At 52.3% G+C, this 140,860-nt stretch overlaps 1 protein-coding gene across 10 annotated transcripts; it reads left to right on the top strand.

Moving 5' to 3' along the window:
- The first annotated feature begins 28,723 nt into the window (after positions 1-28,723).
- On the top strand, positions 28,724-111,952 carry BCOR (BCL6 corepressor). 10 transcript variants are annotated; one of them, XM_039380194.1, is made up of 15 exons: positions 28,724-28,887; positions 71,536-71,665; positions 73,216-73,294; positions 74,177-76,999; positions 77,699-77,752; positions 78,205-78,388; positions 86,359-86,640; positions 87,038-87,391; positions 93,400-93,728; positions 94,068-94,337; positions 100,903-101,069; positions 107,940-108,085; positions 109,211-109,288; positions 109,499-109,649; positions 110,826-111,952. In XM_039380194.1, exons 2-15 carry the CDS (start codon positions 71,580-71,582, stop codon positions 111,118-111,120), a joined length of 5,298 nt encoding a protein of 1,765 aa, XP_039236128.1. In that variant the 5' UTR covers positions 28,724-28,887; positions 71,536-71,579; the 3' UTR covers positions 111,121-111,952. The 10 variants fall into 10 exon arrangements, with proteins under 10 accessions (XP_039236128.1, XP_027597764.2, XP_039236132.1 ...); XM_027741963.2 differs by lacking the exon at positions 28,724-28,887 and adding an exon at positions 52,329-52,360; XM_039380198.1 differs by lacking the exon at positions 28,724-28,887 and adding an exon at positions 52,492-52,926 and having other exon boundaries at positions 87,140-87,391.
- Positions 111,953-140,860: the final 28,908 nt, after the last annotated feature.

Here is a 140,860-nt window from a genome sequence, read left to right as displayed (position 1 = left end):
AAATGGGATTTGCAACAAGGAGGTGTGAGGGATAACAGCCCATCCCTCAAACCCGACAGAGCCTGCAGGCTTCTTTTGCTGCTTTCAAGTTTCCCCTGCATTAATCCCCACAATAACACACGATCAACAGAAAAACCTTGGGAAATAGGGGGCAGGGGGATATGGGCACTTTTCAGAGAGAAAGGTATAAAAGGAAGAAAAGAACATTCACAATGGAAAAACGTAGGTCGTTTGCTCTTCCATTTTTCTGTCAAATGGTGATTAGAAGAGAAAATGTTCTTTCTGTACCAGTCAGGAAAGGAAGAAACATGTTCCACTTCTCTCTCTCTCTCTCAAAAAAAAAAAAAAAAAAAAAAAAAAAAAAAAAAAAAAAAAAAAAAAAAAAAAAAAAAAAAATCCAATGAGTGATACTGTTTCTCTAACTCAGAGAAGCAAAGCAGACTTGAGAGGTCTGTGAAGGTGTGTGAAGGTGCCCTTGCAGTTCTTGCGCTAAATACTGAAGAAAGCTTGTTTCTCAAATGTGTAGGGTGGCACCCAAACCTTCCTCCAGTGTCTCTCACCTGTGGTTTTGGGAAGTTTTCTGAAGGTGTCCTTCTGATTGTACACCTCTCTGAAGCTGCTCCCCATCTCTCCGAAGATGTCATTAAGCCTCCTGGTGTGTCTTGCTCTCACTGTACCCTCCAGATGCTGACACTGGAGGAAAGCAAGGTTCCCTCTGAACAGATCTTTTATCTTCTCTGTTCCACAATAGGAAGCTACAGGTAGAAGCTGGGATATGCAGAAATACACTTGTGGAGTACACAGACTTTTATTTCTGGTCTGGGATCATGGGTTATTGTATTCTAAAACAAATATTAGTTCAGATGACATAAACATATATTTCAGCTCAGCTAACATGTACATTTCTAGTTCATCTCTTTCCCTCAGCATGTCTGCATTGTCATGCTTCTCTTTTTTGTACAATGAGCATTTTCATTTAAGCCAAAAATAATCTTTGGGTGTGTTTAGGAAAATCCTATTCTGCGTTTTGTTTCAAGGAGAGCACATCTACATCTTGCCAAAGCAAGTACAAAGAGCCTACTAATGCATGAGCTGGGGTAAAATGAGCACCATAAAACTTAAGTTTGTCACTGCGCTCAAACGGCAGCAGGCAGGCAAAGACTGGAGCTGCTTGGTCCATGTGCAGCAATGAGTGGGGTCAGGATTCCTGATGGCCATGTCACCCTTGCAGGCTCTGGCACCACACTTCAGCAATCCCAGTGCCCAGGTTTTGTGGGTGCTTTATTTTTGTGGGTGCTTTATTTTTATGGGTGCTGTTGCCGTGCACCAAGCACAGTATGGTCTGATCTAATACCACTTCACACCAGGAGTCATTCAGTGTAGCAGCTGTAAAAGACTTATATTCAATGTGGCCCTTTGACAGTCAATTCCTGTTCCCCATCTAACACAATATGGTTAAAAACAAACAACCAACTCAGTATAAAACATAAGTAGCTGCAGCAGAATATATATTTCATTTTTACATTAAAAACTACTTACAGTGATAGATGATAGCGCAGTACAATCCTGAAACCAGCTGCCTATATTATGCATTATATCAATATTTATTTTAATTCTAAAGAATGGTAGTTTGGGGACTTTTACTAAAATAGACACTGCAAATGGTATCGTGATGGATTATGCTTCGCTCCAAAGTAACTCTACTTGGACATCTCTGAGTTCTGTTTGTCACTTGCTCTTCTCTCAGTTTTCCAGCATGCTGAAAAAGGAAATGATAGAATAAAAATAGAGCTGTGTATCTGAGGTGAGAATTATCTTCCCTGGCAATAGAGCGCAATTGGTCTCCAGTTGTAATTACTGCCTTCCTTACGCTCTAACAATAGACCTGAAATTGTGTTTTGGGGATACAGGGCTTTCCCTCACCGAGCCGTTGCCGTGCGATTCTCTGTGTTAAGTGGCCGTGCTTTTTCCCCTCCCCCGCTTAAACCTTTCCCAGCGCTAGTAACATACTGCCTGAGCAAATACCACGCACACGCGGCATATTGCTGCCTGCAGAACGTATCGCCTCAGCACACAACCCGAGCTGAGGCTCTGCCAGCGCTGCTGACGGTGCGAACTCCGCTGGGAGCAAAGGGAGCCCGGGCAGCGGCGAGCAAGGCCGGCAGCAGCCAGAGCCCTGTGAGAGCAGGAGCTTGTGCTGCCTCAGAGTGACACGGTGGCAGCAGTTCTCTGAGACTCCCTCAAGAGTCAGGGGCTCAACATTCGCAAGCCTCAAAGACCATAAACGGGGGCACTTTGCTATAGCACTAATCCGAGAGATTTTTTCTACTGCTCTTCCCTTGCAGAACCAGAGGTGAGGTATTGTAGAAAACACAATTTGGGAGTTATTAAAAAAGGGAACAAGGACAATTTGCATTACTTGAAAATGTGTTTCTATTTTTGTGCCACCTTCAATACATAGTTGCCCTTTTCGGTGGGCACCATGGCTAAAATGTAGTATTTGTGTCTATTAGAAGTTGGAAACAGCAAGCTATTTCTTTTGTCCAGCCCTGTTTATTTGCAAATGATTGATACTTAGAATGCAGGAGGGATCAAATGAGATGAAACAATTTCTTTTCCTCCAGCTTCAACTGTTTTTCTGGAAGCACTTTAACCCCAGAGCACTTTCTCTCAGCACTTTTTCAGTCCTATTACAGGTGGTGCTGCGCTTACTGCTTGCTTGCTGACTTTCTTGAAGCTGTCCATGTGTTTTCTCTTACTTATCATACATAAAAGCATCCTCTTCTACCTATTTCCATAGCTACCCATTTCAGTTTAATCAATCTCTTAAATGAAAGATGGTGGTTACACATTTCATTTTCCATATAACTGAATCAGCCAGGTTAATGATAATATTTAAGACACAGCACTGCGTTGGGGATATTCAAATCAGTGATCATGGCTTTGTAATTGCTGTTACCACAGTGATCCAGAATCACAGGATCACAAAATCACAGAATGTGTCAGGTTGGAAGGGACCACAGTGGGTCATCTGGTCCAACCTCCCTGCTCAAGCAGGATCATCCCAGAGCACGTGGCACAGGATTGTGTCCAGATGGTTCTGAAATACCTCCAGTGAGGAAGACTCCACACCCTCTCTGGCCAATCTGTTCCAGTGAACGGTAAAGAAGTTCTTTGTCATGTTCAGGTAGAATTTCCCGGGCATCAGTTTCTGCACATTGCCTCTTGTCCTGTTGCTTGGCACCACCAAGCACAGCCTGGTCCATCCTCTGACATCCTCCCTTCAGATACTTGTATACATTGATAAGGTCCCCTCTCAGCTGTCTCTTCTTGAGACTGAAGAGGCCCAGCTCTCTGAGCCTTTCCTCATAAGAGAGATGCTCCAGTCCTTTAATCATCTTTGTCACCCTCCACTATACCTACTCCACGAGCTCCATGTCTCTCTTGTCCTGAGTAGCCCAGAACTGGACACAGCACTCCAGATGATCCTCACTAGGGCTGAGCAGAGGGGCAGGATCACCTCCCTCAACCTGCTGGCAATGCTCTTCCTAATGCACCCAGATCATTCAGCCCAAATCCTTTTGGGACACTGCTTCAGAGGGAAGCAGCCACTGCCATATGCTTTACCCAGTCTACGCCCCTCTCTCTTCTCCGGATGGCTCCCATACACAGTATAGTACCAACATCCTGTTCCTTGCTGAAGTCTGAGCCCTTAGGCTGTCTCTCCATGGGGAGCTAGGGCAGGACTGGAATGTCATCTCTCTCCCCAGCTCCAGAGGAGGAAGGGCCCACCATGACAATGGCTGCATTACCAGGAGATCCCAAGTGCCTCTGTTGCAGGGATTAACTCTGAGGCAGATGCCTGTGGTGGGACACAATTTTATCTTGGTTAGTTTGCAGCAGGCCCAGAACAAACTCAGCCCCAGAACAAAAGCTTTCATCACCTTCAGACTGCGGGCTCCAATGATGAGTGTTTCTAAAACTCAGGGGTTGAAAAGTTGTCTGATCTCCCAGCAAATCTAAGCAAATCAATCCCACCTCAAAAGCAAGTTTACAAAAATGTTATGTTGCTTTTATTCACATTAAGCTGCAGCAAATTCTACTAGGAGATGCTCAGTAGTGACAAGGCTTTTTCCGCACTTGCATTATTTAAAGGTTAAAAGTAGAAGGATATATTACTTAAGATATAGGACAACACATATATGTAAGGTTAATGATTCTTCAAACAGTGAGCCCTGAAAAGGGCTGTGTAGGTGTAGCCTAAGGAACAACATAAACATCAACCAATTATTTTTACATTTTTTCTTTCTTAGTGTAAGCTTCAGCAGCTGGGTCCCATATGAATATGTCATGACAGATGACAGTGATATGAGCAGATGAACCCCAAGGCAACCCGCTATCCTGTCAAGGAGAGGGCAGAGCTAGGTCCCCTAAATATGCATAGGCTGTGTCACTGACAGCAATTTACCATTGTGGTCAGGCGCCTGGAGTCTATATTCTTCCTCAAGAAACAAGTTTTAAAATATTTTTAGACTTGAATACCATTAAAGTTTCTCTTCAGTAAGAATCACTGACAAAGGAGAGGCCAATCTTCCACAACCTGGCAAAATTTCACTTTTTTTTTTCAATCTGGCATTTAAAACGATGCTTAAATAAGCCCTGCCAGCTGCCTTACCTGCCTTACCTAGCAATATTAAGCTGTAGAAAGAGGAAAAGAGGTTACTGGAATGATTTGTCATAAATGTTTACATTTTTATAAATAGGCTTACACCTGTGTTTTGTCTGGCTCTGACCATGTGGTTCAAAACATTGAAGATGAGGGCAAAGGCACAGTTTCTTCTTTTAAGGTGAAGCATTAGCATCAGTAGGGTGCAAAAAGAGCGGCCAATGCATTACCTCGATTAGGAGTTGTATAAACAAAGCAGGCACCCTGTGATGGTGATAACATACAGCTTGTGGCTCAAAAGCTTAGATCAGTTCCTCTTCTGGCTTGCACACAAAAAAAAAGCACAGTTACTATTTTGCAGAATGTGTGTGACAATGCAAAGCAAGGGCTGAATCTTGCTCCTGGTGCCTCTGTAATGGGAGGAATTCAGAGCCTTGTTTAGATATTACATCTTTCCTTTTCCATGCCCCATTTTCAGATGTGATCTCTCTTCTCTCTGCTCTCGAGCAGCGACCGAAAGCTTTTCATGGCATTTTGAAGGGATGTTAGTGATTTCTTATGGCAGGGATTCGTATTAAGGGAAGCTGGTGTGCATACTGCTAAAATAAACTGCTCAATCAAATAAAAGGGAGGATGTCAGTGTTGAGGTCACAGTTAAAGCTAGTTTTGAATTTGAAGCAAAAAGTGGAATCAAATCCCTTTGTGTCAAACTTTCCTGACCAAGTTTAATCTCCAGATTTTAAAGACTAGCTCTTACATAAAGCAGGGAGGGGTTAACAATGTTTTCTGGCATATCTACTCGTTTCTAAATGATGTTCATTTTCTTTTTCATTTATTTTTAAATAATCGTAAATACCAGACTTTACAGATGGAAGATCTGATGGCACCTTAAGGTTTCTGTTGCTTTGTACCTTGGGAATTTCAGGCACCACAAATCATTCCTCCTGCTCCAGGTGGCAGATCCGAATTATGCTGAGTTTAGCCAACGGGACAGATTGGGTTTGCCAGCAACGTGAGTTTAAAAGCCTTCCACCTCTTGCATTGCTCACTTGATAATAGAAATTACGGAGGTGGATTTTCAAGGTAACAGGGGAGTGAGATGTGTGGGATACGTGTGAGCGCGCAAATGATGTGACGAGCAAGCGACAGCGCTGGATGTAAGTGGTTAAGCCCCACTAAGCCCCAAGTGCTTCAGTGACTCTACAGTAGAGGAGGAATGGACTAAGTCCCAGGCCCTGAGGTGCTGCAGCAGATCAGCAGTGCTTGGGTAGCTCTCCTTGCAGAAGTCTCACCCCTCTCACCTTCTACTCTTCTATGCTCAGCTCGTGCCTCCGTGCTGATGCGCACCAGCACTGTCTGCACCACAGAGGTGAGGCAAGAGCGAGGGTCTCCTTCTGAGGGCTGACCCCATGTGGGTACAGACTGCTGGGCTTTTACCCCCTCAGGAACCCAGGCCTGCTTTTCCTCCCTCAGTCCCTCCCCCTGGCATATTGTTTAGCTGCACCAGGGGCAGCTCGGCTGGCAGGGGCAGAGGGGATGCAGGCAGCTGCAGCAGTAGGATGGTGTGGGACAGCATGGAAGGGGAGGGAGAGGTTACATGAGAGATGTTCAGGGTAGAGGGGCTGCACAGGCTTTGTCAGCTTACAATTCCTCTGTTTCTCCCTGCTCGGGTCCAGATTGGCTATAGAGCCAATTTTCTCACATCTCCCTCCTCCTTGGAGCTTGTCAGTCCTGTAAACCCACAGAGCTCATTACAGACAAGCCCCCACCTACACTTCAATATCTTTACCACCTCTTCTCATGCTGCCCTCCTTACTGTCCCACACATATCCCCTTTCTCCTACTCTTCTCCCTTGCCATCTTAATTTTTTTCTCTGTACCTGTAATATATCGACTCACATGGCTATCTCCACTAATTCTGTATAAATGAGCAGTGAAAGAGCTGACCGAGGACTCAGAAAACAGGAGAAAAAGGTTAATCTGGGCTCTAGGAACAGCTGAATACAGAATTAATCCAGGACATGGTCCAGAAAAGGTGACAGAAAAGTGGAGTCAAGTAAAGAGGTCATACAGAAAGTGAGGTGATATGTGAAGATTCAGGGCTTTGCAAGACACTATGGGAGGAACAGAGATGAAAATACATGAGCTACCCATGCCATCTGTCAATGTTTGCATAGAAATCCCACCAAACCAAAAATATTGTTTAAAATCCGTTAAAGTTGTTCATGGCACATCCCACCAACAAAAACATTAGAAAGCCATGAAGTCCCTAGCCAAACCTTCACTCGGGTTTTGAAACCCTTAACCGCAGTTTCGCCTTCGGCACATCACCCCACCAACTTCTAGAACCCACAGGCTTTCTCCCTCCCTTCCCACTTGAAATCTTTAACCTGAATCCTGCACACAAACCTCTCCTGCAGAGAATACAAAATGCAACATCGTACTTCCTCAGTGCACCACCTAACTCACACACCAGCACAGGGAGTAGGTGAGAACTTCTCAAAACCGTGGACTCTCCCACAATAGACTCCCACTTACAGGCAAACAAAACATTTGCATCATCTTACAAAGCTCCCTTCCACCAGCTGCTGAGACCATATACCCTGAACTCCCACTGCTTCCCAGGGTACCTCTGATCCACAGAATTGCTCCTCTTGCAAACTACACTGCGCAGTTTGAGCTTACAGTTCTGCAGCCTGTGTGGGGACAGAGGGAGGAGGTGTGTGGGTTGTGGGTGGTGGATGTGGCTGATGTAACGTGGAAAAGGTGAAATTGTGCTTGCAGATTGCAAGGGCTGGCAGAAGGCTACACTGGCAAGTTCACTGTTTATTTCTATGGCTCTGGAAGTGCATGGTATAGGTAAGACACTCCTCTTTTTTTTTTTTCTCTTTTCAATAAATTTTGAGAGAGGATGGTAGTGGCAGGAAGGAGTAACCACTAAAACATAACAAAATAATAAGTTGTCATTCTTTCAAATTTGTTGTTTTGTTTACACATTGAGGTCACAACTATTGGCTTCACTCTCCGACTTCTCTCCCCATGTTGGTGTGAATACATGAGTGCTTTTCTGTGTTGGCTTGGACATGGCCCTTGTGCCCCATGGAGCTCCAGGCTGCTGCAGGATTGGGTAGGAGGAGTAGATGGCCTGAGATGGCAGTCATTGGTTAAAAAAAAGAAATCAACTGTACTTAGCAAAGGCAGTAAAGTCAATTATTCTAAAATGGATAATCTCATGGTACAGAAACAGTAGAAAATATCTTAAAGCTCACCGTCTGCTCACAGTTTTCACCATCCTCCAACATTACTGCACCTGCATGTCTTAGCATTTTTACCCACTTTTGGCCAAATAGAATTAACCTAGAATTTTTTTTTAATAGTTGCTGATTGCGAGCATGCCCACTTTTGCGTATGGGCTACAGCTGAGTGCCCAGAAATTAAGGTCTTTGTAATCAGTGGCGGTTTCTGAAAGTGCCTCCCATGAAGTACCTATCCAGTGCACTGGACTCTGTCTTCAGAGTACTTACAACACAGGGAGGGAGCAAGAGCACCTTTTTTCTCCTGATTCGGCATCTATAATGAGCATTGTAACTTGTTTTAAACTAAACAATGGGAGGTTATAACATAGCATTCTATGACTGGGGAGATCTGGATCCTCTTTGCACTACTATAAAAGAATCAAATACGACATATCACTATTTAGTGGGGTAAAGTCTTAAATTGTTGGCAGAAACTAGAGTGGGAAAGAGGAGAGTTTGTTTAGACAGAAAGAGCAAAAGCCCCTGCTGAAACCTGGCAGCTCTGCTCTTTGCAGGACGGGCTGGCCAGGAGCTCTCCTCTGGCAGCCAGATCGATGCTTCCAGCCAGACCTGTATTCAGAGGAGCACTTCCCAGCAGCGCAAAAGGCTCATCAAATGCTTGGGGATTTCTGCCAAGGTTTCCCCAAAAGATACCAGCTGTGATTACACTCGGTCCCCAGTTCAACTTAGCACATTTAACAGAAACCACAAGTTTAAAAAAACTTTAACATAACCATGGATATGAACTTAGCAGTGTACAGGTTAGAAATTGCCCTGTGTAAGAGCTGATTTGATGACCTCTGAGAGCTGATATAAATCTTTCCATCAACCGAGACAGATTTCTGGGAGACTTTAGATCAAGCCAAGAAATCCTACATCTGCTAAAAGGTTACTCACAATGTGCCAAATACTGCATTGGTGTTACCTCGGCTGGATCATTACCCACAGCACAGGAAGGGTCCACTGTTTTGAAGTTGGTGTTTGACCAAGCCTCCCAGTTACACCAGTGGCCAGACATGATGGTGATAGAGAAGAGCATTAGAACCAAGTGACTGGTATGGTTGTTAGTGCAGAGACCACTGACAAATAAAATAAAATAAAATAAAATAAAATAAAATAAAACTATGACATAGTATAGCATAAAGCCATGTGACACAAAATAAAATAATAGAATGAAATCGCTCACAGGCTGTGAGGGTTTCCCATCCGGCAGGAAATGATTTCTCCAATAGGAGGAGCTCTTTGCTTTGGTGAGACGATATCAAAGGCGTGGCCACAGTTTTACTCCAGACCCCCTCCTCCTCCTTCCCCTCCCGCCCCCGTTTTATACGAGAGCGGCAGCTTAATTGATTTGATAACAAAATAAACAGCAGCCGATGGCTGCCCGCGGGAGATGGCAGAGGAAGGTGATGGATGCCCGTCGTACGACTTTCCCCGGCCGCCACTCTCCGGCCCCGCCGGGGAGAAGGGTGCGAGATGTCCCTGTACATCCCAATACCCGCTTCCCCACGCCTGGCACATCGCAGGGGCTCAACTTGCTCCTGGCTCCGCTCGATTCGCAGCCCTCCCGGCGGGCTGTAGCTGTGCGGAGCGAGTAACAAGGCTTTCCCTGCCGTTCCCCCGAAGGAGGAGCAGGGGAATGCCGTGCAAAGGGGATGGAAGACGCGGGATCAAGTCGTGCCCTGGGGCTCCTGAGCGGAGCGAAGGGTCAGCGCCTGGGCTTTCTCCCGGCGCCACGTGCGGGTGATGTTTTAGTGCGCTGGCGTCCTCTTGCTGGGCGGAAACTTCGGGGAGAATAACAGGCAGCACGTCTTATTAGTCTGGGAGCGGGTGTCCAACCTGAGTTCGCAGGGTAACTCTTGCCTTCAGGGCGGACGCTGCCGTCGCCTTAAACCACCCAAACTCGCCGCGGGGAGAAGGTGCCTCCTGCCCGCGGGTCGCCTCGCTAAGCCTCGACCCCCCTAACCATGAGCACTGTGGGGATCGCAGCCGGCCTCGCATCTCTCACCTCGTTTCCCACTCGTGAATCACCCCCTTCACTCCCCAGCCTCCTCAAAAGACAGCGGCTAACTTTGCAGCACAAATGAATGTGCTGGATCTGCTTGCCGTCAAGGCACTTCACTATATTTCTGGGAACTAACGCGCCGAGAGCCCGCATAAAGGTTGCCACGAAGGGAAACCGCCGTAGGGGCTGAGCTTGCCCGCGGGGCATGTTGTGACGGGGAAAAGTGGTTCCCGAGCAGCCGCAGCAGCAGAAGGAAAAGCCGCCGAAAGAGCTGCGCTAAGCGGCGCTCAGCCACAGCCGTGGCCTCCCGCGGGGGCTGCCCGCGACCCTCACCTTCCGCGGGCACCCGTGGGCTGCGCTCACCCTCCCGGGGAAGATGCCCACTCTGGCCCTCGGGACCCTGTCCCTCCTGCAGGAGGGTCACTGCGCCTGTCCCCTCCACACCCTCTGCTGTCCCTTGGGCAACAGCAGAGCTGCTCGGATCCCCGACCTCGGCCGGGGGCTGGCAGGATCCCCCGCGGCTTCCCACGCGTGTGCGGGCGGCCGGGCGCGGACGCAGAGGGCAGAGCGGTGGGCAAGGCATCCATCCACTCTCGCCTTCTGGGACTAGCGCAGCCACGAGAATCAGTAGCGTGGAGTTTCCAGCGCCTTGTCCGCAGTTTCAGCTTGTTTTTCTTCCTAATTATTTTTGAAAGACTCGATGACTTCTCTGTGTGGGTTGTGCTTTTTTGGTTGGTTGGGGTTTTTTGTTGATTTTTTTTTAGTTGGTTGGTTGCCGGGTTTTTTTCCCTCTGGTTTTGTCTGCTTTGCACTGCAATGGGGATTTTGAGCTGTAGAACCCGAAACCAGGAACCGTGACTAATTTAGGGGTGTATTTCTTCAGTGCATTCATTTTAAGACAGTAAAACTTAAAAGATGGAGTGGAGGGGCTATGAAAGGGGGAGAGGCGGGAGAGCACTGCTGGGGCTCTGCGTGAAGTTTAATACACCGAGACATGCACAGTGCAGTCGTGTGGGGCTGGGGGCGCGGGGGGGGGGGGACACTCAGCCGGTAACGAGCAGATTGCCGTATGATTTAGAGCGATGATGAGGTTTATCATTTGAACACTGATGAATTCAGGGAACGTGAGAGCTGCAATTGACATTCCTAAAAACAATTAAATCGGTGGGGAGTACTGCTGGAAAATCGATACGGCCCAATGTAATACGGTTTGACTATAAACAGATTCCTCCCGTAGCAATAAACCACGAAGTGAGTGTGAAGTACCGCGATTCCCTGGCTGAAAAGAAGTCTTTTGCCTTCAGCGTCCCAGAACACATCCCCTCTCGCCACCGGCAATGGTCCCCGGCTCCCGCGGTGCGTCCTGGGGAGCCGGGGCGACGGTACTGAATACCTTTGTGAAATTCTCCAGCAGCAAACTTTCATAACCCCGAGGGGAGGTCGGGGGAGGTATTTAAATAGCTTGCCGAATAAGTAGCGAGCGCCTTTGGTCTAGGACGAAAATAAACTGGGAGTTAAGCTTTAAATATCCAAGCTTGATTTAAGAGCAAGATGCACTCGGCTGAGCGCGCTCTCGGGTTGGCCCCCGAGGGGGGGCTGGGGAAAGGAAGGGGAAAGGGAACTGTGAAGGGAAAGGAGGAAAAGGGGGAAGGATGAGAAATGGAAGGGAAAGGAGGGCCCCGGGCCTTGCTCGGGCTGTGCTGTCGACGCTGCTCGGCGCTGAGTGCGGAGGCGACGTTTCCTGCCTCCCCTCGGTCGGAATGGTGGGATGTGGGGGATCCCGCTGCTGCCGCGGACCCGCACCGCGCGAAGCTTTCCAACAGAGGGCGAGGGAAGCCCGGCTGGGGCTCCGCGGCGGCGCAGGGGTCACCACGGGGGCCCCGGGGGGGCAGCTCGTTCCCTCGGGGGCCTCCCCCCGCACCTCTGGCTGCTCCCACTGGAGAGAGGGCCGCCCTTCCCCGGTGGCCGCGGGAAGAGGAAAAGGGGAAACCGACGACAGGCAAACCCCGGGGGGCGTTCGCAGAGCTGGCTTTCATTCCGGCTTTGGCTGGCGAGCGGAGCGCTCGGGGCCGCCGAGCCCCGCTGTGCCCGCGGCTTGGCACGGGCGGGCAGCGCCGGCTGCCAGCGCCGCCCTCCGCGGGCCGCGATCGTGCGGTTTGCAAAGCAGCGGCTGCACGCTGGGGGCCCCCGCCCGCGGGTGGCGGCCAAGCCCCGCCGGGGACGCCTGGCAGGGCCCGGGGGCCGCCGCCGTGCGCCGGGCGGGGGCGGAAAGCTCCCGCTTCCCCCGGGGGCCGCAGCTCCGCGCCGGCTGCTCGGGAAACAGGATCCCGCTGCCGCGCGCTGCACGGGAGCCTGTTCCTGGCAGCCGCCGGCTTCCCGGTGCCTCCAAGGAAGAGGATACAAGTTGAATATTGTTTGTGCGGCCGCGACAAAATATCCAAGGCTGGCGCGGAGGGGGAGGGGGGGAAGGATTGTGTTCGTCCGCCCGTGATGAATAATCCAGGCCGGCCTCCCGGCTGCGGCGGCCAAATCGCTCTTGGATCTGCCAAGAGATCAGCCGCTACCTCTGCCCGCGCCTCGGGCGCCGTTGGCCTTTCCCCGGCTGGTTCTGGCAGCCTGCACATCGCAGCAGCCGAGCGCACGGCGCTGCCTCCGCCGGGGCCACCCGCTCGGGGCAGGGCCGCAGCTTCAGCCTCAGCCTGGGACGGGGGATGGGGGTCAGGAGAGGGATATAAAGGGTGGCAGCGAAGTTTGGAGCGGAGTGGGTGTTTCCCCGGGCAGGGAATACCCGGCGGCAGGTGGAGGCTCGCCGCTGCCCTGCGCAGCCCGGGGCGGGGGGCACGGCACGGCGGGGCGCGGAGCCCCCGGGCTGCGCGGTGCGGGACCTGCTGACCCTTCCTTCCCCCCCCCCCGCCCGCTCGGCCGTCTGGTGGGAACAAACACAAGCTGTTCCGGACTGGAGCCGCGCATCTGGCCCGGCGGTGGCGGCGGAGCGCTGCCAAAGGGGCCGCAGGGAAGGTCCTCGGGTTTCCCGCAAGCGCACACACGCGGCCGCCCGGGCGCGGCGCTGGGACCGCTCCCAGCGGGGGCCCTGTGTGTGTGTGTGTGCGCGGGTGTGTGTGTGTGTGGGTGGGTGGTGACGTGCCCGGAGAGCAGCCGGGGACGGCAGCAGGCTCCGTGTGTAGAAATCCGCGGCGGCGAGTGCCTGCGAGACGATGCGCGTGGGGGGATCGGGAGCAGGATGCGGGGGAGGCGGCGCGCGTGTCCCTGCGTGGGAAACCCTGTGCGATCGCGTGTGCGGGTCAGCGTGAGTGTGTGTGGCTGTGACAGAGCCCGGGTGTGAGAAAGGGAGTGTGTCTGGCTGCGTGCGAGCTCCTCGGCGTGTGTCCCGGCTGAGAGAGGCGGCGAACGCGTGAGAGGCTGCTGTGCTTCCCCGCAGGATGCAGTGCCCGTGCGAGAGGGGCAGCCGATTGTGCGTGGGAATCAATGTGTGTGTGACACAGAACGTGTGCGTGACACGGCCCGATCGAGAAGAGGCAGTGTGTGTGTGCCACACGCAGCGTCTGCGTGACACGGTGTGCGAGAGGCAGCGCGCCCGTGTGACTCAGCCCGCGACCGTGTGAGTGCACGCGTGGGCGAGCGCCTCCGAGCCGCGCGGGGGGCGGATGCGCTGCGGGGACGAGGACGCCGGGCAGAAACTCTGCACCGCCGCCATGCCGGCGCCCTGCCCGGGCGGCCCCCGCGCCCGGGACTGCCTGCGGTGGCTCCTTCCCGCCGGCGGTCGCATCCCCTTCTCCGGACGGAGCCCCCCGGCCCCCTCCGCCTCCGCGCAGCGCAGCGCGGCCGGCGCCCGCCGGAGGAGGGAGCTCCCGGGGCAGGAGCCGTGGCTGGGCGGGCAGCGGGCCATGGAGGAGGGACCCCACGCCCTTCCCCTCCCGCGCAGCGCCGAGGGCTGCTCTGCCCGTCCCCACCTTGTTTATGTGCAGCAGGAACTGGGATTTTCCATCTGCCTGCTCCGCTGGTCGTGACCTCCGAGCAGAGCTCGCAGGCACCGGGCCGTGAGATGGGCCGGGCTGCGGGGGCAGCGGGAGCTGCTGCTGCCTCCCCGGCGGAGGACGTTGATCCTCACATAGGCTCCCGGTGTGAAAAGGGGACGATGGCAACGGCGGGGGGAAGGGATGGAGCTGGCGGTGGGAGGCCCTGGAGATCTGCCTTACCCGGGGAACCCTGCCAATCTTGTCCTGCCTCTGCACGTCCAACCACTTCGGCACGAGTTTGCGCTTTCCCTGCCCCGGCCCTATCCCTCCTGCCAGGGACAGCATAGGCCCTTAAAGGGGTTTCGGGGGGAGGGAATCCCCAGCTTGCTTACACCACAGGGAGTAGGTGACCCCGCTGTGGCTGTTAAAGCGCTGCCGGGAGCAAGGACCTCGCTTCGGCACGATCCCAGAAATATCAGCAACCGCATGGGAAAGCTACTCTGCCAGCACGGGCGCCCGTTCCCACTTGCGGCTGTGTGACCCTCGCCCGAAGGGGACGGGGGGGGGTGGGTGGGACACGGGCACCGGTCCCACTTGCTCTGGCAGGGGGAGAGCTGGGGCGCCAAGGAGCCACTCAGCCCCAGCAGTGTCCAGATCTGGGATCCGCGGGTCCTCTCCCACGCCCGGATACGGGCGAGCGGGCACTGGCCCGCCGCTGGGCTCACCCCTGGAGGGGTGGGGGGTGCCTGCGGACTCCACATGGAGGCGGCATGGAAACAGCGCTGCGAGGGAGCCATGGTTCTCCTCCTCCTGCGCTATAGAGCAAAGCCTGGCTCTCTCTGAGCAGCCAGCAGTGATAAGAGCTGATTTACAGGTAGGGGTGAAACGTGCTCTGAAAACCTCGTGACACTTTCCTCCGGTGGATTCAAATAATATATAAAGACCGTGAGGTGGCGATCTCCCGGGTAGCTCCTAGGATGCGTGGCGTTGTTGTTAACACATGTTTCAATTTTGGATTGAGACTGTCAATTACCCGCTGAGCTGCGAGTCTTAGCCTGAGGCGGGCTGGGGAGAGGGGACGGGTGTATTTATTAACCTCTCAAGCCTGGCGAAGCTGCGCTTCCAGCCTCTCGCTCGGGCTTTCTCGCACCTTCCCTCCGTCCCAGCAGGTTCCACCCGGGCTGCCCCGGCGGCCTCCGCTGCCCTTGGCAGCCGTACTTTGCCTTCTCCGGCACCCGCAGAGGAGGCTCTCGGTCTCCTCGCCAGCACAGCACCGCGCTGAGCCCCACAGCTGCGGGGGGGACGGGAGGGACTAGGAGCCAGCTTGCCCCGGGCGAGCCCGGAGGTGGCTGTTTTGGCCAAAACGGCCCCGGACGGAGCAGGGAAATGAACGGGGAGTGTTTCACCTCACTTCCCAAACGCGCTCTCTCTCTCGGTCGGAAAAACAGGCCAGTTCTCCTTGGCATAGTCTTATGGGTTTAGGGTTTTGTTCCCCGAGCGGAAGAGACCCCCTGGTCCCCAGGAGCATAAGCAAACAGCATCGAGAGCCCGCTCCAGAGGCAGAAGCGGAAAGGCTGACAATTAACATTTCCTCTGGCAGCAGAGATCTGCAGGCAGATCGCTCGGGAAGCGCATCGCCCCCTCCCGCGGCGTGCCCTCGCCGCATCGCACGGTGCCTGCTAAGCACTGAGCGCCGTTCGCAGAGGTTTCTGTCTGGAAGAGCCCGCCCGCTGCCCCCGACCCTGCCTCGCACCGCCCCGGGGACGCTCCGCCAGAGCAGCCCTGGGAGGCCCCCAGCACCGCGGTCTGCCCTGTTTGCTTCTCCGCGGCTTCCCCTGCAGCACCCTAACTCGCTCAACGCAGCGCCTCTGCCGCTTGCTTTTCTTTTCCCTTTCCCTGTGTCTCGCCGCCCTGACCTCCCAAACTTCGCTGGTCGGGGCCGAGTCGAGCCCGGCGACCCCCGCACGGCCCCATACGCCTCTCTGTGCCGGGAGCCGCGAGTGCGCCTCTCCGCACCAAGCCTCCGTGACGAGAAAGGCATCGTAGGCAGCCTATAAATAATTTCCATTATGTTCAGCTGACAGCGCGAGGCGATTAATTTTAATAGCTGTATATTTGCCTGTTTCTCCTAATGCTCTGTAATGAGATGAGAAGCCATCCAACCCCAGATGGCTCCAGCCGCCTCGTTATTTATTTATTTTGTGTGTGCGTGTGTGCAAAAGAGGGGTGAAGGGGAGGAGGGGTAGCGGTTCCTGCGGGACCGGCAGCACCCCCTCTCCGGATCTGCCCGCGTCCCCGCCGTTCCCGGTATCGCCCCCGGTGATGCTCGTGGGCCGTGGGAGCCATCATGACACTGCACATTCAGCCGCCGGGGACCGGTCACTCGTTCGTGGGGCAGGGCCGAGGGCCGCCACCGGCCTCAGTGTTCCGGGGGTATTTATTTATTCTCTCCGGTCGTGCCGAGCGTGACTGCGGGAGCGCCGAAGGCCGATCGGCGCTGGAGTAAATGCAGTGGATCGATGTCGTTCGGGGTGAGGGGCGGGCGAAGGGGACCACGGATCAAAGCCCATCCTATTAACCTAAATTTCGGCTCTGCGTGGCCTGCGGTCCGGGGGCCGGCGGGAGGGGAGCGCTTTGTGGGAGCCGGGAAAGCGAACACGCCGCCCGCTGCCGGCACCAGCCAGCGACGTGGTGGTGTGTGTGTGTGGCGGTGTGACAAAGCCTCGCCGCGCTGAGCAAGCTGTCCCTCAGCCCAGGCGGCGGGCGGGGGAAGGGGAGGGTGACGGGAGGTTTCGACATGTAGGAACGGCGGAGTAAGTCCTAGATTTGGGGACTCCAAAGGTGGGGGTGGGAAGGGGGCATTCCCTGGTAGGACGAGAATGCTTAACCAGGTGGAACAGCACCGAGGCGAGCACCTGTGTCTTTTTCTAAAAGGCGTGTACTGATAATTACGAGAGTTAATTGCATTGCTTTGAAGGTCATTTGAAGTTATGGGGCTGTGTTTTCTTTTCAGGCTAGCAGACAATGCCTGTGCACTGTTTTAAATGTAAATCAGAGGGTATCCGCATAAACCTGTATTGTAGGATCGAGGCGTAATGGATTCACTCCGGCTGTGCCTGAGCTCGCCACAATACAGCTGAGCAGCCGAGCTGGGAGCGCGCCGGGGTTTCTCTGCGGAAACGCAGTTGCCGAAGAACATGAAAAGCATTAAATCGTGACGGGAAGGGGGCGGCGGCGAGGGGGGGGGCAGTGCGTTTACGCCTGGGGGGGGAGATCTCGGGACCGAGGGATGCGTTGCGGCGGCGTAACCACCCGTCGCTGGCAGCCAGGAAGTTTCTCACCCCGAAGAGACACGGGGCTGGCGTGTCACGCACCGTGGCACAGGCGAGGACGGCCCTGGCATCGCTCCTCCCGCGGGCGTGGGGGGGCATCCTCCCTTATACCCCTCTGTGTTCCACCTCGAAAACGGCTGTTCCCAAAGGCTGCTTGTTCGTGTGAAGGGCCAGGGAAGAAGGGCGGCTCCCTCACAGGCTCGGTGGACCTTGTCCTGGCCCCCCCCTCCCAGGGGAGGGGCAAGTCCCGGCCCGATCCGATCCGGAGGAATGTGGCATAAGGGAGACCGGCCCGCAACCCATCCCCGCTGCCTGAGCCTGCATTAATCGCACCGCCCGGGGCCGCGGCGTACCGCCGAGCTGGCCTGCCATGCGATTAGCCTGACGCCCCAGGGTACGGCTCTTCCTGGCGGCGCTGACAGCCAGCCCTGCCCCCGCTGCCCCCGCTCCGGCACCTTCGAGCAGCTCCGCCGGAGGCGAGGACGTGCGGCACTGATCCCGTAGAGAGCCTTCCTTCTCTATCCTTTTCCCCTTTCCCTAACACCAAGGCATCGCTCAGTAGACGGTCGCGCCGCACGCCCTCACTGATTTCCACCGCCGGGCTGTGGAGAGACGCGAGGCGCCCGGGCAGCCGTGCCGCGCTCCCGGCCCCGCAACGGTGGGGGCACAAACCGGGGAGGGACCCGACGGCATCCCAGACCGGAGGGTATGCGCACGTCTCAGGGGCCGCCTGTGGGGAGGACATTCCTCTCCCCAAGGATGTGCCCATGACTGGGGGCCGCCTCCCGGACGGGCGGAGGGGCCGCGAGACGAGCGGCGGCCGCGGCAGATGCGGTCTGTCCCTCCCCGCGATACCGGGCCACCCTCATGCTGATCGCGCCGTGTCACCTCCCTGATGGCAACCACCACCCGCCTCTCCAGAAAAGTCGTCAGCCCGGTACCGCCGCTTCCCCCGTTGTCCACGGCAACCGGCGTATCTGATTGAACCTCGTTGTAGGCAGTGACACCCGCGTAATGGATCATCCTGTCAGTGCTTTTTTATCACAGGCATTTATTTTGGTCACGGCTGGTGATAACTTTGGTGTTTATCCCTTGTGTCGTTACGGGCCCTGCCGCGATCTCCCTTCCGCCCCCCATCGGGCGTGCTGGGGGGACGGGCTACTCCAGGACGGCGGGGACGGCGGCTCCCCCCCGCCCGTCTGGGCGCCGCTGCGAGGGGCGCCCCGATATTCCCCCCGCTCCCACCCCGGGCTCCCGCGGCCCCGGCTGGGGACAGATCGATCTGTTTGGTTTGGTTAAGCGCCCTCCCCCGCTCGCCCCGGCCTCCCCGGGGCCGGGTTATCTTGGGTCACGCTGGCGTGGAGTGCCGGGTGCGGTAAGAGGCTCCGGCGGAGCTCTGGTGCAGGAGAGAGCCGGGGGAAGAAAGTGCCGTCCGCAGTTCTCCATCAATCCAGACACTTCAAAAGTAAATAAAGCAGGGCAGGGAAGGGCCTCCAGGGAGGGGAGAGAAGAGGCCTCTGACAGGCGATTGTCCAGGGCGGAGCCAGGGCTATTTCCAGCCCGGGAATAACAACACTTGGGCTGCGGTGGCTCCGACCCGCGTGTCCAGGAAAGACCGGATCGGGGTGTTTGTTTTGCTTTTAATTATTATTTTGACGGCGGGCTGGCGCAGCGCTGGCAAACAATAACCCCAAGCCGTCCGAGAGAGGCACCGGGGGGGCAGCGCCCCAGCCCGGGGGGAAAAGAGCCCAGAGAGGGGGCGGGCCAGGCTCGCTGCCTCCCGCGGAGGTCGGGGCCGGAGCCATGGGGCCGGGAGGAACCCGCTGGGGCTGAGGCGGCGGGCCGGGGGCGGCCCCGCAAGGAGGCAGCGGGAGACGGCGCGGCGAGCGGGGAGGGCTGCTGAGAAGCCGGACCGGGGGCCCCGGCGCGCTTGCGGGCGGGAGTGTGGGGGGGAGGTCGCCGCGCTTATCTGGGTCACTGGGGTTAGAGGGAGCAGCTGATAGAAAGAGAGGAGCTGAGCTCCCGCTGCTGCAGAGATAGAGCCGCGATATGGGCCAGGCAGGCACCGAGCTGGAGGAAGGGCGGGAGGGAGGGAGGGAAAGAGGGAGGAGGAGGCGGCGGCTCGTTCCGGCTCCCGAGCCGAGCCCAGGTGCGCTGTGGTTTCCCTGCGCTCAGCGCTGTGCTCAGCGGCCCCCCTTCCCTCACTCCCCATCCCCCGTCCTCCTCCCGTCTCCCTCCAACGCTTAACCCTTTCCCACCTCCGCGGGGCTGGAGGCTGAGGCGTGCGTTGGCCCGGCCGCGTCCCCCGCGGTTCCCCACTCCCTCCGTGGCAGAGACTGATCGTGGTAGGGGAGAAGCGGGGGGGCAAGGGGGGCTGGCCTTGTGCTGCCGAGCACCGCCCTCGGGCAGCTCCCGGGACCCGGCTTTGTACACACACGCACACTCACGCACACACACACACAAACCCAGCTGCGCCGAGCCGAGCCAGCCCCGGAGCCAGCCCCCGCCTGCCGCCGCCGCCGCTAGCGCGGCCGATCTCGGTTACAGCCAGCCACCCAGCAGGGTTTGCTGCTGCAGCCACCGCCTTCCTCCTCCTTCCCGGTCCCCGCCGCCCTTTTCCTTCCTGCTCGGGTTGAGCTGCCCCCGGAGCTCCCCTGGCTCGCCGGCGGCGGCCAGTCCCCGCTCCCGGGCCGCTGCCGGCGGGGAGGCGGAGGCGGATGCGGAGCGACCGGGTAGGGGAAGGGCTCTCCGAGCGCCCCCATCGTGCGCCCAGCCCTTTAATCAATTTCACCCTATTAATTATTAATTTTACGCCAGTCAAGCTTGCCCAGGAGGAGCGAGGAGGGGGAGGGGAGGCTGATGTCAGTCGGAGGCGGCGGCGGCGGGGCCGTGTGCCAGGATCCCCGCTCAGCCCCGGCCCAGCAACTTTCGGCTCCGCTGGCTCGGGCAGCTCCGCTCGCCGAGAACCGGGGGAGGCGGCGATTCCCATTCCGGTGAATGATGCGGTCCCCCCCCACCTCGCACACACATCCACACACGGTCTCCCTCTCTCTTTTCTGCTCCCTCCCCTTCTCTCCCCACCCACCCCCCTTGTAGACACATCCATACAAGGGCCCATTGCATCGTAGCGATGATGGATCGTGCCTAGCGGGGGTGATTTGGTGTTGATCGCATATTATCACGGGCAGGTTGGACTGGTTGCTGATGGACGGCTTTCTAGCAAGCCGCTCCTTCCGACGCTCGGGGAAGCAGCTCGATCGAAAAAGCAGCTTGCTTTTAACTCCTTCTCTCACCAGCACGCGTAGGGCAAAGCTTAGCATCTGTCACAACAGCTCTCCGGATAGCACTTTTCCCTCCTCCCGCTCCATTTTCGCCGCGGCAGCCCCGGCACCGGCTGGTTCTCCCCGGCACCGGGCGAACACCGGGCAGGGCTGGGGGAACTCCTGGGCGAGGGCTACCCAGGGTTTTCCGAGGGCGAGCTGCCTGCAGGGCGTCGCGGTGCCCCGGCTGAGGGAGGTGCCCGTGGGGGTCCCTATACCTGCCCGGAGTGAGCCTCCGGCCCACCGCCCCGACTCGCTCCTCGGCTGGGGAGAGCTGCTCTCTCTCCCTCGCCTCCTTCTCGCCTATTTTTTGTGTAAGTTCCTGTAGATACAAAGGCGGTTTCGTAATGCCTCCCGTCTGCGAGGAGCGGGGACCTTGTCTAACCTTTCGAAAAACTGATCACAAGTGCCTGGTAGTAGCCCGTTCTAACTACACAGGGCACCAGGGGAGGGTCAGCGTCTCGGTGACAGGCGCCGAGGTAGCCATGGATCCACTGTGAAAGGCCTGCTCGCAGCCTGCCTCCCCAGAAACGCTTCGTGAGAGCGCTTATTCTCTGGCGAGAGAGGAGGGCGGTGGAGGGGAGGCTTAACCCTTTCGCTTCGCGCCTCAAGCCGCCTCCCAGCCGCTCCGAGACGCGCCGGCCAGGCCGGGGCTCGGAGTAGCGCCCGCCAGGTCAGGCGCTGCCCCGGGCAAACTGCCTCTTCTCCATGTGATGGTGCACGACGGGGAGCCACGAATTACATTTTTATTTCTTTCTTTTTATTGTTATTTATTTTAATTTTATGTTCTTTCTTTCTTCTTTTTTTTTTAAACATAGGACTCGAACGCGATGGTGCAGGGAGCTGCCTCCTCATCTCGCTCGTCGCTGTCAGTTTAACTCCTTCCGCCAGCCCCAGCACAGGTTCCTTGGGCCGGGGATTGTTTTCTGTTTGGAAACCGGAGAAGGGGGGAGGCTATCGGCAGGGAAGCAATAGCTCGCTCTCTCTGGAGAGCTGCTCTCCAACAGGCAGCGCCTTGAAATCTATTTAAAGAGAGGGAAAGGCGGGGGGGGGGGGGGGGGGGGGGGGAGAACAAAGGGGAGGGGAGGGAGGGGGCCGAACCAGAGCCAGCGAGAGAGGGAGAAAGCGATGGATCAGCCGGTTTGCAGTGTACATCAAGCTATCACATCTGTATATGCTCCGATCGATGAAAAGGATGGATAATATTTGTCAGCTGCAGACCTTTTTCTTCTCACTTCTCAAGGAAAGGAGGGGGGTGGGGGGAAGAAAGGTAATAGGGTGCTTCAAGGCCAGAGGCACTTCCTGGTACAGCCAAATAGAAAATAAAGGCTGGGGATTATTATTAATTATTTTTATTATTCTACAGCAGTCAAAGGGGCGATCAGGGGACCATGCAGCCCTCTCTGCCCACTGCTTCACGCTCTCACTCCTTCCCACCACCACCCTTCTTTTTTCTTTCTTTTTTTCTTTTCTATTTTTTTTTCCCCCTGAAACTCAGCTTCCTAGCAGGGCTCCAAAGATTTAACCCTTTGCTTGAGGCTTGAGGTGAGTGAGCACAAAAGCAGATCACGAAAGCCTTGGACTGGAAAAAAAAACCCGACCCCAACACAAGCCTAGCGAGAAGTCAGTAAAACGCACCGTTACACACAGCGACGTGGTTTGGCTTTAGGGAAGACGAGGGGGGGGAAGCAAGAAAGAGACGTAGCCTCTCTCTCCACCGCCCCCCGGCTCTGCCAGCCCCTTGCCTGGTGCCTGCAGTTTACACTCTGAGTAAATAGTTCCCACACATGGTCCACATTTTGCACAGCAGCAGCGTGTTTCCTCTCGGTCTCTCGTTGCTGCTCTCCGAGCAAAGGGAGGGGGGGGAAAGAGAGAGAGAGGTTTAGAGGAAGTTAAAAATCAGACGAGCTGAGAAAAGACTGTGTTACACACATCCTGAATGAAAGTGAAAGCGCAGCGTTTCGGCTCTCTGAACGCCAAGCTCTCACCTCCTTAGTAATGTCACTAACATACACGTTGGACATACCACAGTAATTGCTTACACCCGGCGAGACGGGCTCTCGGGCACTCACAATAGCCGGGCTGGCTGCGGAGCCCGCCGGGGGAGGCCGGGCTGCAGCTGCAGCTCGCAGCTCGCAGGAGGGAGCGCCCCGGGCGAGCCGGGCTCCTTCCTCGCCACCGGGAGATTCCTCCTCCCTGGAGATGGGGGTGCCCGCCAGCCAAGCCGTGCGTGCAGAAATGGCCATGTCCTACACCCACCCGGCGTTTACTTTACCAGGGCACGGAGTATCCCTGGAGGGGCAGCAGGACGCGGGGAGTGGGGATGCAGGGTGTGCCCCAGCTCTAGGTGGGTCGCGATCGTTTCTCTGCGCTCGGGTCCACCCCGGGCCTGGGAACTGCTGGTTGCTCCATGCCTGGAGAGCTGGAAGGCAGGGTGCCCAAGTGGTGTGTGCCGCTGGGAAACAATTATCCTGCGTCCTCCTTTTCTTCTTCTTCCAGGCCCCGGCTCCGTCCCCACCCGCCCCTGAGCCAGGATCAGCCAGATGATCCTCAGGCCCTCGGCTGAGTGGCAGCCGTTTCGTGGGTAGCATTAGGGCTCGGCCACTCCGCGCTCCCGTGACCCCGCCGTGTCTCTCTCCCTCCATCGCGGCCTCTCCGAAGCCCAGTGCCCCATCAGCTCTCGCTGTGTGATATTTAAAAGAAGGGTTGCATTCTCCCCAATAGAAGCCCACTCGTTTCCTTGTTGCCAGGAACAAAGCATACATTCAGAGGGGTGGCTGTTGACGGCTCCCTCTGTATAGCACTGGAAAGCGGGTGGCCTTTGGTTACTGGCAAGGAAAATTCTAATCAGGGTGCTTGTAAGCGGGGCTTTATAGAAGCTTAGTTACAAAAGGCTTACACCAGAGTAATGCAATAACTATAATAACAGCCAGGGAGCCCTAAAGAGGGTGGAATGTGCTTGTGTCTGGATGATTTTCCCCGCTCGCACAGAGAGGGACTGTTTACCGCGAGTGCCATTAAGTATCGCTGGAAACTCACCAACCGCAGACCTATTCCAGTATACTTTATTGTTGCATCTGCTGTAAAAGCAGCTTGCTTCGGACGACTTTTAGATCGTCCTAGAGGAGAAGAGGAGAGAGGCTGCCCTCGGGTATCGGAAGAGGCTTGGAGCAGAGGGGTAGTGCCAAGGGTGAGGGAGCTGCGAGCCGGGGCCCAGCCGAGCGAGCTGGCCGGAGCACGTTCCGGCGGGCAGGGCCGCCTCAGAACAAAGCGGCGAGTCGAAAAGGCCCCCCCGCGCCCAACCGCCCAACCGCACAAAGCCCTCGGGCTGCTGTCCCCGGGGGTGGGTGCGTCCCCTCCATCACCCTTCTCAGCTGACACGTCCGACAAGGGCAGGGTGAGGGGACCCGGAGGCGGACATCAGGAGGAGGGGGCGAGCATCGCCCTCCCGCCACTCGGGCCGGCACCCCGAGGCGCCCCTGGCAGCGGTGTTGAGCCGCTGTTCCGGCTCAACCGCTCCGGCTCGACGCGGCTAATGGGATCAGCCGCTGCCCTCCGCCACCACTGCGGTGTGTTGATTTTTCCAACCTCTCCGCCCGGCCCCGCTGCCCGCCGTCCCCCAGTCAGACCCAGCTACCGCTTGGCCGCCGGCGAGAGGCCGCGGCTTCGGAGGGCAGGAAATGGCTTGGCCGGGGAGCCGGGGCGGTCACCCCGCCCCGCCGCGATCCCGGGGCACGGCGACGGCCGGCGCGGGCTGCGCCGGGAGGCGCCCAGGGGACCGCGGCGGCCCCGGGCGGGACGCGTGAGGTGGGCAGAGCTCCACCGCCACCCCCGTTGCCACCCTCCCCCAGCACCCCCGAGCAGACTTTGCAGAGCTTTATTTTAACGGAACAACGGAGCGCGGCGAGCAAACTGCTGTTCCGCGCAGGGCAAGAAAAATGGGTTTTTAATAGGCAAGGTCGGCGTGCTTGGCAGCCGGCCATCGCGGCCGGGGAAATAAACAAACAGAGGAGCTGCGACTTCAGGTCGGAGCAGAAGTTGCGTTCCCGGCGAGATGAGCCCGCGGCGTGGTCCGCTGGGCGAGCGTGTAGCCGCGTACGGAGCCACCACGGCGAGCATCTCTGGCCCCCCAGCTTGCCCTGGCTCCGGGGGCGGCGCGCCGGGGTCCCGCGGCACCGGAACAAGAGGGGGGCCGGCTCAAGCTGCGCCCCTGCGCTGCCGGACGCGGTGCTGGCGAGCTGGCAGCGGGCAGAGGGCAGCTGGCCACCCTTGTTTACCGCGTTCCGGCGGTGCTGCACGCCCAGCCGCTGCTGTGCGGCACGGCCTGCCCTGGGGAGGCAGGAAGGGAGAGGTGGAGGGAGTGGGAGCGGAGCCTCCCGATCGCGAAGTGGCAAGGCGGCCGTGTGCCGGAGGGTTTCCAGCGATGCCCGCGGGGCTCCCGCCCCGGGGCTCGGCGGTGCCGGCCCCTCTGGCCGCACCGCGGGGGCGCCGCGCTCCCGCTCTCGCGGCGCGTTCCGGGCTCGGTGCCGAGCCCTCCCGGCTGCCGCGCATCAGCCTCCCCGCTGCCTCCTGCCGCTGCCTCGCTCACTCGCGGCTCTGCAGGCGGCAGGGCAGAGCTGATCCCGCAGTGTCCCCAGTGGTACTGGCCCCTGACTGGCCTTTACGTCTCGCCGCCGCTCGACGAAGAGCCCGAGGAAGGGGTGGGGGGACGGGGACCCGCTCCTCCGCTCGCCCTTCCCGAGCCTCTGCAGCGTCGGCTGCCTCAGGCCCACACGGGGCGAAAGGCGGCCCCCCGTCCGAGCAGGGGCTGTGCAGACCCTCTACTCGCGGAGTGCTCGGCGGGGACATCGCTTTAGAACCCAGCCACTAACAGGACCGGAGAAGCCCCGACGCTCCCGGGGTGAGGGAGGAACTACCCGTGCGTGCCCTCGGCAGAGGAGGGCGAAGGGAGCTGTGTCAAGAGAGCCGAGAGCGAAGTCCAAGCCTGGGGCAGCTGGACGAGAGCTCGGGAAGAGGCCGGCAACACTCGCCCTGGCGGTCACAGACCCTTCCCTCTCGCCGCTGCCATGGCTCCCACGGAGCACAGCCCGAGATGGGGCCCCGATTCGCTGGGAGGAGGCTCGGGGACGAGCCGAGCCCCCCCAGTTCCCACGGAGCCGCGGCCTGGGCTCCCAGCGCTGCTACACCGTCACCATTACCTCTCGGCCACATCGCGGCAGAGGGGAGAACCATTCCCCGTCCCGTCCCCCCCGCGCCGCTCCCTGTAGCTGGACACGGAGACAACGGGGGCTGCGACCGGGACGGGCGCCGGGCAGGGCGGTGGCCGCTGTCAGCGGCGCTGCTGCTTCTCGCCGCCCGGGCAGCTGCCAGGTTTTTGGCAGATCGCTCTGCAGACGGCTCCCAAGGACTCCTGCAAGGGCTGAGACTGGTCACGGGGAATAGCTGAATAGTGCGAGAGGCCGGGCTGAAGGAGGGTAGAATCGAGCCAGGGAGAGCGGGGACCGGTCAGGGTGGAAAAAAGGGAGAGAAGCAAAGAGCCGTGGGGAACGACAGGCAAAGCCGCCGGCCTGCAAAATGCCGAGTTGGCAGCATTGTCAAGAAGCTGGGGAGCACTTCAGCCCCGACAGCCAGGGAAAGGGGCGATGAAGAAGCAGCCTTAACAGGGCAACGACTGTCTCTTACAGACCTGGTGTGACCTATGGTTTAAACAATCTGGCTTCCCCTTCTAGTGCCAGGGTGTACCTGCAGGGTAGTCTCTGCCTTTCTGTCTCTCGTCCCATTATTCCACTACAATCTAATCCTTCTGTTGTGACCTACAGCAGAGCTCTGATTTATTTTTAATGCGTTCCGATTCCTGTTCCGTTGTCAAGAGATGCATTGAGATTCATTTTCCAACCCCTGCTTTTCATACTTCTGTTCTGCTGGAGGGACCCGCCAATAGAGTTTAATTCGATTTGATATGATTTAATGAACACCTTTATCTTTTGTTTTTAGCAGAAGGATAAAGAATACAACTGCATTCAGCTTTTGCTAAATCAGACATGTTTCCCACCGAAATCCTATCTGGTGACACACACTCACTGTAACATTTCATTAACAACCCCCTTGATATATTGATTTTTAATATTTGTATTAAATGTTGTGTAAAATTGAACTCAGGCGTTAGAAGAGATTGTGCAAGTCACAAGACATGACTCCTACTTAATTGTTATTTTTTTTTTTCGGTCCTGGAACAACAGTTGGAAAGAGGCCAGCAGGAGGGAAAAAAAATTAAAAATAAATTCTCCGGGGGGGGCGAGGGAAATAAAGGGCAGTGCCTGGGAGAATGCGGAGGAGATGAGGAGAAAGCGCAGCCCGGGTGGGTAGCGGGGCCTGGCCGATGCCTCGCCGAGACCCCTAGCCTCTGCAGGCCCCTCTGGGGACACCCCCGCCTGCCCCAGCGCTCTGGGCCGAGGCGGCCGCCCAGCTCCCCGCTGCTTCCCCTGCTCTCCCAGCTCGCTCGCTCCGTGTCGCCTCCCTCCCTCCTGCTCCATATGGTTTCTCCCCTCCTCCTCCTCGTCTTCTTCTCCCCCCTCCATGTTGTCTCCGTGACTCTCCCCGCTCCACGTTACGCCTCCGTTCCCCGGGGAAGTGTTTCCCCGCCGCGGCGTGGAGGGGCCCCGCAGAGCGGCCCGTCCCGGCCGCATGTCTGAGGGGTACAACTGGGCCAGCACGCAGCTCAGAGGGGCGAGAGGGGGACACTGGGGGTCAGGAGAGGGCCACGAGGAGGGGTGCCAGCCAAATCTCCCGACCAGAGGGAGTTTCCCGGGTGTGCGGAAGAAGAGCTTGAAGAAGTTGATCTCCTCCACGCTCCCCCCCCTTCTTGTTTTCTTTCTCTCTCCTCCCGATCTTCTCCGCACCTCCCTCCCCCCCCAGGAATACGAGGCATTCAGAGATCAACATAATTCACCTGCATCAAAAAAAACCTCGCGAGCTATAAACTAGCGGCTGATCCTCCGCTTAGACTAGTGTTTAGCCGTTCATGCATCATGAGTGTCAAATAAATGCCTGATTGAGGCCCTCAGCGGAGGAATTAGCTTTCCTTGTGCTGGAAATGCATAATAGAGAAAGTGCTGAGGCATCCTCCCCGGAGTTAGCTCGGGCTCCGCTCCCTGCTCTCCTCGTTTCGGGAGTTTTTCCCCTCTCATTCCGGCTCCGTTCCCCTGACCCCCCCTCCCTGCCTATCGCCCGCCCTTATCAGCATGCCCAGCTGGCCAGGGACAAGGGAAGCTCTCCGGTGTGTCCCGGACTGAGGGGGGCCGGCTGAGGGCTGAAGGGAGCAGCCGAGCATCTCTGCCGCTGCCCCGGCGGCGCTGCGGGGGCACCGCGGGGAGCGCTGCCTCTGCCGCCCGGGGCCGGGCGGGGGCGGAGGGAGCGGCGGGGGGGCCCCCTGAGCGAGCTCCTTGTCGCTTGGCCGCCCTTCCGCGCCGGGGGCCTCATCCTGCCGGCGGGTACGACCCAGCCCCGGAGTTTAGTAGCCAAGAGGGGCGGGGTGGGGGGTGGAAGGCTGATGCAGCGCTCGGTTCCGCCGTCCGGTCGCCCTCCGCTGTTCCGCGCCCGGCTCGCTGCCCGGGCGGGTCCGAAGTCCCCCCGGGCAGGGGACGCCGCCGGAGCTGGCGGCCGAGGCACACAGGGGTTAACCGGGAGGAGCAGTTAAAGTGCACGGGCTGCAGATGCTTTTCAGGCCTCGGTGTCTACCGTTTTAAATTAAAAAAATGCACCCGGCCCGACCATGCACCAGTGACCTGCAATTTCCCCTTCTTTTCAAACTGAAATACGGCCAAACTATCTTCAAGTTAACTTAAGGGCTGGGGACGGGGGCGGGGGAGGGGGGGGGGGGGGGGGGGGGAGGAGGAAATCGCTCTGGGTTGAGATCTCTGTGTCAAGTTTCATCCCCTCCTGACATGTCTGGCTCCGTGCCAAAGTCCTGAAAATGGAAAATTGGGGAAGGGCGGGCTGCGGGGGGGTGGGTGGAGGAGGGGGGGGAGCGGGCCAGAGCTCTCGGCGGAGCAGCAGTAGCGAGAGGCTCTGGCCAAGAGGGATGCATGAGCGAGCCCGTGTGAGCGGAGCGCGGCGGCATCTTCCGCCATCCATTCCGCCGCCCAGGCGCGTGGAAAGCCGCCGGCCGCTGCCATTGTTACCGGCGGGCGATGCGGGGACCGGAGCCGCCGCTCCGGCGAGAGATAAATAGCCCCTGACAGCGTCTCTTCGCACCCACAGCTCGGCAGATTGGATTCGGCGGACGGCCGCAGGTCTGTGTCGCTCCCTTTCGCGGGAGTCCCTTTAAATCACCACTCCACTCCTCCCCCGCCGCCACCTCTCCCGGGGGATGTTTCCAACCGTCCCCCACACAGCAGCCCTGCCGCCCTCCCGTGCTCTCTCCCCCTCCCGCAACCGCTTGTGGCCCTGCTGCCACGGCTCAGCTCGGCTTAGCACGGCTCGGCGCCACCGGCCCGGCGCGGAGCCCCGCCGGGGGAGGGGGAAAAGTCTCCGCTGAAATACTTTCGGCAGGCTGCGACTTTGCCAGGAGAGGTCTTAGCGTCGGATCTTTTGTCTTGGGGCCTTCGGCTGCGTGCGCCGGGGTGCCTGGCGGCTCTCCCGGGAAAAGCCTCCGGGGAAGGCGCTGGGGAGTCCCAGGTTGTGCCGCGGGCAGCAGCGCCCCTGCCCCCGCTGCCAGCGCCCGGCAGGCACTTCTGCAGGCTCGCCCGCCTTCTGGCCCCCCTCTCCCGCCGCAGCAGCTGAGGGGTTCGGGCTGAGCCCTGCCCTCCGGAGCCCCGTCCTGCCCACGCCTCCCCTTAGAGTGGGAGAGCGTGACAGTGGCCCCGCAGGGGGGTGGGGAAAGCGTGTGTCCCTCGCCACCCGCGGTGCTCGCCTGCACCGGCCATCCTGGAAAGAGGACCAGGGGACGACTCCGGTAGCCAGGGCGCTACTTTCCAGCTGACCCCCCCTCCCCGTGCCCAGTGGCCACGTGCGTTCCGGAGCACGCCTGGCACTTCTTGGGGTTGCTTTCCCCCGTGACACCGGGCAGTGCCACATCCTTCTCGGGCTCCTGCGAGCGGCTCGGCGTGAGGCGAGCCCGCACTTTGGTTTTTTTTTTTTTCATCATCCCTTTCCTCACCCCCCGCCCCAGCCGGGGCCGAGCCGGTGTGCGTGTGTGCGAGACGAGGTTATTGCCAGCCCGAGTCATTATTTCCAGGCCGGCTGCCGCGGGAGTCTCTCCCAGGTGGAGCCGGTGCGGGAGGCCAGTACCCGGGGAGACAAAGGCGGGAGCCGGGGCTGCGACCGGAGCCTTGCGGCGCGGGCAAGTGCGTGCTCGACCGGTCCCGGCTCGGCCCCCCGGCCAGCAGCGGTGCTCTGCGGGGTCGCGGGGCACTGCCGCCGCCCCGGGGAGCCCGGGCTAGGCTTTCCGAGTTACATTTGTTACATTTCCGAGTTATATTTTCAGTTATACTGAATCTACTTTTAGGTGATTGTTTTCCCTTTCCACTTGTTTGTTTCCTGCTAGCCTCGTAAACTGCCTCATGATTTATTACCTAGGCTAAGTGCTTAATTTGTGAATATGAAACAGATTAAAAGGAGATCGGCGTATTTTAGCAGGCAGGCCAGAGCAAAGCCCAGCAGCTGTTTCGAGTTTGTAGGCATCTCCAACCTCGTGTTAAGCAGCCCAGCCTGCTAGTGATCAAGGGGGTATCCCCTGGCTCTCTCCGACAGGCCCACCGCCGCCGGCTCCCCGTGCTCACGGCTGGCGCGGAGACCGGCCACGGGATGGCCGCTCTGGGCTTTTTGGAGGGGGTGACAACCACAGGACTGATGCCGTCCGTCAAAGCGACACCCGCGGTTCTGGGATTTAGGATCCGCTTCGTCCCCGCCGCAGGCGGGCTCTGCCGGCGGAGGGCCCAGCAGGCACGCAGGGGGTTAACGACAACTCTGCCCTCTCCTTCAAAGGACTCACTCGAGATAGAGTAAATACGGTCGGGGCGGGGGGGGGAATGTGTGTGTGTGTGTGTGTGCCGCTCAGGCCACATGATGCAAAAGTAAGACAAGCACACTCCGGAGAACAAAGGCTTCCTACCCCTTTCCTCCCCCTCCCCCCAAAATCTGTCTTAATTCTGGAAGTAAACTTGAGCAGCTATAAAACAAAGGCGAACGATGAAAGTTATAGCCAAGGGACAATCAAAATAAATACCTTTGATGCAGTCCAAGCACGCACTTCGTATTTTTGGGAGCTCCCCACTACCCTCAGCCAGGCACAACATTACAGGCTCTCCCCAGGACAGGGGTGATCTTCACCCCTGGGGTTGTGGATCAGGCTGATGTAGGCCACCTTCCACGGCCCGGGAAACACCCGCTGCCCGGGGCCAGCACCACTTCGTAGCCCTGGGGGAGGCGGGCAGGGCCAGACCGGGCAGGGCCTTCGGGTCTGGGGCCGGGGGCTGCAGCACTGGGACAGGGGTTCTCTGGGTGTCCCGCGGGGTTAGCTCGCTGAGAGACATCCCCGTGAGACGTGCCCGAGGCCCTGCAGCGTGGGGCCGGGAGTGTGTTCTGGCTTCACCGTGAGCTGTGCTCCCGCCCTGCGGGAGCCCGACAGGAGCCAGCCAGGGTGGTTTGCCCCCTGACCCAGTGGTGGTCCCGGCCCCAGGTCATGCAAGTGACATCTCCCAGCCCGTGCCCCCTGCTCCTGGCTGCCCTGCGTTTGCAGAGCAGACCAGCTACTTTCATGCTTGTCACCAGCACCCCGGAGCAATTCCCAGCCCCAGTGTCCCACAGAGCCTGCCTTCTCCCCCTGCCACCCCCTCCCTTGGCCCTTGGAGGACGTTTTAACGCATCGCATCAGGGATGGCAGAGGAAGCGAAGAGGCACAGCAGCAAAACAGCTGCCTGTGCAGCCTGGCAGACAGCGAGGCCTGACGAGTACAAAGTATTGCTGCTAAGCTCAAAAGTCAGAGAGAGGCAAAAATCTATAACCTGCCCTGTACCTCTGAGCACCACTTAAGAAGCAGGAGCAAGAGCAGTTTGCCACTCCTGCTGGAGCACAGCAGAGAGGGCTGGCTAGGAGGTAAATGATTCATGTGCCCTTGTTGCACCAGCGCATTTGCTCTGGTGTTGCAGACGCGGCTGGTGTTGGCACAGCGGAAGGAGCAGGAGATGGGGGCAGACTCTGGGCACAGCATGGGGACAAGGTGTGGTGTGGCACGTGTCTGGGCAGGCTGAGCCCTGGTCTGCCTGGGAGCAGCAGAGCAAAAGACCATGCACGTGGCATTCAGAAAGATCCCTCTGTGTATGTGTGTGTGAAGATGTCAGAGTAAATTGTCTGGAGAAAACTCAAACTGTGGTTGGGAGGCAGTCCTGTAGGTACATGTGAGTGAGGGCTCGGGAGCACCCCCTCCCATGACAAGAAAGCATCTGAAAGAAGAGTGCAAGAAAGAGATAACAGCGGATATCTGTGTGTGAACTGCTTCAGGTTGGCTTGAGACAAGGTCCTTCTGTATTTGGGGCAAGGTTTGTGACAAACTAATACTAGAACTCATCTCCCAGGAGCCTCATGGGGTTTAGGTGTAGTTGATTGGTCCCTGCCTTGTCACGGGAAAGGTATTGCATAGGTATTACATACCACCCCTGTTTCTAAGCCCTGGGCCTTATTGTTCATTGTCTAAAGGTGAGACTGAAACTTTTGAGCAACCTGAAGAGTAGTAGGCAAAAATGGCCCCAGAGTCTCCACATCTCCCTGTAGGTTCTGCACAGAGCTGTTCTCTGACTAGGTATGTCCAGCATTTTAAAAGGGAGAGAAAAACACAGGATTGTGTCATGATGATTACATACATCACTTTTCAAGCACTATGCATAAAAAGAAGCTGGAAAACAAGACATTAGCAATGGAAAAGGAAAGCAATCCTTTCCAACTTGTTGGCTTGGCCTTAGCAGTCCTCTCTACCTCAGGGAGGGCCATGGTCACAGTGTTAAGCCTTGGTTATGCTGCTGAAATTCACCGTGCTAAAAGTCACCTGGTCCCTTGAGCGCCCTCGTAAAGCACTCCAAGGCCCCATAGAAAATGGTTTGCGTGTACTTAAAACTATGTGGATTTGCTTCCAACTGTTCATAATGCCAATTTCAGCCTGATCGTGTCTGGCGTTCACTGAATTAACGCCTGGATGGATCTAAGTCCCAGTGTCTCAGGCCAAAGTAGTTCAGATAGTCCTCCTGCTGCTGTCCCTCGCTGCCCCAAAGGCATTTTAAAATCTCCTTGGAAGTGCCATTATGTGGTGATGGCTAAGCCTGAGAAACAAAGCAGTGGAGAACACCATTACAGCAGAATGGGCAAACCCTGATGGCTTGGAGCAGTTGGCTGGGTCACCAGAAGGTGTGAAAGCTCCTTCAGTTTGAGCACAGGTGCACCCCAGGCCCCTCTTCTAACCCCAGCCCTTTGCTGCCAGCAATAGTAGGCTGTAGGCACCTCCTCCCCACCAGCCTGCAGCCCTTCTTGCAGCTGGGCTTACATCTTTGACAGTTTGTCAAGTCACAGTGTTTCTCTTTTTCACTGTTTCCTAACATCTCACCACCTTCAGAACACTCCTGAGATGCAAAAAAGCAATTTCAAAAGTCCTGTCACCGAAAATTCTTAAAGACCAATACATGACCACTTAAATGATACCTTCATATTCTTATAAACTGTTTCTGCTGCCTGTCTAGACTCTGTTTTATTTGTAAGGTCTTCAGGGTAGTCTCTGCCTTGCATCATCTAATGTACTGCTCCTATCATCTAAACAGAAGTTTTGGACTAGGGTAAGGCTTAAGGCATTGAGATAAACAGGGGGATCAACATATGCTAAATTTCAGTGGTATTTTATCTTTCCAGGTTCACAAATATTTTGTTACCTGCCAGCAGCTTTATTGTGCTGGGCACTCTGTAGGCACAGAAGGCAGATTGCTCCTGCCTGCCCAAAAAATGGAAGCAAAAGTGTAAAATCTACAGCAGTAGATGACCACGAGAGCAATGCCAGTGGCACAGGGAGACAGGTGAGCTCCTGGACTTAGTCATGGGCTCCTTTGCTGTAGCTTTCTAAGGCCACCACTCCCAAAGTCTGCAGTTGGAAGGGAACAGTGTGTGTTTGTACGTGTGTGTTCATGTGAATGTAATTGCGTTTCTACATAATGTGGATTACCTTTCTTTTGGCAGCAAATCTGTTCAGGGGGTTTAGAGAGAAAGATAAATCCTGCAGCCATTCCCTTCCTGGGAAAGGGCATGTCTTCTGTCACTTTCTCTGCTCCTTTTTCCAAGTGGTCCCCAAACATGCTTTTTCCCAGCTCAGCATCTGATATCACCTTGAGAGCCTGCCCACTCTCTGCATGACACACTCCCACACGGGGAAGGGGGGGAAAACGCAGGGAATAAGGCACAGCAGGTGAGGTGTTGCTCAGATGAAAGGGAGGAGAAAGGAACTGGGGTGTATGGCATAGAAGCAGCCCCAACAGCATTGCCCCAAATGGTGCTAATGTGATGGTTACAAATCCACTGTTTCCCGGGAATCCCTCCTGGCAGGGAGGTCAGGTGTGCCGTAGGTGCAGGACACCTAATGGGCTCCCTTATTCTGAACCCTGGTAGAGCTGCTTGGCTTTACAAAGTGTGAAGGCAACCTTGTCGGGAAAGAGAGCTCCATTGATTTAAATGCAAAATTACCCTCCTGCAGTTCTAATTTCCCAGGCGAGGGCTGTGCAGGCTCTGAAAACATGAAAGTTGTTGATGTATTGGTTCAATTAATTTTTAAAATAAGTTTGAATGCCATTTGTTTCAAATTTGATGGGAAAGCGCTCTGGATTTTTGCAAGCAAAGACTGAGGTGAGCGCGGATGGAGTGTGTGTTTCGCAGAGCCTTGAAAAGAGGGGTTAAACATTGCGTTCATTTAGTACCAGGCCTCTGTGCAGGGATGAGTGAGATCCACTGGTGAAAGAAAAAGACCTGAATGTCTGTATTTGCTAAGTGGCACCCAGCAGCAGTCAGCCAGCTCACAGAGAAGAGCAGACAGGCGGGTGTGAGGCCCAGCAGAGACTGCTGGGTCCCTGGTGCTTTTAAAAGGAAATAATAGCTTGTGGGGGAACCCTTTCTGGTGGCCTTGGCTCCCGTGACCCCCCTCTGATGTATGATATTTAAACAAGGAAATGTCAATATTGGTTTTCCACATACAGCCTCGTTCTGCTCTCCATGAAAACTAACGACAAACCCCTTAGAGGGTTGGAGGAGAGCAGACCCCAAAACAGTCACTCAGACCCAAATACTGTTTGCTGCAACAGCCTGGAAGGAAGGAAGTGCAGTTGTCATGAGCGGCTGGGCGACGTGTGCTTGCAGGTAAATTAGACAGAAGAGAAGCAATCCCATCCTGCCTCAAAGCTGCAGGTCTGATGGTTTGAATGATTATTGCTTTTTAAAATTATAAATTGCATTTTCGTACAGCGAGTGAGGATAATGTGCTGCTTACTAGAATTAAGTGCAACTCAAGGGTGTTTTGTTATAACAAAGGTGACTTCTCTGTGCTCGCTTTTTCATGGTCAGGTCTAACGGGGAATTTGATTTGAACCTGCTGGCTATCTAGCAGTGGTTTTGGAAAGGAGTAATGCCCATCGTACGAGAAGATATCCATAAACTGGGCCATGAGATGTGTCTGCTGATATATGTGTCCTCTGAGGTAGGAAAGTGTAAGTCATAGGAAGAGAGGGCAAGTGTGTCTGACTCATAGTAAAACGAGGGCATGTGGAAAGTATAAACGAAGGGAGGGCTGCTACTAGTAGGACATAAAGGCTGTGTTATGTGTCACAGGGAAAGTAACTTAAGCTCGTGGATAATTTAGGCTTAAAGGGGCAGTTGTACAACTGCATGGTGCAGAACATGAGGTGGGGCATAAGCATAAAAGAAACTTCACGCTTGATCCTGTGCTGCCCCTGTCTTGGTGCTGGTTTATGCAGGCTGGGCCTCGACAGGTGTTGCAGTAGCAGCTTCAAGGTCCTCTAATATAATGTTAACTTCATCATTGTTCACTCCAGGGTAAAAAGTGTAGTTACAGAAGCTTTATGCTCTAGCATCACTTCCCCAGAGGCAGTAGCAGAATAAGTGGTGTGCAAGTCCCTTAAGCAGCTCTGTGCAAATGGAGAATCACTCCTATATGGGGACCAGCTTTTCTGCTTTCCCACTGGAAGATGTCCGTGGTGCAGGCCCACCAAGCTCACCAGGTCTCCAGCATATGCCATAACCTCTGTTAGGGCAGAGATCTCAGCGGGAAAAACCTGGGGAACTGAGCGAGCTAGAAGATGCTGTGTGCCAGTCTAATTGGCTTTGGCAGGAAAAGCACTTTTGGTTCTGATGCATGACCATGACTAACATGAATCTCCAAGTGGGATTATGAAAAAAGACCTATTATTTGGGAGGAAAATAAATAAAGGAGTGTTGCTCAGGTATGACTCCTGCTAGGAAGCACAGAGTTCATGTATGAAGCTGAGGCTCATCCATTTCCAAGAATGTGTCTGTCCTATATGATTTTCTGCTTTTGAGAATACAAATGATATGGAAAGAGATTGTTGGATCGCAGACTTTCATCCTTGCTGTACAAGGCCCAACACAATGCAGTCCTACATACAGCTGAGGCTTTTGGGAGACAGCGCACTTTGGCTTCAACTCAGGCCACCTCTCACGCAGAATAGAGTCAGGCTTGCACTGCATGCAGTGATTCCTGGTGTAGCCTGAGAAGATCAGAGATTGGGAAGGTACCAGAGCAGTGCAGTTAATCCCTCTATGACACCTCAGTCCTCTGAGATTCCTGCTGTTTCACGCTGCACAGCAAGGCTATCTCAGCCTTGAGACAGACTGAAAAATGGATGGGCATCATCAGGATGGGCAGAGGAAGGACAATTCCTATTTCTTTATCAGAGGACATGTTTCATCTGGTATCTAGCAGGACAGACAGGTATCTACCCTGCTTAATGTCCATCTTTTGGAGCAGACATTCATGAGAAGGTGAATGGGGAATGGGCTTGGGTGTGAGAGCAGACCGTTTGATGTGGCTGGAGAAGCCCTCAAAAGCTCTCTGTGAGCTGTCAGGAGAAGAATGTCTCAAAACTGAGCCCCACCGCTGTCACTGACAGGACTGAACCACCCTAAGTCTTGTGGGAACTTAACTAGGGCTTTGGCATTGCAAGAGAGGAAAAGGAGGGAATGGTGTAGTGGAGATCTGTCTCCTCTCTATGCACCTCTCTATTACTGCACAGCCAGGGCTCGTGCCAGTGAGAATATGCAGCAGCTGCTTCTTACAGACAAAAGAAAAAAATATGAAGCCCTACTGAAGGGTAGGGCTGATGGAGCACTGAAAAAGCCCCAGCTAGAAAAACTAAGCCAGCTCTGCATTTTGGTCAAGCAGTGCTCAGCATTGTGAATTTGATGAACAACACTAGTTCGCATGAAGACAGGTGACTTTTTAAATGGGATTTTAATAAAGTCAGTATTGCTAAGGCTATCTATAAAGGCAATCTGCATAGGGTTTTAAACAAGTAAACTTAATGATGCCACTAATGCTTCTGACATGAATGAGACTGCTACTGGAATACTGTGTCTGGCTCTGTTTTGGTGTTTGCATGTTAAAAGTGAATTGGCAAGTTAATATGGGATCAGAAGAGAGCTAGAATAGTGATTCAAAGTCTGGGAATCGCATCTTATTGCAAAAGACTAAAGAAATCCCATCTATTAATTTATCCAAGAGGAGGCTATGACTTGGTTTGATCATAGTCTTTAAGTGCCCTAAGTGTCTCTATGGGGAGATTTCTGATAGTCAAGATCTCTTTAATGTGGCAGACAAAGGCATAATGAGATCCTATGTTGGAAAATGAAGCTCTATGAATTCTGAGCAGAAATAGGTGCTTTTTTTTTTTTTTTTTTTTTAAACCAGTGAGGGGACATAACCACTGGAACAACTGAGGCAAGCAGTGGTTTTTCCTGTTACTTAAAAGTCTTCAGAGCAAGATTGGATGCCAGGTTAAAAGCTCAGGCAGAATTTATGAGTCTGATACAAGAACGTCTGGCTGAAATTCACTGGCCCATGATATGTAGCAGGTCAAACCAGCTGATCATAACAGTCCGTTCTTGGTTTAAAAAAATCTATGAATTAGGTATTTCAAGTCCCCTGAGCCTCGATATTACTGGAGGTCTTGAGGGAATGCATTATAAGCTGTCATCATTTAATTGTAAGCAACCAGGGGCATTGCCTTTTTCCTTTTTTTTTGTTAATACACTTCTTTTCCAAAGCTTGTTAGACACCAGGGTTGAGCAGCTGTTAGCAAACATGACAACATTTTAGAAACGGTTCAAATAATTCTCCTTCTCCCATTTGCTCAGCTTTGTTTCGCAGCAGCACAATTTCATTCATGCCGCATCTACCAATGCTTCTCCAGACAAAATAGCAAATTCCAGCAAAATGAAAAAAGCAACCTCTGTACTTAGGGTAGGCTCCTTATACTATGTCTTCTCCCATGTACATCCCTTAATCTCACAGATACATTACAGGCTTTCTCTCAGCACCGTGCATGAACAGAGCAGGGAAGGAGTCCATCCATTTTTTAGCGCAGGCCCCTCGGATAGGTAGGAATCCATTGTCTGTCGCAGGAGTGCTTGGCCTACAGAGCTCCTGGTTTGTTTGAATAAATGGCAGAGAAGGAGAAAAAGGTATTAAGGAGACACCTGGTACTCCTGAAATTATTCAAGCTATTAACCTCCTTGAGGTTTCATAAAATGGCCTCCAGCGAATGGTCAGAATGTTTTTCTTACACTGGAGGAGTAGTTTCCAAGACAGCATAAACTTTCTTAATATCTCTTCAAAGGAGAAAAAAAAAAAAAAAGAGAGAGAAAATAAGATAGCAGAAAATTCCAGCCATGGCTCTCGGGAGTCTTGAAAATCATATCCACGGTTGCGTAGACATTCTAAACCTCTGATACATTCAGTGCCTCGTTAGCCTCAGTTATCAAAACTGAAACAAGAGGTGGTAAGGGAGCGCAGCAAAAGATGGAGTTTAAAGTCGCTCGAGGACTGCACTCCCGTCGGCGGGAGTCCTCAACCCCTCCCTCCGCCTGCGCTCCGAACCCCCGCGGCGTTTGATATGCAGGCAGTGAGTCAGAGGGACGAGGCTCCGCGGGCTCGGCGGGGCGGGGGGCGCCGCTGCCTCCCCGAGGCGCGGGCGGGGAGGGCGGCGGGGATCCGAGCAGCGGGGGGAAAGGTGAACCCGGAGCCGAGCGGGGCACAAACCCATTAGTCGCACATAACTTGGGAAGACGCTTGGCCTCGCCATGACAACCGGCGGCCCGGGCTGCTCCCACGTCCCGCCGCCTCCCCCGGGAGCCCCTTTCCGTCCCCTTTCCCGGCGCTTGGGGAATGCGGGGCTGGAGAGGCGAGCCCGGTGCGGGTAACAAAAGGGGATGAAAGGAGCTCTGTAGCTCACTTTACACGTCCGAGAGGCATTTTCATATCCCGTAATGAGAAGGGATCATTCCGAGGAAGTTCAGATCAAAGGGGAGAGCATCCTGGGCATTTGCATAATTGCCGGATTTCGGAGCACAGGCTGCAACCTGGGCACCGCACCGGGGGCTGCCCCTCGCTCGTTCAGGGGCTCTGGGGAGGCCCGGAAAGAGGGGAGGCTGCAGACCATGCTCCCGCGGGGTGAGATGCGAGGCCTGCCCCGCGAACAGGATACGGAGGCCGCGGGGCCCCGGGCAGGGTGCTGGGGCACGGCTGCGGTGCCCGACGGCAGGGAGCCCCCGGAGACTCCGAGGGGCGCGAACCTCCCGGTGCGCGGCCAAGCCGTGCCCGGGTCCCCGGGGGCTGCCGCTGTTGTGGAGGTGGTGCCGCTGGGGATCAGCTCCCTGCTCCCAACCCGGCGACATCTGCGGCGCCGAGCCAGCACGTCGCCTCCCCGGCGGCTGGCGGGTGGCTCCCGGCCCGGCGGCTCGCACCGCCACCAGCGAGCGGGGATAAAGGGATTAAACGGCACGCTCGTTCCGCCGGGGGGGAGAGGGAAGAGGGGGGCACTTGGCCGGCTCCAGCCTCCCGCTCCCCCCGAGCTCCTCCCCCGCCGCCCGCACCCCCGGCCCCGCGGCGCTGCCCCCGGCCGGCCCCGGCACCGGGGAGGCACCGGGCGCACCCGCGGTGGCTCATTGTTTCCGCAACCAGCCGGGACTGCCGCCGGCGGCCGCGGTGCTCGAGGCGACGAGGTTCTCCGCCGCCGCTGCTGCTACTGGGAAGGGGATGCCCGGGGACACCCTTTTCAGCCATTTTAAGGAAGCAATGCTGGCGTCTCGCCGCGGGTGCCCCGATCCCCCCCTCCTCTTTGGAAGCCTGTTCCATGCCCAGACGACCCTGACGGAGATGCGGGGGTTCCCCGAAGCCGGCGCCACGCGCACACACCCCGCACCTGCGGTCCCCTGGCGAAACTCCACCCTGCGGGAACACCGCGCTCTCCCTGAGTCCTGTCCTGGGCGTGCGGCCAGCCCTGGCCCCTGCTCCTGCTCCCGCTCCGGTGCAGCCATCTCCCGCTCTAGCCCCAAGGCGGGATGCAGTCGGACCCTGCCCATGCCCTGGCTTGGGCTGCTGCCAGCCCCAGGTGGGGTGTAATGTCCTCACGAGAGCCACGGCTTTTCCCCGCACGGCCGGGCCCGGGCGGGCTGGCCGGGCGCCAGGGAGATGAGATTGGCCTCGGAGCTGGCTGGCGGATGGCATGTTATTGTGAAAAGCGAGGGAGGAAGGCAAATAGGAGTATGGCACCGTATAGGCTCGCCACGTGACCGAAATGTGTTTATCTCGCCCCGGAGAAGCCCGGGCTGCCTGCGGAGGCCAACCCTGCCTTCACGGCATAAGCACAAGTCCCGTGGCCGCGGACGGGGCTGGGCCCTGCGAGAGACCACTTCTGTTTGCTTTTGCTGTCGCTTCGGCTCTTATCATTTGCCTTGTCATTCATCATCAACCTCTCCCGGGCTCCCTCCCCCTTGCTTTCCCCCTCCGCCTCCCCCAGGGTCAGTCGGGAAAAGACTAGGAATCCATCTGAGGAGTGAGACGTGGGAAGGAGGGTCGGATGATGATGTGGCTGGGGGGGGGGGAGAGGGGGGTGTGTGCGTGTAAAAGCAGCTGCACGAAGAACAAAGGTGCTGGAGGGTGGCTTTTGGTAGTGGAGCAGAACCTCGTAAATGGGATATTTCCGTTCACAAGACTCCGCTTGCAACAGTTTCTGTCCTGCCCTTGAACTGACAAGTGAATATCTGCATTGCAACCAGAAAGTAAATCACACCGAGCCTGGCTCGGGGAGGGCGCACACGACTCCTGAGTCGGTTGCTAAGTGCGAAAAAGTGGAAGATTTCAGCTTCCCAGCGCAGCCCTGCTCCTCCGACACAGTATTTACTTTGGGAGCCCAGCGAAACACGCTTAGTGTTTATTACGGAGAGTGCCGGGGCAAGCTCACATTTGCGTGATTAGGAGCAAGCGGAGGAGCGGCCGTGGCGCGGAATATCAAAGCGAGACCGCCTTGGCAGGGCTCCCAGGCAGGGCTTTACTGGCACCCGCGGGATTCCGCGGGGCAGGGCGAGCGCGGCCCGGGCGGCGGCGGCTGCCGCTCCCCGCTCGCCGCCGCCGGGCACGGGGGGAGCCGGCGGCCCTTCGCGGGAGGCCAAAAGCAAACATCGTCCCTGCCGCGGGCTCTGCGCTAACGAGGCGCAGCGGCTGGGCCGGGCCGGGCTCTGCCCCGCTGGCTCGGCGCTCCCCAGCCCCAGCCGCGGCCAGCCGGCCGGTAATCTCATTAGTGCCGTCGCGTTTGGGGAGCAAAGAGCCCGCCGTCCCCGCCTGGCCTCGGGAGAGCAGACAAAGGTCTGCGAGGCAAGGCCCCGCGGCCGTGCCACGCCGCGTCGGTCCTGTTAATGTTCAATCGGGAGCCGGAGAGCCGTGCCTCTCCTCCCGGCCCCGTGCCCGGGGGGCACCGACCCCCGCCCGCCGCTGCCGGGCAGCCCCGCGACGGGGCCGATCCACCGCAGCACGCCTCGCCGCCTTGCCCCGCCGGGATATTTTCTCCCTGGAAGTTATTCTAAAATAACATTTGTGTGCACGTTAATGATTTATTTATATGGCTAATAACGCTTACATTCTCGCTGATATTTGTCTAGGCGAAAGACCAGCTGCGAAATGCCCCGCAGCTGTAGCCAGTGCTAGAACAGAGTGCCTTGGAACCAGAAATCAATGCTCCTGAAATGAACAAGTGGACAACTTATTAGGCTCAGTCACTCCACATGCCGTCCCCTGATAACAAATAGATGAAGTAGGCGCTGTAGAAGGGACATGCCCGGGAAGGCCACACATGCCCACTCCTTCCCAGTGAGGCTGGGTAACACCGCAGGGCACAACCGGCTGCACGGACGTCCCCGGGCAGGGCAGGGGCCACGACACGGCATTAGCGGACTGCCAGGGGTTAGATGGCGATAAATACAGCAAACGCCCAGGAGAACAGCTCCGGGAGTCATTGATAAAGGTGTCCGGTTTCCCTGCTGCTCCAGAAAGCACAACCGACAGGTTCAGCGAGATCACGTAACCGTGGCTTCTCTGCCTAGAAACAGTCACGCTAATTTTGCATTTTTACCATCCATGGGGAGGAAAAATACCTGTCGTCCCGCAATGCAAATCCTTAGGCAAATAGATCTGCAGGCACAGAGGGAGCTGCTGCCAGCCTGACCTACCAGCTGAGAGTCACTGGCCCCGAGTTCAGAGGTGCTGGCCGGCAGCAGCACGGCCCGAAAGCACACGGGATTTTGCGGACTCTCTGTCAGTCCCTCGGCACTCGCTGCTGCCTCAGAAAAGTCAGAGAGCCTGCGGGTAATCTCCGAGGCCTTCATGCATCCCTGGCGAGCAGCGCCCCAGCGCTAAGTGCAATTAACATAACAGACACTAAAATAGGAGAGCGGCGCTGAATTTAATTTGCAGGCTTAAAAAAAAAAAAAGAGAAAAGGAAAAAAAAGCCCAACTTAGCACTTGGAGCGGTCTGGTGATGAACGCAAGGAGTGATGTGCAAGGCGGCAGAGTTGCCCTCCTGCCTCGGAGAGGGACCGCGAACCCTCTCCGGGCGCTGGGACCACCTTAGTGCGCGCAGCACCGTAAAATATTTCTAGACAGGTAAACTCCTCCGACGGGGATCCCTCTCGTCGAATCGCTCCAGCGCAGCTCCCCCCGCTCCCCCCTTCCCGGCGAGTGCTCCCGTGGCGGCGGGGCAACCGCAGCGCGACCAGGTCGCCGGCGCGGGCAGGCACCTCCCTGAGCCTCCTTGCTGCCCGCCCCGACACGCACACACCTAGATCCGGCTCACTTTCCTGCCCCCGCTGCCTCGGGGAAGAGGGAGGAAATGGAAGGGGGGGAGAAGCGGCGGGGTAACCCCCTCCCCTCTTTTCCTTCCCCTCCTCCCCCCGGCCTCCTGCAAACTGCCGCTGAAGTTCACAAAAGAGCGAGACATAAAGAGATCGAGGTTTACGAGAAAAGGGAGAGACGAAAACAGCGAGGTAAAGATAAAATTTAAAAAAAAAAAAAAAAAAAGAAAGGAAAGAAATTGTCGCAACAGAGGGACCCACCGAACGGCTGGGAAGCTGGTGGTATCCGGCCGGGGGAGAGGGGGGGAAGGAAGGAGCAAAGAGGGCTTTAAAAAACTGGAAGGCAAAAGCTGTTGGGGAGGAAGTGTAAACCGAGAGGGAGGCTGGGGGAGGGGAGAGAGCGCCATCTTTTCATGTCACAGTCACAGAGACAGCGCTAGGTTCGGCCACAGTGTCTCGGTTTCTTTTTAACAGCGGAAAACGTGCGATTAGCAGGCAGACGGGCGGAGACTACCAGCCCTGCGCGCACACACAGCCCGCAGCTCTGTCTCAGCACCGTGTAATCCCAGCGCTCAGCCCTTCTGCACCCCCTCATTAAAAACCCGGAGATTTCCTCCTCCTCCGCTCTCCGAGGAAAACAACGCCTGCCACTGCCTGAACCCGGGCAGCGCCGCCCGCCCGGAGGCCGCCCAGGGGCCCCGCGCTCCCCGCCGTCCTGCACGGCGAACTGCGCGGTCCCCGTCGCTCGGCCCCTGCTTCCCCTCGGGAGGCTGATGCTCATCCCCCCCCCAATACCAAAGGGCCGCCCCCGAGGGGACGCAGGGCGGGGACTGGGGGGGGGGGAAAGCTGGCAACAGACCTCCCGTCTCCCGTCCCCAGGGGCTGCTGTTCCCCCGCTGCCAGGGCGGCTGCTCGCTTCCCACCCCCCCCGCGCCCTCCCTTTATCCATCCCGAGGGCGAGGGTGAGGTGCGCCGAGCCGGAGCTCCCCGCACTGGGGGCCGGCAGCGGGGAGCAGCGCCGGGATCTCCCGGGAGCTGGCGATCCGGCGGCGGAGCCGGGCACCGCCGCCCACGGCCCCATGAACAGCGCTTTATTCCGCAGCGCTCAAACCCCTCATTGTGTTTGGCAGAATCACCTGCCTCCTCCGGAGCCGGGCGATTAATTTAATGTGATACAGAGTGCGCTCCCTCCCGGCCCCTCCTCAGCGGGGAGATCTCCGGCGGGCGCTCCGCGCCGCGGAGGAGGGGCACGGCACAGCACGGCAAGGCGGGCTGACATCCTCCGAGCACCGGCTCTCCCGGCGGCGCTCGGGGAAACCTTCCCCGCCCGGTAGCGGTGGAGCGGCAGCTCCGATCGGAGTCGCACATAAGCATCCGCCGCGCAGACCTGCTCGGTGCCCGGGGCGGGGGGGGGCTGCGAGGCGGGCGGGGGCCGAGCCAAGCCTGGCGAGGGGATTTGCTGGGTCGTTGGCTGCGCCTGGGGAAAAGCGGGCGGGGGGGGGCTGTTGGCTGCGCCTAGCGATGGGGGATTTGAGAGAGAAGGGGAGGGGGTTGCTGGGCTCGGTGGAGGGGGGTGCTCACCGCCGCGACTGCTGGGGACGGCGGCTGTTATTATTATTATTACTGTTATTGTTATTTTTAGGGGGCGGCGGTGGTGGGAGCGGGGGGAGGTGGGGCGGTCTGCGCTCGGCGGGGGGCGACGTGGAAGGGGGAGCCGCCGGCTGCTCCCGCGAAGGGGGCATGAGGTGAGGGAGGTGGGAGAACCGTCTACTCTGTTTCTAATAAAGGAAACGACTTTTATTGAACGATAAATGCAGGGGAACGAAAGTCGTGTGGGTGCGCCTGGTGGGGGCGATTGATTTGGAAGGGGAGGGGTGGCGGCTACCCGTGCCGGTGCGGGCTGTTTGGGGCGGGAGGGGCCGGCTGCCCTCGGTTGCTCCTGCCCGGGAGGGATCACGGGGAGGGGGCGTCGGCCGCCCCAGTGGAAGGGGACGAGGGCTGCCCCTGTTCATGGGGGGCTGGAGACGGGGAGCTCGGGATGCTCGCGGTGGGGGGTCCGGCGGGAGGGGGGACGTAGGCCATGGGGTGGTGCCGCCTGCCCCTCTCGGGCAGGGGAGGCTGAGGGGGAGGTGTCGGCTGCGCCTTGCCAGTTGGGATTTGATAGGGGCGGTAGGAGACACGTCTCCTGTTTCTAATAAAGGAATCGGCTTTTATTGAAGGATAAATGCAGAGAACCAAAGTCGTGTGGGCTGCAGCCGCCGAGCTTCGTTAGCTGCCGATGTGACTGTGAAGATAAAACGCTGCACAATAATTCGAGCGCGAACAGCGCCGGGGATGGGGACGCGCACTCCCCGCTGGTCCTGGCCCCCGGCCCCCTCGGCCCCGGCCCCGCGGCGGAAGGTGCCCGGGGAGCCTCAGACCGTGTTAACGGCTCGGCCTTGGGACTTCGCCAAGTTTCTCTGACTTAGGGGAACTCTGGGGATGAGTAATCGCGCCAGGCTAGGGTTTGGGAGGGAGTTGTTTTTTTTTTTTTTTTTTTTCTCTCGCTCGCTCTCTTCTTTTTTTCCCCTTGTCATCAGCTGCTGACCCACTCAGTTCGAGAGCACGGCACCTACGGGTTTCTGAGAAGGGCGGCGGGAGGAGACGGGGGATGTGGCGAGCCAGGGGAAGCCCCCCCACCGTCTCGGCTCCCCGGCCGAGCCACGCCGGCTCCGCTCCGGCCCTGAGCACGTCGGGGCAGCGCGGGGTCGCTGCTATCACATCTCCCGTGCGGTGCCCTCGATGTGTCTTTGCCGGGGGAACAGGGGACGCATACACACCCACGCCACACGCATTCTGCTGCCTCGCGTGGAGGCCCGTGTGGAGATTTCCCATGGCAGCGAGGACACGGCGCTGCCGCGCTTTGCCCTCGGGGGAGGTGTCGGGAAGTCTTTCTACTCGACATCTCGGTTTTATCACAGGTGGCGACGGTTCAAGGACGGGAGGGGGAAACTCCGGGCCCGAGGGGAGGCCCCCGGGGACGGGGAAGAAGCGTGTAGCCCCGGCCATGGCAGGCGCGGGCCAGGAAGGACGGCGCCCGCATCCTGCCCGCGGGCCCCGGGGCGGGCGCGGCGGGGCCTTGCCCGGTGCCGCGGAGGGCAGGGCCGCCGCCGTGTGCTTCGGGCGCCGTGCCCGCACCCGGCCTCTGCCTGCGCCTGCCGGGCAGCGGGGTGCAGGGGCGGCCGAGGGGTAGGAAGTGGCCGAGAGGCTCAAGAGCAGAACCCACTCGATACCGAGCGTGGCCGCCCACAGCAGATCCTGCAGCTTGGCTGGGGACAGGCCGGGGGGTGGGGAGTGTTGCCGTCGGGGGTGCTGCAGCTAAACGAACTGGAAAAGGCATCCTGGCTCTCGCTTTGCCTCACCCGCCGCCGCGTGTGGGGCCGGCGCAGGGCTCTCCCTTAGCGCAGCTCCCTGCCCGCTCCACGGGCAGCGAGGGGCCGCGTCCCCTGCCTGCCACGGGGACGGCGAGCGGGCATGGCCGGGGAGCGGCGGGGAGCTGCTAATCTCGGCGCCTGTCAGGTTTCGGTCCTCTGATTACTTGCGTGATTTGGCTTCCGAGAGGAGCGCTGTGAAGCGGCTGCTGCCCTTGTTTGGGTACTGTGGTGGCGGGGGGGGGGGTGAACGACGACTTACGGAGATGAAGTGAGGACGGGGTTTTAAATGGCACTTCTGATCGGAAAATACTTTTATTTTCCCTTGGTTTTTTGAAGCTGCTTTCGAAATGAACATTTTCTGCGATAAGAGGTGACCGATCAGAATCGCTGGGGGGAGGTTGTAAGCAGACGTTTTGCCCCAGCTTACTGTTATCTTATCTTTCACACTTGCAGGGCGAAAAAGTGGCTTATCTTTATACCCACCCCCCTCTCGCCTTAATTGCTAAAAACACTGTGAAGTGTTAAGTACAGGGCTAAAGAATCTCTCCGCGTGTCTGCCATGCGAGTGAAGGGGCGGGGGGCCCTCCGACTTGAAAAATTAGGGGCTTTTTTCTGAAAAGGTACACACGTGTACACACCGAGAGCCCCTCCCTGCCCCCACTCTGCTGCTGCTTTGATGTTGCAGGCTCTCATTTCATATGTATGCACCCCGGCGAGCCACCCGCCGCTGCCGGGCTTCCAGCCGGGGCGCAGATCCCGCTCGGCACGCCGGCGAGCCCGGGGGCCGTGCCGCGGGCTGCGGGCGCAGAGGGCGGCGGGGGCCTCCGCTGTCACCTCTGGGGCGGAGTGAATAACCCCAGTGTTTATGAACCCCGGCGCGGAATTGGTATTCAGCGCCGAGCCACGGCATCGTCTCCTCGCTTTCTCTCTCTCCCCACCCCCTTCGAAACAAAACACAACACAAAAACAAAACCAAAAGGAGGACGGAGGTGATTCATCGACTGTATCCAATTATTAACATACAAGCTGTAGTCTGCACAAACACACCTTCAAACCATGGCGGTTCCCCCGGTCGCCGTATTACATTTAAACTCGGGAGCATGGTGGCTTCCGAGCCTCTGCCGAGCTGCCGCTCGCTGCCGCTCCTCCCCAGGCCGCCGAGGGATGGGGACGGGCCGCAACCCGCGTCCCCCGGGGCTGAGGGACCTCCACCGGGAAAAGGGGTTGTAGCCTCCAGCTCCCGCGCATCGCCTTCAAAGGCGAAGGCTCAACCTCGCCCGCGTCGGTCTCCGGCCGGGCCGGGGGTTTTGTCTGCCTCCGGCTCCTGTTCTCCCCCTGCGCCCTCCACGCCGCCCTCCCGCCGAGCCCCACCGCGCCTCCCGCTGTCCCCCGCCGGGCTCGGGGGAGGCGAGGAGAGCGACAACCTCGCCGGCGCTATTTTTACTCCTCTCCAGACTTGTGCGGCGCACGCCCCCTCCCCTGCAGGGCCTTGCCTAGCGGCTGCATCTCTCCGCTCGCAAGAGCGGCCGAGGCCGCCGGCCGCCCGCCTTTCACCTCCGCCCGCCCCCGCCGGCCCCACTGCCGGCCCGGCCCGGCCCCCGCGCCCGGGGCAGCGCCCGCAGCAGCCCGAGGGGACAGGGCGGGGGACACACACACGGGCGCGCCGCAAGCAGACAAAATGGCCGTGGTATGCAAAGGGGAGAGGTGGAGGGGGCAGCTCGCAGCCAGCCTGCCCTCCTTCTGCAGGGGGGCTGCCGCCCCGTTCCCCAGACTGGGGCCCGGTGGTCTCGGCGCTGCGCTCCCTGCACCGAGCTCTGCCCGGGCCCAGCCAGCGCTTCCCTAACAGCGGGCGGCAGGCCGAGCTCCCCGGCTGGGGGCAGGCCGATAGTGCATGTGTTTGTCCGCCTGTCCCTCCCGGGCTGTCTGCTCCGGGCGGCCAACGGGGCCCCGGGGACCGCGAGCATCTCTGCTGTTTCGTGGAACAGGGAAGGGGTGTGGAGCGAAGCAAACACAACAGGAACGGTTTATCAATTTGCCTTCGTAAAAAGAAGGTAGTGGCGCTTAGTCCGTGAACCGATCGCATCTCAGACTCTTCTGGGGAGACGGAGGGAAAATTATGGATCTCCTGTCAACGGAGTAGCCCTGAACTACGAAGTGAAATTATAGTACTTCTGCTATGCAAAACCCCTTTGCACGGGGAGTTGCATGGCGATGTAACAATATGCTGACGCCGTGTCAGGTCTGAAAGCGCTGCAGACCCTGTATAACGCCAATTGAGGCTTGTCTTGTTTTGTTATTCAGATTTCTACACTTCCATTAAAAACAGCCTTACAATAACCAATGATAAAGGTCTGATTTAAGACACACTCAAGCAGGGCAATTCAGAGCTTAGGACAGTGATCTGTTATTTATAGGCCTTTCCTAGCACTCATCACCAGGCTGTCTGAACACCTCGCTTGCATTAATTCATTTTACCTTCGCAGAGCCCATCTCCCCTCGGTGTCATTTCCTGTGACTGGAGGACCTGCGTGCTCCGGTTGCCTTTTGGTGGGCACGGGAGCGGGGCATGGAGGGGGCCATGCCTTGCCGTTCATATGGTTTAACCCCCAACTTTCTGAGTTGTGCGGGCCTGGGACGCGAGGAGGATGGGGAAGCTTCCAATTAGAGGCGGCGCTGGAGGTAAATGAGAGCCGGCATAAAGCCATCCCACTTGGAAGCCTCCTGCGAGAAGCCCATTCTGCCATTAACAATGGATTTGTCTTTACGAGGAGGTTAAGTACTTAGCATTATCGGAGCAGCCGTTTTTGCGAGCGCATCCTTCGCCGGGCTCCTTGGCGGCCGCAGCGGCAGCGTGAAACCCCCCTCCACTCCCGGGGAGAGCAGTGTGCAGCGGCCTGACCCGGGGGTCAGCTCCCTCCGGGGCGTGTGGGAGGGGGGGAGACCGCCCGGTAATCCGCAAGGCAAGAGCATGCTCTGAATTTTCCGGGGTTAGCTCGACGGTGCCCGCCGGACCCTCGCAGCCGGGCTGGGGCAGGCCGCAAGAGGAGCGAACTGAAGCCCCAATGTCTTCGCCGGGAGCCGCCAGCCTCCCGCTGCAAAGCTCGGGGACCCAGGGAACAAAAAAGGCACAGAGGCAAACAAGCACCGATCTGTTCTTCCCCGCCACGAAGGAAACTGCGTTCACAAAGAAAGAAAGTTTATGGTTAAAAATAAAAGCGGAGCAAGTTTTCCCCGAGATAACTTTAAGTCATTAGTGAAAACCAAAAAAAAACCCAACCATCCCAACCCCACGCTGTAGGCACACACACATGTGATCCGTAGTTCGCAGCTCGGGGGAAGGGAAGAGGGCGACTTTTGTGATGCAAGCGCGGGCCGCTGGCACCGCGGATCCAGACTTGCGGGGAGAGACAAAGCCCAGATCAATGCAGCCGGGAAGCCGCGGCTGCGGCCACCTCGCCAGGAAACGCGCTAGTTCTGCTTTCCTATGGAAAGAAGCAATTTTAATGAGGTTTTCCTAGGAAAAGGAAAAAAAATCCAACAGAGGCCTCCCCTCCAGCTGTGTGCCTGTAACTCACGTGCGTTCAGTCTAATAACTTTTAATGTCTAGCCCTAAAACATCTTTATAAAAAATAGCTTTACAGCGTAATAGGCCAGGTGTCCTTCTGCTTGTTATCGGAGATTAAAAAAATGTGTGGGAGCCTTTTCAGATGCGTGGCCTGGCACGCCAGGACCAACCCCAGCCGCTGCCCGGGGCCGTGTTCCCCGTTGGTCAGCACGGTGGGACCGCAGCCTGGTCGCCGTACTCGGCGGTTCCCCGGGCTCCCCTGTGAGGAAGCTGAGCGGTGCCGCTGGAGTTTCGAGTTTCAGATGGTGGATATTTCACTTCTGCTTTAAGATGGAAGAGTTTTTTAAGAGAGACGTAGCGAAACTCTGAGGCCCGTGATGGCAGTTTCATGAAATGCCAACCCTCTGGCCGTGACCCGGGTGGATGTGTGTGTGTGTGTGTGCTTGCACTTTTTGTCCCCTTCCCGAGCATCGGCCGACCACCACGTTTGTTTTCTTTCCAGACGTGGTGTAGATTCTCGATTAAAAACTTTTGTATTTGGGAGGGGGAAAGCTTCGTAAGGAGAACCTTGGAGAACTGTTACTTTTCCATCTTCAGAGATAAGCAGCAGTGGCGGAGAGCAGGCAGGCAGCCCCGGCCGTCCTGCTCTCGCGCTGCATTCTCATCGTCCTTCTTGCTGCTCCGGTGCTCTCGGCGAGGGAAGCTTTCGCAGCTCGTAGCGTCACCGCAGCCTTTTCCCGCAGGATCCTGAACGAGGCGATTAAAAATCCCCCCCGGGGCGAACTGTCCGCGTTAATCGCCTGGCGTTTGGCTGTCAGTCGCTCCCACACCGAGCGGCGGCGAGAAGGGCTCGATGCGGCGCCGGCGGCGCTGAGGTGGCAGAACTCCCGCTTCCCCGGGAAGGCGCCGGGAGGTGCGGAGGAGCAGTGGGACCGAGAGCCCGCCTGGCCCTGAGGCCGGGGCTGCCCCGGGAGCCTCCGCGCCGCGGGCTCTGCGGGACTTAACCTGGGAGTATCGGCGGGGAATGGGCGTTATGAACGTGAAATTTACGAGTCGAGCTCGCCGAGCCAAAAGTTGCCTTGCCAAAGTAAATAGATGCAGCCGATAACTACCAACCCGGAGATTAAAGGGCTCCACGTTCCGGGCAGGAATCTTAAAGCAGTCGTAGAAATGCCAGGGAGGGAAACGGCGCTTCAGTCGTCACCCTACCCCGGGTTGCCACACCGCTCACACCCGGTAAAAAGCGCGTTAAGGGCTGCCAAAGCCGGATCAAGCGAAAACGCGCTTTAATAAGGTCCCCCTCGGCCCCCCCGCCCCCTGCAATGCAGACGTTGACAAACGAGTGGCTTTTTTTCCATCCCGATTCGGAGCTCGGAGACGAGGACCGGGGGGAAGCGCGGAAATCAGCGCGGCCGAGCCGCGTACCACGCGAAGCTGGGAGCGGCGGGTGGGACCAGAGAGGGGCCCCGGGGTCGGGGGGCGACACACACAGCCCTCCACGGGTGTGGGAGGCTGCGGACGAAAGGGTCCGTGCGTTAGTGTGACCCCCTGAGGGGGGTTGCGACGGCTGCGAGCCCTCGGCAGGACCTGGGGGAGCGGGGATGCCTTTGCGCGACGGGGGGAACCCGGAGCCGGCGGGTCTGGTTGAGGGGCGCGGGCTGCACCGCCGGGGGGGGATTCCGAACACCGCGGTGCTGCGGAGAGCGCGGGGGAGAGCGGGGCAGGAGGGTCGGGGGCGCCCAGCGGAGGGGCCGGGGGCGAGCAGGGTGGCAGGGGGTGGCAGGGCGGCGCGACCCGCCGCGGAGGCTCGCAGCGATGTCTGGCAGCGCCGCCGCCGCCGGGGTTTTGACAGCTTGGAGGAGCGGAGTGAGCGGAGCTTTATGGTAATTGCGGTTCTCCACTGGCCTTCTGGGTAGCGAGAGAGGGGAGTATCGGCGGGGCGGGGGGGCGGCTTTCCCCTCCTGCCGGCCGGGGATCGCGGGAGCGCGGAGTCCTCCCCGGGGCGCCGCAGCTTGGCAGCGACCTGTGCCAGCCGGGGGGAGCGGGCGAGGCGAGGGGCTGGCTGCGCGGCAAGGGGGGGCAAATCAATTAGTTAGGGCAAGAGGGGGGGAAGCGGGAGGGCGGCCGGGCGATCCCTGCCTGGGCAGGGAAACGCAGCCAGGGGAGGGGGAAACTTGCTGAGGGAAAAAGCGGTGGCGGCGCTGCTGCTGCCGCTGCTGCTGGCGGCGGCTCCCTCGGTGCAGCGCCTGCCCGGGGGGAGGGGAAGGGAGGGGAGGCGGCGGCTAGAGGAGGAGGAGGAGGAGGAGGAGGAGGAGGAGGAAGAGAGGGAGGGGGGATGCGAGGGGAGCGCAGCGTGCAGCAGACGGAGCCCGGTCTCCCAGCGGCAAGGTGAGGAAGAGCGGCTTTCCCGGCGGACTAAAGAGGGGAGGGGGGGGGGAAGAGGAAGAAAAAGAGAGAGAGAGAGAGAGAGGAGGAGAAGAGGAGGAGGAGAATTAAATCCCCAGCCACACACACACAAAGCCGCGGCGGCCAGGGCACGGGAGACGGCGGCGCGGGCGAGATGTGGGGAGAGCCGCGCTCGCCAGCGCAGGAACTTCGCCCGGAGCAAGCCAGCAACATGGCGCTGCCAAACCAGAGCCGGCAGCCGGAATGAGCATCGCGGGCTGCCGCTCCCACTCCCGCTGCTGAGCCCAGCCGAGCCGAGGAGCAAAGCCCTTCCCGTGGGCACCTGCCCCGTCGGCGCAGAAGGCGGCCGCGCTCCGGCGCCCCGCAGCTCCCTGCTCTTTTCGCACCCCTTCCCCGACCCGCCCGCGCCGGGGCAAGCCGCGGAACACGCACCCACAAGAGAGGGAGAGTGGGATCGTGAAACTTTTCTCTCCTCTTCCTCCCACTCCTTCCAGGGAGAGAGCAGCAGGGCCAGGCGACGGTGCGGGGACCCGCGGCGCGGAAGGAAGGTCTGTGCTCCGCTCCGCGAACAGCTCCCGTACGGAATAGCCGCCGCCGCGTCCCGCGGTGACGGGGCGGTCGCGGGGCTCCCCCCGACCCGCCGCGGGGAAGGGAAGGCAGAGCGGCGGCGGCGGCGCCGCAGAAAGTTACGGCGCGGGGCAGTGGGGCTCGGGCGGGAGCGGCGGGGTCAGAGGGGTCTGCCGGTGCGCCTCCGGGGCTGCGGCGGCGCAGGGGAAGTTTGGAGGCAGTTGCTGGTAAAGATGCCTGTTTGGGGCAGCGGAGGCGGAGGGGGAAGCACCCCGGTCGCGTTGTTGGCTCCGGTGCGTCCGTGTGGGGAGTGGTGGCGGTGTTCTCGCTGTCTCGCACTTTTGTGATTGGGAAGGCGCCGGAGCGGGGGGCTCCCGTGGGACGGGGCGAGCGAGGAGCGGCGCTGCCGACTCGCGGAGCGGGGACGGCCCCCGCGCCGGGAGGGCTGGGTTCCGCGCTCCCCACCGGGAGCAGAGCGCGGTCCCGCGGCGCCGGGCAGGTGAGCGGCGGGGAGAACCCGCTGCCGGCTGTCGTTCCCCTCGCCGGGAGAGCCCGGGGCGCTGCTCCCCCCTGTCCCTCCGCCCCGGCGGGGCGGGCGCCGCGGCGCACGTGGGGTAGGGCGGCCCGGGGTTTTCCCGTACGCGGAGCTCTGCTGGCGTGAGGTCCGGCGTGACACGGAAGTTTAGTCAGCCCGAAAATGTAGTTTGGAGTTGGGAGAGCGAACCAGAGGAGGTTCGGGGCTTGCCATCAAAGGGCCGGTCGGAGGGGGACGGCCAGGCGGGGAGGCAGCGGAGGCTGCTTTGTGAAACCGGGGCCAAGTGGGGCGGCTCTGCGCAGCATATGAGGCATGCATTTGATGTTCGCGGAGCGAGTCCGGGGGCGAGGGCTGCGGAACGTTCACGTTCCTCTTTCTCGATGTGTGTGTGTGTTGGGTGGTTGTTTTTTTCTTTTTTTCCCCTCCTCCTTCCTCCCCCTCTCGTTTCCGCGATGTCTGTCGGATCCCGGGTTTGTTGATCGTAGAGGGGGCGAGGGGGAGGCGAAAAGAACCTCCCCCATCTACCCCGACAAGAAAAAAAAAAAGCCCCCACCATAGTGAGCGGTGCAAAACTGACAAAGTATGGGAACTGGCTTTAATGGTATCGCCTCGGAGCTCCTCGCGGCATTAATTCCCACTAATGAATCTTTTCCAGAAACTCTGTTCATTGCTTTCATCTGCTCTTTGGAGCCCGCAGCTTTTGTATTCGTGTTTGTATTAAAAGGGGGGGGGGGTGGGTGGAGGGCGGGGGGAGCCCAACCCGCACCATGTAGCCAAGCCTGGATTTTCCAAAGGTTTCTATTAACTTTTTTTTCCCGCCCCCTCCCCGTGGCCCTACCGCGGGGGGCGGCCAGGAAGAGCAATGCCCCGCCAGAGCCGCTTGGGAACAAAGCTGGGGGCGAGAGCGGGCGGGCGGTGCTGGTCTCGGTCCCCCGGGCAGCGTCCGCATCCCCCGCCGGTGACTCTGCCGCTCCCGGGTTGCCGCTCCTCCCGCAGCTCCGTGCGGGCCGCTGCCCAACCGAGCCCGGCGTTCCCCTTCCTCTAGCCGCCTCTCTCGCCGACTTTCGTCCCCGAGACGCTGGTGCATGCCTGTCTGTCTGGAGCCCGGTGCTGTCGCCCTTGCGACACACCGATTCATTTCCTTTCGGTTCTGCTGTCGGAGCCGCTGGGTGGGTTTTTTTTTCCTTTTTTTTTTTTTTTTTCTTCTTCCCGAGAGGTAGCCAGCGCAGCGCTCACTCTAATTGCTTTTAGGAGGATTAGGAGCAAATTCCTCCCCCAGCCCCCCACCCTCCGCCGCCTCTTCCCTCTCTCCGCCCCCCCCCCGCCGGGTTGCCTTCGCGCGCCGGGGTTACAGTTTATCCCTGGTGCGGTTCTTTGAATTGCTGTCACAAATAGGTGACTCAGAGTTAATTAGGAAGTATGCACCGGATCAATGGGCTGCACAGCTCATTAGTTATTCCCTAGCCTTTTGCAGCGTTGGACCTCCGGCTCCTCGCCCCGTATACCTCTTTAATACGCAACCTGGAGGGCTGGCAGGGACCAGGGAGCACTTCGGGTGAGGGGGGCTGGGTGCGAAAGGGCGTGATGAATACGGCCATTGAAGTTTCCAGGTTGGGAGGTTACGTACGGACGAGTGACCGGGACCCCCACTGCTCCCCCCCGAGCCCCTCCCTCCCCGACTGTCAAACCTGCCGCCCCTCACGGGCGTGGTGGGCCGTTGCCCACCCTGAGGTCGGCGGGACGAGCCCCGAATGTTACCAAAAACAAACAGGCACCAAAAAAAAAAAAAAAAAAAGTGTGTGTGTTTATTGGAGCGTACGCTCAGAGAGCAGACAAAATCTCATTTGTCAGGCATGAAGGTGGGCTGTGTGGAAGGCTATAAATATACCGGGGAGGATTGTATCGCGGTCACTTTTCTGTTCTTCGCCATTTCTAAGGTGAGTGGCGGAGGCTGAGGGACCGGGCAGGGGCTTCTCCTGGTATTGTTTGTCCGTCTGTGATAGATCGGTCTAGACAGCCGCTCAGGCTCCCTGCGAGCTCAAGAACCAGAGCCTGAAAGGGAGAGTGGGGGAGACGGAGAGGAAAAGGTCACAGCGATATTTTTTCTTTTTTTTTTTTTTTTTTTCTTTTTTCCCCCCCCCTCTTTTCTTTCCTTTCTTTCTTTCTTTTTTTTTTTTTTTTTTTTTTTGGTGGAGATTGTTGTTAACCCTTAAGGCCGAGAGAAGATCGGGGCTGGCTGCTCCGGACTGGAAAGCTGCGATAGCAGCAGCGATCGCAGGGATGCTGTCGGAGCCGGGGGTGGGGACGAGGCAGCGCTGCCCGGTCCATCTAATGGCTTTATAAGAGATGTTTCCCACAACAGGAAAAGAGTTCATGAGGCAAGCGCCAGATGATTTTGTTCCCAGGAGTTTCCTCTCTCTGGAAACTCCGAGGAGCGTTTGGAGCTGGGGTCGGGCCGCCGCAGGGCCGGGGCAACTGCTGCAGCCCCTCGGGCTCGGGGGCATCGGGGCCCACCATCGGGGCGTCCCTGGGGCTCTCCGCCTTCCGTGGGCCCGCCGTGCCCCCCCCCCCCCTTCCTGCGGGCTGCAGTGGAAACCCCGCGATGGATGTTCCTGGCCCCACTCGGGGAGGGAGTTTCCGTGGCCACCTTCAGGTCCCGTCAACTTGTCCCCCGGCAGCTCGGCGTCCTCTGCCCCACGGGGCCGTGTGTGTGCTCACAGCGTGGGGCAGCCCTCGGCTCGTTGTCTGTGCAGGCAGGAGCGGGCGTACCTGCCTCGGGGTGTTTGGAAGCCCACAGGAGCACACATACCTCGTGGAGTATAAGGGCAGGTGGAGAGCAGGGCTGCATTGAGGCTCCGGGTGGGTTGGGGGTTATTTGCAGCTCCTGCGTGCATGTGTGTGCTTCCTTTTGTGCTTGAGACGTCCTCGGTGGATGAGATGCGATCCTGGCGTGCAAGCCTGGGCGGTACAGATTAAAAGCAGTTAAGGCTTTAGAGCGATAGATAAAAGCTGGTTTTGTTGGATTCGCCTGCAGCGCAGACCATTCCCATCCCTCTTTGTCTGAGCCCTGGTTCCGGGCGCTACAGCCTTATTGGAAATGCTCCCGAGCAGTCCGCGCAGCCAGGGCAGCAGGCAGCTCAGCGCTTATTTACACGTCACATCTAAATACATCTCTAATTAGATAGAAGCAATGCCGGAAATGGCAGATTTGTTGCATATCTAATAGAGACCAGTGCAAACAGACTCAGCAGGGTTTCCCTCCCTTCTCCCCCACCCCCCCAAAAAAACCCCCACCATCAAGACCAAGGCAGTAATCTGAGAGTGAACAGAAATGACTTCTCCCATTTGAGCGCATTATGAACCACACATTGGCGAATGTCTCTAATATTTAGAGCAATACTTAGGATGTGTGAGCTGAATGCCCAAATATGGACTGGGTCTTGAAACAATACTGGTGCCTTGGCTTTATTCCTGTGCTGGTGGACAATCTAGGCTCCGTGTCACACGCTGTATCTGCCTTTACCAGGATGTGCCAAGAGCTGCAGCTTCTCAGGCAGTTCAAATTGTCATCCCTTTTCCCTCCTCTTCCTCCACTCCATGATAATTCACTTTTTTAAAAATTGATGAAGCAGCCAAGGTCCCCTAACAGCAATTAAGCTTCAGGGGCTCCTGTACAGTCTGTGCAAGCAAACTTTCTGGATCTGTGCAGCTGTGAGACCACATAAAGTTGTTGACATGCTTTTGTGTCTCCGTTTGTGGAGAAAATGGACGCAGGCCACCACAGCCCAAAATAATGAGTGCTGCACATACCAAAGTAGTCCTGGCAATCTGTGGCTGTCGTTTACAAGGTCTCTCAACTTTGACCGATGAGTGGCCCCTGCAAAGACGGGCAAAAGGCCTGCTCCAGTTCAGGTCATAGCTGTAGCAGCCACGTTGCCCTCGGAGTAAATATGGCTTGGAGTATATCGATGATTGGTATGGAGGACAGGTGATCTCTGATTTCTGCATGTCTTGACAGAGGTCTGGGCTCTTGCTGGGACCCTGCAGCATAGTTGGGTTGCACAGGTGATGTGTGATTCACACACCACAATAGATCACGTTTTTGCGCGGGCTTAGAAAGAGCAGCATGAAGCCGAGTTTAATACTTCTCCTTAGGCTGGTGTTGCTTTAGAAATAATTGATGGTCAGAGCGGGCCTGCTCCCCTCTTTCTTGGTGTCGCAATAACCTGAGTGGTGATGTGGAGAGCTGGGCTCACCCCTTTTAGCTCTGCTGAGCAGTGCTCGCTGGCTGCATCGCGTGTGTGTGCCGGAGGCAGCGCAGAGGCCCGGGCTGCAGGCAGGGGGAGTTCCCCTGGCCGTGAGCAGATCCCGTTAATCCTCTGGCCTTTCAGGGAACCGGCTTACAGCAACCGCTGCTCCGGAGCGACCTTTCCCTCCAACCCGACCCGCTCAGGTCCCCAGGCTGCGGCGGGCAGGGACGTCTCTGCCAGGGGAGTGTGTCTTTCGTGGGGGTTTCTCTGGAGCAGGCTGCCAAAGCTCCTTTGAATGGCTGAGCAGACGAGGTGGGGATGGAAAGGAGGCCAAGAACTCCTTGCTAATGTGGCTTTAGGAAAGTTCTGCTGGTTTCCAGCAGGGAATTAATTTTTTCATATTTGCTGGACAACAGTTCTTGGCTGAGTGGGGATTTTTTTTCCTCTCATCTCTTCCACCGTTGGAAAAGTTAGCGAGTGAGAGCACGCCTCTGTACCTGCCTGCCTGTTTTCTGAAACTATTTTCTGAATTATTTGGGACTCTCCCTTTGCTCTTTGCACCCCAAACCTACCTCATGAGCTGACAGATTTGGTGCTGTGTGATTAGACGTGCAAGGAAGTCCGCTTGGAGAAGATCCTGACAGCATGAAATATAATTTGTGATCTGAAAGACAGTTTTCAGTATAATCTCATTATGCACCACAGACTCCCGTGTTATTTTGTAGAAGGCGGACAATGATCAATTTACATTGACCTAGGGCTGGGCGAGCTTTTAGATGGTAATTGCCATATTGATTTGCATGCAAAAAGAAGACCTGCTAAAATTAAAGACCGGAAGCTAAATTAAACTAAATTTATTGTCTAGGTGCAAACTCAAAGACTTGTTAAAGTCTAGGGTAGACTTGGAAAGCTATGAAATTGAGAGAAACATGATTCTCATCCCGATCTCTCCGGAAAATGAATCTGCATGACGAAGACTGGGGCTGCAAAGACCCCATTGTGAGCGGAGGCACACAAGCCAGGGCTGTTCCTTGTAAGCCCTGACTCCCTAAACAATCGGAGAATAAAATATCTCCTCTGTCCAATGAAAATCTCGGCCTGAATGTTGGGATTGTCGTGCTAAGGAAAACAAAGCTTTATTTGGATAAGACAATTAAAGTGGAAAGTGCAGAATCCACCAGCCACACTGGGAACGGCTCGTATAAAGAGCCGAGTGTGTTCAGTAGAGCACAGGGGAAAGGGGGAGGTTTGGGGCCACGCTGCGCGGCCAAGCCCACACTGGGAAAGCCTGGCATTGTGCTTCCGCTGCCTGCTCCCTGGCCAGGAGAGATGAGAGTGCTCCCAGCAAACATGCTCTCCTTTCCATGGCTCCTGCTGCCCTCGGAGCAATCTCCCACATCCAGGAGCTTCACTGGCACAGTGCTGTGGCAGGGTCATTCCCCACACACCTCTAGACGGCCCACAGTGGGTTGCAGTCTGCCAGTCAGCCTGTTCTTTCTCAGAGTGTATTTTGCTTTTAGTTTTCAGCTGGAGTAGCTCTTGCTCTTACCTCAAGTGCTCATTTAAGGCTTGGGAATACCTCAACTGGACGTTTTGTATGTCTTTCAGTATTTGCATATTACAAAACATTTGGGCCCGTATCCTCTGTTATAAAAGTCAGAATTCCAACTTCATGGGAGTTTTGGAGTAGCCAGTACTTGGCACAGTTGATAGAAGAGAGAAATACACCTGTACTTGCACAGAGAGCAGACTCCATGCTTGGGACAGCCCAACGAGTGTCCCTGTGCTTGTGTGGACCAGGTGCTGTGGGGCTGCCTGTCCCTCACCCACTGCTGTGTTTCCCCTGCGTTCCCTGGGAGTGGGGTGGCATTGTAGCTGGGAGTCTCCTGGAGGGGGATGAGAGAGCTTCGAGGGGCTTGTTTACTTAGGGCTTGAGTATGGCATTTGCCTATGATGACAGGTAGGGGCAGAGAAGTGAAATCAAAGCTGTAGGGGCATATTCTCAGCTCTCCTTGAAATTAGCAGAGAAATTGTTAATGGCATGGGAGGGGATGGGCTGAGCTCCTCTAAGTGTAAATTCTCTCCCTGAGCCAAACTTTCTCTGTGTGAAAGCTCCCAGCTATGGAGAGATCCTACAGGGATCTCTGATCCCCAGGCAATCCCCTTTGCTCCCACGCCCCGGTGTGCTGTGTTGTGCTTTAAGCCTCTTCGGCTTGCCCACAGCAGTAGGAGGCTGACCTGGGTGTTGGGGAAAGTCCTTCCCACAGTCTTTGGTCCCCCAGGCTCACCTTGCTCTGGCCTGGTCGTGCTCCCCGTGCAGTGTGTTTCAGTAGTCAAGCACAAAGTGGATTAGCAAAGCCCCGTGCAGAATTAAGCAGCCCGGTGTGAAGTTATGCGGAGCTCCGCCTGGAGGACTGGCCTGCCTTTCCCCGCAGACCTCCTCTGCTGTGCCATGCTGTGCTTTGCCGTGCCAGGGCAGCCCAGGGCCAACAAGCAGGGATGGAGACCGTGGGGTCTCCACACCGCACTGGGTGAGGAGAGAAATAGCTCTGGCTAAAGTTGGGAGCAGCAGGGGAAGCCGGAACAATACTTGCAAGCAGGAAGTGATTTCCCAGGGTAAACGTTTTAATGGAAGTGTAACCTGGCATTGCACAAAAAACCCAACCCAGGGCGGCCGCTGCCAGCTGGGGAGGATGCAGGGCTCGAGGAGATGCGTGGGAGGCTGTGCTGTGCAGTGCCAGGGGCGCCCACAGCGGAGCCATGCGTGTGGAACTGGAGGCGGCTGTGGTGCGGCCTGCCCTGAGCAGGTGGCTGAAGGTTGTCTTATTTTAGCTACAGAAATATCTCTCTAGATCCATTACTGCAAGATCTCGTTTGCAATAAACTGTATTGGCTCCCCTCTTTATACAAATTGCTGGTATGAAAGAAAACCCAGCCTATATGCATGGAGGCAGGCATGAGCTAGTGAGATCAGGTTTCCTACTGAGCTCCCGGAGGAGAAGTCAGCATTTGATTGAAGCTACACTTGGTTCTTGGTTCCCAGGGGACAGCAGCCCTGAAACACGAGAGCCCTCCCTCCTTTTTTTTCCCCTTCTCTCTCTTCTTCCTCTAAAAGCCTTTGTGCTGAAAGAGCCTCAGTAGGCACGAATTGCCCGTCTCTCACAAGACTGTTGCAGCCTTTGCTGACATTGTTCTGTTAGCAGTGGTTTTTACCAGGCCAGCAGATTTCTAGCTACATATAGGCAATGAAGAGTCGATGATACTGACCTGCGAGTACACACTGGCATCTTTGGTCAGTGAATCAGATTCAGAAGTCGATTGGAGACTTATCACGTTGGTGTGAAGCACCTCACCTGCCTAGGGAGTGCTGCCCTTTGGCAGGAGTCAGGCCCAGATGGAGACGTGCTTCCAATAAAATCAGCTATTTTTCCTTTCTGGTACCAGCTCTCAAACTGCATATAGGTACCTAGAAAGTGTTACTCCATCTCCTATAGCCTCTTCAAGAGTTTGTGTGGGACACAAATTTCAGAGGAAGTTGCTGTGTCTTGGATTTCCCTTAAGAGACACATAATTTGGGTAATGCCAGAAGTCAGACTGGGCACAGAAATGTTTCCTCGAACAGATTTATTTTTCCCTTGCTTCTGTAAAGTAAATTCCACCTCTCCTCTAGCTTTGCTGCTGATGTAAAAACAAGTAAGGGCAGGGAAGGAGGTACGAGGACTTACACTCAAATTCCAGCTGTGCCCAACAGAAGGCCCACTGAGAGTGTGCAGTGCGCTCCTTTGCTGCCAGGTGGTTGTATGGTGAGCGAAGCTGGAGTCGCGCTTTAGGTTATTGGCATCTTTTTTTCCTTGCCTTACGATGGAAAGGGAGGAAGGTGGAAGTGCCTCTCAGCCGACCGGCTGCGCGGAGGGGCCGGGGCCGCCGCGGGTTGCGGGGTCACCGCCCAGGGCAGGGGCGGCGGAGGGGCCCCTCGGCTGTAGGTTCGCTGCCCCAGCAGGTCGGACCGGCGGCCCGGGGCGAGGCGGCCGGGCAGGGACTGTGAATAACCCGACTTTCCCGGGGAAGGGCTGCTCGGGGACGCGCCGCGGGGGCGAGCTCGCCGTGTGCCGCGGGGCGCCGCGCAGCTGCAGGCGCGGCTTTCCCCGCTACACGGCGGGGTTCCCCCTCGCCCTTCCCAAAAGCCAGACCGAGAGCGGAGCTCAACTTCTGACGGAAGGCGTTTCGTCGGGCGTGAGTGCTGACTGGAAACCCCTCTCCGTTGTGGGGAGTAGCCCCGCGGCGCTCGGGACCCCGCCGGCATCGCGTTGGCGGAGCAGCACCCCCCAGCCCCGGCCCGCAGAATCCCCCCGGAGCAGCGCGGCTCCGCCTGGCCAACCGCCGGGAACAAGCACGTTTCTGGCCCCTGGGCGGGGGAGGTGGGTAGAGGGTGTTCCTTGTTTCGAGTAAACCAGCTGCAGTAGTTGATGGTAAAGCAATGAAGGCAGACACAATGCTGCTGTTGTTGGTTTGATCTCTAACTGGGGATTGTTAGTCTGGGTTTAACTCTGTGGCAAGGCGGGGTGTGGGGGGGGAAGGCGAAGGCTGTTTACAGCCAGTGCAAATAATATGACAGCTGTTGGAGCGCGAAAAGCCCGCGCCTCGCCGGCACTCGCACACAAAAGCTCTCGCTGCGGCCGGAGCGGCCCCGGGGCCGCTCCGCCGCTCCCGGAGGCACCGCCCGGCGCTGCGGGGCCCGGCGGGACGGCCGCGGGGCTCTGCGGAGCATCCCGGGCGGCGGAGGGGCGCCCAGCATCGTCCCCCGGCCGCCCGCCGGGGAGTCGCTTAAGCAAACGCCACTGGGCGGGGAGAAGCGTCCCCCCCCACCTCCCCCGACCCCCCTTTCCTCCGCCGCTTGATTTACCAGCGCAGAGAGGCAGCGGGAGGAGCGGCCGGCTTCGTGCCCGGCCCCGGCGCTGGGAAATTCCCCCCGGCGGCAGGTTTGCGCCGGCCCTGGTGACTTCGCGGGAGCAGCGGGAGAGGCGTCCCGGCAGCCCCGTGGGAGGAGGGGGCAGCCCCGCTCCGAGCCGCTGCTGGCCTCGGGCGTAGGGCGGTGCGGGGGCTGGCAGCCCGTCTCCTTCCCAAACACGTGTTGGCAGAGGTGAAGTTGTTATCGCTTGAGATGGCAGCATGCGACCCCCCATAACCTGGACGCGCAGGGACCCCTGGAGTAGGTCTTCAGTGTAAAACTCCTCGTGCATAAATTGCCGGAGCGGCTATTTTCTGCTCAAAGCCTCTGCATCTAAGCCCCTCGGTTTGCCATCTGAGCGTAGGATATAAAATGCGGTCTGTTCTTGAAGTTTGCTCCGGTATCCAGAGTGATCTCCTGGCCCTTTCAGAAGAGCCTCTGGAAAGTCAAGGGAACTTGGAGAACTGGGTTCCGGCCTATATTTGTACCTGACATAATTTCGCTACCTACGAGAATCGCTGTGTTTTATATAGTAAGTGACCTCCACATACTATTGTCTTTTTGACGACGTGGCCCTGGGGTGGAAAGCAGGTGGTAAGGGGAGATGTTTATTTCCTCCCCCACCCCCCGTGTTAGTAATTTTGGTCTATGGGTTGTCTTTATCTATTTCTCTCCAGTCAATCTATTTTTTTCCTCTTTTTGGCCTTGACTGTCCCCTTGGTCCTTTATGGATTACGCTGTGCTATTAGTGGCAAAAGTACACCAGTAGTCATTCAACAATTTTAGCATCAATTCCTATAAACCGGTGTTTTATATGACATGTGCCATTTTTCTGCAAGAATACTGCTTGTGAAACTAGTTTCGCCTTGGAGCAAAGGCGGAAAGATAAACAAGCCTGCATAGCCAAAACACTTGCATAGCCAAAACACTGGCAATCGCTGCCTCCTTCCAAATCTTTTAAAGTCACGGAGCAATATTTTCAGGATTATGCTGCTGCCTCTGAGGAGGGAATGTCGCCGGCGTTAAAAAAAAAAAAAAGCTAATGCAAATTAGAGAAAAATAATTTTCTTTCAGCGATATGCAATGTATTAGTCACTTGTTATCATGCTTAGAGGCAGACCTCATTTGCGCGTCTGCCAACTCGTTCACATCTGCTCAGAGCTGTTCAGGGCATTTTAACCTTGGCGGTGTCGTGTCGTAGTCCCACGGATCAAGAACGAGTAATTAAAGCTCTAAGCAGCAGCAAAAAATTCATAGCCGCCCATCTGCATCGCAGTTGATTCGCTGCTTTGTTTCGGTGCGGAGCGCCGGGATGGGAAGGCAGGGCCGGCGGCGGCCTCCGTGCTGCCCTCTTCTCCGCCGGGGCACCGCCGCCACCGGCAACTTTACGTCCTTTTTTTCCCCCCTTCATTTTCTTACCTTTTTTTAAAAATTATTTTTTTTTTACAATTTTTCACGGAAAAAACGAGCGTTGTTGTTGGGATTCCTTTTCTCTTTCCCCGGTGTTTTCCGCACGCCGAGGCGGGCGGTGGTTGGTGCTGGCTGTGCCCACCCTGGACGTTTGCCTCTAAAGGTCTGGAGAAGGTTGATGCGAGGTCGGGACACGGAGTTGCAGCGACGTTTAGTCGAGGTGCTCGTAATGCAGCTTTCGTAAGCGAGGGCTCGCCAGCGCTTTCCAGAAGTGCTCGGGAAAGCGTTTCCCGTTAAAGAGAAACGTTAGCGCCATAAACCCGACATAAACTTTGGGGCGAGGCTAATTTTTATGCATTGTTCAGCAGAAACCGAGCTGTTTGTTTGTTGTTGGGAGGAGGAGGGAATAAAAGAAAAAAAAAAAGGAGGAAAAAGCCCCAACTTCCCAAGCACTTTTTCTTACATGCGGCCGGCGAAGGTCCCCGTGCCCTGGCCCCGGCCCCGCCGTGGCTGTGCAGACAAAGCCCTGCGGGGAGCGAGAGGCTCCCCGGCCGGCCTCGCTAGGTAGAACGAGAGACGGAGGCACCTAAGTTTAATATTTCCCTGTTGTGCGCCGGCCATTTGCTGCATGAGGCGCGGGAGCCGCCGTCCCCCGGCGGGGCTGCGGGGCTGCCGCTGCGGAGAGGGAGGGAGGGCCCTGGGGGGAAGCGGAGGGAGCAGCTCCCCATCCCTCAGCTCCGCGAAGCTGTTGCTCCGTAAATGAGGGAACCACAGGCCCTGTCAGCTGCAGTTATGCAAAATGAAGTCGTCCGTGATCAATATCTCCCAACGTCCCCGACGGATGCGTGGGGGGACCGCCCCCGCCCAGCGTGCGGCGGCGGCTCCGCGCCGGGGAGCGGTGTGCCGGGGTGGCCGGAGGGAAACCAAGGGCGTACGTCCCATTAATCACTCCAACCTCCCCCCCCGGGGGTGCGGCGGGGGCTGGGGGAAGGAAACGGGGGGCCGTGCTCCGGTATTTCTGCAAGGATAACGTTGCGGAAGTCAGCGCAGGCCTTCGCCCAACTCTCTCGCAGGAGCGCTGGGACTTTTGTATTCGCTGGGGGGGGCTTCCCCCCTTTCTCTCGCCTCATAAGTTTCCCGACCTATTGGGGGCGGGGGGGGGGCTCGGCGGAGCCCGGCTAATGGCGAGCCCGTGGCGCTGCGCTCGCCCAGCCTCCCGCGGCCGAACAATGGGGGACGAGCGGGGGGAAGGGGCTGGCTTGGTGGTATTTTTCTTTTTTTCTTTTTTTTTTTTTCCCCTCCCCTCTCTCTTATTCTTTCTATCCCCCTCCTGGAAAGCAAAAGCTATACGGAATAAAGGCAACAATGAAGGGCTCCCGGGATGCCGAGTGCGCGGCGGGTTAATGGGCTTGGGGGGGGGGGGGGGCGCGCAGGCCTGCGCTTTTCCTTCCCCGCTCCGTGAATGCGGCCTTAAATTACCTGAAATGCACATTTCTGCTTGGCCCGCGGTGCGTGGGTGTGTGTGCCTGCATGTGTGTGTCTCCCTCTCCTACTGCTGCCGCTGCTCCTCCTGCGCAGCCCAGGCTCGGCTGCTGCCTGTTGTCTCTGGCAGCAGCAGCAGCGGAAACCTCGCTCCCGTGCGTGTGTGTGTGCGAGTGAGTGAGTGTGTGTGTCTAAAATGGCGCGGACGGCCTGGGTAGGGAGATGCCGCGGCGGGTGGGCGAAGGAGGGAGCCCGGGCTCTTACCGGGGGGCCCCGTCTGCGCGGGGGCCCGGGAGGTTCCTGAGACTGAGCCGGTTTGCGGCTCCCTCCCTCCCTCCCTCCTCCGCCACCGCCTCCTCCGGCAGCCTTGCTCCCGGCACGGCCGGAGCGGCGGCAGGAATCCCCCCGGCCCCCCGGGGGGAGCATCCCGCCCGCCACCGCGGTGTGCGCTGGCGGGGGACGGAGACATCTCCCGCGCCGGGGGGGGGCGGCTCGGGGGCGGACGCCGTAGCGGCGGTGCAGGGCTGCCAGTGCGGCGGACGGGGTCGGTGTTTCCCGCGAATCTCTGGGAAATCCTTCATGCAGTGATGCCTCAAAGTTGGGTACCAGCTGCCTCACCTCTCCCCGCTGTGTGCGTGGGAGCCTTTGCAATCTCTCCGTCGCACCCCCTCGATGTGTTTAAACCGAAGGGAGGGAAGGGGGGGATGGGAGCGAGTGCCCCCGCCATGCAAAATGTCCCGTAACCTTCAGGTGTGGGCATCGCCGTGTACCGAGGCAGCTTTGCCCCCCCGAGGCAGCCTTGGCCCCCAGGGCGCCCCGACGAGGTGTGTGGGGGGGTCTGGATCTTCCCCTGGGGCTCCACGGCGGGCACTGCCGTGCAGGCTCCGGGGGAGGCAGCCAGGGTTATTTGAAGGATCGCCAGCCATTTTAACTTTCCCTCATTGGCCTCCTCCCCCGCCCCCTTCCCCAGTTCGTAGGCTTATCATTAATTGAAAACTTTCCCCCCCTCTCTCTTTTTGGCTGCCGCCGGCGCTGAGAGCGATGCAATGATTCGCCTCGCAGCATATGGGAGAGGGGGAACGCGCCGCTGCCGCTACGGCTCTGCGACTGTCTGTGCAGGGTCCAAGGCGTGACAGGCGGCGCGGGGGGAGCGCGGGGGCCGCCGCTCCCTCGGGCCGCCTGTGCCGGAGGGGCCGCCCCCGCCGGAGCCCCCTGCGGGTGGAGGTGCCTCCGTGGGGCCGGAGCCAAGCGCAGCCCGGCGTGGCGGTGCCCGGGGCGGGGAGGATGCCCCGCTGGTGCTGGTGCGGGTGTTGGCTCTGGCTTGGCGGCCCCGGGTGCCCTCGGTCGGCTCCGCCGCGCCGTGTTTACACGGCAGAAAGTCCCGGTCGCTGTTCGACACGTGACGGTGTGGGAGCCGCGGTGAGGGGGGGACACGGGGACGACGGGGGTGGCTGCGGCAGGAGGCTTAAAAATAGACGCCGACCCCCTTGCGCTGCCTGCACGCTGCCTAAACCGAGATGCACTACTGTCGTGCATGACTCAATATGTATTTTAAATCGGTTTAGCGATCTCGCTGGCGCATTGTGCTTAGCTTTATGGTTAAATGAAATGCCACACGTCCCGGGTAAAGGTCAAACTTCTTCTCTAATCCGCGGATCCGTGCGGCGGCTACTTAGTCTGCAGCTTCCTCCTCTGGTTTACAAAACGTGTCACTAGCGGTGATGCCGTGTGGAGGTTGCAAAAAATAACCCACAGTATTTCTTATTTTTTTATATATATATGTATAAAAAGCGCAACCAAGCCTGTTCTTTAAACACTTGTCTAATATTAGATCGCTGGCTGCTTCCAGAGCTTTATACGGCGCATTGTAAACGGTGCAGCAATACGGTGTCTCTGAAGTCTGCTTTCTAGCAGTGGCACAGGTCGTTGTTTTTGTAACTCGTAAATATGTAAGTCGGAGGTATAAGATAAACGAGGTACCCAAACACATTCATAAGCATCAGCTCTGTATTTAAGCTTATAAATACCCTGCGAGTGCTGCCCTTTAAATCAAGCTCCAGATGAACGGGGCTGAGGGCTAATCGAAGTGGATCGCTACGAGTCCCCGATTGCTTTTCACTTCTCTCTCAGGGATTTTCACAAATCTAGAAATGATCCTTCCACTGGCCTGGAACCGGGCGGCGGCGGGGCGGAGTGGGGGGGAAATGGTGGTGATGTGGGGGAGGGATCAGAGCCGCGTAATTTATTACATCGTTTTTGATATCCGAAAGGCCAGGTTGTTTGCCTGCCGCTCCGTCGGTGCCATCGGCGCTCGCAGAAGTCTTTTTTTATACCCCTCGCAGCCCTCCCCGCCGGCTGCCGCTGCGCTGCCGCTGCTGCTGCCGGCTCCGTGGCTTGTGCAGTGGAAACTGGCGGGCTGCCAGGCGGAGCTCGGAGGTGGAAAAGAGTAAAGGCGCCAAAAGGGAACTCGTGCGCCGCTGCAATTCTCCTCCCGCCCCGCTTCCTGGCTCGCTGCAGCCGCCGGCCCCGCCGGGCTTCCTCCAACCCCCCCAGCCCCCACCTCCCCCTATCTCCCTCCCCGCTGAGACTTTCACCTCCCAAACTCGGCGCTGGGCACCTCGGGGTCATGGGGGGGCTGGGAAGGGAGGGGGCAAGAGAAGGCTGTTTTGGCCCGAGTGGTGATGCCATCCCCTCCTCTTTCCCCCGGAGGCGCGGAGAAGTGGAGGCTTCCACCTCCTCCTTCTCCCCCCTCCCCGCGGGCATCGGGTTTTTCTCGTTTCCACGCCAGGAGCGTGTTAACAAAACTTTGCTGCTGCTGGCGTCAATGGCTGCCAAAAGTCTGTTGACGTTGCGAGGGAGACCCAAACGTTTCCCTTTTTAATCAGCGCGGTGTGTGTCTGTGCCTGCCTCTGCGGCGCGGGGCCGGCGGGGCGCGGGCCGGTGGGTGTTCCCGGCAGGGCTCGGCTCGGCTCAGCACGGCACGGCTCGGCACGCCGGGGCCTCGCTCGGCAGCACGCCGGGAGGCAGGTTAGTGCTTGCAGGCGCTTTTCACAACTGGTTTCGCACGGCGGCATCGCTGCGGAACCGCGTGTGCGCTGCGCGTCTCACTCCCGCCCCCCTCCCCCCTCTCCCCGCGCCTCCCCCCCTCCCTCCTCCGTGCATCACCGTCTATATTTAGCCGCAAATGGCTTTATCGGCCAGACACCTCCCGGAGGAAATGCCGTGCGCGCTCCGGCTGCCGAGCCCCGATCCGCGCCCCGCCGCGCAGCGCGGCGGGGGCAGCCGGGGGGGCTGCGGCGCCCCGAGACGCGCCGACGGTGGCCCGGTGGGTGACGGGCGGGGAGGACGAGTACGAGGAGGAGGGAGGGAGGAAAAGAGAGACGTGTCCTCGGTTTCCTCCGTGCGCTGGGGCGCTCAGTCTGCCGTCGAGGTTGCATAACGGGACCGGCTGCGCCCTCCCCCGCGGAAGCTGAGTATAAATAGGTGCGGTGCCCCCCACGCCCCCGCCGCCGTCGTTGCAGCGCGGAGGGCTCGAGGAGCTGCCGGCGTTTGGCCGAGCCGCTGAAGTCCCCTGCGAGCCAGCATCCCCGACGGGCTGCTGCCTGCGGGGAAAAAGAGGGGGGAGAGGGATGGGGTGTGCGAAGAGTTAAGAGTCTGCTGCTTGTTACAATGAAATTATGGCTGGCAGTGGCGCCGTTTCTCGTTCAGCAGACCTCCACTTTTAAACAGTTCACAAGAAGTTCATCAGGGAGGCGATGATTATAACTGCACACATGCGCACCCAGGGCGGGCAGTGACAAGGGGTGGCTTTGGGGAAGGGACTGGCAGCCGTCGAGGGCGCGGGCTCTGACCAGTGCCCAGTGGCCCCCAGGGCATCCCACCACGTCCCTGCGACCTGATGGGCTTTGCCCTTGCTTGGGTGGTGGGACATGGAGCCTCCAGATTACCCGTTGTGGCTGGGGAAGCTCTCGGCCCCCTGTGCAACTTCAGCCTTTCGCTATCTGCACGTGTCAGGGGATTGATGGGCTCTAATTCAGGCACTGCGCCTTATCTTAATGATACACTTCCACCGAGGAAACCAGGCCGGGCACAGGCGGCCTCTCCGAGGAGAACGGGGCACAGGGAGCAGGACCATGTGCCACCGAGGCCCTTCTCGGAGCTGGTGTCGGTCCCTCACAGATAAGGCAGCACATGGGGTGGCTACTAACCTTACGTAAAACCCTAAATCACTCTCTCCATGCTGCTGCTGCCTCTATTGAAAACATTACGAGCGGCGCATCTGGAAACCAGTAAATCTGTCCAGAAAACGTCTTTCCAGTGAAATAGCTCCTTTTGAATGATAGTGCGCTATCTAACCTCCACGGATTTTTGTTTCCTCACAGCAATTTGTGCGGACTTCATTAGGGAAAGCTAACCGTTGTGGAGAGAGGAGGGTCAACATGCCATTTCATTAATATACATTTGTTCCAGACGTGGAGTTTTGCACAAAAGGCCTCTCTGAAGAGAGAAAAAAGTGTTGGGGAACAAGGCTTTCCTGCCGTTTCAGTTCTTAAACCCCTCTGAACCGCGCGTGAAGTATTGTGTTAAAGGCCCAATCTGGGCTTCTTCCCCATTAAATGCCAAAGTGATCATTTGCATATTTTGTAGTCTGACAAAGGATATGAGTTTGCTGGGGAAGCATGGATGCTTTGGGAGACGTTAAGCATTAAACTCCCAGTGGTCAATCACCCGTTACTGGTTTGTGTGTGTGTGTGTAAAAGGAGTATCATGCCTCCTGCTTAAAGGCTTCTATTTTTGTGAGAGAGGAAGAGCTGAGGGATATCCTGTGCATTAAAGGCTCCCCCTACTTATTAACCCAGCATTTAGCAGCAGGATGCAGGCTGAAGCTCAGTCAAAAGAAACGACTCAACCTCCGAAGAGCAATTAAAATCTTGCACTGGAATAAATCATGCGCCGTGATAATCCTGTTAATAAAACGCAGCTTGTCCTGACACTTCGCTCATGCAGCAAACTAGAATTTAATGTGAGCGGAGGTGGCATTAGGCAGGGTAGAGGGGAGGAAAAGCCTTTCCCTCTCTGCTGCTGGACGCGAAAATGTGGTTACGTTTCACCTGCCTCTCCGGCTGCACATGGCGCCGATCCTCTTGGACTGCTAATACTTCTCCAGTGAGCCTGCTAATGATTTCTTTCCCTGGAGTGAGCAGGCATCATTGAATTACCGAAAGCACTCGCAGCAGCAGCAGCAGCAACAGCAGCAGCAGCAGCAGCAGCAGCTCCAATGCAGAAGCCACCAGGGCTCCGCACTTAATCAAATCAAGGGGTGGGGAGCTTGCCAACCCACTTACTATTTTTAACCCCTTTCTCCAAGTTAGTCATGTGCAGATGCTAAAGGGGAGGTTTTTATTTAGATCCCTTCTGTAGCAATGTCTCTTCAGTTTTAAGTCCTCGCGTAAAGGCCTTATCAGCGATCAGTGTAGTGAATACATGGGGTATGTGGTTGTTCTTGCCATGCTCTCCTACTCCTGTGTGTTCCTTATACAGGGCTTTGGTGACCACCTGTGGGTAGTTCACATATTCCCCCAGGCCCATGGGGTCTCCCTCCTTGGTTCAGTCTGTGTAAGATGACGATTTGGGGGCTGGTGTGTACTTGACCAGCTGAGTCATTTCTCGTGGAAATGAAAGGCTGCAGAGAAACTTTTATTTGTCCATAGCCTGGAATGATTCTTAATTTTCTGGATGTGAGCTGGGGAGAAGATCCATCTCCTCTGACCTATAAATGCCCTCAATTTGCTCCTTTATTGCCGGGTATCTCCCTTAGCGGTTAACGTAGGCAGCTCACTCCCTGCACCAATCCTGCATTCATTATTAATTACCCGGAGGGAGGCTGGCTGCTCCGCCGTGGTGTTTGCACTTCCTCCTAGACAAATCTGCTCAACTTTTTTTTCTTTTCTTTTTTTTTTAATAGAATATAAAATTGTGAAGAAAAGCGGTGATTTTTAAGAAGACGTCATGCTTTCTGCAACTCCCCTGTATGGCAACGTTCATAGCTGGATGAGCAATGAAAGGGTCCGCATGTGTGGAATTAATGAAGACAGGTAAATATTTAAGCTTCTGGCAAGTTAAACCACACTGTAATTCTGCAGAGTGACGTTCTCGGAGTTTACTCGCTTCCCTAGTAGTGGAGCAGATAGCTGCCACCTTGCATTGAGATCAGCCCAGCTTGGAGGGAGGGCAAGGGGAGAGAAACAAGATGTGCCCGAGAGCAGCAGAGCAGATGCTGGTTTACTATTTAACAGGCAACCTGGGTCAGTGAAGTGGGGACACCCTTTAAAGGGATTACTCCCCAAAGCAGCCCTTAAAGGTGCTTTTACAATTAATTTATTATTTTGTATTTATGAAAGGGATTTAAACCAAATAGTGCATGTGTTCTTGTGGGGACTCTTTGTGGCAGAGGGGCTCCTGCCTCTAACTCCTGCCTCATGCCTGTGACTTTTGCATTCCCTGCCTTTGGACCAACAGCTTATCCTGTGAAAGAGGATCAGTAGTGGCCTTTCCATCTCCCACATGTGAATTTTTCCTCCCCTCTACCTTTTTTCCTCTTGAGTATAATTCAGTCGATGATTAAAATTAGTCTTCAATAGTTTTCCTTGGGGTGGCACAGTCACTGGCTGGTGTCCTTTTCCTTTAAATCCCATCTTTCTAAAAAGCAGAATGATGCTGAGCAGAACCACTGCAGATACACCTGTGGTTCTCTGTGTCGATTTTGTGTGGTTTTAGTGTTTTTCTGTCTTCTCAGCCCTTGTTCTCACTGTTGTGTGAAAAACCTTCAAGAAGCTGGGGAAACTTTTTGGTCTTTGCGGGGAATACTATTTGCAAACATGAACTAAAGGAAAACGACCAAGTGTCTCACTTTGCTTTCTCACCCTTCCTCCTCAATTTCCTTACAGTTATTGAGGGATAATAATTTTACATGTTATTTGCAGGAAAGGCGAATCTTTTTAAAAACAAATGCATTAAAATCGTATTTCTGCTCTATGGTGATGGTGTGCCTTTAAACACTTTGATTGAAAGAAGTTCTTTTGGGTAATGCTGAAACTTTCCTTCTGTTGCATGTCAGCAATTTTTATCCCTGGGATTTGAAATTTGGCGCTAAGGTATATTCCTTGTTGGTGATTTCTGTGATAACAAGCCCCAGTGCTGCAACACTGGTATAGCACAGATGTGCAACTCCCTCTTTAGCATGGAAGAGCTGACGTTCATATGATATTGGCATGTGTGTTTTAATTCTTTTCCTCAGCAGTGTTTATGGGTGGTACATGAACAGGGTATGTTTAAAATGGGATATTCTCCCCTTGGAAAAAGAAAAGGGCAAGGGGGAAAAGAGAAGACCTTGATGAAAACCACTTGCTTTGGAAGAGGCCACTCTGAGATGTGCCTGGTGTGTTCTTGGTGTCGAAACCCTTTATGCTTATTTTCAAATGGTCCTTGCTTTTCAAAGTAGTCTCTGTGCATGGGGACAGAGGAGGACAAATACGTTATCTCATGGTACATCTTGAGGGGGATCAAAATATGGAGGTGATATGATCTTGTACTGATCCAAGATGCGCAGAGTGTTTTCAAATAGTAAGTTTCTGTTTTTTAATAGGAAAATTCCAGTTAATGATGGCGATGCACCGAAAAGCAGACTGGAGTTGAGGGAAGAAAATCACCTGAATCACAGTGTGGTAAGAAGTTAAAAGCTTCATGCTGCAGATGAATCTGTGCCTGTCCTCACCACCCCAACTCCTGCCCGTGGATATTATTATGTGATCCATTTGGAGAAATGATTAAAACGGGTTTCTGTTGCAGCTCTAGCAGGCTTGGGGACATGAGTGAAGCTGGGGGTTTATTTGTTTATCTCATTAATCTCTTGATGCTGGCTTTGTGGTGTATGTTGTTGTATGATGTCAGGTACTTAATTTTGCCGTTACAAATAATGTCATGCAGAATACTGGCACGTAACAAAAATAGTTCATGTAAGCATTAAGTGCATCAATGTTTCAGCAAAGTTGGTGGATTTTTTCTTTCTTTGAGTGTACATGGGGAGTAGGAAGTGGGAAAGAAATTCCATGGCGGACCTTTCTTCATGCTGCATCCTCAGAAGTCTCACCCTGTGAAATGTAGTGGTGAGTCCTGGAGTAGAACTGTGGCGGAGGAAGAGATCCTGGAGGAGGAGGAGGAGGAGGAGGAGAGGCACTCCATCCTTCTCTTTCTGGTATCCATGCCACAGCCCACATGCACTTGCTCTTGCAGGGCTGGGGCTGAGAAGCCTGTTGTCACACAGAAGTGGTGCCACTGAGCATCGTCTCTGGACCACTTCTGGCTACTTGGGTCTTCACACTTTTGTTTCTGGCTGTTGAATTTTGGATATGGAGAGATTGGTGCTGATGTTGCTCCCTAGGTTCCTGTTCTCCCATTTTCAAGTGTGACCAGCCTCTGTACATTTTCAGAACAAATACCATGTTTCTGTTGTTACTGTTTATCTTCTGAAATGCTGATCTATCTGTAGCTTGAGTGGCAGTCGTGTTAGTTAGATGTGAAAGTAACATACTTCTTGTTCTGTAAAGGTGGATGCGACTACAGCACATCGCATTGACAGTCTCGCAGCTCTGAGTATGGACAGGTCTGGCCTCATGCGAGAAGGACTCAGAGTCCCCAGTATCTATTCCAGCTTGTGCGGACTTGGCTCGGAAAAATCACGGGATGCTACGAGTTCGATAGCTGGCCTCGGATTTACTCCTGAAAGAAATCCAGAGATACAGTTTAAGTCTAATCCTCCCGAAGCGGTAGAAAGCGCAGCTGTCTCTGGAAAAGCCCCGAATGGCTTCAGCGCTATTTACAAAACGCCACCTGGAATACAAAAAAACTCTGTCCCGACGGGGGAGACGCTGGGTTTGGACCGAGCTGCGGGTGACAGGCAGAGTCCTCTCGGTGTCAATGGTGCTAGTTACCTAAGGCTCCCCTGGGTAAACCCCTATATGGAGGGCGCAACGCCTGCCATATACCCTTTCCTTGACTCACCAAATAAGTATTCGTTGAACATGTACAAGGCATTGCTACCTCAGCAGTCCACCTACAGCTTGCCACAGCACCTGGCTTACTCACCTGTATGTACGAACGGTGAACGTTTTTTATACCTGCCTCCCTCCCACTACGTTGCTCCTCACATCCCTTCGTCGCTGGCGTCGCCCATGAGGCTCTCGACTGCTTCGGCTTCACCGGCAATCCCACCTCTGGTGCACTGTCCGGATAAGAGCTTGTCGTGGAAGATGGGTGTGAGCCCAGGCACCCCTGTCGACACGCACGCCTACCCCCACATCCAGAGCAGCAAGCAGTCCCGCGTCCCCGCTGCCAAGCCGGCCCCTGCCAACATGCCGGCAGATCCCGCGCTCCTGCTGCCACACTCGCCCCGGCCGTCCCCCCGCCTCCCTCTGCCCGCCCAGGTGGGGGATGCCTACACGGATTTCCACAAACACTTCCCTAGGATCACCACCTCTCCCTCCTCCGCTGTTACTCTCCCAAAGCCCTACGTGAACGTTGGTGGTGAATTTCCACCCTCTCGCCTCTCCAATGGGAAGCTTCCCAAAGGCAGCGATGCTGGTGAGGCACCCCCACCATCTGCTCCCCATGCACGGAAAGCTGGCCACGACCGGAAAGACGGCAGGTCTCCCCCGCTCCTGGAAAAGCAGACCCCAACTAAAGATGTCACCGACAAACCCCTGGACTTGTCGGCGAAAGTGGTTGATGCAGAAACTGCTGGCAAGTTGGACCATGGTAAGAAAATTATGCCAACAGTGCTGGTGCATGGAAGAGCAGGAGGGGGGACGCACTTGCCTGGCAGTGACATCATTCAGAAAGAAACCATTTCTCCCGGGAACAGCTGCCCCATCTACAGGCCTGAAATTATCAGCACGGCACCATCCTCCTGGATTGTTCCTGGTCCCAGCCCCAGCGAGGAGGCTGGGAAGAATGTCCAACTGAAAAACAAGGCACTGGACTGGGTTATCCCACAGCCGCGGAGCTCCTCCTGCCCCAGGATGGGTGGCACGGAGGCAGTCGTGGGCAGTGTTTCGGGGACGGTGTCAGCGGGAGGGCGGCCAGCGTCAGCATCACCAGCTCCCAACGCCAACGCGGACTGTCCCAAGGTGGCTCGGAGCTCTGCGGAGAGCACTGCCTCAGTTATCCAGCACGTTGGGCAGCCTGTCGCCACCCCTGCGAAACAGAGCAATAAGGTGGCCAAATCCTGTGGCCAGGAAGCCAACTTCAAGGCGAGTGAGACTGCCCTGGCCTCCAGCCCCATCTTTCTGCCACCCAACGAGGCGTTTCGCTCTCCACCTCTGCCCTACCCCAGGAGTTACCTCCCGTACCCGGTGCCGGAAGGGATAGCCATCAGCCCTCTCACCCTCCATGGGAAAGGACATGTGTATCCACATCCTGTCTTGCTGCCCAACGGCAGCCTCTACCCCACTCACCTTGCTCCCAAACCTGGCCTCCCCTACAGCCTGCCAGCAGGGCGGGGGGAGTTCATGACCTACCAGAACGCACTGGAAATGGGGATGGTGCACCCCATGCTGCTGCAGCATTCAGCTCTGGAGATCAGTAAGGAGGAGAAGCCAGAAAGGAGGTCACGTTCTCACGAGAGGGTCCGATATGAGGACCCGTCTCTGCGGGGCCGGTTGCCAGAGCTCCTGGAGAGTGGCGGGAAGATGCATTTCGAAATGCCCGGTGACAAGAGCATGAAATTGCACCAGAGCTCTGGCCATAATAAAAACTCGGCAAAAAGCGACAAACACCTCTTCCCGGATCTTCTCCGAGACGAGCAAGAGGCTAAAAGTGAAGCAAACATAACAAAAGCCAGCTTTGCCACGGAAAGCAGTAATCAGACTAATGACCCTACAAAGCACAAGGTAGAGCAGGCGCCGCAGCACAGAGATTTTATTGTAATGAGAGAGGAGTTTGGAAGAAATAACGATCTTCATGAAACCTATAATTTCAAGCAGGCCCAGAGTTCATCAGTGTTCGGCTTAAGGAAAGAAGATTTGTCTGTGAGCCAGCCTAAAGAGAGAGTGGCGGTCCAGCCTTCGCCCGTTTTCTTGGAAAGCACTCACGAGAGTGATGCTCCAGCTCTGGCTTTTGGCAAGGTGCAGGAGGACGCGAAGCCATTCTGCATGGGGACCGCGCCGCCGAGCATCGACACCAACCAGACCTATACCAAAGACGGAGCCGATGATGCAGAATCTGCCGATGGCAAAATACTGAAGCCCAAGCCGTCTAAGTTGGCCAAGAGGATCGCAAACTCTGCCGGTTATGTAGGTGATCGATTCAAGTGCGTGACGACTGAACTGTACGCCGACTCCAGCCAGCTCAGCCGGGAGCAGCGGGCGTTGCAGGTGAGTCCGCGTGGTCCAACAACTGCCGCGCTTTTTGTCGTTATTTCTCTGTTGCGAGTCACAGTTGAGTTTTAAAGTTGAGAGAAGCAATGCAGGTGGGAGAAAAACAAAAGTTTTTTTTCGTTAGGAGCATACTCTCCAGAAACGGTTTTAAATAGCAAAGTCTGTTAATGAGAGCGAGGCGATGTAAAGAATAGTACGTGTGGCTTTTAGGTATGTACGGGCTAATAAGCTTTTAAGGGCTTTTACTGAGATCTGATAAAAATGTTAATGCACGTTAATGAAATGTTTGTGCAGTTACGAGGGGAGTCAGACAGGCATGCATGTTACCTTGGCGCTAGCAATGGCTGTAATTTCTCAGCTGGCCTGTAGTGCCAGCTAGCAAAGCATACCCAGAAGTTGTGATTAGTATGCCAAATGTGCCATTTGATGGAGAGGAGTCGCAGTCATGTATTAGCGGGTCTCAGGCAACTTTTGCGCCAAGTGAACGCGTAGGAAAGAGTAGGAGCGGTATTGAGGTTGATACTGAGGGATGATAGACAGATATTGTGTAGGAATATTCTTAGGGTGTTTTACTTTTAATGAAGGGATGAGTTAAGCCAAATTGTTTTGCATTGTTAAGAAAAGAATTGGTTTATGCTTATAAAAATGGATGAAATTATCTAAATGATCCATTGAGTGCCCATTTTAATTACATAGATGGAAGGATTACAAGAGGACAGTATTTTATGTCTACCTGCTGCTTACTGTGAGGTCAGTTCTTCAAATTTTTATTACTAGACTCTTACATAAACCTTTGAGTTAAATTTCATTTCCAAATACACAAAGGGAAGTTTGTGGGCCATGGTCGTCTTTATTCATTGTACAGTTTTGTGTTGTTGTTTTTTTTATTTTATTTTATTTCTTTTTGTTTTTGTCTCTTTTTACCTCCAAAATGGAATGTTTTTGTTTTATATACAATATACATTTATATATAATCTTTTATATATATATACTCATATATGAAAGAATTGTGTGGCTATTTGCTTATAAGATGCTAGAACACTGTTTTATGAGTCAGGTGTGTTAAACTCCTACCCTTAGCTATCTATCTGAAACCTTTGGTTTTGAGTCAGTTTTTCTTTGGAAATGCTTTCATGTAAGGTAAGGTAAATGAAGTAGTTTTTATTGCAAGACTTTTTTTTTCATATCAATTCTCTTTCTAGCGTGCAATGATGCGCTTCTCAGAGTTGGAGATGAAAGAGAGAGAAGGCCAAACAGCTACCAAAGACTCAGAGGTCTGCAGATTCAGCCAGGCAGACTGGGAAAACTTGAAAGGAAACAGTGAAAAGAAGCCAAAGTCTGTCGCTCTGGAAGATGCCATTGCTGACCAAAATGACAATGACAGATGTAAGCGAATTTAGATGGCTTTCTGAAGCGTATATGTGTCTCTGTGCCGTGGCAGCTTGCAGGAAAGCAAGCAAATCTGTGTGTTCTCATGGTGTTGCTGGTTAAAGTCACTGGCCTTGGCCTCAGCAGGTGCACAGCTGCCACAGATGGTGCCTTCTGTGCTTTGTTTTGGGGTTTGCAAGTTACTGGTTACCGCTGTACCTGTGTTTCAGGAGATAGTTAACTAAGTTACTGCTGTAAAGAGATCCTCCTTTTAATTGGTGTGTTACCACATCAGCCAGTGAAAGCAGAGGTCCAAGGTTATATTTTAAATACAGAAAGGAGATGGGGGAAGAGAGGGAGGCAAGAAGGAGAGTTCAGCTTTCTGAAGTTGCAGCAGCACTGGGAAATGCCAATACTGTAGCTTTCAGGCAAATCAAGGATGGAGGACAGAAGAGTGATGGGGAGTGGGAAAGGACATTATCTGCTAGGCTGGCTTATCCATGAAAGCTGATGGTAACAACCTCAAATGATAAGAAGCTAGTTTGCCTGGGTGTTTTCTTGCTACAGTGGCTGGGGAGGTGCATGTGGCACAGGTTCTTGCAGGCAGGCAGAATCTGTGAAATTCCCCGTGGGGCTGGCAGTTACCTCTAGGCTGTGGAAGGGTGTCAGAGGACTATGGAAAATGCAACATCCTAAAAGTAAGATAAACTCAAATAAATAAATAAATAAATGGTATTAGGGGATTTTTTACTGTATGCAGGAAAAATCACTTCTGTTTTGTTTGAACTCTCGGTGACCATGTGGCTTCCATCGGTTTCTACAATTTTTTTTGCTTTACCTGTACATTTAAGGAATGGATCAGTTCCTCCTTTTGCTACTTTGTTTTGAACAACTCAAAAAAAAAAAATCTATGCTGAAAGCATTTCAAAACAAGAGGAAACACACTGGAGACTGCACCATGCGTGTGTGTGTGCACTGTGTAACTCAGTGGTTAAGTGTGCTCTTCCGTAGGTGGAGATTCATGAGTAGGGCTAGTAGAAAATTCTTTTCAGGCAATTTAATAACTTTGAATTATTGTTCTGGTCTTTGGTTAATGCTTTTGGCGGAGAGCATGCTGGTCAATCGTACTTGCTCAGTTGCTCACCTAAATCAAGTTACTGTGGTGTTGCTGTCTCTGGAATAACAACCTCAACAGAAATCAGCCTGGCAAAATAGCAAGGGAAAGTTTTCATTGTGGAACTGGAGAGGGTACCAGGGTGGTGAGGGGCAGACTGAGCCCCTGGAGAAACTGAGTGGCCTTTCCCTTCTCCAAGCTATACCAAGGGAGCCTTGGAGAGGAAGGCACAGCTGCCTTTGTAGTCCTCATGTTAAAGCTGAGAGCTGGGCAGGCTGCTGCGCTAGCTTCCCCCCTCACCACAGTCTTCCTTGCCCCTCAGAGGACTTGGGATGCCCTGGTGATGTCCTCTGTTAAATTCCACCCTGGAATTTAATCCTAGCTGGAAAGCTAGAAGAGCAGCAGCAGCAGCAGCAGTCTTGTCTTGCTGGCTAATTCTGGCTGCAGGGCAGGATGGGTTCAGCAAAGAGGGGGATGGTGGGCTGAGGGGTTGAGGGATGGATGCAGGGGACTAACAGAGAGAGGGAAGGCTTACTCAGAGGCATGGATGTGCTGCTTGGGACATGGGGAGGTCAGTGGGGGGCTGTGGAGAGGAAGAGCATTAGAGCATCATTGTGTGCCAAAACACCATCCCCCCATCCTTGCAAAAGGCTGATGATATGGTTTGTCTGTAAATTCATTTATTGAGGTCTCTGGCACTTGAATCTGCTGGCTAAAATGTGTTTGAGACTGTTAAATAACTGTTGGAAGCAGGGAAAGTATGTTCAGTCTTAGCTTAGCTCATTCCTCTCCTCTGTTAATTAGCTCTGACTTAACAGGCTATTTCAGAGTTTGGCCGAATGTCTGAACTCCTAAAAGCACAGATCTGTTCTGCTGAGGGAGCTCCTTCTCTGTATGCCTGCCTGGGCAGCAGCAAATACTTACCAGTACAGATTCAGGTCTCAGTAAAAGTTTTTTTATCGTGGTGGTTCACCTCCTGCCCCTCGGGACAGCAGCTGATAAATCAGGAAGCCGAGTTTCACACCTCTTGAATGCCTCTACTGTGGTGGCTTGTGCTCTCCGTTGGGGCTTGAGCCACCAGCAGTCTTAATGCATCTCTCACTGAGCAACCGGTGAAGGGGCGATGAGTTCTGCCTGCTCTTCCCCAGCAAGAGCCAGGGCTACTTACCTCTTGCCTTCTCTTTGCTTTCAATTTCTAACCACACTGTTCGTGCCTTTGGCTCTAAAGCTCCTGAACGGGAACGAGCTGATGGTTTGCAGCCTCATCTGTTCTCCTTTCTGCCTCCTCCTGCAAGCGATCTTGCTGCTGGAAAAGTTGTTACAGCTTGTTTTGTGTAGCGTTTGTCGGGCGCTATCTTAAAGTGAAACACTGTGCCTTTGCCTGTGTGAGCAGGGAATTTAGGAGTGAAACTGGTGAGCTGTTAGGTGTGACCCCCACTGTGCCAGCACTTCACCTGCCCGATGCCGGCAGGGAATTAGGAAACTGCAGCCAAAACTGTGCTTGTGGCATGGAGCCAGCTCACAGGGCTCCCCCGCTGCTGCCTCGGCACAGTCGCAGCCGTGCTTGGCTTGGAGCACTGGAGCCGATCGGGGCCCTGGCAGCTGCTCGGCCCCTTGGCTCCTCTAAATCTACCAGTGCCACAAAGGGCTAAATAACACAGGCAGGTGATGCTTACAGAGGCATCTGATGGGATGGAAACTGCTTTTTTTTCCCCTGGCTGTACTGCACATGTACAGACTTCCTTGGAAGCAAATGAAGGCTCAATACCCGATGCCTTAAACTTTTCCTCTGACTTGGCAGTGCATGGCTTTGCTGTACTAGGAGTCTTCTTAAGCTTCATCATGCCTTCTGGAGAAAGGTGAAAGAGGTGGGCTTTTTTTTTTTTTTTTTTTTTTTTTTTTTTTTGTTTTTTTTTAGTTTTTTTCTGTTTGCTTTTTTTTTTTTTTTTTTTTTTAAGGCCCAAAAGTAAGGGAGGTAGCCATGTTAGCTAATTAATGAGCAATTAAAGCCAAACAGTAAAGTAGAAGTGCTTCAGCTCTCTCCCATCTCGTTTAGGTTTTGCTGGGCATCTGAGACCGGGCATCTGAGAGCAGCTGTGAAGCTGCTTTGTTGCCAAGGTGACTTGTAAATGTTGCTGAGGCAATGCTGCTCTGGTGCATTTTCATAGCACAAACATGATAAATTATGGGATGCATATGTCATGAGTCATAGGATTGTTCAGAGATCAAGTGATTTAAGCTATTGGCACGGAGACACACATCAATACGGGCATGTGATGATCGCATGTTGGTTCGTAACAAAGCTCTCCTAGAATTGAAAATCATACCCGAGTGTGAAAGATTGAATAAATTCTACAAGCTGTGAATTTCTTGACTGGGCAGCATGGTTTTGCCTGTTCATTTAGTTTTCTAGGAGGAAGACACTGCCTGTTTAAGCCTTATCTGGGAAAAAATTACCCCAATATGTTAGAAGCCTGATCTTAAGGCATGAGGTCATGAGGAAGAAGTTAAAGCAGTTTCTATGTGTGAAGGTAAATGGTGTGATGTGCCAAAGCACATTACACTATTGATCTTCAGCGCTGGAGAGGTGTTGGTGTCCCTTTGCATGGTAATCCCCTGCTTTGCTTTACTCTTGCTGGGCTGTGTGTATACTGGAACAAATGAAAGCTGGAGACAGTAAACATGTCCTTTGCTCTGGTCAGTTATTACCTTCCTGCCACGGGACCTAGTGCAATAAAAAGAGAAGAAACAGAAAAGTCTGTGCATTGAGACTGGTGGTTGCTTGTTTGTGCAGTGTGGTAGTCTTGGGCAGAATGAAACAAATGCTGAAAGCTCCCAAACAGAGGTACTTGGAGGGAAAAATGAAATCAGCTGGGTTCCCTCTGCCCCACGGGATACTCAAAATTGAATACTGAAGATGTCTTAGGGAATTTCTTACGGTTGTGATGTCTGTGCTGAATACTGGGTTTTAGCACTTGGATAGTCATTACCATTCTTGGATGAATAAAGGGTGCCTTGCATAAGTGAGTGCAATGAGAGGTTGCTCCTGGGAAGAGGAAAGGCTGTTTTTAGCTGCCATGTTATTTGAACAAAAGAATCGCAGCTTAAACACTAAGATATGTTTCCTTGTTTGCATTGCATGGGAGGGCTTGGTCTGAAGCGGCTGACAGCAACAGGAAGATGGAAAAATGAAAGTAAGTTTTTTTTGGGTGGTGTGTTTGTGCGTATGTGTAACCATTTCTTGTTAGATTGTAACCCATGTGCTAAGGAGGTACAGCTTCAGGCCGAAACCAGATGTTTCTAGTTTGGTATGACGGTGAGAAATGGTTTGGGTTCTTGATGCTAGTTCTCACAGCTGGTGTGAGACTGGCAAATGCTGGAGGCTTGAGGAAGGAACACAATTTAAGAGTTTAATCTCCTTACTCATAGAGGTGTGTTGCTATGAGAACTCAGCATTTATCCTGTGTTTCTGGCTACCTCATCACTGTTTGAATAATGATGATATGAAAACTCCCAAGTATTTTGTTGTTGTTTTCTTCCTCGGGTGGAGAAAAGGATGTTGTAGATACATGGCACGGGAAGGGGTTGGTGGGAACAAAAGCACGTAAATTCTCTTCATCCTTGTCGGGCATGCACGTTATGCTTTTGTTGCTGTGCCTCTTGTTGACATTTATATCTTAATTTGGGGAGACATCGTGTCTGATCCGGGTTGCTTGCAAAACAGTTTGAGGATAGAGTGGAATCTGGTAGTAAAATATTAATAGAGCCTGTGCTCCGTGAGGCGGTCACTGCTGTGCCAAAGGGAAGAACCTCTGGGCACGTGACGTGTCCATGCAGGCTGCGCAGAGAGCCTGACGGCTTGTGGGTTACGCCGTGTCCCGAACAGTGGCTGACCTTTGTCCTTTGGTATTGAAAATCTGGCTGTGGGAGAGGTGGGGAGCATCGGCGTCGGAGCAGAGAGGCAAGGACGCGTCCTGCGCGGCTTCCTGGCCGCGCTGCCGGTGTCCTCCCGTGTTGCTGCAGGATGATTACACAACCGGGATTAGTGTGCGGAGATGCCTCTTCTCTAATGGTCTTAGCTGCATCTAGCGGGACGGATTTCAGAGGCGCGTGTGCCGCGGGCGGTCCTTGAGAGGGATTTCTGGCTCGGCAGCCAAGGAGATGTAGCTCTGATCCCCTGAGGGGTCCCTCTCGGATGTGACCGGGGCGCAGAGGCCAAGGTGTCAGAGCTGCTGGCAGCGACGGCCTTTTGGATGAACCTCAGTAGGTGTGTGCTGTTCTCCTCAGCACGTGAAGCCCTGGAGAAACGCTGACAGTGACAAGCTGTTAGTGAGGTCTCTCTCCTCTTTATTTTTTTAGCACAGTCTGAGCGAGCAGCGCTGGCATCCCCGTGCCAAGTTCTCTTGCAGATAGAGAAGGAATTAATCTGCAGCAGGTCGCGTTCGGTGGTGGCAGGCTGGAATTAGCTTGCTGTTTCCTGCAAGCTGTAAAGATTAAGACCATCACCCCCCCTCCCTACACCCTGCTACTTCCTCTGACCCTGCAAGAGCTTCTCTGGGAATTGGTCAGGATGTGCCTGCCTTTTCTCAGGCCAGACAGTGTTAGGAGCAGGAAAGTTATCCCGACATAGAGACTCTCAGCATGAACCATGGCATGTAGCTGCTGGTACTGCTGGAGATAAGAAGGCTCTAAACAACAGGAGCGTGGCTGAGAGTGCCCTTACCTGATCTGTTCAGGGAAACTGACCACAGGAGTATAATGTTCCCTTATGAAAGGAGGAAAATAGCAGATTGCATTAAAAATGTAAAATGAAATCTGATACAAGCATTTATTTCTAAAGTGATACTTAAAACGTGGCTGGTCCAGCTTCTTTTATGCTGTGTGAAACAGGACTGCTGGTGCTGTTGGTGTGGTTATAGGGTAAAGCTGTGGGGTAGCATCTTCATACCAGATGTACAAACATAGGGTGTTGCCAGGTTCATCCTGGTTTGGGGGGACATAGCATTTTAGAGGCATAGTCATAGTAAGCTGAGATACCTGTTTTCTGGAACATGTCAGCACTGTTGACTGGAAGAAGTGTGACGAAGTGTGTTTTAAAATCTTGAAGGGAGCATGTGTTGGCCAGACAGCCTCTTGGAGAGGAGCATCACCAAATAGCAGAACAGCCCGAGCGTCCTGCTCGCCTGCAAAAAGTCAACTTGTGTTTTGATTTTTCTTGGCCAATATCTTCTGTTGTTTTATAAGCAGCCCTGCAGGCAGCTTCCCAAGCAGCATAAAAATGATGTGGAGTGTCTTCTGGTGCCTGCAAACATCTCCAGAGCCCTTGGTGCTATTTGGAGCCATTTCCAAATTGCAGTGAAGAGAAATTTCATCCGAGGAGTTTTTTCCCCCCTCCCCCCTCAGCCTTCCATTGCTGACAACAGGTATTTCAAGGACAGTCACGAAATCAGAAGGTGTTGTCAGAGCTGTAGGAGGGTGCTCTCAAGATAAGGTGGGATAGAGTTGGGCTGCATCCAGAGGCTGCCAGTGCCTGGATGCTGCTGTGGTGGGGCTGCAGGGAAGCAGTGTTTGCCCTGGTGAAGGGGAAGAGCAGAAGTTGAAGGCCAGGCTGAGGGGAAGGAAACTGAGTAAGGTCAGGGAGGATCGAGGGAGGGAAGGACAACAGAGCTGTCAGGAGTCCAGGTAGGAAACCAGCAGATGTGTTTGCAGGAAGGCAAATGGGAGATGGAGGAAGGGCAAGAAGGGGGAATAGGAAAAGGGACAGTGAACCAAACAACCAAACAGCAGCAGTGATGCAGAAAGAGTATTGGTCAACCAGGAGAGGAGGGCTAAAATGCATGGGAAAACCAACTTGTTTGTGAGAACTGTAAATAGGAAGCCGATTATCTGTGTTGCAGTCTGTACTGCATGTCTGCCTAACCATGCCTCGGCTAGTTTGGTTAAACCCAAGAAAAAACACCTTTTCAAGATGATGATAAAGTGTAATTTTAAGTCAAGCATCCATTTAAAATTGCTTAAGCTGTCTCTGAATTTGGGTAAACAATAGTGGAGAGAAGCTGAAGTTCAGGCAGGCAAGGCAACATGGGTGTTTTTGTGGCTAATTTGTCAGGCTAGTTTCTAGTAAGCTTTTCAGAGCTCACCCGCTTGCTGTTGCTGGAAATATTCCCTGAAAAAAGTGAGGTCTATTTTAAAAGGAGGTGACAAAGATAATATGAGGAACAGTGACTGGCTGGTTACTTGGGGTGAGGAAGCCTTTTTATAACCTTGGATTCAAGTAGCGCTTTTTGCAAAATATCACAGCTATTCTTAGTGGTATTGCTGTGTCTGTGTCTGTGTGTGTTCCGTATCCAATTTATATCTCCAGAAGAAGGGACGAATGCTTTTAAGTCAGACTCTGCAATTCAATGGGAGAAGTTAGCAAAAAATAAGGATTATCATCAGAAGATATTTTTGAAAACAAAGTTGCAAAGTGGGGCTTGGATTGTTACTTGCCGTGGTTTTGGGGGGTGAGGATGCTTTCTGAAAAGAATCTGTTTTCAGTATCTAAAGATGTTTCTTTATTTAAAAAAGTGTATTGTGATGTTTCTATGGATACAAGTATTGTGAAAATTGCGCTTCTTAAATTAATGTAAAAACAACACAAAGTAGCGTGCTTTTGAGGATTTTGTGCTTAACTATTGAGAAAACTGCTGCCTTAGGATGACCAGAGGAGACTTGTTCCAAAGTACAGTTTTGTGTTTATTTGCATGTCTCATGAGCCATCAGTCATGGCGGAGATGACACTGAAGAGATAAGAGAGCAAAGCTTTCTCACAATGAATTGTGTTGTATTTATTAGGTCTTGTAGAGTTTGTTTTTTTTTTTGTTATTTTTAGGTAACTTTACTAGTACAGAAAACACCCGGGGTCATTTTCTTGAAACTCCAGAGGAAAAAGATCTCTCAAGTGAGAAATGTTATTTAGAGAGACATTCTGTATATGAAAAAGCGGAAGACCAGCCAACAGAAGATATTGGCCAACATTCATGTCCACGTCTGGACAGGAAGCGTAAACACTCTGGTGAGAGAGTGCAAAATGATGGCAGCCAAAATGAAAGCTTTGTGGATGAACAGCAGGATGAAGTTATATCAAGAGCAAAAAAGAAGAAGAACTCCAAAGGTAAGACAGCATTTTGCTTTGGTCTCTCTTCAAGGAATGTCTTGTGAAAGGAATGTCCCTTTGGCTTAATGTGTTTCCATTTTTGAACTTGCTAGTTACTAATGTGAGCACTGTCATTTCACTTTAAATTATATATATGTATATATATGTATGTATATATATGTGTATATATATATGTATATATAAAAAGCTTGGTATATAAGGATAAAGCACTAGTCATTGGACACTGTAGCCACAGCAGTGCAAGTTACTGTAGTGCATGTAACCCTTAATGAGCGAACCTTTAAAATGCATAGTGTGGTGGTAAAGCTGAGACTATATGCCCCGAAAGTGAAATGTAGCTTTTGTTTTAAGTTGAGGGGGCTTTTTGATTAATTTTTAGTTATTTTTCCATTAGATGACTGGCCTGAGAGGGAAATGACAAACAATTCCTCTAACCACTTAGAAGAGCCCAATTGTAATGAGGTGACCAACCTGAAGGTGTGCATTGAATTAACAGGGCTCCATCCCAAAAAGCAGCGTCACCTGCAGCATCTTAGGGAACTATGGGAGCAGCAGGTGTCACCAGAGAGATCCCCGTCCGGCAAGTTGGGCCGGCAAAGCAGGAAAGATTTAGCTGAGGCTGTTCAGCCAGAGGCCACTGCAAAGGTCAAAGACTTCACAGAAGAAAGGCACACCAAGAAAAGGTCAGAGGCCAAAAGCAATAGAAGTTGGTCTGAAGAGTCCCTCAAAACAAGTGACAATGAACAAGGTATGCAGAGACTACTAGGGAAACCAGCCGGCTTTAGCCTTTACAGTGACGCATGCTGCCACCGATGTTAAGGAATTGTTGAGAGCTTTTTTTGTTTCTTTTCTTTTTAAGTTTTATATATATATTTCTGTAGCTGTCCATTTGTTTAAGGACTGACACCTCCTCTTTAAGAATTGCGCTGTAGCTGATATTTGTCAGACAAGAAAATGTGTTTGTGTGTGTAACTATGTGTTTGTGTGTGTGTGTGTTTTGGCTTTAAATACTTTAATAGATGATGCAAAGATGAAGTTTATGTTTCTAGAGGAGAGCTGGGGGGGCATAAAATGCAGGCATGCATCTGGGTGAGGGAGGGAGGGAGCAAACAGGCTGCTAGTTCATGTAAGGATGTTTAACCACACGTAGGATTTGAGGGGCTGTGAACCTCTGAAAAAGCGTCAGCACAGATAGCAATTCTTGATCTTGTGGAACCCAACACCTCCAGCACCCTTGGCACTGCTGGGTTTCCCTGCATTTCCCAGGCCATATGCTCAGGAGCAGAGCTCATCCTCCTCCCAACGAGGATGCTTTGCTGGTTCATCCTGACCATGTTCTGTAAACCCCTGTCACACCACTTCCTGGCTCCTTGGCAGAGATCTTCCCAGCAGCTCTCTCTTAAGGGGTTGCTTCCTCAAAGCACATCAGCTTTCCTTGATTTGTTCCTGGCTGCTTCTTTCCCCCTAACTCCACTTTTTCCTTTTCCCCATCCTTTCTCCCATTTCTGCCAGTTCCCTGTCCCGGGGGAGTGGAAACTGTGGAGACAATCTGTCAAATTTTCATTGGGATGGACAGGTCACTCTCCTGTCTCTACTCTCCTCAGCCCCTAAGCACCTTTTCTGCTCTGATGCTTTTCTCCTTCCCTGCTACGTTATGCTGCTTAGTTGGAGAACTGGTGGGGAACAGCATCAGGCAGGCCACATGGCAAATCCCCTCATGCATCCCCTGTACCTGATTGTGAATCCCTGTCTCCTCTGGGCACAGCAGAAAGCCTTTGTCTCCTCTTTTGACTTGTCAGGTGAAAGGTTGCAAATACTCTTCTTTCCTTCCTCCTCTTGCCTCTTAAGTCCTCTACTTGTTTTTGAGGAAAGGCTGTTTCTGGGAGGGGGAGCTCTGAATTGGATGTTTGGGCTCCCTCCTCCTTGACAAACCTGGGACCTTCATCAAACTTGGAAGACACTCACACTCCAGTTGGCCTAACCTGTAGTTTAGCTGAGATCCCCTTAAAAGAGAGAAGCATGAAGAGAGTGGATCCTCTTATCCCATATCATGGAAAGGACTGAGTCCAGATGATCCTGTGCCAGTGAGGGTTTTCCTGGGTAGCGTCTCCGAAACAGTCACAGGCAAAAGTATCAGCTTGTCTTCGGCCCTAAGGCTCCTCATATGTCCTTCCCCTTGGTAGGATTATCTGAGGGCAGAAAACCTCAAACTTTGATGCTTATTGATGGGGAAGGTTCTCCAAAAGGATTTGCGGAGCGGGAGATCAAAACTTGGTTTAAAAGAAGCTTTACCTCTTACTTCCTTGCTTTATGTGCTGCCTTGGCGAGCATGGTATTGGCTCACACACCCCTGCCCATCACCTGCCCCTCTTTGTACTTTCAGAGAGAGATACCTTGTAGAGATTAAACGAGGGTCACTAACAAGAAGCTGCATTGTGTAAGGACGCTCTCACTTTCCCCTGCGATGCCTCCCATGGCAGTGACAGGCTTTCTCTAGCGCATGACCTAAGGGAAGAAAAAGAGGTGACTCCCGCACCGTTTCCAATGGTTCAGTCACCCTATGGCTATGAAAAACCTCTTGGTTTTGGAAACTGCTGTAAAATCGTAAACTTTACTAAATTACGCCTTCTTATTCATTGTACAGGGGCACTGGAGATCGTTCAGATCGTTTTGCTGATGCTCCAGCAGCTCTGTTGAAGTGTAAATCTTTGAATCTCCTTGTTTTTAGTTCACGAGGATGAGGACATTTTTCTCTGTTGTATGACAGCATCCTCTGTGTGATAGTTGCATTGAGATAGAGACTTCCAGCTTGTCTGTCTTGCCTGGGACCAGTCCTCAAACTTTTCTTAAACAAGCAGATATTGTCAATGTGAGAATACGCGCTGTCGTTTGTAGCTTTCTTTTTTTAATCTGGAGCTGGGAACAACTGTTTCCTGTGCCCAAGCACTGCATGCAGATGTGGTAGTCTCTGCTTGTGGGAAGCTGGTTGTATCCCAAGCAGCGAGCCGTAGCACGACATTGAGGTCTGCCTCTATGCCTGTGAAGCCTTAGTCTAACAGCAGGATGATTTGCTGCCTGTGCCTGCAAATCTCTTGGAACACGGAGGGTTCTGATTTCTGTGCTTGTTGCGCCAGTCGTGTTGAGCCTGGGATTTTAGTGTGGGAGGAGTCACGTGTTGCATTGTAAGCTGCCACCGTGCTGTCACCCCTTTGTTCCCCGGTCAGTGCCAGAACCATGAGAGCTGGCATGTGACTTGCCCAAAATAATTTCAGGGGAGGATGGATTGAGAGCAGCCCTGCGGAGAAGGACTTGGGGATGTTTGGGGAGGAGAAGCTCAACATGACCTGGTAATGTGCACAGGCAGCCCAGAAAGCCAAATGTGTCCTGGGCTGCATCCAAAGCAGTGTGAGCAGCAGGTCGGGGAGGGGAATTCTGCCCCTCTACTTTGCTCTCATGAGACCCCACTTGGAGTGCTGTATCCAGCTCCTGGGCCCCCACAATAGGAAGGACGTGGACCTGTTGGAGCAAGTTCAGAGGAGGCTGCAAAGATAGTCAGAGGGCTGGGTCACCTTTTCAATGAGGACAGGCTGTGAGAGGTCAGGGGTTATTCAGCCTGGAGAAGAGAAGACACTGGGGAGACCTTCTAGCACCTTCTAGTACCTAAAGGGGACTTACAGGAAAGCTGGTGAGGGACTTTTAACAAGGGCATGTAGTGATAGGACAAGGGGGTAATGGATTTAAGCTGACAGAGGGCAGGCTTAGATTAGGTTTTAGGGAGAAATTCTTGACTGTGAGGGTGGTGAGACACTGGAACATGTTACCGGGAGAAGTTGTGGATGCCTCGCGTCTGAAGTGTTCAGGGCCAGGTTGGATGGGGCTGACCTAGTGGAAACTGTCCTTGCCCATGACAGGAAGATTGGAACTAGGTGACCTTTAAACTATCTTCCAACCCAATTCATTTTATAATTCTGTGATCCTGCTTGCAAAGTGACGTTGCTGCACAGAGTCTCCAGGACATGGCAGGTCTGTGAGCATGGGGATGCCTGCAACCTCAGGGCATCATACTGCTTCCCCAGACTCATGACCAAGGTAAAAACCACAGTCTCTGCTGGGGTCCCAGCTGAGCTATAACTGCTGGGGGTGCAGTAGCCAGCTCTTTGCATGGTCCCCCAGGGAGCTGCAGCCGCTCACCCGGTGCAAGAAAACCCAAGCTGCGTGGAACCAAAAGCCCTGAGGAGAGGAACCAGGAGGATCTTGCCTACCAGGAAGCCTCTGCCAGCCCCTCAGAACTGCCTTGGGTTACAGGCAGTGTGGCAACCACTGGCTTGGCAGGCAGGAGGAGGCAGCTGCTGGGATGGGAGCTGAACAAGTGAGCATTCAGGTGACATGGCAGCAACTGCTTTTCCATGTGGACCTCTCTGAATCCCGCTGCTGTGGGAAGGGAGACAGGTCCTGCTCTAAGTCAGACTTGCCACAACATACGTTAGTCAGAGGTCTGGGTTTTTGGGGGTTTTTGCATTGGCTTTTTTTTTTTTTGCCATGGATATTTGGGGACATTCCTGCTCACCCTTGTTTTTCTTCTCCCTTCACGTGGTCAGAACAATGGGGTGAGATTCCAGGTTTAATCACTTGCCTCTTTTCTGCCAGTGTTATCTTGCATTTCCCAGGCTGATGCTTGGCTTGTTCTGTGTGGTGCTGGCCTCTTGCAATGTTATTGATCCTGAAGCTCCTGGGCATAGTGTAGCTACTCTCCATCTCTTAGCTCTGGCGCACATTTAGCCTGGTGCCTGCTGTCACCACCCCAGTGGAGGGTCAGAGTGGAGCACAGTTTACATGGAGCTTGCAGGTGGGAATACACATTTTCTTCTGGTTATTAGACTTCTGCTTTCAATGCCTCGGCATCTCTGCATGGGAAAACCTGCAGTTCTTTGAGATAGGCTTCTCTTCCTGTGTTTTTCTTCTCCATCCTTTCAGTATTTCTGACCTTCTCCAGACCTGGGAGTTTTTCATTCTCTTCTAGTTTTTCTGTGTGCAACAGTTTGTTCTGTTTGCACTCACCAGAGCTCATCACTGCTGTTTGCCAGCTTTTCTTTTTTAATTTTTTTTCAGTAAGTGATTAAGTAGGTAATGATGATACTTCTGTATTGGAATTGGGCTTTTTATGTACTACTTCAGTTAGGTTGGTTGGGATTAAACAGGAGAATTAAACACTCCTTACTTCATGCTGTCTACTGAGTTGGAAAGACAGCCTTGCATCCATAGGCTCAGCCTACGACTGGGCGCCTTCCTTCAGGATTGCAAAGCCTGAAAAATTTACAGGATTTTTGCTGAACAATCTGCACATCCTGTGTCCCATAAATTCCCTGACATCTGCTTGGCAAGCCACAATATGCGTCTTTCTCTAGAAAGTGTCTTGAAAGAACTGAGGGATTTCTGTTTTGATCTCTAATCTAGAAAGCCTTCTGTGAGTTGCTTTCACAGATCTATTTAAAGGACGACAAAAGTGTGAAACTGCCCACCAAGAGGATTCTAGATTTTATTTTCTTTTTTACCAACTGGCTCTGGCTCTCTTTAAATAAAGGTGTCTTTTCTGTGAGCACCTGCTTATTTGCTCCTGCCATCTCTTCTGTTCTGAAAGTAGCATCACTTCAGAGACTGGAGCGCAGGAACCTCTTTCAAGCGCTCAGGGTTTATTCTGCACCTTCCCTCAGTGGTGTGGCATTGTTTGGCCGAAGTGTCCCTTCCTTTCCAGCAACCTTTAATTTTTCTGCAGAGGAGTTGGTTCTGAGGTCACCTCAATTCTCTTCCCAAGGGAAATTCAGACTATAAAAAGTCAACTTCACTGTCCTTGTTTTGTTGTAAACCTGCTTGCACTCTGAAAAAACCCCAAAACTTAACCATGCTTTTTGCCTGTGGCCCAGATTGTGAGATCTGGCTTGTTGGAGCTATGACCCCTGGAGAAAACCCAGCCCTGCCAATATCCTGCCACGGGCAGCAGAGCACTGGCCTCACTGCCCCAATGTCCCAGAAAGAGTCAGTTCTGGATGGAGTTCTCGGGAAAACACATGCAATTGCTTTTCCTGCAAAATCCCTGCGCTTTCTGATAGAGCTTGCACAGAGCTTCTGTAGGGATGGCTCCTTGAGTAATCTTTCTTCTCTTGGCTTGTTTTTGAAGTCAAAATGCTGCTGAGGAGATGTTCCCTGTCTTATGGCTATCTTTGGGCTAAGCTCAACGTTTCCTCTGCTGTCCCATTCATACCTGATCCACGCTCCCACCTCTCTTCCTTTCCCCTCTTCCCTTGCCACCCTTGTATCTGCCCTTGCACCCCACCCAGTCAAGGGCAGACAAGCCCAGCTGGGCCCAGGCTGCCGGAGGAGTTGGTTCCCCTTCAGATAAAGCAGTTCCCAGGTAAGGAGGCGAGTTTTTCTCCAGCGGCGTTCCGCTCTGCCCGTGGTGGCCGGGCTGCGGCACTGCCGAGCTGGCATGGCACTGCCACCACCCGGCCCTGGCGCTGCCCCGGCACCTGGCGCGGGGCACTTCATTCAGGGATTTTTATTAGGGCCCGATAAACTGTTAACGTAAGGTCAACTGGTGAGACGCTATTTACAGTTGGGATGTGGAATGCTTAAAATATTAATGATTTGAAAATGTAATTGTAGATCTCTTAAGCAGTCGAGGAGCTTGTGTTAAGTGCTAGCAATGCATTTTCCTTTTAACGCACCATGCGATGTGTAATGCCTTTCCTTCCCATTTAGGCTTGCCCGTATTCCCGGTGTCTCCGCACATGAAGAGCCTTTCATCCACCAATGCAAACAGCAAAAGGCAGGCTCAGCCAAGCTGTACTCCAGCCTCGAGGTTGGCTGCCAAACAGCAGAAAATTAAAGAAAGCCAGAAGACAGATGGGCTGTACACAGACGAAGAGGAGGATTTCCAACATGCATCTCTGCTGCAGAAATACAGCGAGTGTGAGAAGCCATCAGGGAAACGTCAGTGTAAAACAAAACACTTGGCACTGCAGGAGAGGAGAAGGAGGTCATCTCTGACAGGGGATGACACCACAGATATTGAAAATGCTGAAGATAAGGTATCTTTATTTAGACTTAATTGTCTGCTGGCCTCTGAAAAGGCAGAACCAGCCTGCTTAAAACTAATACGCTGTCGTGCATGCAGGGTAGCAGGAATTGCATTCAGATTCGTCTGTGGATGCTTTGCACATTTTGTATTTGTTTTTCTTAAGCTGAGCTAAAGGCACTATTGCAGGGGGTGAGGCATCTTGTGTTAAAAAGCTCTAGCGGGTCTTTCTTAAAAAATTAAATATGAGTGGAAAAGTGTAATTCTTTGCTGACAAAATATAGTCCCACTGCTGTACTGTAAAAACAAAGATTAAAAAAAAAAAAAGCCAACACCGTAATGGTTTTGACAGGTAATGGTAACGAGGAAAGTCAGGAAGCGACCGGAGCCTACTTCAGACTGCGACTCCTCGCCAGCCAAGCCGTACGAGCAGAAGCCGTATGATCGCCTGCAGCAGACTCCCTCATTACTACCCGTCTCACAGCCCTCGCAGCTGCCGATTGCCAGCCCCCCTCAGGAGACCACCCCGAGCCGGCCGATGCCGCCCGAAGCGCGGAGGCTCATTGTCAACAAGAACGCAGGGGAGACGCTGCTGCAGCGGGCGGCGCGCCTGGGGTACGAGGTAAGGCTCCCTGGGCGCCCCGCGGGATGACGATGGTTTGGTTTTTTTTATTTCAAAAGTTAAAATCCTCTTTCCAGTTTTATCGGTGGAAATTCTGCGGAGTAGCAGCTTTCAGTGTGCTGAAAATTTGCAGTTGAATTTGCTGCCCCCCCCTTCCCCTGCTGAGTTCCCTTCCCTGGAATGCGGGGTTCAGAGGCAGGTTGCTGCGGGAGTGAGTCCCCACTGCAGTTGGGTCATTTGGCAGGGACACAGGGTGAGCAACATCCTGTGGGAGTGAGCAAATGGTAAAGTTTTATTGGTAACCCTCACTTCCCTTTAAATATAAACCATCTGCAAACAGAACGAATGCCTTTTTTTTTTCTTTTTTTTTTTTCAAGTAATCTTTATGGTGATCTTTAATGAACTGTATGTTTTCTGCTTTTGTTGTTAGTGAAGAGCGTGTAGTTTAGGAGAAGGGTTTTATTTTATATTCTTTTCTCCAAGGAGTATCTGGTATGTGACACAGGATGTAGCGCTTGGAGTGTCCTCTTGCATGATCAGACGCATCATAGGAGCACTCTGCCTGCTTTATACTTGGAGTCTGGAGCTGCTTGGCGTAGCTGGAACAATGTTGTCTAATGAAACGGGCCCCCTGTTGCTACAAAAATCAGAAACTGATGAATCCTTCAGCTCTGCTGTTTTGAAGCACGCTTTTATTGGGGAAATATGGGCATGAGCGCTGTTGTTGCTCGATGTCATGTCTTGCACAGAGGTGTTTCATCGCACAGAACAACTGCTGCTTTCGGCAGAGCTGCAGGGTTTACCTTGGTGGTAAGAGGGCTGCCTGGACCTCAGAGCTGGGCTTGAGCCCCACATGGGAAGGTGGCATCCGCCCAGGTCCAGGTGGGGCTGTCCCAGCCTTGGGAATTTGTTGAAACCTTGAAATGCCCTTTGTATAGCTGGAGACCTTTGTGTGGAGAGAGGCCTTGTCCAGCTCTGGAAGGCAGGGTTTGTTGGAAAGGTTTTGTTTACCCTAGACAAAGGCCTCTTCTAACCCAGGGCACTTCAGCTCTAGCTGGGAGGAGAAACCGTTGTTACAACATTGCTGTGGTATTCTCCGTAATTTAAATGGTTTAATTTTCTGTGGATCCAAAATCAAAATATGTTGTAGGATGTGCTCCAAGCTATCACTGTGTATTTTCTTCCTGCGCAGGGTCTGTCAGGGTGAATATGCTTGGACACTTCACTTCCTGTGCCCAGCACACTCCACTGGGCACAGCTTAATGGGAGCAGCTCCGAAACTTAGTGTTGGGGTGGTGTCCTGCTCGAGCAGGGGCCCAGGGCTCTCCATTCCTTTGATAGCAGGAGCTCTCAGCAGCATTTGCTGGTTGCAGAAAGTTGGGGATGCCCAGACTTGCCAAGGTGGGGGGTAACCTTGTGTGCCACCCATGCCTTCCCATGATTAGCTGATGGGGGATTTTGATTTTCTGACTTGAATTCACCCAAAAGTTCAAGTGAACACCCATGTTTTTAATAGGTTTAAATATTCAGATCATTTGATTTGCTTGCTCAGCTGGTGCTGGCAGCAGTTGGTTTCTGTTGTTGGGGGAGAGAGGAGCAGGAGAGCTGAGTGGGGGCAGGGAAAGAGGCTGCTCTGTGCACCTGATTATCTGGGATCTGACATTGTCTGTGTCTTTCAAGGCTCAGAGTGGTGGGTGGCTGTACCATCCTGTTGGGGCTTCATTTGGCCTGTGGTGAGCTGTGATGGTTTTTGGGCCAAAGAGTCTGGTCAGGGCAATGAGGCTGGCGAAAGGTCTGGAGCACAAGTCCGATGAGGAGCAGCTGAGGGAGTTGTTTAGCCTGGAGAAGAGGAGGTTCAGGGAGACCTTATTGCTCACTACAACTACCTGAAAGAAGGTTGTAGCCAGCTGGGGGTTGATCTCTTCTCCCAGGCAACCAGCAATAGGACAAGAGGACACAGTCTTAAGTTGCCTCCCCTTAAGGGGAGGTTTAGGTTGGTCCTTAGGAAGAAGTTCTTCACAGAAAGAGTGATTGGAAAGGGCTGCCCAAGGAGGTAGTGGAGTCACCATCCCTGGAGCTGTTTAAGGAAAGACTGGATGTGGCACTTAGTGCCATGGTCTAGTTGACAAGGTGGTGTTAGATCAAAGGTTGGACTCGATCTCAGAGGTCTTTTCCAACCTAGCTGATTCTGTTATCAGTTGTGGAAACTCTGTAGGTGAGGAGTTTTTCTTGCTAGTGACGAGACTACAGCAGGCAGAAAAACTGGATTTCCTCTGTCTCCAGAAAACATGAGAATGGTCAAGAAGTTACAAATTCCTTTATTAAAAATAAAGAGGAGAAATCTGGATGAGTCAAGGTAACATGCTGGTCTGTGAGCTGTGGCAACTGCGCATGTCTATTTTCTGCCACCCTGGTTAGCAGGGCAACAACCTTTGGTGGGCACACGAGGGCTTCCCATAGCTGCTGCGAAGGCAGCGGGCAGCCCCGTGGCCACGTGCCAGCTGAGTGGCAGGGGAGGCAGACGAGTTTGCATTGTCAGGGCCACAGCTCGCAAAGAGGCGCCGGTTGCTGATTCAGGACTCAGAGCTGCAAGTGGCTGGCACCGCAGGGCACCACGGAGCCCTGGCAGTGGCAGGAATGCTGTATTGCCCTGAGACCGGATGAGCTCGTGCCTGCCCTTGGCAGCCTGCCCGCCTGCCTTTGCAGCAAGGGATGCCCTGAGGCCGTGCAGGGTTCCCACTCCAAACCCAGAGGCGGTGCTGGCACCTTCAGCAGGCAAAGGTGCTGGCAAGCTGTAAATGCCACTCCCAGACCCATGGGGAGCCCAAATGCTGCCAGGTCATGTGCCTCTGCCCTGCTCTCAGTCCCACAGCACAGATGTGCCCCAGATCATTGCGGGGAGCACGACACAAGCGGTTACAGTTTTGCGTGCAAAAGCTGACGCGAGAGTGAAATGTCGAAGGACAGATGCAGCTTGTGTCTGGTCAGATAAACTGCAGGGCTGCAGCCAACAAGGCTACTTAAAGACAGTGCAGCAAATGGTCTTCGGCTCTGGAAATCCCTGCTGAAGCTTTGCCTTTTCTTCACTAGGCTTCTGCTCCAGGCCTTGCTTTGACAGGGTGTTAGCAACCCATCCCAGTGTGGGGGCACTCTCCAATCCATTCTGTTTTCCCCGTTTGAAACAAATGACTTGAGATAATGGTAGTCTTAAAACTGTAATTTACTTTTTGTGAAGAGGGAATTACAGGGAGAGTAGAGTCTTTTGGGGGAAAAATTACAAAAAGGCTTGCATAATGAATTTGATGTGAGAGAAAACACTGGCTGTCTTTGTGCCGCTTTTTGGTGTGTGTCTGGTTGTGGTGGTGTTGGCTGGGGTAGAGTTAATTTTCTTCACAGTGGCTGGTATGGGGCTGTGTTTTGGGTTTCTGATGAACCCAGTGATGATAATATAGAGATGATTTTGTTATTGCTGAGCAGTGCTTACGCAGAGCCAAGGCCTTTTCTGCTTTTTGTACTGCCACGCTGGTGTGAGGAGGCTGGGGTGTGTGGGAAACCGGGAGGAGACGCAGTTGGGACAGCTGACCCCAGCTGACCAAAGGGATAGTCCATACCATATGACATCATGCTCGGTATATAAAGTGGGGGAAGGAAGGAGGCAGGGAACGTTTTGGGGTCATGGCATTTGTCTTCCCAAGTCACCGTTACGTGTGATGGGGCCCTGCTCTCCTGGAGATGGCTGAACCTGCCCATGGGAAGCAGTGAATTAATTCCTTGTTTTGCTTTGCTCGCATGCACAGCTTTTGCTTTCCCTGTTAGACTGTCTTTATCTCAACCCATGAGTTTTCCAACTTTTACCCTTCTGGTTCTCTCCCTGATCCCACCGGTGGGGGAGTGAGTGAGCAGCTGCGTGATGCTTGGCTACTGACTGGGGTTAAACCACGACAGTGGCTCGCAAAGTTCTCTGGTCAGTTTGGTATTAAATCCTTCCTGTGAAGACAGTGAAATTAGAGGAATGTGTGGTGTATGATAAGGGGGTGGGGGAGAGAGGATATTTGTTTCCAGGGGGTTTAAACACACATGAAGGTAGGGCTTATCCAGGCATGGGGAAAGGGTTTGCCCTGGGAATATGCCTCATATTCCAGGATCTGGCCCTGAATCTCCCGTGTCACTGCCACAGGAGCTCCTGAGCATCATCCTGCTCTTGCAGTGCTCCCCTAGGACTCCTGCACCCTGCACGGAAATGGGCATCACTCCTGGGGTTTGGTGTGGTGCTGTGGGGAAGTATTAAGGCTCAGCATAGAATACCTCACCCAAGGGCAGTGTTTTGAGGTCGGATGGAGGGGAGTAGTGCATCTTGGTGGCAACAGGCGTGCCTGGGGCATGGGGGATGTGCAGAGGGATGCTGACCTCTTCCCTTGGGAAAGGAGTGGGACTTGCTGCAGGGTACAGGTTGGGTGGGAGACTGATGCAAAGGGCACATCTTTTGATGGAGTACGAATATTTGCATATTTTAAGCTGCTGTTTGCAATTTGGCTAACAACCTACAGGCAGTGGCAGTGGCTGTGGCACATACCTTGGCTGGTGAGGTGCTAGTCTGACTCTTTGGATTAACTGCTAGTGATCTTCAGATTGCTGATTTAAATAGAGCACCTGAGCAGACATTTAAATTACCCTGTGGCATTCTCATAGCCTTTCCTGAATGTTAGTGAGAAATGCTTGTGAAACCAAAAGTGTGTTTGTGGCACCACATGTTCCTGTATTCAGCAACGATGGCTAATTTTTTTGTAAATTGAATAAATCATGTTAAAAAAAAGTTAATGAGGCATTTAATTAATTAACAATGTAGAGTTTTATGGTCTTTATAGTTACATTTTGTGGTTAATGACATTCTTCTTATAGCCTCTTAACACAGAATTGCCCGACAAAATTAGCCTTTTTGTCCAGTAGTAGGTATTCCACCCTAGGACAGCCTTTGCTTTTTACAAAAATAGATGACAGGTCTTTTATTTTGAGTTGCAGAATCTATTTTAAATGATAACTGCGTGCTAAAAGCAGAGCTGAATACGGCAGCTGCTTCTGCTACCTATATCCATCTGCTAATTTGCCTGGCAGAGTGGTCTGGTTTTGAAGGAAAATTCATACCTCCAGAGTATAATTTTGCACAGCCCTTTCTTCTGGGCTTGAGCATGTGCAGGGTAAAAAACATCCGTTCTGGACCAATTTTTGGCCTTTGGGCTGGTTAGCAGGAACATAAAAAACCCCTGTTCTCTTCGGTGAGAGGGGGGACTGTGGGGGTCCCAGGTTAAACCAGTGGGTGAATCAGGTGTAGGTGGGTGCATCACTGGTGGCAGGTGCAGGGGATGCTCTGGTGCCTGGGACAGGCAGCTCATTAGCTCCTGGCTTTAGCCTGGTTAGTGAGGGCCTGCTAAAAGAGCAGCTTCATGCTGTATCCTGGATACCGGCTCTCGAGTCAGGTATACCCAGAGCACAGATTATTGTGGGCTTTCCGGTAGATTCTGAAACGGGAGGAATAAATGCATCACCCCCGATGTTGTTTTCTTCTCTTGTTTTGGCAAACGCTCACCCCCTCCATGCTGTACCTGGCTTTGCAAGGGTGTCACTCAGCCTTGGAGAGGAGCAAATGCCAAATTAATGGTTTACCACTAACCTGGGAACGTGTGGGCTATTTTATACATTGAGCATCTCTTAGAAACGTGTTTTGTTTTGCTTTCTTTTGCGTCTGACACAAGTCGAGGAAGATTCGCGCCATCCTGAATATTTAGTTGAGTGATGGAGCAGTCATTGTTTCAAGGCTGCAGGACAGCGAAGAGCTGAGTCTGGCCTAGGCTCTCGAGCGTGGTATATTTGACTGCAAGATGAATCGTGTTAAATTCACATGGCTTCCTGCGGCGCAGGGCTCGTTACTGGAACCTGGCGCCTGGCTTTAGTTCTGCATGCAGAAACCGGGGTGGATGAAAATGGGATTTCCCCGATCTTGATAGAGCCGGGCTGGTTTTTGTTTGCCGATAGCAAACCATCCTTTGTGTGTCTTAAATGTGTTTTTGTTTCGGGTCACGCACTTTTTCTTTTTAAAATTGAACCGACTGTGTCGGCTGCGCTGCTGTTGCGCTTGCAGAATTTTGTGCTGAAAAATGTAGATGTAAGAGTAAAAACCTTCCAACTAGCTTTACGTGTGGAAGTTTTGAGAAGTGGAAGGTTATGGGTTTTATCTGCAAAGTTTGCACATTCCCCCTCTGTGATGATTCCTGAGGTTGTGTGTTTCGGGAAGGTCCCTGTGGGGTGCAGAGCTCTCGGTGTCGCTTTGCCCAAACTAGTCTGCTCAGGGAAGTCGTGGTCTCTGCTGTGTTTCCTGAATAAATAGGACTTTCAAGAGCTCTCCCTTTATTTTCCCTTTGACTGACCCATCTCAAAGAGGGCATATCATAGAGATTTTGTCTTTTGCCTTTCTCCCCCCTCCCCCCGCTTTTTCCTTCAAATAGAGAAACCTGCGCGTTCACACACCGAGAAATAACTCTGATGCATCTGTTTTTCCTCCTGTTTCCAGGAAGTGGTTCTGTATTGTTTGGAAAACAAGGCGTGTGATGTGAATCATCGTGACAACGCGGGTTACTGTGCCCTGCACGAGGCCTGTGCCAGAGGCTGGCTGAGCATCGTGCGGCATCTCCTCGAGTACGGCGCCGATGTCAACTGCAGCGCTCAGGATGGAACCAGGTTAGCAGCACCTCTGGCCCCAGCATCGGGTGGTCACCACCACCGGACCCCTTCCCTCTGTGACTTCTCCGTTATGCTCCCCTTGTCCCACCCTCCCCATCCTGCATGAAACCCTCGAAGCTACCAAGGTCCTCCTTGTTGCTGGTCGTTGGGCAGGCACATGCAGTTAATAAAGCAGTGGGGGCACATTTCTGTCGTGACTCGACTTCGGTGTAATTTAATTTTTTTTCTTCTGGGAATTTTCATATGTTGTGCCTTGGTTGTTTTTTGGTGATTTTTTTTTTAGAGTTAGTGAAATTGCCAGCTGCAGGGCAGGAAGGAGGGATGCTTGAGCTGCAGCCCTGCTTGCTCGCCCTCCAGTTCCTTTGAGTTGTGCCAAAAGAGTGGGTTTTGCCTTGTTAGCAGGCTTACTTTAAAGAGCACTTCAGGCTTTTGTGGCGATTGGGTGTGCAAGTCCTGTATATGCCGTATAAAAATGTTGTTTTGCTGAACTGTTAAACTATCTGCTCATTTGATATTTAGGATTTACTTTTTTTTTAAATCCTGAATTAGCCTTTTTTAGTTTCCTTCACAGGATGGTAGGGGTGCTTAGTTCCTGTGCTGGCAGAATAGATAGCAGGCTTTTCTTTTTTGCATTGTGGAGATAAAAATGCTGCTCCCACCTTTTTTCCAAGCTTCTTGTGTATCTCCTAAAGTACCTCTTTGACCACCTCTACGGGGCTGACCTTGGGGTAACTTGTCCTCAGCATATGCGTTATTCAGTCTATGCATTTTGGAGACAGGTCGCTTTGTATTCTCTGAATCTCCTGCAGCTTGTTATCTGAAATGCTTTATCGCATTCCCTATCACCATCCAAATAGCCAGGGAGGTAAAATTAGCATAACTAAGAGCCTGCTTTTGTTTTTAAGCTCTTTATTTATTAACTCGAGAAGGGAGGAGTCAGGAAAACAAAAAGAGGGCTGGTTAGGTGGTCCATTAAAAGTTCATGATGGTCCATTGTTACCGGCCCATCACTGGCCCATCACGGCCCAAAGGAAGCCTTTTTGGAGAAACATTGAGATCCCGACTGGATTCCTCCTCTGTCTGCCCACTTCTTTGTAAGAATTCTGAGTTCTGTAGGCTGCCAAACAGCCTCGCATTTTCTGCTGCCTTCAGCTTTAATACATGACCTATGCAACAGCGGCGAGTTGCCATAAAAGGAAACCTAAATTATTTTTGTCTCACTTGCTGGAATAACCTATATAGAAAATTATCCCCAGGAAGTTTCTGATCAGTCTTAATCACCCGCCAGTTCGGAGTCCACCTTTGATTTCTATTCACAGATGGAGCTGATTTCCAAGAAAGAAACTTGGCTAGTGTACCCTGAGAAGTTGTTTTGGGGAAAATGCATTTTAGAAGTGAACATAATGATGGTCTGATCATAGGCGGTAATGTCAGAACTCAGCTTGCTGTTACCTCTCTTTTCTGAGGACAGACTTCGTTTTCATTTGGAAAGCTGCCCAACAGACAGCGTGAATCCAAAACACATCTAATATACAGATGAAAGGTGGTCTGGATGCCCTGAGCTGGGCAGGACAGAGAGCAGAAGCTTCTGTAAAGAACTTTGGATTGGTGTTATCGCTTTCCTTTTGGCAGGACCAGACTTCTCTGTCTCTGTAGTCAATCAGGACATTCATAAGACAAATCCCATTTCTCTCTTGAACTTTTTCTCCTTTAACTTTTAGGAGGAAAGAGTCGTCAGTCTTCCTCAACTGTGCTGCTTTTAAAATTCAGATTCCTGAACATGTTCAACCCTTAGAAAAATACTAAAATCTTAAAAACAAAACACCCACCCTAAACAAACCCATCATCAAAGACTTGTCCCCTTCCCCTGCTTTTTTAACGACACTGAATATGCTTTTTATTGTCCCCTCTGCCACCTCACCTGGAAGCCTTCAAGTCTGCAGACAGTAACAGTGGATGTGTGTAGTTCTGTTCAGCACAGAGGAGTGATGTAACTGCATGTGCTTTTTGGTTAATGTGGCGGTCTGGGGTGTCCCTTGGATCTCAGCTGCCTGAAAGCTTTGGTCTGTGTTACTTGCTGCCTCTGCAATCAGCTTTTTGGAGGACACTCTGAAGAGTTGTGACAAGTGAGGATGTGTCTTTAGTCTGTACAAAAAAATGTCCACGTGAATGTGAAGGATGTAGTAAAGTTCTGCAGAGTCAGTGCATCTCTCCTTCCAGTCCTGCCTGAAGTGCAGCAGGTGCTCTGATCGGTGTGCTGGTTTTGCACGTGTGTGTTCTGGGAGCGAAGCAAATACCTGAGCCTCTTGCTTTGGTGTTGCCTTTTATGTAGCCACACAGCCAGTCTGCCTTAAGTTTAGTAGGTAAGGCAGGCTTTCAGCCTCTGGTTCCTAATACCATCAGTTATCTTGGTGAAGCCAGAAACAAACAAAGCACCAGACTGTAGTGGCAGTGCAAGGAGGTGGCAGTGTTTGGGAGTGTAGGTGTGGTGCAGTCCTTCCCTTCACCAGCAGCTAGGCGCCAGGGCTCTGCCTGCAGCGCAGGATGTCCCTCTCTGCCCTATTCACAGCACATCTGGCCAGGCTAAATGTGGTAGGTTTTTGATGTTTTTCCCCTTAAACTCTGCTGATAGACCACATGCAGCGCCTGTAGACCCTGAATACACAAGCAGTCTGCTGCTCAATTAGTGCCTAATCAAAGATTATTGTAGAACCCGGAGATCTTTAAGACCTGTCTCCGAGGTGCCGCAGTCACTAAGGGCTCTTAATCGTCTTACCTATAAATAATAATAGACCGTGCTTAAGAGTTGAGCGCTTCCCTTCCCTTACAGGACCCCAGTAAGTGCAGTAGCTCATCAAGGGGCGTTCGACGGCCGGTGCCAGACATTAGCAAGGATGTTTGCCGAGTGTCTTTGGCCTTATCTCCTTGTTCTTCTCCTTTTACCTCTGCGACATGCCCTAGCTGAACCGGTGCCAGTATAGAAACAAAGCCACATGCCAGAAATACAGGCATCCTCTGCCTGTTAGCGAGGGCTCTACATTGCTCCAGAGTTTGTTCCCTGGATTTGCTCTCCGAAGCCAGTTTTGCTGTATCCTCCTTGCTGGCAGCTGATGAGCTCAGCCTTTTTTTATTTTTTTCCCTGGGAAGACCATGCCAAGATGGCTCTCTTCCTGTGTCCTTTCATCTGGTCTTGGCAGAGCCATACCTTCCAGCAGCTAATTGCGTTAAAGAAGAGTCAGCCTGCGTAGCTGCCCTCTTGTAACTTGTGCCTTGCCTCTTCCGAGGGGCAGCGTTGTGTAACGGAGTGGATGGAAATAAAAATAAAACGCCAGAATATGGTATTGCTCGGCGAGTTACAAGACCTCTTACTGCAGTGAGGAAAATTCTGGTGCCTGAAAGGCTGGGAGCAAACCCTGACTGGTGTAAATAGTTTATAATTTTGGTAGTGGAATGATAAACCCCCAGTGAAATGTTTTCTTAACTGTAGTGGTGGTAAAAATAGTAGGAAGAATTCGACAGTACACAAGAGAGGGTTGAGATGTGTGTCTTCTGTAGGATATTGCAGCTCTTGAATGTCCCCAGATCCTTCTGGGGCCTTTTGAAGGGTTTGTTTTAGAAACGAGCTGCACTACGTTAACTGTACCATTAGGGATAGAGAGTGTTTATTTCCACGATGCTCAGGGCGGAAAAGATTGTATGGGCAAATCCTCTCCAGGAGAGGACTCCCAGGGATCTATTTTTTTGACATCTGAAAAAGTTGCCTATTCCAATAGTCGCTTTTGCATCCTACAAAGAGGATGGTTAAACTCTGCCAAGACTGAAAAATACTCCCTCCTCTGCTGGCCCTGCTGGGAGAAGCAAACGAATAGCTCTGCCTTTGCATGGTCCCACTTGTGAGCTTGCCAAGAAGCTGTTCTAGCCAGTGAAAGAGTCTGTCAGTGCTCCGTTTTTGCCTTTTTCCCCCTGACTTATCTATAGGAATCTCCTATTCTCCTCCCTCCCTGCCAGTGTTTTCTTTCCTTCCTCCTATTTATTGTTCTTCCTTCTTCCGCACGGCTTTACTACGCCTTTCCTTCCCCATGCCTCTATAAAGTCCCCTCTCATGCCTGGGCAGCCTCCCTGTGCACCCTTAGACAACAAAGGTGGGTCTACCTGCCCTGCTGCCTCTGCCTGTCTGCACCACCACACCGGGCTTGGTGACCTGTAGAAAGGGAGAGAGAGGTTCCATCACAGGGTTACAGCCCATGTGCTGCCATTTTTCCTTCCTGGGGAATGCCCAGGCACCCTTTAATAAACTGGTTTGAGTGTCGTTAAATCAATTGAAACACTGAGTGGTGATTTAGATGCTGTTTTTAATAAGTTAAGGGATCATCTTGAATTCATTACTGCTTCAAAAGCCACTTAGGTAAGTCAGTTTAAAAAGAAGAAAACCCCAAGCAACACAAACAAGTAAACCCACAAGCCAATAATCCCCCAACACTCTTCAACCCCCCTCCCCAAACCAGAAAATCGTAATTCTGAAATTAAATTTAAAACTGTGTGAAATTAAAGACTCCAGTAAAGTGAAGGAGTGGGGGAGAAAAAAGCATGATTTGGCAGCAGCCGTAACTCTCGTCTGTTCCCGGTGTCTGTTGCCAGACTTGCAGCCAGGGATGCTGCATGCCCAGTGGGGGACAGGAGGGTTTGCAGCAAGGCTGACCTTTCCTGCTGTAGATGCTCAGAGTGCCGTGACCTGGCAGCTCCGGCCTCAGATGCCTGCTGACAGCCAGAAACACCCGATACTCCTTCAGCCTCTCTGTCGGCACCTCTGTTATTTGTTCCCTCTTGCCTTGTGTCGCCTGGGATGTTCAGCACCGATCCTGGATGCTCCGGCTGCCGCGTGGGCGCGCGGTGCTGCGGCAGTCCCTGTGCGGAAGCACTGAGTCAGGAGGTGGAGGTGGGAGGATGAGGCTTGTGGGGGATCCCGGGAATGCTGGCTTCTCCAGCACTGTTCTGTCTCAAAGGCATCATATAGTTTCAGTGTTATGTTAGAGACGTTCCCTCAGAAACTGAGAAGGGATATCCTGACCCCTTTGCAAGTGATCCTTGTGGACCTCTCCGGTCTTAAAATGTTAAAGTGGCTTTCCAAAGAACGGGATGTTGGGCTTTGAAGGCGTCCACGTCTTGTGCTCTCTGCTGCCAGGGCTCTTGAGGGCTAGCACAAGCTGGATTGAGAACTGCGCTCAGCAGCTTGAGGATCACCTGCTTCTTCACTCATGGCAAGGGGTGTGCAGGAGGCAGGCAGCATGGGATAAGCCCTCTCTCCATAGGGAACGAGCCGCAAAGCCCCCAAGTGCACCTCCTCATGTCAATATGTCGTGCATACGTAAAGCCAAAATGGCATACACCTCTCCAGCAAGATGGGGGCAAGCAAGAGTCCTTCCTGTGACAGACATTAATCACCCTAAGTCATGCCCTACTGAAAAGTACTTGGAGTAAGCACATCTGGAGCATCTTTTTGAGATGTGTCAGAGTCCCTCTCCTCCTTCGCCTCCCAGCAGTGCTGTGTGATAGATGGGAAAACGGTGGTGTGCCGTCCTCTTCTGACTGATTTGATCCTCCCCTCCTCTGCCCTGAGCTCATGTGGGTGCCAGTTCATGCCAAAAGAGTGGTGACATAGAGGGAACATTGCCACGTGAGGCAGAAGGAGTGGTTGGATGTGACCTCTTCTCAGGAGGGAGTTTAAGCCCTGGTTGTTAGCTGAGTGTTGCTTGGCAGATCAGTAGACAGAGCAGAGAGGTTTGCTTGGCTGTGCTTCCAGATGACTTCCCCTAGGTAACATCATTCTGAAAGCTTTCCAGGAAGGCAGTATGTGATCCTAGTTAAAGTCCTTCCTTGCCTTTTTCATACAAGCTCTGTGAGAGCTTGAAAGCCTTGTTGGGGGGCAGTGGTGTTGACAGCCTAAAGGAGGAGTGCTGAGCTGAGTTGAACTGCCATGATCACTGTCCATGCATTTGACTCCCCTTTCAGTTCCCTGCACTTGTCTAAGGAAAGGATGGGATTTTAACACATCTTCATTAGTCTGAAGGGTAATATGTTCTACTCCCAGACAACTCCCTGTTACGTATAATCAATTTTAAAGGCAAAAGTTAATGCGATTTATAATTAGTGATAAGGAATTCTAAACCTGGAATTGCAGGCATGTGCATTAATGAATAATCCTTCTGGAGGCTCACAAAATCTGTGTCTGAGCTTGTATAGATTGCTCATGCCATGTTAAATATGTTAATTTCTGGGTGGACTACACTTAAAATAACATGTTTTTCTGTTCTCTGATTAGGAGGGTGGAATTGTGCTGCAAATATATTCACAAGTGCTGTTTAAAGAGGATATTCTGCACGGAAGTTTAATTCCTAGCAAATTTTCATAACTTATTTCTGTGTACATAATTTAGGAGCTTTGGGTAACTGATTTCTGTGCTTGCCCAGAGGCAGCCTGAGCGAGCCTTACTCCACAACACGCTGTTAAATTGGCAGAGATTTGGAACGGTAGAGTGACTTGCAGCAAAATTATGTTTGTGAGGCTTCACACAAACTCCTGCTTTCTGTTACAGCGGTGTAATTATTTTACTGGCCCTCAAAATGTGTGCAGCAATGAATAGACATAACAGAAATATCTGCCCTGAGCAGTCTGACTGTGAAGATGAGGGGAGGGGGTGATGTGCAAGTAAAACCGACAGTAAGATGGTGATTGGCAGCTGTATTAATAGTGCTACTTTCTATAAATAACTTTGATCTACAGTCAGAAGTTTCTTGTCAAACACATTTGCATAATACTGTTGAGTCAAAATGTAACGCCGTGATTCTTTTTTTTTGTTTCTCCCTCCAGACCAATCCATGACGCCGTCGAAAACGACCACTTGGAAATCGTCCGCCTGTTGCTGTCTTATGGTGCTGATCCAACACTTGCAACCTACTCTGGGAGGACCATCGTGAAAATGACCCACAGTGAGCTCATGGAGACCTTCCTCACAGGTCAGTGCCCACATTGCCTGGGGGCTTTGCTGGTCGTGGCAAATGGGGGGTTTTGTTCCCTGGCCTCCCAAAGTCCCTCCTGCCTGGAAGGGATGGCTCCATGCCAAGAAACCTCAGGGTGAGCAGTAGCTCCCTCTCTGCCTGCAAAACCCCAGCAGCTGCAGGTGGGAAGCACAGCCATGCATGGGGGCTCCTTCTAATTGAAACTCTTAATAAGTCATAAGGATTATTCCACTGTCAGATTTGCTAGGTAGGTGGGAGGTCAGCGGACTGTTTCCGTGCCTTCGGCTTTCTGTTTGAAATGAAAATAAGAAACTTGCCAAATCGAATTGCTGCTTGTTAAACATACTCATATTTTCCCGTGGTCTTGCTCTTTATCTTAAAGTGTTTTCCTTTTTGCAAGTTCTGCCTTGTTTTATATCTGAAATGCTGTAAAACTACATTAAAGGCTCTTGTCTTTAAACATATCCATGTTGTAACACGGATTTAGGGTTTTTTTCCTCTTAGTGTTGGATGAAGACACTGCATTCCCTAATAACCTACCTCTGAAGGTGTTCACAGTCAATCAGTTTAAGAACTCATCCACTTATCTCTTCAAATGGTGTAGTGTAGAAATCCCATAGGTGTATCAGGACTCCAGAAAAATTCAGTGTCTTGGACTTCTTAGCATCCTGAATCACAGTATCTTTTCATCAACGCAGTTAGTAAATCTCCCAAATTATGTCTGTAGAAAAGAATTACATCTTCTGAACATATCTGTGTGGAAAAAGCTTTTTTATCAGTTTATTTGGGGCCACAGTTTCACCCCCAAGCTGGTGTCCAGAATAACTGGGAAGGCCGAAAGGTGTGATGCATCCTGTTTTCACAAAACTAAAATGCTGCTCTGAGTTTCTGAAGCTTAGGGTTATGTCTGTCCCTGTTAGACCCTGGGTGATTGTTTGATGTGGTGGTTCATTATTTGATGTGAGAGTATGGTGTGCAGCATGTGCACCAGGAAAATAGTGTGGGATTTTTTGATGAAAGGTATGGAGGATGCATATTGAGTCTGTATGACACGCGGTCTGCTAAACTTGCCAACTTTTTGTTCTCATCAGTATGTTTTTGTTGTTGTTTTTTCCTCTCCAGAGTATTTAACTGACCTGCAAGGTCGAAGTGTTGATGACCCTGGTTTGTACTGGGATTTCTATGGCAGCTCTGTGTGCGGTGAGCAAATGTTGCCCTTTATTTCTTTGTATGCGGAGACTTTAAAAACATGCGGCACGTGGGGGTGGGGGCTGTTTAGTTTTCATGGTGGAGGAAGCTAGGAAGGAAGCAAACTGATTTTATTTACAGATCACGTTATTGGAAGAAAAAGCAAGGCCTGCAACAGTCTTTTCAATGCTGACTTGGCACCTTTTATTCAATTTTATTCAGATCCGAAAGATGAATCTGGATTTGACGTCTTGGCAAATCCTCCTGGCCCAGGTGATGAAGATGAAGATGGATTTAGCGATGTGTTTGAATTTGAATTTTCAGATGAGCCTCCCTTGCCGTGTTACAACATTCAAGTGTGTCTCTCTCAGGGGTAAGAACAAATGCAGGTTTTGGGGTAAAAACAGCTGAGGCGATCAGCTTGGGCTGGTGGCAGTTTGTGTCTGTGGGGAAAAGCATTTGCATTTATGCAGTGTGAATGAAAGATCAATGCTGTGATTGCTGGGGTTTTTGGGAAATAAGCTAATGGGAGGTGAGAGGGGGAAAGGCTGATTTGTCAGGGCTGAGTTTTGAGTGCCATACACTCAAGCCACAAGTGACGTTTGAACACAAGTTCCTTCCCTCATCCCAGACAGCACCTTGTTAAAACATCCCAAAATACCAGTGTTTCTAGCGCTTAATTTTGGATATCGTGTTTGTAAAGTGTTGTTAATTGTATTTTATGGGCTTTTCTGTTCTGCTGAGTGGACACGCTTTTGCGGATGACAAAATGACACCATTACTGCTTTTCTAGACTTTGTAGCAAAACTGGTTTAAAGCTCTGAATTGGAACAAACAAATAAGCATGTTAGAGAAGATTCTATGATGTTTAATAATAAGCAAAGACCTGGAAAGTTGTATTATCTATTATGTTCAAGATATAAATTAGCTTTGTAAACAGCTACTGTTTACCATTTGCACCAATTTTGATGACAGCTGTGAGAAAAATAGTTTTAAATATTGATCATGAAGGAGTGCAGGTTTTACCATGTTTTTTATTATTTGGGTGATAGATGTAACTTAAGTTCCCCAAAGTGGACAAGATTAAATTTAAAATACCTGAGGAAAAAAAAACAACTCACTGTTTACTTCTGTTTAATATCAGCATCTCTGGAAGTCAGAGATGCTGAATTTTGTGGTTATAACTATAAACCATCTCCTAACTTGCTAAATGGGGGTTGGGCTCAGCCAGGTGAACCAGCTGTACGAGCAGCTGTTGGGATGGCTGCTGGCCCACATGTGCACTCATGAGCCCAGGTTTTATAGGCTCCAGTGCCTCTGCATGCCTGGACCTCTCCTTCCTCAAAGCTGTGGGCAGCAGGACTCCAAATAAATACATACACTCCGGCACATCTGTTATTCGACCCCGTGGGTGACAGCCTTGATGTCAGAGAGGTTGTTTGTGAGGGTGTGGTCAGGGAGGGTTTGTCACACAGTGACACAATGACAAGTCAAGAAGCCCATGACTTAATGTCAGTTATTGGAGCCTCTTTCTCCTTCGCTTCCACAGACCACGAAACTGGCTTTTGCTCTCGGACGTGGTGAAGAGGCTAAAAATGTCGTCTCGCATCTTCCGCTGCAACTTCCCCAATCTGGAAGTCGTCACCATCACGGAGGCAGAGTTTTACAAACAGACTTCCCTCAGCCAGTTGTTCTCTTGTGCTACGGACCTTGAAGCATTTAACCCAGAGAGCAAAGAGCTGTTGGACTTGGTGGAGTTCACAAGCGAACTCAAGACTTTGCTCGGCTCCTCGCTTCACTGGTTGCATCCGCACGAGGACCCTCCCTTTGACATCCTCTGGTGAACCATCAGGCCATTTAATGTACAGTGCTCTATACAGTTACTTCTTTATTATGTATATGTGTTCAAATTAAATTGTTTCTGTAAAGAAAGGACACTATTAAATATGAAAATATCTTTTCCTTTATATAAGAGATCTGAATTCCAGTTGGATGGATTTTGGAAAAATTTTTTTTTAACTTCAATCAGTTTTTACAAAATTGTTATATAATGTTTCTTTAAATGCACACAGGCTTTGGGATAAGTTTGTTATTACTCGGAACACACTTTATTTTTAAAGAACACACCCACACATTGACTTTGTTTCATACAAAGCACTGATTACACAGAACATACTTTTTCTAGGTGATGTGATCAAAGTCGTGTGGCTTGTTTGGGAGATAGAATTTGGTAAGGCACTTGGTTATATTATTTTTGTTTTTTTTGTTTACAGAATTACCTGCTTTGGCCAGGTAAGCACTATTGAATATAATTCAATAGTTTTAAATATAAATTAAACCATATCCATACGCATCAACTAATTGTAAGAACTTTTATATCCTAATTTAAAAGCTGTGAAATTTAGTTTTCACACATCAAACCGGATTGTTTATATATGTTTAAACATTTTATGCTCTTTATTTAAAGAAGACTTTGAACTATTTTTTCTGTACCTTGTAAAATATTGAAAAACTAACATATGTTGAAGTTGCTTGAAACTGTACATAAACTAAATTTTCTGAATTGTGTGTTTATGTTTGAGATCTGTGTTTTAACTTTGTAAGTAAATCTTCTGCCTTTGTATTTATATTTTACAAAAATTTTCTTAAAGGCAATAAAACTGTTGAGAAATGAAGAGGCTAAAGTGACTCCCGTTAATTCCATGCCTGGCTGTGACATGAGCTTTGCCTCATTAACGTTTATGAAAAGAGGCTCTGGGAGTAGTTTCCAAAGTGGAACAGGGCTGGCACAGGTGCTGGTGAGGTGCTGATGAAATCTGAGGTAGAATCTATGTCAGCTTTCTAAATTCAAAGTTGCAAGAAAACATCAGGCAGGCGTACTTGGTGGGACAGAATTTTAAAAATGGTGTTCACTATACTTTCTGCATCACCTTTTAGTTAAAGAATTGTGAGTAGGCTCAATTATTTTCCCTCCTTTGAGTTGGCTGAGTTCTCCTTCCACCGGAGTCGGCAGAGGGGAGGAGAACAGTACCAGGGGAAATGCTTTAATGTGGAGCATTAAAGCTATGAGCACACTTGGGGGGGATCTAAAGGGACAGTGACCCAAATGTCACTTTTGCACAGCTCAGGAACTTGCATCTGAGAGTCTGGGCACTCTGGGCTTGGGCAGACCCTCTCTTCAGGATCTGGATCTGCCCTTCCCCTTGTGGAAAGAAGTTCTTGCTGTGAACTCAAACTCCTGAGTTTTACTTTGGGGCTGTTCTTACCAGGAGTATGTCTTGTGATAGCCAGTTACCTCTGAGGTGTTTAAATCGTGGTGCTCTTCTGATGAAGGCCAGAACCCACACCAGAAGGGTCTCGAGCAGAGCACCTAGTCAATCTTGAGAAAAGCATCTGGGAAAAAGTTTCTCCATTGTCCTCAGGGTCTGGGAGAATGATGCCTCATTTCTGAAGGTGAACTGGAGGGAGATACTCAGAGCTGGTGCTTCTCATGGCTTGTTGCCATAGAGTCTTTTGCCAAACATTTTTACTGTGTGTCTTACAGTGGGGCTGTTTCTGTGGTAAGGTGCTTTTGTAGCCAAGCCAAGAGGCGAGAGAGGGGTCCAAAATCTGTCTGCTGCTGGCAGCTGAAGTTCCATTTCTGCACAGGACAGGGAATTTTTAGTCCTTACGCAACTACCAACGTCTTGCTTCAGACTTTGGATAATGAGGATGGTGATCTCTCCTGCACGGGTCATACGGGCACGCTGGGAGAATGGAAACACAGGCATCACTACTACTCCCTGTTGCTGGCTGCTTTTACCCCCTGATTTTCCCAGGAAGAAGAGATGGGCCAGAAAATTAAGGCAAGGGAGAACATTAAAAGCAATTGTTACAGACTCCTTTTATCTGGTCAGCTATGTAATGCTTGGATGGCTTGAGCTGAGTATAAATCAGCTTCGTGCTACTTCCAGGGGAGCGTGGCAAACACCTCTCTGAGCCCCTCAGGCAAACAGAAGATCGACATGGCTTCCTCTTTTTGCCCAGCTCCTCCTCAAATAATCCTGAGCACGTGCTCCCCAAGCATCTCTGCTTAGTCAGCTTTCCACTATCTCCAGGAGTACAGTTGGGCCTTCTCCATGCTGGCGCTTGCATCCGTGCTCAGATACAGTAACAGCCTCATGCTGCTGTAATGCAAGTGTGTGCCTGCCCCGGGGCTGTCTGTGCTCTAAAAATAGGGTCATGGCGGGGAACACCTGATCCCAGTGCTGTCCCTTGACATAACTGTACCTGTTTCATCTTTTAGGATGTACTTTTTAAAAAAAGATTTGCTTTGTGAGGGTGCTGGAGGGAGCATGGAGGGTTCAGTGAAGCAGGAGGGCAGCATCCCACACTGCTGGGTGCACGATGCTGGCTTGGCTGACGCTGTGCTGGGTGGTTTGGGAGAGATTGTCACGGGAGAGACAGGATGCCTGAGTAGTTTTGCAGTAGGCAAGCCCAGGGGATAGTTGCCTTGGGGAGAGGAGAGGTGGCAGCATGCTGGCAGGGACTGAACTCGGTGACAGGAGTGTAGGAAGGGAAGTTGGAATGCTCTCTGCCTTGCCAGCACTGGGATTGTCTAGATCCCACACAGTGGAAAGCCAGGATTGGGATAGCTCCAACCAGCATGGCTGAGCAGGGCTGGGAGGGGACTGTGTTCAGCATTTCAGTTTCTGAATTCGTGCTGCTCTCCTTTAAAGCCCTTTCCTGTGCATCCTCCTTGGGCCATGGATGCTTGCTTTGCACCACTGGCATTGCTCCAGGTTAATAAAAAATAAGGAAACAGAAACGCAGCCTTTGGGGATGGTAAAACCCTGCTGATCCTGTTTCTTGCCTTCTGCAGGGTGGAAGTGCAGTGTTGATGCTGCTGGAGCCAAAGCTAAGGTGTTTCCTTGAATTTCCCGTGCTTATCACTTGGATTTGCCTGGCTGTGAGCTTGTGCTGCCCCGTGGAGGTGTTGGGAGAACCACTGGTGCTATAGGGAAAAACCCCATCTCCAGCTAGAGCAGGCAGGTGAGTCTCACTGAAGGGAGGTTCCTTTGTGAAATTTTTACTTGTTGCTAGCTGGGAAATCCCAGGAAATACCCAGCTCCAGGCTGGCTGCCTGGGGGGGTACAAGGGGAAGCCCTGGCATGGTTAGTGCTGAGAGGTTTCCCCTGAGATAAACCATGCTACTGAGTACACAAAGTACTAAACTCCTCCTTTGCCTTACCCAAGAGGACTGGGTTCTGCAGAGTGAGGTCAGCCCTGGGAGTTTCCCCTTTGGGTTATTTGTCCCGTCAGCCACTTCTCTCATTTCGTTGCTCTGGTGTCATAGCAGGAGTCTTGTGCCAAAGACTGATACAGTGTGACAAGAAAGGGCCAGAGGAAGTGTTCAAAAAGATGTATAGATGTGACTTAGACACATGGCTTGGTGGTGGACTTGTCAGTGCTAAGTTAACAGTTGGACTTAATGATCTTAGAGGTCTTTTCCAACCTTAATGATTCTATGATTCTGGTTTGCAGGATCACAGGAGCAGAATGGAAATTGTTTTAAAAACTGCTCCCGGGGGCCAAGCTAACTCCATGAATAAAAAGAGTTTGAAGCTGACTCCTCCCTTCATTTCTGGGCGAAATAATAAAACTATAGATGAGGCCCATCATTTGTGCATTAATATGAACAAGGTGTCAGGGAATGGTAAGTGCAGACAGCTGCCATTCCCAGGCTCTGTGGGGCTGCTGGTAAACATTCAGCATAATTTCTTTAGTTCACACAGGAAAAAGGCACACATTACTACTTTAAACTTGTACAGATGCAAGGTAACAGGAAAAATAGTGTATTATCTACTGAAAATTGTTTGTAGAACATCTTATATTAGTTTCAGTATGAGTCCAATGTTTGTAGGAGAGGTCTTGGCACCACTACACAGGACAGAAGAGTTGAATGCCGTAATTGTGAAGATACGTATTAGATGTTTTCTCAATGTGCTCATTCACCATTGCATTTCTGCTAGAAGGAGGAGTAGGAGAAGAAAGTGACTGGAATCCAACAAGTTTATCTTTCTGAGCTTGAAGCGACATCAGGGGTAAAAATCCCCAAACAGATCTGAAGCAGATGAAATTCTCTCTGCACCATGATGTCCACCCACATCAGCCTTGCTAGTTCTGCATTTCACCCCTTAGTGTGCTTTTCATGGGTTCGCCGTGATTGCAGAGTGAAGGGACTATTTTCCTGTGGGTTAAGTGTGATGGATCATTAGAAGCAACACTGCCTTCTGCCTTTGAGGTGAAGGCAGCACATTGCTTGTTTCTGGTTTTCCAGTCCTGGAGCAAACCTTGTCCACACCATGTGCACATATCATCCAGCAGAATGACGTGACTGTAGATGGTTGCTCTCTTGAGCCAGGTATGAACCACAGATCTGTCACTAAATAGATTTTCCTTTTGTTGTCACATTAATTTGCAACTCATTAATAGTGACAGCAGTGAGGTACTGCACTGATGCAGATTTGCATATTCATGGTAACTTATTATTAAACAAATAAGATTTTCCTAGCTTAGGAAGCACACAGAGTAATGCCACATTGTGCATTATAACAGCCTGAATGTTTTATTTTCTTTTTAATATGTTAATAGATGCAAGGGGTGCTCTTTTTTTTTAAGTAAATGTGCATCTATAAAATAGTGTGTAATTTAAAATATCACAATTGTTTAAACAGTAATCCATTAGCAAACCTGCCAATAATTGAGCACAAATACCTATTTAATGTATGAATCAATTAATCAATTCTAAATGCTGGCTTTGTCGCCTGATGACCGTAACACAGGCAGTACCAGCAAGGCACAAGCAAGTCACTGTACCAAGGAGGTGAGCCTGAGGCGAGGAGATGATCCCGTGTTTTATGGTTCGTTAGAGCCAAATTGTTTGGTTTTCATAGTTGCTTTTGTTTCTTTGCCCCAGAGGAGTGGTGGGGGAGAAAGCGAAGACTGAGCTTGGTGTGATACCTGCTGCCACCTTCTCATCTTAGCTCCACAGGTACCCCCCGTTCCCCCTCTTCTCTGCCAGCAGGCACTTCCCACAGGTACTGCCTGGTCACCAGCTGTGGCTGGGAAGGAGGAGGGCAGTGCCCTGGCCCCCAGCATGACAGGTGGGCAGTGAGCAGCATGCTCCCCTGGCACAGTGGGTTCCTTCCCCCTCTGCTGAAGAAACCATGGTGGAAAAGCCCTTGGAGTTCAACAGCCCCTCAAAATCCGCAGGTGGGAGGAATGGGAGATGTAGGGCCATCCAGCAGGCAGGGGGTTTAGTTCACTTGTTGGTAACAGTGAAGGTCCTTTGGCCGCGAAGCAGCACAACTTTTTTCTATTGGGCTGTTCAAGACCAGCCAGCATTCATAGCAAACCCCTCTTCAGATCCCTACTACCACATTTTCTGTATAGATCTTCTAACAATTTGTAGGGTACTGGGCATAATTACAGGTGTTGGAACCAGATGGTTATTGCAGTTCCCCTCAGTCCTCAAGTTAGGTTTTTTCCTGAACTTGACTTTCCAGAGGCCTTTGACGGTGTTGCCTGACCACAAGGCCAAATGTGGTTCTTACCCCATCCTGCTGTTTCCTTGTGAGTCACAAGCCACCCCCTTTGAACCACTGGCTTGTGCTTCCAGACTCCACAGGCTCTGGAGCTCCTGTTTAATTGCAAAGGTTGTATGGCCCTGAGGAGACACAGCTAAAACCAAGGGTGGAGAAATGCAACCATAAGTCACTCCAAAGACTGTATCCCTACAAGTGCAGAGCAGGGTGAGGCTGTTTTTAAAACTTCTAAACAGCAACATCACAGTGCCCTTCTCCATCAGGGGATAATTTCATTTTCTGATGTGGGATCTGTCTTTATCTTCTTCTCCTTGCTCAGGTCTTTCCCTGGCACAATGAAGGGTGCCAGTGGGATTGCAGCCCAATTCCACTGCTCTGTGGCTGCAGCCTTTTCCACACACTGAAGATGTAGAGGGTTAGGCAACACATGTGGCAGACACTCATGATGTCAGAGACAGTGTTTAGTATTTGTAGCTGTCGAAATTTCAAGGAAAAGGCTACCTAATGAAACCCCTTTTCCAATATGCCATAAAACTCCTGTTTAAGTAGAGCCTATGTGAAGACAAGTCCTGACAGGCCTCCTGAAATGAAAAGGGCAGATTATTTAACAGCTGATCAACACTAATAACCCTTGGCAAATACAGTATGCAAATTCAGCGCTGGAGCCAACATGTGCCGAAGGGACTCTTCCCTGACAGCATGACCTGGCTGCTCTCAAACCACTGCTGTTAATCACAGAGCCCAGCACTGGGAGTGGGGAGACCTGGGCTGCCACTGCCACGTGTTGTGTCAGTGGTCTGCGGGTGCTTGTTTAGGAGAAGTTCCTCCACCACCACAGGAATCTAATGGGCGTTTGGTGTCTGACCACTCAGTGGGGCCGGTCTCGGGCTCCCTTGCTGAGGTGCTGGAACTGGTGGCACAAAGCACCGAGGGAACTGAAACAAATAGTTTGAAGCTGGGTATCTTATCTCCCCACTCCATGACATCTTAGGGTAAATACTAGTATCTTTGTGACATGATAGTCTACACAAAAATTGTTCTCCTTTCTGCACTGGGCCAACCCACAGGCAGAGTTAAGCAAGAGATGGAGCTGGGTGCAGAGTGGAGTTCATCCTTCTGTCCCCTAGCCACATGTCATGAGGGTAGCTTTGTCCCTTGGCTTCCCCAGCCCAGAGACCTTACCTATGCTACTCACTGGCTGCTGTGAGCACCTGGGGATTTGGGACACCTTCCTGCAGGGCCAGCTCAGAACAGGGCAGTGATTGCAACAGCTACACAGTAGAGCACTGCCTGTCTCAGGAATTACTGATGCTGGGTGGGGTGGACCCCTCTGGGAATGTCCCCACATGGGCTGGTTGCTCTCATTAAACCAGAAGAAGCCAGAGCCAGAAGACCCTCAGGGTTAGGGGGTACAGGGTGGGAGATCACCCCAGCCCCCTGCAAGGGGAGGAGAGAGTGCTACCTGGGCCTGGGAGCAGGGCAAGGGGTCAGGGACAGTCAAGGAAGTGTTGCCCCTTTTGGTGGCAGTGTGGCACTACCTGGACTCAGAAAGATGGGTGAGCCTGTGCCTCTGGAACCTGGATGCTCTGCCCATCCACCAGCTGGTGCTCCCAACACAGCCCTTAATAGTCTAGTGACAAAAGAGTGCCTGGTCCCCAAGGGGTTACCTCTCCTGAAATGGCTGCCATGCCCGAAGAGCCAGAGTGCCTTTGAGTACTACTGTTTTCAAAAGCTCAGGAGTGAGCTTGATTAGCAAAGTCAACAAAGAGATGCAAATACGCTGCGGCAAAAAGGTGTTTTGTAAGTCTGGGAATCAAGGCCCCGGGTAGCGGGAAGCAGCAGCTCTGTCTGTTGGGAAACATTAGAGAAGGGAGGGTGTGTTATTCCGGAGAAACCAGCGGCTCAGAGCAGCGCTCGGCTCTGCGGACACAAAGTAGCGTCTCAGTCTTCAAGGTTATTTAATAGTAAACAACTGCTGTCAGGAGGTAAAGAACCCACTGCCGCCCAAGCACTCAGGCTGGGGCTATCTTGTGAGCACAGCAGGAGATATGGCATGAGCTGTGCAGGTTGGAGAAACCCAGAAAGCCCCTTCCCAGGCTTATTTCTATAGCTGCAGATCACTTAAAAAAGTGCAGCCTCATGCTCAGCCCACGTTTGACTTTCCAGGGCTTCAAATGTCCCACAAGTTTCTTACCATGTTACAATCTTTCCTGCTCAGTGTTTGCTTAAACTTCACCTGCAGTAACTCTCGGTGCTGTGGGGCCCTGGGCTTTGCTTTAGAGGCAGAACAAGGTGAGTCAGCCCCATCCTTCACCCAGCCAGCGCTGGAGGAGGAGAATGAGGATGAGGATGTGGAGGAGGAGCACAGTGGGTCTGCTCGGCAGCTGGTGCCAAATCACAGCAAAACAACCCCAAGGACGGTCCCTCTTCTGCTGCTGGTGGCTCTCCAGCACGGAGGAATGCAGTATCCCAGGCAGAATGTTTGTGAAGGGGTGGGGCATTTTTTAAAACACACAACAGAGACTTCTGCAGGGCTTGGTCTTTTTGTAAAGTAAATGTATTTGACAGGTTTATTTCTTTATCAGGTGTTTGTCTAACCCCGTGACACTGAGAGAGCCGATTTCCTGGTACAAACATTAAAATGTAAACTCCCAGAGATGTGTATTGTCACAACTAGTGTCCAAAATATCCTCACCTCGGTTTCTCGTTAAGTGTCCTGGCGTGACAGCAGGAGACCCCAGAGATGCTGGGTAATCTATGCTGTGGTCACACCGGGACACCATGATGTGCAAGAGCCAGGAAAAGAGACAGCCTCGGTTAGACGAAAGGAGACGGGCTTCCATCCGGTCCTGTCTGAGCGGCTGGTGGACTCAGGGGTTAAAAACAAGCCTTTTGCAAGCGGTGCCTCCATCCAGCAGGATGGGGAGATTAGAAACACCTTAAGCGCCTGAAGGTTTTGCAGCACCGCTGACTGATCAAATAAAAAGACATGAATCATAAATCAGTGTAATTTAAAGCAGACTTATTTAGAGATTGAGATCGGGCACTAAGGGACTTATTCAAATCACTCTGGCTTGCCAGTAGCCACTCCCCCCACAGTGCATAACTCCCTTGGGGTAGGTGGGGTGGGGGTGCAGATGTGCTGCCTCTCGTTTAAATCAGACCCGGGCAGGGAGCTGGGACAGGGCGACTGGGAGGGTACTGAGGGTGAAGGAGGGACTCAGCTGCCTGCTCACCCCGGGCTGCTGCCTGGCGCTGGCCACCGACAGATGACAGCCAGACGGCAGGAGCAGGCGTGCAGTGTGGCTGCGGGATGACATGAGGTCTCAACGCAGCCCAGTGTGTCAGGGACCACAGTTGGTCCCAGCAGAGACAGACGCTCTGGTGAGTCCCTTCCCTCGCTCACTTGGCTTAACAGGGAGCTTTTACTGTGCTTCTGCCATCTCTTGCCACCTCCCCTCCTCCGTATGCAGCAGCCCTGAGCATCTGAGGGGGGACACACCGAAGTTCTGCACAGTGTCTGTGTCCGTGTGTGTCTCTGTGTGTGTGTGCGTGTGCACGGCGTGCTGGCTGCTTGGTCCTAACCCCAGCTGTGCAGGAGATCTTATTACCCGACCCAGAGCAGGAGCCAGGAGGGGGAAGGTTGGCTCCCACTTCCCATCAAGCTTGCAGCCATCCTGCAAACACTTTAGTTTTCCTAAAAAGGCACTGGAGAGCTTGAACAGCAGTACCACCTTGGCATTTATTAATTTTTTAGCTTAGCTCTCCCCCCACCTCCACTGTGATTTGCATACCTGTTAATCCTCTCCCTGCTGCAATAATTCTGTGAAGGATAGGGAAATTATATCCGAGCAATAACTCCTTGACTCTGAAGCTGTGGAAGACCCTGCATGCCATCATGATCAGAGCAGAGACTTCCAGTTAGTAGAAGCAGGAGGTTTAACCTCTTAAGAGCTACTTGTCACCTACCAGACCCAAGGAAAGCCATCCCTCTTGAGTATGTGAAACCCAGCCCTGCCAGTCTCAGATGGCTCTGGCTCCAGGAAAGCCCTTGCCCTTGGCAATATTTTGCCTTGACAAAATTGCTGTTCCCTACCAGCAGAGTCCCCGCTGCAGCAAAGCTACTTCCCGTGGGAGAGGGGAGGAAAGATCTGCACTCCGGAGGTTTCATCACTTCCCTCAGCCCTGCCTGGGGAGCTGGGAACACCACCCGCTTCCTGCACATGCTGGGACTGAGCATCCCATGGCAGGGCTGTGCTGCCAGGGTAGCTCTGACCCCGGTCCTTCAGATGGCTTACTATGAGTTCTGTGACAGTTTCAGCAGTGAGAAGCTGCAGACCCTAGCAGCTTAATTCATCACTTTTCTTACTGCTCTCTTTATCCTCTTCCCCCCAGCTTTTTATTTCATTTGGGTTTGTGGATGAAAAACATCTCTTCCAGTAAAAATTCTAAAGATGAGTCAATCAGGTCCAGCTCCAGGTCCAGGGAGAGAGAACAAATTGCTCCAGAAATCCCTGGAAAAGCTGAGCCAGTTTGTCATGTCATCCTGCTTCCTCTGTGACCAGGAGGGGACAGGGTAAGTAGGCAGAGGAGGAAGGACAGCAGGGTGATGAGTAGGTGGTGGAGAGCTCTAGGGAGCTCACTGTCCTTATTTGGAGCCAGCAGTGTGGGTGGACAACAGAGGAAAGCACAGGAGAAGAGCAGGAAACTAAGTTTCAGGAGGCAACTTTTATCACATGATGATAAGTCCCCAAACAGCAAGCATCTCTCAGTGAGAGAGTGACTAAAACCCCAGTTTGCTTCAGCTCTGTTAAAACTGTGCTGTGCTCTGACTCTGCTGGAGAAATAAATAATTTTTGAGGCCTGAAAACTGCATCTTTGAAGGCTCTGGCATCAGTACAGCATCCTTGTGTGCTGTATGTGCCCTTACTTATATAGCTGTATAGACTCAGTGTGCAGTGGTGAGGGAGGTGAGAGAAGAGAGGTGATGCTCACCATCATCTCTGTCCTGTGTTCCTGAGAAATAGCCCCTGTTTGTTTTTGGCAAGCACAGGCAGTGGCTGCTGGTTGGGGCATCAGAGGCATCTGGACAGCACACCCGGCACACGAGCCAAGGTGAAGAAAGTCTTCACCAACGTCCTGTACGCCCACAAAGGGAGTGTCCTTGGGCTGCCTAGGGACAGGCCCTGAGCTCAGAGGCTCATGCCACAGGCAGGGGGAGCTGGGAGGGTGGGCAAGGCACACCAGGAGCAGGTAGGCTAACGCAGGCAGGCTGGGTGTTGATGCTCACACAGTGCACAGCCTTTCAGTACACAGGGACAGTCGTTCACCAGACACATCGCCGCTATAGGCAGCGCTTGCTTCATCAGGCACTGGCAGCGAGGTCTGGGAGGTTCCTCTTTCTGGGCTATATTAAGGCACACGCAACGGCTCGAGAGTGGGGTGAGAGGACAGCAAGAAGTTGTGAAAGAGCAGCACGCCGGAGCCTGTGAGTAACTAAGGCCTTTTGGCAGTGTTTCAGAAAATGGGGTGGTCCAGTTAGGGAGTTCAGGAAATTGTCTGAGTTAGATTAAACATTTTCTAAAACCTTCTGGGTGCTTGAGAGCTGACTTGAAAGTTGGCAAAGTTAAATAAAACAAAAGTTAACACATTCCCCTCAATTTATTTTGTTACAGGGCTAGTATAAAGTCAGCCTATTTTTCATTAGTTTCAACATCCCCTTCCATCTGAAGGCAGGCGTATCTGCACAGTAAAATCCTGGGATGCTTGCACAGCAGTGCAGGGGGCCACATGCGACATATAAGAGATTAGAATACATTCCAAAAAACATAAACCACACAACTTTCAGGCAGAAAACCAAATTTCTCTGGTTGAAACCTGGGTGTAAAAGAGTTTCTGTGGGTCTGTGGCTCACTGGAGTCTTCCTTCAGCACCAAACCCAGGAAGCACCCCATAGCATACAGCTTGCTCTGGACATGCTGCTTGTTCTCTAGTAGCCACATGTTGTCCCACAGGAGACAGGACTGCCACAGTCTGGGCAAGAGAAGTATCAGATCTCAGAGCCCTGCACAAAATCAGCAACAGAAACAGCAGTGGTTTTTCTCTCTGGAGAGGACGGGGAGTACTGAAGTGCATGGTGTCTGAGCAAAGCAAGAGCCCCTCTGCCCTCGTGCCCAGTGTGGGCAACCTGTGAGAGGGCTGACCTCAAGCTGTGTGTCTCCCCTTTCCTTCACAGGCCAAGTGATGTATGAGCTGCCTGGAGAAAAGGATTTCCACTGCTCGTGTAGACTGTGCCAGGAGTTGCAGAGCAAACCTTCACCCTGCACCTATCCATCTCCCTGGTGGAAAAGAAACAGAGCCCCTGATGCAAAAACCCCACCAGCCTGGGAAACTACCTGCTCCTGCCTCTTGGGAAATTTTCCACCGGTGGAATCGGAAGTGCTATCAGGCACAGAGCAGATGTTGGCAGCTTCCTCGCTCCATGGAAGTACGGAAGTAGGAAACCCATTTAGACAAACAGTTCCACATAAATCTTAGCCTGATGTTTCTTGCCTGTACAATCTCTGCAAAGGGTAAATTGAACTCTGCTTCATTGACGAAGCCCAGTGTTATTAGTTATACCTGTCTTTACAGCAGAGCTGCTTTGGGTGAGAAAAGAAAAGCAGTATGGCCCCAGGAGAGAGAAAGAAATCGGAACATAAATGCAGGTATCAAAGCAGAAAAATGCAGAGAGGGGTATTAACCCAGGGTATGTTGGAGAAGAAAACAAACTCTTATCACAGCAAGAGTAGAGGAAGCCATCCCACTGAAGGGAGGAGACAAGCAGGACAACTGACATCCTGCAGAGAGGGAATCTAAGGTTTGAGGGAGGGAGAGCACAACCCCAAAGGTATGGCATTGGGAGGGCATGCAGCTCTTAAACACACAGCTTCACTGAGTGCCTCTGCTGACAGGCAGTCAGAGAGAGCCAAAGGAGCAGTTCCCAGGCAGCCAGGGGGGCTGAGAGCAGGTCTGTGAGCACCCCTGTTTTCAAATGATGTGGTTTACAGGCTCCTTGCTATCCACAAAGTCCTAGGAGAAAGTGGGAGCCTAAACACCCACCTGGAATCTGGTCAGATGAAAATGAATTATAAAAGAAGCGAAGATTTATTGCCTTTAAAAATTTATTAACAGGACAAGGAGAACAACTTTCTGCAGGAGCAATGGTGGAAGGCAGCAGTAAGAAACGGAGTTTTGCCTTTGAAGGTGGTCATCTCTAGGGAGAAGCTGGTAGCCTGTTTCTGACCACATAGGGACCAAAAGCTCCCACTCAGTGCCCAGTCCCTTCTGACTGATGCTGAGCATCCACAGGGCAATGCAGAGGGACCAGACAGAACCAGTAAGGACATATCTCCCTTCAGGGTGCAAACCTCACATCACAAAGCGATGGACACTTTGGCTAACCCCTGCAAAAGGCACAAAAACCTGTTTGCTCCCCTTTTAGAAGGACCAATCGCTGATCCACCCTCAGGCACCAGATTTCCAAGATATCACTCTTTTTATAGCCAGGAATCGAGAAGCGATTCCTGCTCTGACCTCTAGCAGAGGAGGAGTGATGCTGTGGGGATGAGGGAAGGAGGAATGATCCAAGGGAGGATTCCCAGCAGTGAATCAGAGGGGAAAGAGACTGAGGTGGAACCGATAAAAATAGTTTAGGGAACAGGGACAAATCCTAAAAGAAAAGCGTCTTTGTGCAAAGAGGATAAAATAAAATCAGAAAGGGCTGGAACAGCACTAAAGAGATAGAGCTGAAACCGAAGACCAGGAAAAAAAGACAGGAAGGGAACACAGAGAGGTTCCGGTCAATCCTGGTGGTAACCTTTTAACACTATTGTAGCATTTCGTAACATTGTAACACAAAATACAACATTTTAACACCAGGGCTTATTGGAGGTCTTGCTATTTCTAGAAATCTGTGAGCGTTGTCTGCACTGACAGATGGGGGTGAAGGCACTTCCCCTCATGACTTCAGCTTCCAATTACGTTCTTCATGTCCACAGGGGGGTACTTGAGGCAGAAAAACTAAAGGAAAACCCTGTTCCTGTGTACAGATACACACAGCACACACAGACCCCCAACCCTAGCACATCTTACACACGGCTGGGTAGAAGATGGAAGTTTACGAGTCAGGAGTTAACCTTCAGCAACCCTATTGCAAGAACATTTTCCCATTAATGCTGTTAGTGGGACTGTGATTGCATTGTTTAAGAAAGTCACAATCAGCTGACAAGCAGAGCTGAGCTCTGTATGTGCACTCTGTGTAAAAACATTTTGCTTCTTTTGCTGCCTGAAATGGGGGTCTTGCTAGAAGAGGTGTTGAAGACAGTTCAGTGGTTTAGGATCTTGATCTTGCCCTGCCCAGTGACCAGAATTCACCTGTCAGTGTTCAGTTCCTTGGTGTGAGATTGACCAGCCAAGGACACACACACAGTGCTTTCTTGCAGGTGGAGTGGTGGGCCAGCGGTGTATGTTCAGAACCAACCTTAGTCAAGGGCATTCGTGTACATCTCTCCCTCCCAAACTCTCAGGTTGATAATGCACAAGGTACTCGGCAGCACAGAGACATGTTTTCTAAACTGTAACCACTTTGTCAAGCTCTGATATTAGTCGTAGTCTCGTAAGTACTTTCTGGTGAGTCCACCTCATGTTGGAGATGGCGAGGAGTAAAAATTCCTACTGGCGTCCCTACCCATGTGAAATACTACAAGACAGCAACTACCCTGACATTTTGGATTCCACTCGTTAGCACCCAGACCTATGGAAATAAATGTAGGCATTTGTCTTGTCACTTCCCCTTCTTCTCCAGGGGATGTTACATAAGCAAATTAAAATTACAATGAAAGGGACAAATCCCAGCACGCTCTTGGACTTCCCACAGATCCATCCCTGCTCTTCACCTGCTCTCCATCTCTGGCCATCCACTTCTGTGGGCCCTGCTCTGCCTACATCATGCATTTTCTTTTGAACTTTTATTTTTCCTGTCTGTGGTTGAACATCCTTCCATGCACATAACATTTAATTTATGTCCATCACAGTGACGTTTGCCACACCATTCTCAATGCAACAGAAACCATTTGCTTGTGTTGATTTACTGTAAGGGCTGCTTTCATTTGTTGACTAAGACGTGAACTTTTGCTCATTCCTGTTGGAGTGCACAGAAATGTGTAACGATGTTACTACAGCTCAGAGCTGTGACCTAGGCCAGAGGAAAGCGTCTTGGAGCTCTGACAAAAGCTGCAAGGGAAGTCCCCCTCTGATCCCTGAGCTGTGGTTTACAAGCCAGATGGTAACTTTTATGTATGGACGGCCTTTAACCACACTAAGACACTTATTTGCAGAAGACCTGGCCTGCTGATAGAGGCTCTGTATTTGCAAACAAACAAACTTGTTGAGATAAAAACAAAGTTCTACTTTAAAGTGTGTTTCACTGGAAACAATACCAAAACCAAGTCCAGCCATTGTATTCCAAAGACTAGTAAACTCTCTCCCCAAGCCCCATATCTCAGAAATCCCATTATCTCAGGAACAAAAACTATCAGGGACCAAGCTCTTTGTCAGAGCTGTTCTCTAGAGCTAAGTCACACGGTGCCTGCATCAGGGTGCTTTGTAGGTGGGGGAATACCACTGTTCTGTACTGGCAAAATTCTTCTACTGTGGATGCAGATGTAACAGCAAAGCCACAAAATCAGCCCTGACAAAGAGCAAACCTTCAGCAGCTGTCAAGCTAACTGAGCCTGGTTAGCTTGATGTGAGTGTGCCTGTATGAGGCAGGATCACACCAATGCTCGCTCACAGCTGGCTGTGGTGGACACGCTTGGTGCAGAGCTGTCTACCTTATAAGAACTCTCATGTGTTATATTATTCCTTGCAATGGTGTGTACAAATACTTATCTGTAAAGTAAGTTGAAATAACAAACCCTGTGGTGACTACTGCACACTTGATGTGAGAAGAGAAAATGGGATTTTTCTGCACTAAAAAAAATAGGACAAGGCACCAACTTGTGAATATTCTTATTGTGCCAGTTAGCCTACCTCAGACAGGTACACAACAAGGCCAAGCAATTGTGGAGTGTGTTTGAGATGAGAAAGAAGAAAGGGAAAAAAAGAAAAAGTTCTCCAAAGGAAAGTTCAGGTACATTTCAAAGCACTACAGCTCTAAAAACACCAAAGGAGTTTTATCGAACTTCCCAGCAAAACTTTCCTCTGAGAGGAAATAGGGCAAGTGAGATTTCAAAGGGAGACATCTGAAATGATGACTGAAAAAACCTCCAACTCTGAGCCTCCCGAATGTGCATTTGTCCTGAGCTGTACGTAGCATGGCTACTGTCAGGCTGTAATTAAGATGAGAATATACACTAGACTCATTGACTAAAGTTCTGGATTAATCTTGGCTATAGTCGAGACCTTGGATTTAACCAAAGCATCTGAGTTACCACAAAGCACTGATTCACCAACCCTTAAAAAGAGTGCAGCCTTTTTTTTTTATTATTATTTTTTATTATTTAATTTCTCTTTTAATTAACAGCAGGTAGTGAATAGGAAAGTGTTTATTCTCCCCCCCCACCTCAGCTCACTACCCTGCTGTGTTATGACAGATGGAATGTTAATTAACGTGACCTGGCAGAGAATATTTAATTCGAGACAGAGTATCATGGAAACATCTGACTGCCTCAGGGCTGGTCACCTACCAGGTATGCCCTGAAAAACCCTCCTGTGCGCTGTCCCAGCGGCACCCACCGCTTTTAGTGGAGCTAATCCAGAAAGAGGCTAAAGGCTGTGCCAACACTGGGTTTTCTGGGGGATCTGGAGGGCCTGGAGCTGCACGCTGAGAGATTCCTCAGGGAGGAGAGGTTTATGGAGCTGCCTCAAGTCAGTCCCCTGGTGTCCCTGCTCCACTGCCTGTGTGCCTGGCCTCCTCCTCTCCCTGCTCGAAAGCCCAGGACTCCTTGTCCTTCATCAGGTGTTTCACTAAGTGATCGCTGCTTGCTCACCAGTGTGCCCAGTACACCCAGTGTGCCCAGATGCAGTCAGCTGGAGCCAGAGGTCAGGACTCCATCTGGCCTCACGAGTTGCCAAGGGACGTGACCCTGAGCACAAGGCCTGGTCAGTGCAGATCGTCCCTCTGAGACAGACTGTCCCTCCAGCACATGCCTGAAGTCTCCTCAGGCAGACACTGCAGGGAGTATTTAAAGAGAAACCACGCAGAGCATGGCTTTACAAAGCCTCGGGCTAATGCCAATACATCCACGTGGTGGAAGAGTAAAGCAACAAACAAACAAACAGTCAGTGTTGCTACAGAAGGATTTGAAAGGGGATTTGACTGAAAACTTGACGTGAAGAAAAGCATCTGACTCCACTATTTTCGCTCTGCTCTAGCCCTGTGAAGGCAAGGAGGAAGCAAGTGCTGAATTACAGGTTATCGTATTATTTTTGTAGTAGTTGGTGTGAGGTTATAAATAAAAGTAAGAGAAGAAACTCGTTCCCTAGGCCTGATGGGAGCACCAGGACAACAGCTGCTTGAAGACTGAGGGGTGCTGAGGGCCTCTGTGTCCTCAGTGTGTTTTGCTCAGCAGGAGCTGTGTGTGCACAGCACCCTGCAAGTCACAACGTTCTTACACCAGTGTCAATATGTGAGCTCCTCAAAGTGAGGTGTTCAGTCTGAGCAACTCAGCTGTGATTTTAAATTGAGGGTATTCCTTTAAAATAGTGCCATTCATTTGCAAATACAGGAAGATACTGACATGGTGAAGAATCTTTGTCAAGCTGCACCCAGCCCTGTATGTGAAAGATCGAACTTTCTGTTATCCTTGAAAATACTAATTTAACAGATGAGTTACCAGATGCTATCTCTTAAGAGATTTGGGACAGTGATTTCTAATAACTTTTACAAATAGAAGCAGTATCATGCACACAGGCACACACATGCACACACAAACACGTCTTGAAATGTAGGAATCAAAAAGCTTCTCTATCTGCAAAAAACTACATACTGTTATTGCCAGAAGCAGCCTTTCTGACCACAGATATCTAAAAGACAGAGTGGTCTTTGGGTACTATTTAGTTCCAAAGGGGCTATAAAAGGCAGATGGTCTCATTAGAAACAATTTATGCATATATATTTCTAGGAGTTGTACACTGCCAGAATAGGTTTAGCTCTTTCACCATCCCGAGGAAAATATCACCACTTGCAAATGTTTCCAGTTTGCAAAATAATGACCTATCCAAAGTAGCTAAGCAACTAATTACTCAAATACTAGAAGGTTATATGCCAATATTATCACATTGTTGGTCTCCTGGGCAAACAACTTCACATTCCTCAAACTGCCATACAGTGTCATTAGATTGTGCAGGAAAGTCCTTTCTTAATAGTACAGCAGCAGCAGCCCCAGTGCCCCTGTGCTTATGCCATCATTTCAACTATTATTTCCAATCTCCAAGTCAAATCATTTATTAATTAGAGAGGCAACTCTAGCAAACCCAATTACCTGCGGGCAGTTTCTTCCCAGATGTGAAGCCCTTCTTGGAGATGGACCATGATGCCAGTTGCTGGGGAATGTTTGTGATTTTTCTCTCCAACACAACAACTTTTACACTTAACTCTGGCAATACCTCTTCTGGCCGCTGCCTGTGACGTGTCTGCCTGATGCATTCCTCCCCCAAGCTCCAAATCCCAGAGAATTGAGCCTATACAGCCTCAGGATGTGTAGAGACAGCCGTGTGCAGGCCTGTGTACTTTTAAGGCCTGTACTCAATGTCTTTGAATGTTTCTTGGGGGTAGAGTAGGCAGAGCACAAAGCAAGCAATGATGAATTGTGTAGAGAAGTGGGGTTGGCTCAGGAAATTGCAAAAGACAGCAGTTCGAAGACTGGGTTTCTGGATTCACTTAAAATAAACAAATACTTTTGATGATGGATTTTTCATCAAAAAGGCATAGAGAGGACCTGTTTTGGAAGGGGGAGGGGAGAGAGTGCTTTTGTGGAAGATGTGTGAGGAGCTGTGTGGAACACTGGGTTTGTGTGCCCTCATCTCCACTTTTTCGGATGTTTTGAAGACAGGGTTTTTAACAACAAACACAAACTATTCTTCCTTGTAGATTAATCACTAAAGGGGCCATCACACCTATTTAACAAGTACATTCCACATGCAAAGACTCCTTCTATGGGCTTGTGCATTTGACTTGTATGGTGGTTTTGGAAGATGGGATATGGTGCTTATAGTGAACACATGGTGTGCTTTGTGTTGCATGTAGGGTAGCAAATAATGGGTCTATCCTTCATAATAGTTGAGGAACTAATAAATACTTGGGTCCGTATAAAGGATGAGGAGATGAGGACAATGGAGAAAGAGACCAGGTAGGATGATTAGGAGAATGTCCCTGTTTCCTTGGATAATTTTCTTATTGTGTCTTCAGGATGGCTGAGTTCCAGTTCAGACACTCCCTCAGGAGACAGTCAGTGACACTAATTATGTCCATGCAGAACAGAAGTGTGCTTGAGACATGAGACTATAGAAAAATCTATGTCAGCACGAGCAGTTGCAAATTATGGTCTAGATTCCTGAAAATAGCCTTGCCTTTGCCAGGCACTTGTATGGTACCCATGCCCACAGCATCCAACAGCCTCACTTTGTAGTACATGTCTACACCACCCCAGAACTGTAACAAAATATTTTGCCGTCCCCTTCTCTTCCTCACTCACTTCAGGTACTGTCCCAGTCATCTTCTGCCTACCCTGTGGCTGTGGGCCAGCAGCCTCCCTTGTAAAGAAACCAGGGTTACCCAGTTGAGGCTGTGTGCCTTCGTCTCACCTTGCCCTGAGAGACAAGGTGATGCCATTTTGCAGTCTGTGAACTCAAACACAGGGGATAGTGACCATATTCGAGGATATTTACGCATCAGTGTCACATGGAAAATCTGCAGCAAGCAGAGACTCAAATCCATATCTCCTAAATCCAAGGTTAGTAGATTAATCATTTCCTTTCAGCCATCTGTCCAACAGCAAAGTATTTCTGAATTTGTATTGGATTTCTCCAGGAGGAATTAACCACTGACACACTTTTACCTTACAGGTGATGTAAAAATATAAAAAACAAGACAAAAAAAAAAAAGGGAAAAAAGATGGAAGTACTTAATTACTTCATAAATATGTATAGCTTAAACCCTTGGCTTAACCTGAGCTCTCCAGGACTGATCCTCAATTTGCTGCAAGTTATATTTGCTAATAGAAAACAAAATGTATTGCACCATTGAAAATAAATAACTAAAAAAAAAGTTACCCTCACCAAACAATATAGGAAAATTCAGGAAAAAAAAGGATGTAAGTTGAAACTCACTCTCCCTCTGTGTTTATGAGTCAGCCTACCAGATTTCTGGGAGCAATTTCCAATTGTACAGCACCATTGAATAGGTGCAGCATAAAGCACCCACTATATCTTTATGTACTAGTTCGTGCTCTCACCCATGTGAGGTGATCCCCATAGCAACATACTGCCACGGCAATACAGAGCCTCTAAAGGTCAGCCCAGAAAACAACAACAGTATTTCACAAAATCTCTAAAACAAATACTATTTTATTTCAGCGACATGGAAATTAAACACACTCTAAATTCTATCAGACCAAGGACATTCAGGCCTCCTTTCAAAGCATGACAAGGAAAGCTCCCCAGTCTTTTTGTACTATGGAGAATCCACCTGACAGACACAATCTGCCAGTGAAATTTCTGATTTAAAAAAACCCGACTGGACAGAACATAACAGTGTCCTTCTTCCATAGGAGTAAAAGCTACAGGTCTATCTTTTACAGCCCATCACACTTGATGAAATAAAAGAATTATTCAGAAGATGTTCACCTACACTTCTGCAAGCAGTCACTACTTATTCACAGAAAGGCCAGCAGTGGCAACCACGAAATGCAACCATACTCATCCCTTCTCACACTGAGTACCTCAAGGAAGACACAAAGTCCTTACCCAAAACTGAGAAACGAGCTAAGTAACATTTCTTCCAACAACCATAAAACAGTGCCATTTAGAGAAAATTCATACCTCTTTTATCAGTTGTGCCAAGGGGGCTTTTTAGCTATTAAGAGACCATCTCTCATTGCAGCTCAGAATGACTGGGAGGGGTAGGTGTGGGTCCAGGCAGTACAAACTCACCTGATGCTCATGTGTTAGGAATGGAGAACATGAACTTTCAAGCTTTCATTCACAGAAGAAACCTCTCCTGGCATCTTTGACCTATGATCAGCCATTTGCATTCCCACAGAATAGCCCTCCCCTTCAGAACTGTCCTCTGCTGCTGTGACTGGTTGGGGTAGGGAAAGTCAGGAATGAAGAGCTACGGGAACACCAGCATAACATCTCTGGGTGTTATCTACACCAACTAGCAAGGGGAGAGTGTCTGGAAGCCAGTGTACTTACCTCTTGGAGAGTGAATGCTCTGGAGAGAACATTCATTGCTCCTGATGCCCTGGAGATGGGAAGATTCACACACCTATCTATTTTACACTGGAAGGTTGTGTTCAGAAAGGTGTCCTTACACTATTCTTTCTGCTCCTGTCAGATCTGTCTCTGTTAAATCAGCATTACTGGCTCAGGACATGAGATAGAGCCAGAGGCAGGGGCAGTCAAATCAGGTTAGGACAATGCAAAATTAGGACTCATTACAAAAAAAAAATCAGCAAGAGGGAGAAAAAGAAAGGAGACCCCTGAGCATTTCAGTGCTTTGAGCTTGAGCACTAAATATTCTAGGGAAAGATTTTTTCTAGTTTCTTCAACCTTTGTATTCTACTTGAGTGTTCAGGGGCTGTGAAAGCTCCAAACCCAGAATTTGAGCCCTCTCTTGGTTAGGACATTATAGCAGGACACTGTAGCCCAAGTTGCTCTTCTTTTCTTCTCCTCTACCCCCAGGCCCAGGAGTACTACGAGACTGAGGAGTTTCTGCAAGGCACCTGGGGATGAAAGCCCCCTTCATATTGGAGGAATTGATTTTGTCAGAGGGCTGCGCAGTTCCTTACTGTGGCCTGGGATCAGAAGGGCACAAATCCCTCTTTGTCCCCCTGCTTCACTTCAACTGTGTGCCCTTTTCTGCCATTACCAAAGTCAGGGAAGAGAATTTTGGCCCAAGCCTTTACAGAAGATAAAGTCTAAATGTCAGGTGTCTCCCTAGGCAAGCAGCAAACATTCCTTTCACCACGGAGCACTAGAGGATGAAAAATTAAATCCAAAAGAAAGCATGAACCGTCCATATATCACTCCCTAGGCTTCGCAGTACTAACCTCTTACCAGTGCAACAAACATTCTGTGCTCAACCTGAGAAACAGTCAAAACACTAAAACATTTAGAAGGCAATAAACCAGGTCAAGGAAACAACCTTGAACACAGCAGGTTACTTCTAAGGAAGTGACCCAACCTTGTGACAATGGAAAGGGCGTAAAAAGGGGGTGAAATTTTACCAAAGGCACTACTGTGACCAGAGACTGGTGATGGAAGCCAGGGAAAATCAAGGCAGAGTTGATTATACCACCAGTATGGGAGAGAGAAAAAAACTTGTGGTTTTTTTTTCCTACTGTCCAAAGTGCAGGAAGGCATAAAGCAGTCCACTGCAGTGTGAAGAATGGAAATTCATGTGACAAAGCGGGAGGAGACAACAGAACAACTCTACATAATGCCATAATCTCTAGTCCTTACAAGTTGTTGTGTCTTCTTACTCAGGATATATTCTGTCTGGCGCAGGGGTCAGTCCACGATCTATGTTCATACAACATCAGACACAATGCTGCAAAAATAGAAATAAATATTACATTTTTAAAAATAATTTGTTAAATACCAGTGGACAAATCAATAAGCTGAACAAAGCCCTAAGCAGTCTGAATCTCCATTCCAGGCAAACTGCATCTACCTCTAATTAAGATCTAAAGGATCTGTTTCTTGATTTGGCAACCACAGTGTAACTTTCCCTGCCAGTAGAGCACTGTTGACTTGGATAGCATGAAAATCCATGTGGAGATGTGGATGTACTTGTGGTGCCTGAGTTGCACAGAGGGCTTGGGAAATCACTCCTGTGGAAGTGTAGGGATGTAGTGACAAGGGATTATATTTGGGGTGTTCACAGAAGAATGTGCAGTTTGTAAAGTATACAGGTATGGGGCTACGTGGGGAGTTCTTGGGAGATATGCAGCACAGCCCTGGAGCCAGGGCTTGTGTATTTGCACATGGGGAGCCAGACTGGTGGGGAGATATGTGTGATTCAGAACATTTGCTTCTGCAGTAGGGTTTGTCCATTATAGCAGTGTTAGAGAACAGCCTGGATGATAAATGTCAGTGGGGTACAGACAAGTGGTGAGTACAGATGAAAACTTTGTGACATTGTGTGTAATGGAGCTGGTTGTGTGACTGAGGTAAATGCAGTTGCAAATGTGGTAACAACATTTCCTAAGAGGGACCATGCTGGGTGACTGGGTTTTAAGGTCTCTCTCCACTAATGGTCTGATCACACCTCCTTGCTGTCTTTCCACTCAGTCTCCTGCCTGTACAAGGTCGATTATATGTACCTCTGTTGTTCTGAATCCACAGGTGTGTGCATGCTTCAGGTGCCTGGGCTGTACTGGGGAGCGAATGGGTCTGTCTGTGTAGGGTGTGGAGTAAGTCTGATATGCAGATGAGGCTAAAAGAGAGGGAACCTTCTGCATGGGGTGGGGTGCTGTCTTTGGCAGTGTGTAGAAGAAGGGTATGTCTTGTCCATATTCTGGAGAGGTTTGCAGAGGCTGCTCCTCGTATAAAGGGTTGTCTGAGCCCTGTGCGTGAGAGAGGCCTGTGTGCAAAGGAAGGAGGGCAGATGGAGAGGGGCTGTGCAGAGCTTGAGGATGTGGGGAACTGTCTGTGTGGGACTGTCTGTGAGCCTCTGGGGAGTCAGGGCAGGGGGAACAGGGTGGTGTGGGTGGGGTGTGGGCAGCCTGAGCAGGACATGCAGTGGGGCAGCACAGGCAGCAGTGTGGCAGAAGCAGGGCAGGCAGAGAGTGAGTGGCGGAGGCAGGGTGCAGGCAGGCTGAGCATCAGGGTAGTGCAGTGAGGACATGATCCAGTCCCGGGGGCACTGAGCCCGCAGCCGCGCTCACAACAGCAGAGGCGACAGCGCGGCAGTGGGCACGGAGCCTGCCAGCTGCCCCGGCTCTGCAGACACCCAGAGCTGCGTGGGCAGGGCTGGGCTGCCTGTACGGGCACTGCCCTGCCCCGGAGCTGTTGTGTGGCTCAGCCCTGTTTGGAGAGGCGCCCTGCCAAGGAGGGGTGGCCGTGCCGTGTGCCACGCATCACTGTAATATTTGGCAGCGCTCTAATTGCCACCTTTGGAGTGTGTGTGTCCCATCTCTGGCAGGAATATAGGAGACTTGGCAAGCTAAGGAGAGGACTCCCTGTCATGCTTCGAGCAGTACAGCCCTCACCTCTTTAATGTCACTTGCATTAATCCTCATGACCATTCCCATCAAGAGCTGTTCCCCTCTCACAAGAGGGAACTGGAAGATTGAAAAGATTGAATGATTTGTTCAAACTATTGGGCAGAGCTGAGAATGGAACCTAAATCTTCGAGGGCTTCCTGCTGTGCTTTAACTGTGAAAAGAATCCATCCTTTCCTGGTGTGCTTGTGCAATGCATTGTTATAAAATTATGTTCTCACAAGGCTGCACAGATGTTGCTGGGGGTTGCATTAGACCTCTAGAGTGATCTCTAATGGGGAAGATGTGGAGGAAGGACAGAATGCAAACTTGGGTCTTCATGTCTCAAGGTGTTTGCGAGTGCATGAAGAGGAATCATCATATAAATACTCTGAGTGCTACACCAGTTTCCTCTAGGAATAAACCAAGGCATAGAAAAGCCCAGTATGATTTTAAGTCATACTGAGATTCTTTTCCAGAAATTGAAGTTAAACCTACTGATGTTGATGTTCAGTTCACATCACAAGTCCACCTTCTTCCCCAGGTAGTTTAGTCTCTGGAAAAGGACTAAGTCCCTTTACCTGCCACACAAGAACTTTCCCCACTGCTGCACCATGTCCCTCGCCATCCACAAGCTCACTGGAAGGTTGCTCTTGGAAAGTGGTGTCAGAAGAAAGATACTCTGACTGGTTGCTATGTCTTTCTATACTGACTTTCCCTCTTTAGGTGGATAAACCTAATTGCATGTTCTCCTCCATCAAAAGAAAGAGAAAGGAGGGATGAAGAGAACTGGAGAAAAATTAATGCCTGTGTAATAAATCAAATAGTAAAAAGGACTGGGTGAAGGTGAAGACATCCATCCTATAGGAAGAAGAAGTCACCTAGATGGGGATGCCAAGCAGATGACTTGTGTCAGCACCGTCATTCTCTAAAATAGTTGAAGGTGCCAAGTGGTGCACTTGCTGCGAGATGCTGGAAACATGACTAGCAAGAGAATAGATGGGGACTTTCATCCAGATTTCTTCTGCTGGTGTTCTGGATGGCCTCCACTTGGCTTAGTGGAGGATAGGGAGGAGATCCTGGAACATTTTACACTTGAGGTGTGAATATTCCACCCCTGTTAGGCTTGTGGCTTTTGTTGGGCAGTAACACAGCAAAAATCCCCCTGAGGAGTACAGACTTTCTCTAGCAGCTTGCTCAACTGTTGTGGAAAGGGAAGATCCTGAACTCCTCCTTGTCATGAGCAGCCTTTCCAGCCATCTGTAAACCTCAGTCCAGTTCCAGCAGGGCACACAGGGCCCTGGGCTGCTGGAGCTTGTCTTTCTCAAAGTAGCAGCTCTGGCAGACTGGTGGCCCTGTGGCCATGACAAACTGCAGCCCAGCCCAGGAAGAACAAACTTAGCCTCAAGCCTTGCCTTGCTGCTCTGCTTTCCTAGATCCCACATAGTGAGTCAAGTTTCCCACTGCCACTGTCTGTACAGGGAATCTGAGACCAGGGGCTGGCTCGAAATGGCCCTTGGCCTGACCTGCTCCAATAGTCATTTGTGTCCCTACATGCAATACTAAACCAGAGGCACCAGGTCTCTGCAAAGGCTTTTTCTGCACTTGACATTTTTTGACCTGCAGTTGTTCCCAAAGCAGAGAAAGTGATTGTAGCCCTTCTCTTGCCATTTCCATCCATTCTAGTATGGTTATTTCTCATGTCATGGTACTGGAGCTCTATGGAGCCCCTCCTCCTCAGATGGTGTTTGTGACTTGTCTTTCTTCAGACAACACCTGTACAAGAGAACGGAAAGTCAAGAGAGCAAAACATAATTTGATGTGTTTTGTGGAAAAGTGGGAAGACCAGCTTCAAACTCTATGCTGTTTGCAGTCTGTTTTGGTTTTGACTTCAAGGCCTGTTTGAAATCCTCCTGCAGAAAGATACATCTCTTAAGGAACTCCAGTATCTTGAACAAGGGGAAAATACCTGGTATTCTCCATTCCCTATTCCATCCTCTGTCCGTAAAATCTGTGGGCACAGAGCAGTAATCAGAGAGGGGTTTTTTTGGGGGGTAGAAGGTGCACAAAGCCCACAAGATGAGTAAGCTTTCTTAGTGTTGAATTTGAAGTCTGTTTCTGTGGTAAATTAAAAGAGAACTGCCACCCAAAGAAAAGCAGACAAAGAAACCCACATTTGTCTAGTGTGTTGGTCTTTACAACTCATGAGTTCAACACTAATGAGTTATGGGTTGGCCCATGAAAACATAATGTGTAAATTAGGAATTTAATGATGTGTAAGATTAAAAGCTGTGCGGGGTTGCATTTATTTAAGGCTGCCATCTTGTGTTCAAAGAGGAATTACTTTATCAGACAATGTCCCTTTCACTAGGTTTAAATTGATTCCGTTATGCATGTTATGGAGGGTACTCAAGTGCCCGAGACTGCCAGCTGACAATATTTCCCACTAAATGCCCTTTCTGTAGCTCCATTTGCAGCTTCATAATAGCAAACATACTGTGCAAGCCATAATGACTTCATCTTAACTTCCAGAAATAAATAAGTGTAGATTTCCCACCCTACATCCCTCCCCATAAATTTAGTTGCAGGAAAGATGGGATTAAAGACAAGAGATATAAAAATGAAAGTCCTTGTTTCTTGTCTATTTAACTTGCTCCTCTGATGCTTCACTGCCAAGTCTTCTACACCCACAAAAACCTTCTTCCCTTTCCAAACCCAAACCCCAAACCAAAACCATACTAAACAGTGAGGGGGACCTCTACACGTCTATTTGCATTGCAATGTGTGCAGTTAACTTCTAGCTACTTGCTGGATGGCATCATGGAAGTATTTTGCAAATGAGGGGTCCTAGTTCTCAAGTCATGCTCTGCTGATGTCAGTAACCAATGGGAGGTCTTTCTGGGGCTTGACACTGGGCCAATCCTGCATGCTAGAACTTCCTGGGATGGCAGAGGGACTTGGTGGGAAGGGCTCAGTCTGTTTGGTATCCTCTGATCAGCACAGTTTTAAATTGTGTGACTCCTCCTTGATGCAGCAAAGAAAAGGAAAGGTGGTTGAGTGTTCTGCCTATCTGAGGAGCCTTGATGAAGAACAACTCTGATCTGATTTGGTTCATGTACATACCAAATTTTTAAGATAAGACGCAAATAAACCGAGGCAATCAAGCATCTAGTTAGGTAAGCTGAGAGGCCCATGTGCCCCACTTAGCTACTTCCTGAGCTTGTGGAGAGGTTCCACCCATCATCCATTGGTTAGAGCAATCTCTTAACAGATGGAAAACCTGTTTTCAGAGCCTCACCCTGCCTAATTTGGGCAGATCTAAGTGCTTCTCCTAGTAAAGTGGCCTGACCATCAAGCTCAGGACTGTATAGACTGCTATTAGAGCTAAGATGATTGCTAATTCTGTGGCATCTCCCTGAGCTAGAGCTGAGCAAGGTGCCAGTCTCTGCTTCAAGGAAAAGTGAAGTGAAACAGCAGCATGAGGAGAGGCTGCACCCATAGAGATTCAAGCCTCTGCCAAGTGGAGTTTTAAGACAAGTGATCCCTCTACCAGTGAGTGTCCTGAACCCATGGATATTGAGGAAAATGTGATGGATGTTTAATGACAAGGCAGTGGAGTGGTGGGTCTCTAGAGAGGATAAGCTTCTGCTGCCAGTCTGAAGTTGGGAGGTTGATGCTGGTTTAGGTCTTACCCCTTTCATTAGCATTTCCTCCTGAGAGTATATGGGGCTTTGTATTTAATATTTGAGCTACCGTGAATGCCTTTTTCTAACCATGTATGTTTCTAAAGTTGGGTTCAGATAGGACTAGTTCATATCTCTCTTTTCAGCTGATCAGATATGGATGACTCCAGCCTGAAGCTGTACCTGTGTTTGTGTGCCATGTTTGTGTGCAATTTATTCCTCACTGCTTATTAGAGGAACCATTATTTTTAATAGCAGAACAGTATCGATTTCCATACTTTACTTTGCCTTCTTTAACTGGAGTAGAGACCATGCCTTACTATCGTTTATACAGTGTTTAGCATTGAGTTGCTCAAAGTCTCAGGGGCAAGTTCAACAGAAACATTAGCAAGAAAGACATCTGTAAACACGCTAACAGGACACAGTTCATATTCCTGTTTTCAGCCTCGTTTCCCAGGGACACAAAAGTTACACAAACACACTGTTTGTCTGTTAGTCCCCAGCTATGAGCTTCTGGGCTCCACTGGTCAGCATGGAATCAAACTTGGCAGAGGGCCAGGGCACTGGTAGTATTTGGGGAAGAGAGACACCATTAGTACTGCCACCAATAAAAGCTGGAGAGAAGATGCTACCCATGCTGCCTGGCATCTGACAGCTCTCCAGTCCAAATCTACATATTTTTAGTTGAGTCACAGTGTGTGCTGTTTCTTGCCAAGCTGAAAGGCTGGAAAAGTGGGGTGAGGTCATATGTGGGCATAGCAGGAGTCACACAGGTCAGGAGGAGAGCCCTTCAGAGATGAAAAGATGACTAGATTTGGGTGTTTGAGGAGCGTGGAAGAGACCTGAAGCTAGAACAGCTTGGAGACTGCGGACTTGGAAAGGATTTGGGATGTTACAGTGAAAATTTCAGAGTGAGATAAAGTTTTAAGTGTCATAGGGAGGAAGTTTAGGGGTCTGCAAATGAAATTTGCAACATTTCTTTAGTTCTCCTGCATAGAGAGCAAACCACACAAGACACATGTACTTAGTTTGTAGTTTTAAGCATTGAGAGAATTATTTTGAAAGGTTTGCTGTTCTGTCTGTAGTCTAACGACTGTTTTATAGAAGTTCTTTTGAGGGAGAGAGTTACTCCAGAAAACTCACAGTAATATTTGTTTATTACCTGCACTATGGGAGTCTGAGCCTCCAGTGCAGCAGGCGCCATGCAAATATGCTACTGTTACAGTAAACGCAGAAACACTGGTGGAGGAGGCAGGGAGGCAGTTTTTTCCCCTGAGTACTTTATAAAAAATAAGGATTTGGTGGTAAAGCAAACAAATTTAAATGACGCCCATAGGGAAAGACTTGATTTTGGCCAAGAGAAGCTGGCTGCAGTATCTGCTGTATACAAAATCCAGAGTCAACCAAAACATTCTTCTGGACTTGCTTCTGCCAGCTCCTGAGGTATCCAGAGGAAATTCAATGTGTACTGAAAACCAGGTTACTACAGAGGTTGTTCACTTGCAAGAATAGCCTGAAAGCCTGTTCTGAAACTGAACGCCAAAATGCCTTGGCAGTTCAGTCATTGACTGGCATTCCTCCTCAGCCAATGTATCTGCCTGCTGCTCTGCTGCCTATTTTTAACAGGATGCAACTATTTATCATGTTTCTGGCTGAGATTTTTATAGTTGGGGCTCCTGCCATCCATCAACTCCAGACGATTTATGTGGGATACGGGTTTCTCCCAGGATCGCTTTGAGCCCTCCAGACTAACAAACTGGCACATGAGTTTGCCATCAGATATGGGGAGGACTCGAGTGTTGCAGTGCAGTCCAAAGCCTCCATCTGGTCCAGTCACTGGTGTGTGTC

The sequence above is a fragment of the Pipra filicauda genome, unplaced genomic scaffold, assembly GCF_003945595.2.
Source record: "Pipra filicauda isolate LSUMZ 115617 unplaced genomic scaffold, ASM394559v2 scaffold18_size4552066_pilon, whole genome shotgun sequence".
Classification (NCBI taxonomy): Eukaryota; Metazoa; Chordata; class Aves; order Passeriformes; family Pipridae; genus Pipra; species Pipra filicauda.
Note: the sequence above shows the minus strand (reverse complement) of the source record. Positions and strands in the feature narration are given on the sequence as shown.

Bases quoted from the DNA above. Each gene is read 5' to 3' on its own strand.
- BCOR (XM_039380194.1), top strand. From the start codon at position 71,580: ATGCTTTCTGCAACTCCCCTGTATGGCAACGTTCATAGCTGGATGAGC. The intron at 71,666-73,215 runs GTAAATATTTAA...GTTTTTTAATAG, and splicing joins TGTGGAATTAATGAAGACAG to GAAAATTCCAGTTAATGATG. The intron at 73,295-74,176 runs GTAAGAAGTTAA...TGTTCTGTAAAG, and splicing joins ATCACCTGAATCACAGTGTG to GTGGATGCGACTACAGCACA.